The 121896-nt window shown below is 43.4% G+C and overlaps 1 protein-coding gene and 1 long non-coding RNA gene across 4 annotated transcripts; both read right to left on the bottom strand.

Moving 5' to 3' along the window:
- Positions 1 to 487: 487 nt before the first annotated feature.
- LOC119565850 lies at positions 488 to 12776 on the bottom strand. The gene is made up of 3 exons (XR_006289888.1): positions 11958 to 12776; positions 6861 to 7172; positions 488 to 1356 (listed from the first exon to the last, which is right to left on the bottom strand). It is a non-coding gene; the product is annotated as an uncharacterized LOC119565850 (long non-coding RNA).
- Positions 12777 to 31241: 18465 nt separating this feature from the next.
- Positions 31242 to 79300, bottom strand: SOCS5 (suppressor of cytokine signaling 5). Of its 3 annotated transcripts, XM_043543796.1 has the most exons (4): positions 79133 to 79300; positions 42156 to 42180; positions 39162 to 39207; positions 31242 to 35307 (listed from the first exon to the last, which is right to left on the bottom strand). In XM_043543796.1, the coding sequence occupies exon 4, from the start codon at positions 35293 to 35295 to the stop codon at positions 33685 to 33687; it is 1611 nt and encodes a 536-aa protein (XP_043399731.1). In that variant the 5' UTR covers positions 35296 to 35307; positions 39162 to 39207; positions 42156 to 42180; positions 79133 to 79300; the 3' UTR covers positions 31242 to 33684. The 3 variants fall into 3 exon arrangements, with proteins under 3 accessions (XP_043399731.1, XP_037751791.1, XP_037751790.1); XM_037895863.2 differs by lacking the exon at positions 42156 to 42180; XM_037895862.2 differs by lacking the exons at positions 39162 to 39207; positions 42156 to 42180.
- Positions 79301 to 121896: the final 42596 nt, after the last annotated feature.

Below are 121896 nucleotides of genomic sequence, written 5' to 3'. Positions count from 1 at the left end.
GGACAGGGACCTCTGCTGAGTCCACCCCCACAGTCACAAGAGTCTGCTGCTCCAGGACTGAACTATCCCAGCTGCCAAGAAGCAGGAGCACATAGTTGCTGGAACTCGGGGTGCTACCACACCCCCGGGCTTCACGTAGTTTCCATTACATAGAGGGTTTACAGTTTGGTTCAATGGCTCTCAACACCTCTACTATACAAATTGTTCCAGCACTCCTGGCTGTGCACTGCACTTAAGATGCTCCTTGTCTGTTTGTGTCCCATCCTTTATGACCCTTGTGAATAAGGGAGCTGGCTTGCACAGGGCTTGAGAATGACTGCCACCTAGTAGAGAGGACTAATTCTCCAGTGTAGTTATGCCTACAGACAGGGCTACTGGCATCGGGGCACAGCAACCTTGCAGAGCCTGCTGTGCAGTAGACATTTGTTATCTTCTCAGCGTTAGTGTGAGGCTATGAAAGAATGAGGCCATGCTTTTAGGATGGACATTTATTCATGTAGACGATAGTGCTATTCATATTCTAGAAGCCTGATTACAACCATGGTATTACACTGAGGGCTTTGCTGAAAGGGAAAAACATCACCAGTTGGGGGAGCTATGTGTTGTTAGCAGCTGGTGGCAGGCCAGCAGAGCCTGTAGCGGGCCCATGAGTATAAGAGTGGCAAGGAGGGGGGTGGTGACAGAGCAAAAGAGGGGGAGAAAAGGAGTGAGACATGAGGTTAGCGAGGGTGTGGGGTAGATGACTGGGCCCTGCAGCACGACTTCTGGCTCTCCAGCATAATAAAGGGAAGAAATCCCGAAGAGCCCAATCCAAAGGAGGCTGAGGGCAAACCAAGGTTAGGAAGAGCTCTGTACAGGAAGGAGAGCTCTATCTAGGGAAGGGGAGAGGGCACCAGGGCAAGTTACTGAGTCAGTCTGATTGCAGTAAAGGTCTGTTCAACTTCCCAAAGGAGAATACAGCTTGCTGCGGTAGGGTCTTCCGTGTATTCGCTCAATGCCGGCGGGAGAGAGCTCTCCTCCCAGCATGATTAAACCACCCTCAACAAGCGGCGGTAGCTATGTCGTCAGGAGAGTGTCTCCCACCACGGTACATAGCGCTGTCCATACCAGCACTTTTGTCAAAAGTTTTACCGCCAAAAGTGCTAATGTAGACAAAGCCTTAGGATGGATCTCCTCTTCAGTGCTTTTTAAAGTCCTGCTTCTTTGTCACTTTGCAAAGGATACTCTGAAATCAGGTGTTAATGTTCAGGGGTGATATCTTGGCCCTTGCCTTCAAAGGAACCAGGATTCCACCTGTGGAGTTCAGCTCATCAGTGAGGTTAATGTCAGCCCTACTGACAACATCAGGCCCTGAAACTGGATAAAGAAGTAAAGAGTGAAAGTGTCATAGTACCAGAAAAGCAATCAATGAGACATCACCATAAAAAGTAAGTACGGCATGGACTGATCTAAAGCCAAAGATTCCCCAGGCTGACGTGATCCCCAGCTATCCTTTTAAAGCAGCTTTAAGTTTACTTTGTCACTCTGACATGGTGGGGGAGGATCTGGCCCTAAATCTACAAAATCTGTGTAATTCTAGCGACAATATTTCTTGATGTGCAAACCTTTTAGTGTGGCAAGTATTCTTGCTTTATTCTCCTTCTTGTAATGTAATAGAAGCAAATACTCATCGGACATTTGATTTTTACACAAAAAATGGTGCTTGACCTCCTGAGAGCATAGATTGGAGTGGTTTGGGTTCCAAGACAGGCTTTGTGCCCACCTCTCTCAGGCTCTCTAGATGTTACCTTGTTTCCAGTTCGGGTTGTTCAAGCTGTGGGATACCTGGAAATTTCAATGTTTATTAGTTTTCATTTTCCTGGTGAGTGTATTTTCAATGTTGATTTCACAGAAGAGATTCTTTAAAGGAATAATTGCTTCCAGATGCGCGTTCATATTCTACTCTCTGCACTGTTCATTAAGGTTACTGTACTGGAGGCTATATCTTTCCCCTTTGAGCTGCATCTTTAATAAGAATTGGGAGTACTGCATCCACCATGTGCATGCTCCCAAGGCGTATATGGCTTGGTCCTAAGAGCTATGAAAAATATCCTCTAGCACATGAAATCACTTTATCAAGCAGAACAATTAAACTCAGAGCAAAGCCATACACTTGGCTCTTTCAATGTCAAGATAAGGCTGGATATAAATGGACAGGATCCACAGACACAGCCCACTCAAAGATGAGCATTTCAATAAAGTCTATGATCTTTGTTCTCGCAGAGCGCTCTTTGAATAGTCTCAAAAATGTTTCTTGAGAATCTAAATATCCTCTCCAACTCCCAACACAAAAAGAGGGGGGAGGAAGGGAGGAGAGACTGGTGTAGCCAAGGTGACAATGAACAAATAAGTCTGCCACCATAGAGCTAAGAACCATTTCATAGGCCCTGATCCAGCAAAACACCTGAGCACACACGTAAGTTTAAGTATGAGAATAGTCCCATTGAATCCAATAAGACTACTTTTGCACCTAGAGTTAGGCACATGCTTCAGTACTTTGCTGAATCGGGGCCTTAAAGAGGAGAGAGAATTCAATGAAATTAAAAGTGCCACTGTCCTAGCAACCAGGACAGTCACTTGATAAAGTTCTTTATGCCAGTATAGTCAACCTGATAAACAAAGGGAACCTTAAGCAAAGATAGAAGACCTGATTGAAATAGGTCTTTGGGGTAATATCTTACCCATCTCCCCATCTAGGTGCCTAGGGTTGCCAATTTTGGTGGGATGCATTCCCGGAGGTTTCATCACATGACAATCTTTAATTAAAGATTATCTTTAATTCCTGGAAACTCCAGGACAATCCTGATGGGTTGGCAACCTTAGTGCCTACTCAGACAATCAGGACATGAGACAGCAATAAGAACTCAAACATACATGGACCTTTGGGACTCCCAGAGGAGAAGACAGACATATGTATGCTCCCTTAACTGGGTTTAAGAGTTTACTTGGATGCTCTGCTCTTTCCTCACATTCCTTCTCTAATAGGCATGTACGATGCCACATATTCTAAAGGTAAGTTTTTTATATGAAACAGGTTATAGACATAGGCACTGACTTTTGTTTTTGCTGGTGGGTGCTTTTGAAGAGGTGTGCGTGTTTGAGGGAGGGGGCACTCTGCTAGTTTTTGGGGGAGGCTATTTTCAGCATATTTATACACTTCTTTCATATTCTAGTTATTGAATGTGTCTATCATTGGTATCTTTACTAATTTTAATAATGATTAAATTGTTATGAACTACATAATTATATTATCATGAATTACAGTATATTAAAATCATTGTAATCACCTACAAGCTGTCTTCACTAACATCCCAGTTTAAAGACACTATGTCTCACTGTAGCTTTCTGGATGAAATGGTTAGCAATCTTATTTACATCTAGTTCCCTGGTATTGTCTTGATGCACATTAAGATCAGTTACATTATTCAGTTGCGTCTGTCCCACTGATGAGTGGAGATAATTTTTAAGTCTTCTGAAGCTGGATAATGAGTTCAGGATGATACAAGCACTATGAGAAGGATTTAGAATTTTGCAGTACTCTGGAAACATAGCTACCACTTTATCAGAGAAATATGGTACATTCATGGTCGGTGCTGGCAACAAATTCTTGATTTCCCCTGTCTGGTTTCTCTTGAATGGGTAATAAATTATACCCCATTCTGGTTTTATTATGTCCCATAAGAATTGGGCTGTGCAATACTACATATAGCATGGATTACTAATTGAGGGGTCCCAAATCTGTTACTCCGTGCTTTCCTTCCATACAAAAATGCATCCAAATGCAAAGAACAAACTTTCATTTTAAAATGAGATACTCTTTTCCGCAATATTCATTTTATCCATTGTGCATAATTACTTGACTGAAAAGTAAATTTATCACAGATCTTTACAAGATTTCATAGAGGGCCCACAAAATGGAGAGAGGGATGAGAAGAGGTCAACTGATCATGGATAGTTCAGTGTGTCCCTGAAAGCACATGCAATAAATAGACATAAATGACCTGAAAGGCTTGTTTGAGGCTGGCCTATTCTAACGCTTGTGAGCATCACATTGTGCAACAATGAAGACTAATTAACTATGACTAATACTTTACGCTCTGCAGATTCAGAATTCCTACAATTTGCTATGTAGGACAAATAAATAAGAGCTGGCTAGAAAATGCTGATTTGTCAAAAGTGAAACATTTCATGGAACCATGTCACCTTTGAAAATTCATTGAGAAATGGAAAGTGAAAAAAGAGTTTGACAATGTTGAAAAATTCCTCTTAAATCTTTTTGGAGTGGAAGTTTTTTCAGTTTTCTGCTTCAAGACAACCTTTTGTTTCAACTTTTTTGTTTTATACTATAAAAGGGACTAGACAATGAAAAAAGGCAAAATTATAACAAAATGATTAGATTTTGTCAAAACAAAACAATTCAATTGACCCAACACACGATTTTTTTTTAATATTGGTTCATGGTGAAATTAAGAAATTGAAATATGTGCTTAAATTCTTTCTTGAATAGAGATGCTTTCCTGAATCAGGGTTCCTGTGGCGGGGTGCACCAACCCCACACTGAGCCAACGGGGCAGACCAATCACTGTGGGCCCAGGAGGCCACACCCAATTTCCCCTGCTGTGCATGCTCCAGGTGGAAGAGCCGGATAAAAGGAGGCAGCCTAGCTCAGTTGGGACTGGCTGTGGAGGAGGAAGGATGTGTACTGCAGGCCCCTCCAGAAGGGCTGGTGATGCTCCAAGCAGCAGAGCACGTGGACCTGGACTACACTGTGGGCAGCTCACCAACTGTAGAGACTGACAGGGATGCCAAGCTGCTGACAGCTGAGGAGATGCCTGGGATGCAATTTGTGATAGGAAATGACCCAGGCGATGTAGTAGAAGCCAATGTCTAAACTCTTAGCAGGGAAGTCCCCAGCTTCATAGGGCCCTGGATTGGAACCTGATGGAGTGGGAGGAGTCAGGTTCCCCTACCACAGACCACTAAGCGTGGTTGCTGTTTGTTCCTGTTCCCAGCCCAGAGACTCAGGGACCAAAGACTGGTTGTTTGTTCTGCCCCACCCAGGGGCTATTGGCTGATTGCTGTTCTGTCCAAGGGGCCGATTCCCCAACTGCTACTGCCTGCCCCAGTCAGGAGGCTTAGGGGCTATCGACTGTTTGTTTGTTCTGGCCCACCCAGATGGCCAGAACCCCAATTGCTATTGCCTGCCCTGGCCAAGAGGCTTGGGGGCCATAGACTATTTGTTTGCCCAGCCCCGACCAGGGGCTACAGACTGACCATTGTTCCATCCTATTCAGAGGGCTAGAACTCCAACTGTTCTTGTCGGCCCCAGCCCAGAGACTTGGGTGTTACTGACTATTTGTTTGGCCCTGCCTGGGGTCTGGAGCCCACCGTTCTGCAGTTTACCTGATCTAACAGGGATTCCCAACAACTGTGTGATGGCATGTACCAATCCTACACTGGGGCAACAGAGGCGGCCTGGCTTGACAAACAGGGCCCCCCTGTCACAGTCTCAATAAACAAGAGGTTTCAGAGTAGCAGCCATGTTAGTCTGTATCTGCAAAAAAACCAGGAGTACTTGTGGCACCTTAGTTTCTTAAATGTAGTCAAAGGCAAAAACAAATATGAAGCTTAAGCTGCATAAAACTGAAGAAAATTTATGCAATACTGAAAATAACTGACTAGACCCAAGACTTAATGCCTCTGGGTGCATTTGGTTGTTATACATTTAATAATTAAAATATTTATTACTAGATGGCAAGATGACACCCAGAGCTCTGCCAGTGAGCTGTACAGGACTGCTATCAGCAGAGTTGGCAATGCAACCTATTATTAAGGTTGCCATACAGTTCCCATTAGAATCTCCTGCCTTCTGCTGTTTCTAATTTTATCAAACTTTAGCCATTTGGGCTAAAAATTTTCACACTGGGTGTCTGCCTCAGGCTAATAATAACTAAATCAATCGATTAAAATTAAGTTTCAACTGAAATAACTCAGCCATTTCTGAGAATGAGATTATAGAAAAATACACTGATTTGCCCACATTAAAAAAAAAATACAACCATTTTATTGAGACGCTCTAGTGCCCATGCTTTGGAGCAAGGACTTGAAATTTTGGCAGGTGTTGCCCTAATGTTGGGGCTGTGCCTTTTGCCATCCTCATGAAAATTTACCCAAATTTGGCTAAGTTACAAGCTTTTAAATAACAATAAAAATCACAGTTCACACATGCTCAGTAGAGTCTTGTTGGATTCTAGTGGCTACATTCCTGAATATTCAATCTAAACTGAGCCTGCTTTGAACCCTAACCGCTCCTATGTGTGTCATGTAACTAAAGACTATCTCATAATGAGGGCCCTACCAAATTCATGGCCATGAAAAATGTGGCATGGGCCAGGAAATCTGGTCTCCCCTGTGAAATCTCTATAGTATAAAGTATGCAAAATACCAGATTTCCTATGGGGGAGACCAGCATTTCTCAAATTGGGGGTCCCGACCCAAAAGCCAATACCATGCCACGCCACCCTTACTTCTGCACTGCTGCCTACAATTACAACACTGAAATTTCAGATTTAAATATCTGAAATCATGAAATTGGATTTTTTTAAAAATCCCATGACCATGAAATTGACTAAAATGGACCATGAATTTGGTAGGCCCCTACTCATAATGTATAAGCACAAGGAGGCTGAATTAAGGTTGCACAGTCATCAATATATGTAATAAAGGGACAGTGAAAGGCAAACATTAAATATAAGTAGATGTCTTTCAGTCGTTTACCAAGCAGTTCAACTGAGAATTAAATGCAAAGTAACTTTACTTACTAATTATCTATCTTTGCTCTTCCATGTTTCAGTTTGGAAAAAGAGGCATTCCAATTCATACTCTCCATTTTGATCAACAGCAGCAAGCAATCCGTAAGCAGGACTTTTTGGTGCCCTGTACTGGTTTCTCCCTGGGACTTCATTTTCTCCAATTGAGGCTCCCAGAGCTTTGCTCTCTTGAAAATAAAGTTTCCAAAAAATGCTTTTTCACTTGGAGCTTGCTAAATAAGATGTAGAGGTCTGAGTGCTTCAAGAGCCTTGATAAAGCCATGTAAAACAGCTACATTTAGATACTCCTCAGGGTTGACTGTACTGAATGGAAGATACAGAAAGACAATTAACAGGCAAAAATTCTCTATCTGCATGCTCCAGATGTCAGTTCAGAGCAGACAGGAGCTGCAATGCCATCCCTTAGCTACAAACCATTGACAAAGTGAGAGGCTATAATGCTAGTTTGCTTAAACTACAAGTTCTTTGGGGGCAGGGACCAGATTTTCATTGTATATATGTACAGTACCTAGCACAATGGGGCCTTGATTGACTCCCCCAAGCACTCCTGCAATACTACAATAATAAATAAACTACAACTAAGGTAGAAGGAAGTCCTATCTGAGCACAACAGACCCTAGATCAAACCTGGGAAGTGTATGTGATCAGTGTGTTGTTCTGATAAGGCTGTATCATGTGTACACACTGCTCTGCAACTACTAGTTTCATTCACTGAAGGAAGCTACCATGGCCCTGACAAAATGAGTTTCATTTTCCTGAGGCCATGGCAGGTTTTATCTTAGATCGTGAACTCTTCAAGGCAGGGACTATGTCTTCATATTTATCTGTACACCACTTAGTACAATGAGGTTCTGATCCTGGCTGGGGCCCCTGGGCTATTCTGTAGTATAAACGATAGGTGAGAGTGGTAGCATCACCTACTAGTCAGGTTGCTCAACACTTCCCATTATAAGTCTCTGGTTTTAGTTACTTATAACTTTGCCAAACTTTAATAGTTTGGGCTTAAATTTTCCATGCCAGGTGCCTGCCTCAAGCTTTTTTTGTTGGGGACTGGGAGGAAGGAGAAAGGGAATTTCAGACAAAATGGTTCAGCTGTTACTAAGAGCAAGGCTGGGAAAATTACATATTTTTGTGCATGTTAAAAAATTCCAGCCACCATTTATTTGAGAAGCTCCAGTGGCCCCATGTTTTGGGGCATGGACTTGAAAGTTGGCAAGGGGATTGCCATTGTGTCAGGGATGTGCTTTTTGCCATCCCAGTGAAAATCCTCCCAAATTTCACCAAGTGACGAGCCTTCGAAAAAATTCACAGTTCACTTATTCTCAACAGAGACTTCTTAAATATTAGCAGCTACATTCCCTGAAGATTCTGTCCACACTGAGCATGCTCCAGCCTGGGGATGAGCAATTGTAGTTGGGGCTTCTGCGGGCTAGGTCCGGTTGGAGCATGTGAACTGAGTGCAGGGAGCCTGTCTCTCCTGCATTCAGGGACCTCCTGCTCAGCCCACACAGCATGAAGGAAGCAGCTGCATGCACAGGGGACAAGAGATGACCTGTGAGGGGGTCGGGGGAGTAGATTGGGACAAGGAGCCTGGGGAGGAGGAGGAAACTAGGACTGCAGACTGGCGGGAGGGAGGGAGAGAGAAACTGACTGGTGGTTGGTGGGGGAGACTGGGCCTGGTGGGGCAAAGAGACAGACCAGGAGCTTGCTGAGGAGACTGGGAGATGGGTGGCAAGGACAATGGGAATAGAATGAGGAGTCGGGAGGGGAGACAGATCTTACATGCAGCTGTTGTGAGGGGAGCGGGAACTGGGGCTGGCTGGGCAAAGAGACTGGGACTAGAAGCTGAAACTGGGGTTGGGGGGGAGGACACAGATTGGAAGAGGAGCCTGGGGAAGGAGATTGGGACTGGGAGCCAGTGGGAACTGGGAATGTGGACAGGGAGGGGAAGGTGACTAGAAGCCAGGGTGTGTGTATGCGGGGGTTGGGGGGGGGGAAGAGAGATTGGATGAAGAGCTGGGAAACTGGGACCAGCTGGGCATGGAGACTGGGACAAGGAACAAGGGTATGGGGTGAGACTTGCCTTACATCACATAGGATCTCTGTGGCAGAGGCAGGAACAGAATCCAGTTCTCCAGGGCAGCATTCAAGTGCCTAAACCATGAGACCCTCCTTTCTCATTGTCGCATTCACTACACACCTTCCAACTTCTGCAACAAATGAAGCCGGGTCCTACAGCAACAGCCTCCTTCACCACAAAACCCTGATTCATCCCCACAGCAGGTCCATCCTGTGCAACTAATGAGGCAGGGGTCCTGAGAAAAAACTGTGCTCATGTAACTAAAGTTTGTAGCATACACATACACACAACGGGGCCAAATTAAGGTTGCCTGTGCAACCTTAATTTGGGCATTTCCTAACTTCTGAGTGCTTGACTCTACTAGCTAATAATGTTCTTTTAGCGTAGTTTTGTGTGTGGAATTTCCTGTGTTTTGATTTTTTTTAAAAACAGTAAAACAAATTCCATCATATGGCATAATATTGACACCCACTGGGGCAAACAGCCTAATGGGCCATAGAGGGAGGATCTTGGTAGGCTGCAGTCCCACACAGTTGGAGCTGGGGAGGGTGAAAATCCTCAGAGGGAACTGGTGCCCCTACTGTCAGGGGCACTGGGGTCCAGTAGGCCTGCTCCTATCTATGCTGCTATCTCCTGTCCTGTATGCCTCTAACATGGTCAACACCGTTAGCTGCACCTCTCCCGATTCTACTTTGTCATTTCTTTCCAGACTCATTCAATCACCATGGTCTGCCCTAAACTGAAGCTGCTGAGTAAAATAGAAGCGAAAGTGAACCATACTAGAAATAGTTATTGCTATAGAGCAAACCAGCACTGACAGACTGATGTTTGGCTAAATGACAACCCACAACAAAAGAAAATGTACAGCAATGGGCCACACGTACATAGTTGATGTAGCTGGAAGAGACCACCGACTAAGAAACGGGGGCCTTCCATCTGGCTGAAAACGCACTAAGCCACCATGCCACCAGTTATAGTGCAGCTGTCAAACAGAACGGCTGATTCTCCCAGACAGCAGCAGTGCACGGTCAGGTCACATATTTAAAAAAAAAAAAAAAAAAAGAGTAAAGAAAAAAACAACCCCACTCCAGCAGGATAGATTAAGTTAAGCCAGTGGCAATGAAAACTAATTCATAGAAGTTGATGTATTAGGCCATGTCTACACTAGCACGCCCTGCACGGCTCTCTATAGTGCTCCTGAGTGCCCTGCACGAATCATCAGTGTGGCCTCTGCTGATGTGCACTATCAGTTCTGCAGTGCGCTTTGACCTACTGTGGTTTAAACCAGCAGTACTTCAAAGTGCATTGGGGAAACTGTTAGCGCACATCTGCATGGCCTGTGCAAAGAGTTAGTGTGCAGTACGCTGGGGTTCTGTAGATTTGCACCCCACAGTAAGTGCTTGTGTAGACATGACCTTACTTCCAACACTAGTACTCACTTGAGACAACCCAATATTGAGCGGGATGGGTTATACAGATGTCTGCACCAAATAAATAGTTTGGTGCAGAAATATAAACAAATAATCAAAAGAAGTGTGGTTGCCCACATAGGTGATGGAGTCAGGGAGACTATGGACCAGACTCTCAGCTGGTATAAATCAGCATGGCCCCACTGAAGTCAGTGCTACTACCACAATTAACACCAGCTGAGGATCTGATCCTATACATCCCTCTAATAGTTGTCTAACTTAATATATTCTCTTCCCCCCGGCCTTCCCTTGCAATGGTTTGCTTAGGAGTCAAAATCCCCCTTGGTGAAAAGTCTTTTGCTCACCACCTAGGTTTAAAACTAGCCATTTAAACTCTATCTGGTTTGTTCTGCATTGGACCACATTGTGCTAAGTGCTGTACATAGATGCTCCAGTCATGGACTAGGTCCCGCTGCCATACAAATAAATAAAACAACAACAACAAAAGTTTGCAGTTTCTTCATCAGCACGCAAACACACTGCAGCAATGTGCGCAGGCCAAAATGTTGGGTAAGAGTTTAATAAACAATACCCCAGAGGAAAGTGCTCACAGAATTTTTTTTTTTTTTTTTTTAGTCCTTTCAGCATCATCTAGTTTTAACTATGCTTGATTGATTTCAGTTTTACAAAACTAAAACAAACGATAGCCATTGTTTTGACTAATGGCATGGTCACTAGTCATGGATAGCTTGATGTACGACATTTTAGTTCTGCCACAAAGTAATCTTGATGGAAGTTCTACCGTTGCCACATCAGCACTAGTTATCAAAAATGTAAATGAAAGAGCGTTGAACTAGACCCCAGAACTATGTGACTATAACTGTCCTTAGAAAGCAAACACATGTGAGCATATTGTAATCTGTGGTGTCATTTCTGGTTTCACTCTACTTTTTAATTGCTTGTGAAAAATGCTGGCCTATTTGGTTCCGATATGCTGCAGAGCTCTCAAGGGGGGTTCTGCCCGCAAAAACAATATATCTGCCCCCACAAAGGAGAAGGGGCAAAAGAAAATACAAAGCCCAGCTAATTACGGGGACAATGAAATGGCGGGGGCGGGGGCAACAAAGGCATAGGAGGGAAAGTTACAGGGCAGAAATAAGAGATCCAGACGAGGTAAAGGATGCCTTACTGACAGAAGTCCACTCTTTACCCACATAGCAGCTAGAGCACAGAAAGCTGCAATTAAAAGCTTTCTTGCTCAAATGACTCTACCTGGACCTGAAGGAACCACCCCTTGAGGTTTCTGTGACGTTAATTTCTGCCAGTTTGTCAGCTACAACAAGGGCCAGTTTGAGATATCTGGGGCGTCCCCTTGAAATTAACAAATGTCACTGGTTCAAACCCCAAAACCTGGGAAAACTGAATACCTTCCCAGGTTACTGTTAGCCAGCAATAATTCCTCCGGCACAAGCACTGAGTCTGCATTTAGAACAAGGAAATACTTTATCAGGCGGCAAGGGTACACAGCAACAATAAATCAACAATGTCTCACATCAATAATAAGTAAAACCTTCTTCTCCATGGTATCTTTGGCAGTACCTTTAACTCAGTTCACTACCATCACAGGCTGGTTAGCTCTTCAATGCAAGCTGGGCTGAGTCTTTCCTATGACCTAGCAGCTAGCCCTCAGTTTTGCCCGTGATCTAGCAACTTAGTAGTCATAATTAGTGATCCCAGCTGGGTGCGATGGGAGCTTAATTGGAATGACTGACTCCTGCTGCAGAGGATCAGCGAGAGGACTACTTAAACAGAGCTGACCACAGTGAGTGGAAAGAAACTTTGGAAGTCAGGCTGGAAGAGATTACACCATGGTGTACCTGAGCGAGGCGGTGGGGGAAAACCTACTGAAATGAAGTAGCATATGAGAAAGCTCTGCAGGGCCTGGGAATAGGGGCCAAGAAGCAGAGAACTTCAGTGTAGCCTAAGAGGAGCTGAAGAATGATCAGTTTAGAAATTTATTTGGACTTAGGGTTGGACCCTTTTGTTACTCTGAAAGGTGATTGAATTTTTAAGTGACCTAGCTGGAGGGCCAGGCTACAGAAGACTCAGACAGGACATTATGGCTAAAGAGGTGATGCCTCCTGTAATGCTGTGACTTGATGCTACATTGGTACTCCTCAGCCAATTCGTGCTGGGAGGATGGCCCTTGCTGGCATTCGCTCAGCTCTGCAGCTCCACTGAAGAGCTGGTGGGTTGATCTCTTACTATAAAGTTGCCTCTATGTCTCTCTCATCACAAAGTAACCTCTGCCTTGTGTCTTGGCAAAATCTTCAGTGGAGGGGGATCAATGGCATATAGGACCTTGGAGCAGAGCCCTTGCCACTAGGGATGCACTCTGTGCCACAGCGCAGAGCCCCTTTTCCCTTTCTTCTCACTTCACTCCCATGGCCCCACCCCTGTGGAGTCTGGGTACAGTCTCCCCACAGTATCACTGGAGGGTTTCTGAGAAGAAACTTATGCAAATAAACTTCTCTAACTGCACTTCCCCCTGTTCCGCCCCCCGCTTCTATCCCCTCTTTCCCTGTTTACCAAATAGTAGTGAGATCCCTACCCTTTACCGCTTCAGGCCACAGGGCTTACACTTAAATTACAAGCTCCTGGAGACTGATACTATCTTTATGTTTCAGAGTAGCAGCCGTGTTAGTCTGTATTTGCCAAAAGAAAAGGAGTACTTGTGGCACCTTAGAGACTAACAAATTTATTTGAGCATAAGCTTTCGTGAGCTACATCTGAATGCATCCGATGAAGTGAGCTGTAACTCACGAAAGCTTATGCTCAAATAAATTTGTTAGTCTCTAAGTTGCCTCAAGTCCTCCTGTTCTTTGTTATGTATATTTTTACAGTGCCCAGCACAATGGGGCTAGGGCCTCCCAGCTGCTACAGTAATACTACAAAAAATGTCATTCAGTCTTGGGCCTCTCTAAGTCCCCTAACAAAGACACTACATAGTGCTAACTTTGGTGGTGGTTTTTATGGCTTGCCCACTAGGATCCAGATTAAGGCCACAGATTAATTTTACGTAGGCTACAGAACATCCATTAGCTGTAGGAACTGAACGTTTTATTAGTCTGAGGTGGAACTGAACTAGCTATTTAGTGTTGACGTTAATATATGATCACCAATTCACTGTTTGTAGGGGTGGGGCACCCCATTACAGAGAACATAAGAGTACAATAGCTTTCTTTTGGGGGCGGGGACGGTCTTTTTGTTCTGTTTGTACAGTGCTTAGCACAGTGGGATCCTGGTCCATGACCAGGCTCCTAGGTGCTCTACATGGCAAATAATAACCAGGCAAGTGACAAGGCACATTTAGCTTTAGTTTATTAAATAAAACCCTAAATTTTAATAATTAACCCACAAGAGCAATTGTAGTTGTGTGTTGAGAGCAGAGAACAACATAGGAGCAAGGCTCAAGGTAGAGATTCTAGCCTAGTTAGGAAATGAGAATTGCCAAGGGATTTAACTGGAGGAATCTAGGTCATCACGCTGACAACGGTTAACTACTAGTACTTGTGTTATTGGACAGCACTTGCGCCACCATCCAATGCAATGACTCATTCTATTAGGAGTGCTGGAGATGCAGAGAAAAGGATTTTTCCTTTTCCTTCAACTGATTCTTCATTCACCCTCTCATCTACTTTTGAATTAGCAAACAGTAAACCTCACAGCATCTGAGGAATGTTGATCTTAGTGTGAACTGGAAAACACACACCTTGGGCCGGATCCTCAACGAGTTTGGGTTGGCATAGCGCCAAGACAGTGAAGCTGCAGTAATTCATTCCAGCCGAAGATTGGGCCCTTTAATTTTAAATTATGCAACTGATATGTGATTGTAATTTGTAGTGCTCAAACAAATAATGTGGGATCCTTCCAGGAGTTGTTTTAACACTGCAAATCTCAGGAGCTACTGTTGACCAGAGAGTGGGCGAACAGCTAGATAAAGTACTGTACTGTGTGTCTCTAGTTTAAAATAGGATTTGCACTCCCAGTCTTCTAATCATTTGTTTAGCATGCAAGTCATGCTGGCTGCTTTACCAATTAAAAAAAAGGTCCCTGCCTTGAAAAGCTAAGTCTTATGCTGACCAAAAAAAAAAAGAGAGGGGAGAAAGGGATGTCACAAGCAATCAGTGATCCAGGTGATGGTAGGCATTCATCTCTTTGTTTCTAAAACGTTTATAGCTTAGTTAGTGTGGAGCACCTCTTCAGTTGATTGCAGCTAGATCAAATTGACTTCATCTGAAGTTGTGGGTGCTCATCACTGAAAGTCAGGCTTTAGGCATCTCAAATTGAGCACCCAAACTTAAACGCTCAATCAGTGAATGCTTGGAAATTTTGACCTTTATATTAGAGGGCTCCCATTCTGCTAGGCTACTTGGAGAGTTAACAGCTAGGGTGGTGCTTATTTATTAAAGGTCCTCTACACAGTATTTGACCTTCTCGGGTGTGTGAGGGCTCTGGCTGGGAGTGCAGACTCTGGTGTGGGGCTGGGAATGAGGGGTTTGGGGTGCAAGATGGTGCGCCAAGTTGGGACTGAGGAGTTCAGAGGGCAGGAAGGGGATCAGGGCTCGGGCAGGGGATTGGGGCATGCGGGTCTGTGAGGGCTTCGGCTGGGAGGGAGGCTCTGGGGTGCGGCTGGGGATGAGGGGTTTGGGGTGCAAGAGGGGGCTCTGGAGGTTGGGGATGAGGGTTTCGGAGGGCACGAGGAGGATCAGGGCTGGGGCAGGGGGTTGGGGGCATGGGAGGGGGTCGGGGTGCAGGCTCTGGGCGGTGCTTATCTCAAGCAGCTCCCAGAAGTAGTGGCATGTCCACCCTCCGGTTCCTATGTGAAGGTGCAGCCAGGCGGCTCTGCATGCTGCCCCGTCGGCAGGTGTCATTGACCATGGTTCCTGGACAATGGGAGCTGTAGAGGCTTGGGGTGGGGGCAGTGGGCAGAGCCCCCTGGCTGCCCCTATGCCTAGGAGCTGGAGATTGGACATGCCACAGCTTCCAGGAGCCATGCAGAGCCAGGGCAGGCAGGGAGCCTGCATTAGCCCCTCTACGCTGCCGACCGGACTTTTAATGGCCTGACCGGAGCCACCAGGGTCCCTTTTCGACCAGGCATTCCAGTCGACAGCTGGACACCTGGCAACCCTATAACACGGCTTTGGAACCCAGCTACTTGTGGGGTTAAGCTGCCATTGAAAGTGCATTAGTATTACTTTTACTGTAAACTTGATATGAAAGGATTTTCAATTTGTTTTAAAATAAAACTCATTGGTAACTGACCATTAATATTTAACATGTTCAAAAAGAGCCATGGTAGGAAAAGAAAGCCATCATTTTTAAGGCAAAAAAAATGATAAAGAGAGCTATGTTCCAAAAGAAGATTCCCTGCTATTTAAATGGTTGCTTCTGATTTGAGGGATGGATACAGTGGGGCAGTGGAGTGTGACCTGAACAGGCAAGGTAGCCCTATTTGTCTTGTTTTGTTTTGCCATGTAAGTGGCTGTATCATCTGTAACTTGCTAGCACTATCTTTATGGAACCAAGCTCCCCTTTTTAGAAACTGATTTTGTACATTACATGTTTCTGATGCAATCTCCTCTATCATAAATGCTGTAATATAATAGCATAATGTGGTGAGTTACGTTTGGAATGTCTCCAACCCACAAAAGCAAGAGAACTCTGTTATCGTCGCCCTTAAAGTAATTTCCCTCTCCACTATCTGACATATTCAGTTAGTGGCTATTTATGTTAAGTGTTTGGGGAGAGGGGGGAGAGTGGCAAAAACTTTGTAGTATATTGGGCTAGCAGAGTATTCATATATACTACAATGATAATAAAGCCCTTGATTGATATGTAATGGGACTCACTGTCAAGCTGTTGTGTAATCTTATTTTACACTGACAAACTATTTCACTGGACAGGGATTTGCACATGAGGAATAATACATGTTGACATGATGCCCCTATTTACAGTAAAGAGATGAGTGGTATCGTTACAATATGAATATTAACACAAAGTTCCACTGAAAAATGAATTTCGCATGACATGTATGCTGCACAGATAACACTTCTTTTCCTATACCAGGATTTATCTAGTAGCTAGACCACAGAACTGAGAGCTAGGACTGTTGGGTTCTCTCATTTGCTCTGCCACTGACTCTGTGACCTTTGACAAGTAACTTTTAGTTATTCTGCAGTTCAGTTTATATACCTATAGAATTGGTTTAATAAATAAGCAATTAATCTGGTTTGTAATTCTTGCACTAATTAGTTATTTGTATTGCAGTAGTGCTTAGTTCCCTTCAGGGATCGGGGGTCCATTGTGATAGGCATTGTATACACACATAGACAGTCCCTGCCACAACAAGCTTAGTCTTGTAAAGTGCTTTAATATCCTCCAGTGAAATTACTACAACATATATTTATAAGCTGTCCAGCACCCCAGTGGCTGCATGCCTTTCACCTTATTTAAGTTAAGCTCAGATATTATTCCACATTAAAGAAGCATGTACACTACAATTGCCTGCAGCATGACACTCGCTAACCTTAAAGAACATAGAGAAGCTGGATAGCAAGCAGGCTAAGCAGAGCAGCACGGTAGTAGAATGCCTGAACAAAGATGCATCTCATGTTATTTACAAAACTTAGTTGGGTTCTGGGTTAGATGCATGTCCAAGAGCACCAGATTCCAAGGAAATGAACTGCTTGCCAGAGGAAGTTAAGTGGATTCTCAAATTACCATCATTTATTATTGGTATTGCAGAAAAGCCTAGAGGCCTCAGCAAGATCCCAGAGGGGTACCACTGTACAATTAAACAGGAACATTTACACCTTTGTAGATAGTAAAAGTGCTTATGTAAGTGCCATGGTGTTCCTATTGTTCTAGAAAACTGATAGGGAGTGATCTGTAAAGCAGCTATATGGCACAAGCTTTAAAACTTAAATAGCATAGCCACTTAAAATAAAACCGATACACACAGCAGTCCAAACTATAAGCATTTCAGCCTTTATATACATACTAAAGTGCTGAAATGCACCCACAGCAGGGATAGAGGCCAGCAGTCATCTGTGACATGTCCAAGGTTCTGAAACGAGTGCATGGGGTTGGGGGCGGGGGGAAGACTTGGGTCTTGTCTATTCTAGAAAGCTGTCCTGATTGAACTAGACCTGTTAACTAAAACAGTACAACCCCCAGTGTGGACATGGTTATATTGGTATAAGGGTGCTTTATAGTGGTATAGCTATTCCTGTACAGAAAGTGGAATAAGCAACTCCATCCTTAGCAGAGCTGGTACAAGTATAACTATTTTTGGAGGGGAGAGATCACACGTGTAACTGACATACCAGTACAACTTTAATGTGTACAGTAGGCCTTAATCCCAAAAGACTAAGGGGGAGATTTTAAAGGCACAAAGGGCAATTAGGCATCCCAAGATACTGTACTTCACAATTCTCTACTTCCTGCAGGACTGACTCTGCCATGGTTCTCACTATTGGCTCGGAGAGGGGTTAAGGCTATCATCTGAACAGTGTGTGAGAACTATAACTGCAAAGAACCTATAAAAACCTATATAGAATGGAGAGTTTTCTAATCATCCTCAAGTTGATAGATTCCAAATGTTGACTCATGTAAAAAGATGTCCTGAAAGAAATATGAATATAGGTTCTGACCCTGCAAACAGCTCCATGCAGTCAGACCCTCTGACTTCACTGCAGAATCAGGGCCATCATTTTGAAATCACCGACAAACACGTCCATTTGAACTAATGTAGTTGGTTTTACTTTCTTATTCAGTAATTCAAACAGCCATTCTTATATCAGTTACATCACCAAGGACATACTGTTTATACAAAAACGAGGAGTCCTTGTGGCACCTTAGAGACTAACAAATTAATTTGGGCATAAGCTTTTGTGGGCTATAACCCACTTCATCAGATGCATGGAGTGAAAAATATAGTAGGTAGGTATAAATATACAGCACATGAAAAGATGGGAGTTGCCTTACCAAGTGGGGGGGTCAGTGCTAAGGAGGCCAATTCAATCAGGGTGGATGTGGCCCATTCCCAACATGCTGGCATATATCACATTGGTAGATGTGTTATCCAGTAGAAGTACTCATACTTTAGATAGTGGTGCAGAGTATCAGTAATTCTTCATCCTCAAGTACAAAGACAGGTCATGAAAATCAGTCAGTCTCCAGTTGGATAAGCATGTATATCAGAGGCTTATACAAATAATGGTGTACATCCTCTGGAATGAATTACAGCCCATCATACCAAGGCAATGGCATCAATACAGGCCAAATGAGTTTGATCATCTGTGCACGAAATATGTAAAGCAGTCAATTTCTTCTTCTTCAATTCCAATCCAATAGCTGGAAGCTGATACGAGACAAATTCAGACTGGAAATAAGGCATAAATGTATAACAGTGAGGATAACTGACCTTTGGAACAATTGACCAAGATGGTATATTCTCCATCACTGGCAATTTTAAAATCAAGATAGGCTGTTTACCTAAAATATGCTGTAGGTATTATTTTGGGGAAGTTCTATGACCTATGATGTACAGGAGGTCAGACTAGATCACAATAGGCCATTCTGGCCTCGGAATCTATGAATAGACTGAGGGGTGATACCTCTGGCAAAATGTCTATTTTCTGCGGTTTCCTGGAGATACAGCGTTTGGGCACAGAGTCCATCCCAGCTGGATCTCCTACTAGAAATAAATCATCAGTGTACATAGCTGAAATATTTTATCACTTTGGAAGGATAGTTATCTAATCTCACTCCATCCCTTTATTAGAGGGTCACTGCTGGCACTTACATATATGGTGACCAGCTAGCAAGTGTGAAAAATCGGAACGGGGTGCGTGGTAATAGGAGCCCATATAAAAAAGAGCCCAAAATATCAGGACTGTCACTATAAAATTGGGACATCTTGCAAGGACCCTACTTGCATACAGTGATATAAGGCAGGAAAGGAAAATAAATTTCTTACCTGTTTATTTTTCTCAAAAGTATGTCCACCAAACCATTTGCACCCCAGAGTGTGAGGACAGCAACAGATCTTAAATCTGTTAGCATGTAAAATATTACATTGGCTCTACTCCCTTGTGAGAAGGGCAGTTCCTACCAGAGAAGGTGAGGGTTGTTGGGTAAGTCTCTGAGGAAACAAAGCAAGTGATCAGATAACACCTTCATTTGGTGAACTCTCTGGGCTAGGTCATGCTTCAGCCCTCCTCACACATGCAGGGGAATAAGGCCACCCTGTTCACCCATGTTAGTGGAGTTGCACTGCAGCTCAGATAAGCAGGGGAAGGAGGAGCAGGGGTTGTATACCTGTGACCAGGTGGGCAGGGAATCAGTGGCACCAATGAGAATAGAGTGAAAAGAAAGTGAACGGCTTCAGTAAGTTATTTTCTCCCAGGAACAAATGCCTCTGTCACAATTTCTTCCTCCAGTCTCCCCTGGGGCTGGTGAAGCCCTTAAACAGCTGAGCCTAAAGGCTGCCCAGTAACGACTAGCTCTTGTACAGCACGTTTCATCGGCAGATCTCAAAGTGCTTTAGCAAGGAAGCCAGTATTGTTTCACAGATGAGGAAACTGAAGAACAGAGAAGTGAAGTGTTTTGTCCAAGGTCACCCAGCAGGCCCACGTCAGAAGTGGGAGTAGAATCCAGGTCTCCTGAACCTCCTTTTATATGTCTATAAAACTGACTAGTTGAACAAGCCTTGACCACTGATTTTTATAGGAGATCTCTAGTCAATGTTATTCTTTTTGGTTTACATGTGCTCTACTACTCAACGTGACAACGCTGAGGTCTCTCTCAGAACCGTGTACTTGGGCTGAAATGTGAAGAAGAAAAGCACATAGCTGAGAGTTTGATTAAAACCTCCCTTCTTTGGGAGCAGTTATCTTTATAACAAGATGTTTTTAATAGTACAATCATTGATAGATATTTTAAAATCTTAATCATTGGCAGCCCATTTTTGTCCTGGGTGGATCTTGTCACACCATTTGCCATACAATTTCTAATCAGACAGAAAAATAACACCCGAGACAGAGTAGGCTGCAATAGCATGCACCATTAAAGTACTAGGATGTACACGCAATTTGAAAGTCAGGGGCACAAGCTCAGGCCCAGATTCTGACTTTCTATAAATTCTACCCTGCACTTAATTCTTGCTGCTCACATGAAGCTCATTAGTTAACCAGGTAACTGAAGGATAGCTCAAGTGGTCTGACTGGTCTCCCCTAAAAGGATTGTGGAAAACCTGCAAGCTCTCATATGCTTTTGAATGGAGTCTTACACAAGCACATAAATAACCCACGGTCAATAACTAAAAAGACAGTCTCTCTGCCCACGTTTCCTAGAAGAATGTCTCTGTTCTGTCTGAGAAACCACATCCTGTTCTGGATCACTTTCAGATGAAAAGTTTTATTTAAAAAAAAAAAAAAAAAAAAAAAGAGAAAGGCAAGCCCTCCAGTATTGCCTGCCTGCTGATCTTTTGGAAATTGCAGAAGATTTCTAGAACTGCATATAGACCTGCATAATCTTGCATGTGCAACCACAGTTATTGCCTGTCAAAATACATGCACATCTTTTGCATCTGCACAAACCTGAGAATTGGGTCCAATATGGTTATGATTTATGAAATTTCATTGTCCAGAAAGACTTACTGACCCACATTTTCAGCCATGGATGGAGTGTGTGATGCAGAGGTGTGCATGAAGAAACCTATATTTTCATATGCAAATAAGTAATTGCAAAAGACATACATTTTGAAGAGTAACTAGTGATTTTTGGGTTCCTCAATTATTAGGTGTCAAATTTGTGGTACCTTAAAGGGACCTGATATTCAGAAATTGCTGATCACTCCCCTGCCTTTTGAAAAAGCAGGCCCCTTTACAAAGTTGCACCCAAAATTTAAGGCATCTGAAATAAGCTAGTCATTTTGGAAAATTTAGGCTAAAGCACAGAACTGAGTGCTTAGCCTGCTGTTTGCAGACAGTTATCACATTTTCATAGTCAAATAAGGTGTTGGGACTGCAGTAGTCTTCCTATTAAAGATGGAGCAGAGGGCATTTGAAGATACTTTGCAACAGTCTTTTATGACAGAAGAAGGGCTGTCTTTGTACAGATTTCACTATTTTATGACTCCTAGTGTCTACTGTACAAAGATAGAACTATGCATAAAATTTGTCATTGGTAGTCAGTGTTTAGTAACGGTCTCCAATCTGGATCTGGGGTATAATTATTTAATATTCTAGTTATAGAATGGGGAAATGTGTTATTTCTGATACCACTGCATAGCAAAGGTTGGCAAATACTGACTTTTTAGTTACAACAGCTGTACAAGTTTGTATAAAATGTAAGTGATGTATTATGGCCAACACTTGCTTTGTTAAAACTCCAGTAAGTACTAAAAGACCCACAGACAAATCATGTGTAGTTATGGCTATCTGGGTCTTAAAATCAAGCAGGAAACTTGAACAGGACACTCAAGCCGGAGGCCATCATGGATGTAATTTGATAACTTTCAGTCTTTAGCAGCTTGGATTAGATTTAGACCAGCAACACATTTACCAATACCTTAAAGCAGCCAGTTCCCCTCTCTTTCTAATGTACAATAACAACAAAACTCCATGCTGGAATTGTAACCTTGTATTGGAAGGTTTACTAGTTTGTTTGTTTTTTAAATCTGGTCTGTACAACTGCTTCTGATGATGCTTCTATTGTGAAAAATGGCCTTGAAACTGAGAGAAACTTGGACCCGAACTGTGATTTCAAATTCAAATATGTATTTTAAAAAATAGAGTTTCTTAGTTGACTCAACAACCTCTCATGTGTCAGGAAAACCAATGGAGGGGCATGGCTTCAGGAATGGCACCAGGGCCAATACAGGAAAATGTAGTAAGGGAGTACTCTTGCCAGGCACGCAGGATGCCTTCCAACAGGCATGCCATTGTTCACTACTTAATGTTCCTGTCTGCCTCCTGCTCTCCAGCCCATGAAGACTTCCCCTTTACTGTGCTCAATACCCCAGGCCCTGGGAGCCTTAGTAGGTTCTTTAATCCACATCAGCTACTCTGCAAACCTTACTAGGCTGGACAGGAGGCTGAAGCAGCCAGTAAGCCCCTTCAGAGTGCAGGGAGGAGCAGTACCGACAGAGGAGAACAGGGAGTGCTTAGAGGGGGTTTTCAATCCCTGGGAGCCCTCTGGAGGCTCGGGCAGCAGAAAAGAGAGTTTAATTCCCAGCATTCCCACAAAGGAGGCCAGAAGGCACTGCTGTGCAGGGTTTGTTTCTTCACACCCATAATCCCTTCAACTGGGAGCAAATGGGGAGCAAAAAGGAGGTGCTGGGTGGATAGAGAAGATTCTTCCACTCCATTCTGATGCTGGCCTCCGGGTTGAGAGTCTGTTCAAGTTTCCTACTTGATTTTAAGACCCAGATAGCCATAACTGCACATGATTGGCACGTGCCATTAATACAATAGCATATGCAGTTATGGATACTACATATGCAAATAACCAGTCAGATAAGATGTCTATTGGGCCATGCCCAAATGCAGTATTTGCACAAATTATGCATGCACATTGTGCTCATGGGGCTATGAAGATTGGGCCAACATGTTCCCTAACCCCCTATCTATATTTAATTCCAGTGACACCTTGTTTCCCATGTTAATGAGGAGAGTGTGTACGTCAAGGAAGCTGGAAGGGAGTTAATGTTTTCACCAATGAGCTAGCTCTATACCACCAACTCTCCAATGCCAGACCATTCAAGTAAGGAGGTATGGGAGCAGCCGGTAAGCATTGTCTCCATATCCCAGCAGCAGAGGAATCTAGCCCTGTGAAGGAGGAAGTCTTCATGGACTCCTTTCCCTGGGAACAATAGGACAGGCACTAAGCTAAAGGACAGCACATTGAGGAGTCCCTGGAGGTAGCAGAGGACCAACCAAATGGCTCCTATATTACTACCATTTCTGGCTCCAAGAGAGTTAAGGCCCAGACAGTATTTCTTCACACAATGCACAGTCAACCTGTAGAACTCCTTCCCAGAAGATGTTGTGAAGGCCAAGAGTATAACAGGGTTCAAAAAACTAGATAAATTCATGGAGGATAGGTCCATCAATGGTTATTAGCCAGGACGGGCAGGGATAGTGTCCCTAGTCTCTGTTTGCCAGAAGCTGGGAATAAGCAGCAGGGAATGGATCACTTGATGATTACCTGTTCTATTCATTCCCTGGGGGCGGGGGGTGTGGGGAGGAGAATGTGGCATTGGCCACTGTCGGAAGACAGGATACTGGGCTAGAGGGACCTTTGGCCTGATCCCAGAGGGCGGGTCTTATGTTAACATAGGGGATAGGGAGAATGGGGCTATTCTCAAGCCCACGCCAATAAGGCACATGCAAAAGAACGTAAAGGCGACTAGGTCGTTCTAGATTTCTGCTGATACAGTCAGCTGCCTCATAGGAGGGAAGGTAATCCATCCTGGCTAACTGCCTTCTTGAGAGATACCAGTTGCTTTAGTTTATTTGTCCTGAGAAAGCAAATTATATGCTTCACTAGCAGAGTAATGAGTACATTGTCAGCAATGCTCTAGGCCAGTGGGTCTCAAACTTTTTTTTACTAGTGACCCCTTTCACACAGCAAGCCTATGAGTGTGACCCCCCCCCCCCAAATATACTTTTTAATATATTTTACATTATAAATGCTGGAGGCAAGCAGGGTTTGGGGTGGAGGTTGACAGCTCCTGACCCCCCTGCATTGTAATAACCTCATGACCCCCTGAGGGGTCCTAACCACCAGTTTAAGAACCCGTGCTCTAGCCTGTTAGTACTAGAATGTTTTCCTTTCTGCTCCTCCTGCAGCTGGGTCAGATCATCCTGGACTCCCTCTCCTCACCTGGACTGACTGTTTTTTGAGGAGGGAAGTTTTATTAGATGCATACATGGGCAAAAGTAGTGAATATATTTTACCAAAATACATCAGTTTAACTTAACTATGCCTTAAGAAAAAGCCCGTAGGTGACCATCTTACTTAACACACCTCTGTTTGTATGTTAAAGCACTTCCCAAAAGTTGCTGTAGAATGACTGATATCTGAAGTAGGTATTCCAGAATGCCTGTCCTGGTTGTAAGCGAGTTGCTCCATGGACTTTTGGCAAATCTGTGTCAGCTCCCTTCCCTGTAAGCTTTTACTGAGCAGTGTTTGATGGTAGATCTCAAAGTGCTTCACCAAGTGGTCAGTATCACTACCCCCATTTAACAGGCAGAGAAACTGAGGCACAAAAAGGGAAGTGACTTGCCTAAGATCACCCTAAAGGCACAGAGCAGAGCTAGCAACAGAACCTGAACACCCGTCCAGTGCTCTATGCAATAGATCATGCATCCATCCTCTTACTCCTCACAGCACCCTTAGGCTTACATTGTTAAAGCACACTGTAGAGCAGAAGCACCCTATAATCACTACTATACGGCTAGGGTATCAGCATTGCAAGCATCAGCAGTTGGCCAGTAGAGATTTTTACTAAGACACAGCTCCCCAACTCACATTGGCTAGTGACAGTTAAGATAGACAGAACCCGTACTTCACTCCCACTAGCACAGCTTCTGTAGGTCAAATTATGCCCTCACAGACCCCTGTGTACTTACCTTAGCTTTTAGTGAGTTTGCCTGAATCATTAACTATGAAGAGAAATATGTACAGAGGTAGCTAAAGGTATAATTTGGTCCACAGAGTCTTCTACTGGTGATGGTGCATTTGACAGAAACTGAGTATCAGAACCTAAACTGAATAGTATTAAAGCGAATTTCCATTTGCCAAGTAAAAACTTGATATGGAAAATTGGTGAAAAATGAAAAACAATCACACACTGCCTTTTTGGAACACTTCATTGCAATGAAAAAGGCAGTCATGTCAGTTTGGGCTTGTATCAACTTTTTCTAGGCAACAGGAAACTGAGGACAGGTGGAAAGCAACTGATTCAGATCTTCAGCAAGACACATGCCTCCCGGATCCAGTAACTCATCTCTAGGCTTTTTAAAAGACACGAATCATACTAAAAATAGGTACTATCAGCAGAATTTTTTTTTAAAAATGATGCAGAGGAAGATAAAAACATTAAAATAAGGTAGGCAAAGCTATTTAATGCTGTATTCTAAAGCATCAGGGGGCAAAGTCTATACGAAAGATGGTATAGCACATAAAGTTGTGTATTCAGTCCATAATCCTGATTTGGACACAATACCAGCCTTCTATTTCAGTTTAAATCCCAAGGGCAAAAGATGCCCAATAATTTCAGAATATGATAAGCATCTAAATAGGATACATCAGATTACTGGAAATTGGCTCTCAACATATTTTTAAATATAGTTGTAAAAAAATCTGCAGTAAATTAGATAATCTCTGCTTAAAAAGCCAAGTAGTTATCTACTTCAAATAAAAGTTTGTCAGCTGAATGTCAATTACATTTTCAAACTGATTTGTGGCAAACTCTTTAAAATACACGATTTGTTCAAATATTAGGATATATAAAAATGTAAAAAAAATAGGGCATAATCCACTACTATTTCTTAAAATGGGATAGCTGTGTCTGACATGCATATCACATTGATTATGACTATACAACAGTCATTATTTTCCTTACTCTATTAAGATGCAAAATATAGTTTGGCAGCCAGTTACAAATAGAAAAGGTAGTCAGGGTAGAGAAACATTTAAGCTGTAGTTGGCTAAAACAATGGATGCCAGTGATATCTTAGACTAACAAGGCATGAAGTTACGGGATTCTGGCATTAAGCAAGTTCCATTATTGGCTTACAGCAGTGCATTCGAGGACTCTGGCTCACTCCAGCCAACTATGTACTACATGCTTTTTAGACAAATCCTAGAGCACCACATGAGGTTTCCAGTGGTAGGAGCCTTCAGATGGAATGTTGGGACTATGTCCAAAAAGACCATATGGGTACCACTTTTTTGGACATGTGCCAAATAGTGCATCATCACAGCAGTAGTGGTTTTTATACATTATTCCTACAACACTATTAAATCAAAGACTTTTGGCAAGGATATTGATGGTGGATTTTAATTAATCTTAACATCTATCTGCATGCATCTGGACAGCACCAATATTTGCTTCCTGAAACCGTTAAGAATTTACTATCTCTGTAAAATTTTTACAAAGCAATGCTTAAATAGTTTGACACCATATGATGAGTACTAATAAATATGCCCCACTTCTGTAACAGAAACCATAAAAGCAAGAGTTGAGAGAGGTAACTATTTATATACCATTCTTGTCTTTCAAAGGAATGATTCTTGAACAGTGACAGAACTGGGGGCATTAGAAAAACTATATAACTTATCACATGGGAAAGAATGTAATATTTGTACCTGGGAACTTCTCACAAAAGAACAGATGCAATGAAATATTTTTCCTCCCTTCCCTGCCCCCTATGTGATAACTCTTGCAATGCAAAGTTATAGGTTCCTCTATTTTTAGACATGCTAGTCAGGTAAATTTGTTTGTAGCACTAAACATATGCATAAGAAATATACATTTGTAAGATGAACACAGGTGTACAATTATATATTTATTGTATTTAAGACAAAGTATGAAGCACCAAAAGTTTCAGCTTATAGCAGAAGTTGTGTTGACCCTAAGAAGCTAGTTCTATGACTACCGTGATTTGTTATATAAACTTACAAAGAGAACATTTATTTAGCCTGAAAATTAGAGAAAAGTATACATACAAATAATTTGTTAGATACCAATAACCTTAAAGATACATTGTCAGGTTAATTCAGAACTAAAATTTAAGTTTTGTAAAATAAATGATTTCCATAACCAAGAACAACGGAAAAGATTTCAGTGTAATTATTTAAATCCAAATACTCTTCCTACCTGCAATCAAAGCAGTACAGCAACGTGCAAGCAGATGAATTAAGCGTGAAAGTGACTGGTCTATTTTCAGTGCCCAATCTATGTTAATTATAGAAGTAATAGCATAAATGCTGAGGGTGTTTTTTGTTTTTGTTTTTTTAAAAAAGGTTCTGTTATATCCTCAGATCTTAAAATAGGTGAGGAAATTTGTTTTTAACATGATTTTTTTTAAACAAGAAAATAACCCTTTAATAGTTCAAACATTTAATAAATTTTAGATATTTACATAATATAACATTGGCTTAGTTTCTTTTTTAAAGTTCTCACAGAAATATTTTAATATATTAGAAGTGAGAAACTGCATCAAACTGAGCAAGGCATTTGAAGTTAATCTTTGATGGACACCAACTGATGGCAATAAATTTAACAATTTAAAAGTGTTATAATTGTTAATCTCTGCTTCATAAGGTTTGAAATGTCAAGTGATGTTTGCTGAGCTGATGTCAACTGTAGTGAAATTATTCGTTTTATAATACATTCAGATTTCTCTGATAATCATTGACAGAAAACAGACTAGTTAAGATACAAATTTGGCCAAAGCAAAAGAACGAACAACTACCTATAGAACATAACTGTAGTTTACAATAAAATAAAATGGTCTCCTCTCTCCATTTTGTCAATGTGGGAAATCAAGGTTAAGAGATGAGACTGTTACATACTGTAATCTTTTGCTAGCTCTACAAGGGCCTGGCTTAGAGTTGGCTTTTTTTGAAACTTACTCTATGTACTAGCTTGTTTGTAGATACCATCTGATTGGTTTATATATGGTCCATTTTGAGATTCACAGTCAGCTGTGCCAAACATTGTGGTTTACTTAAAAAGAATGAGAGAAACGAGAAACCCAAGCCAAAATGAAAGCACATACTTTCAAAACTTACATTTGAGTAGTCTAAAATTTTGCGTTATAAAAAAGGGACACAAAGTATTGTGGTGGACTTAAAGCACATGCAGTCATGTCCTTTATTCATGAAATTATAAATAATTTGCTGTTATCTACTAATAATGGAACCTATTATTTCTTTCCTAGGCTAAGCGTGCTCACTAGGGGTTCAACCTTGTAAAGTGCTCAGTACATCTAGGAGTTACTCAGCACCTTGCAGGATTGAACCCTATGTGCAGGTTTAATATCAGATAAAGGCTCCCAAACTTTCTGCAAATCCTCAGTAAGAATCAAGTTCACATGAAGGAGGATAAAGCACCCAAGAACTTGATTCAAGAAGCTACATTCAGAATCTTTGCTTGTTCCCAAATGGTGCAGAATCAGTTAAAATATTGATTTAATAATACATGAATATGCAGATGAGGATGATGTTTAGTGCTATCTTGAACAACTCCTACCAGATGGTAAGATTAAACAAGTAGGCCTTTTAAAAGATGGAACTGCTTCTGAAATCAAAGATTACTACTTGGCAAGCTCTTTGACACTATTCATCCATTATATAGTCTAAATCACTATTAGAGCTCTCCGTCTGGATCTTTCATTTGCCTCTACTACAGCAACTAGCAATATAGCCCCTATCTATGTGGAACCAAATAATGGACTTAACTTAAAATTTTCTTGAAGTACTGTAATTAAATACTGGCAATTACTATTTAAAACAGTGGTCACCAACCAGTTTATCACAATCCCAGCAGCACAATGGGGCTGCTGCTAAGACAGGCTCTCTGTCTGCTCTGGCCCCACGCCACTCCCAGAAGTGGCCAGCATGGCCCTGGGGGTGGAGGGGCAGGGGTCTCCCTCCATTGGCCGGGTATGGGGAGCTGTGGCCAATGGGAGCTATGGGGCAGTGCTTGCAGAGAGGGGCAGTGTGTGGAGCCACATGCTGCCCCCCACCCCAGGGACTGCATTGGCCCCTTCTGGGAGCAGCGTGGGGCAGGCAGGCAGCCTGCCTTAGCAGCAGAGCCAGCATCCCAACTCTCTGCTCCAGCCCAGAGCCCGCACCCCCTCCTGAACCCCAATCCCCTACCCCAACCTGGTGAAAGTGAGTGAGGGATGGAGTGACGGGGGGGTGGGAGGGAGAATGGAGTGAGTGGGGCGGGGCCTCGGGGAAGGGTAGATCCTGGGATGCCCTTAAATTCAAAAAGTGACCTTGGGCATAAACAGGTTGGAGACCATTGATTTAAATTAAAAAGGTGACATGATGGCAAGTAAACACATTAGTTATTTGCTAAAAATGGGAGGAAACATTGAAATGTTTAATTCAAAACTTAATGCAGCAAACAATAAAAATATGCAACATTACCTGTTATCGTGAAACATGTAATAGGAACACTTCAAATATACATGACAGGAGTTTAAAGCACATTAATGCAAAACAAGACAATCTTTTTTTTTTAAAAAAAAAATCAAATTCTAAAAGGAGTTTCTATTTGCTAGAAGCAGTTTGTCCCATATTTTCTACAATAAGAGTATTTTCAGGAGTTCTTCATGGAAAGAAATTGTTTAAATACTATTTTTGCCATGGAAGTTCTGATTGCAGTAATATTTGGCAAGCAATTATCCGTTCTGGGTAGGTCTACACAGCAACTAAAACACCCACATCTGGCCGATCCCAGCTGACTCAGGCATGGGCTGCAGGGCTATTTCACTGCTGTGCAGACTTCCCAGCTCGGGCTGGAGCCTGTGCTCTAGGACCCTGCAAGGTGGGAGCGTGCTAGAGACCTGGCTCCAACCTGAGCCCGGAAGTCTACACAGAAGTGAAATAGCCCTGCAGCCTGAGCTGGCTGGTACAGGGCCAGCTGTGGGTGTCTAGTTGTGGTGTAGACATACCCGTTGACATTGTGTAACATTAAGGCCAGCTAATATATTTCTGTTTAACAGACACTGTTGCTAAACATACAGGGAACAATCTTTCATAAGAAATGTTATATATTCTATATATGTAACCATTGTGGTGTTCACTATAAAATTTCCATCTCTCAAATGTTAGATGCTAATCTCATTAAAAGTATTCCAATGTACATAATTGAAAAAGTGTGACAAATATATTGTACAAACACTATGAATTCTTCTTAAATGTTCAAAGATTTTCACTAATGCTTCATCATCATGTTTTTTTTTCAACTATGGCCAAGATCTTAAGAAGCAAACCCCATGGATGAATCCTTCCACAAATCTCAGAGGTGAGGATTTTTTTTTAATAGGATTGAAGCCCAAATACATATCTGCCCAATAGGACTGAAATTATGCCAGGGTATGTTACCAACCTAAAGAAAGAGATGTTACAGAAGTCGGTTGTGCACATCTTTAAAGAGGGAAATTCTGAAAAGTTATAAAAACAAAATCCAGAAAGTTAAAGATCAAGCAGGCACTTTTATCCTTACATTTTAATTTAACTTGTCAGCTACAAAGTCAGTCTAATTTTGTAGCATTCAAAGCATCAAATGTTTTGCCCCTTTATAATGAAAATAAAGGAACTCAATGTTATTGAAAAATCTGAAACATTAGTACCTTTCAGCGCATAGTCAATAGTTAAATCTACTGTAACACTTAAAATCAAGTTTAATTTTGAAGATTGTTTTAGAAACTTCAAGTTTGGAAACAACTCTGCCAATAAAATAAACCGTTCTGTACTTTAAAAAACCCTCACTCTAATATGATTTACTGGGGGGAGAGGAGAGGAGAGGCGCAATAAATTGTCTCTACACAGGTAGCACTAATGACTGTTTACACAAATGTAAGAACAAGTTTTCCAATGTTAGTTTTTAAAATTCATAGCATGTAGAGATGGCAGAAGATATAAAGCAAAGACCAGATTCCTATTTTGGAACAAAACTTGGATGGGACTTAACATTAGAACTCTATTATTACAAGAACTATAAAGTAAGCTCATCTGGAATCTAAATCCAAATGAGGGAATACAGAGACACACAGTGAAGGTACACTTGGGTGCAATTTCATGCTGGTGATTTTTTGTTTAATGTAAGTAGCTAGTCTCAGAGCAGATTTTAAACCAAAAGTTGCATATTCATCAATACACACGATCAGAACGTAAGTGACTTAGCACATTTGTACACATGCTTACATAACCTTAGTGAGAAGTATTTACATGTTCAAAAAGTTTCATTTTAACAGTTGAAGTTTAACACATGAAAGCATATTAGCTACTACAAAAAATGCATAATGGGATCAGTTTTCCACAAGCATAAACACATTTTAAAGTACTTTCTGGGTATTTCTAATTAACTCCTTTCAATATGATCTTATGTAGCATTCTTTCAGTCATTACAAAATTGTTTTAAATCATTTACTTATCTCTTTGCAGGTGCATTATCAATTCACAAAAACTATGATGAACTTTTACTCGTACACAATTTTTATGCTCCAACGTAATTGCATACAATACTTAAACAAGTTCAGATGAAGTTTTCAAATACTTTGGTTTAAATCTTAGTTGGGGATAAATATTTGATGCAACAGAAATCACATCCTCCACCTTAACTTTGCTGAAGAAATGAAGACATTGACAGCATTCTTTGGTAAAAATACATTTGGGGCATTTTGTATGTATGTGCGTTTATCAAAAAGTGGTCTCAGTGATGACTGCTGAAATTGACAGTACAACAGTGAGCTATTCCTGATTTAGTGAGGAATATCAAAATTAACTTAATTTAGTAATCAACTATAATTGGCTGAGACAGCATCTGCAACTACAACAGGGGATCAATAGTACTGTTGAAAATAATTGTTTTTTATCACTTATCTTTTGTTATAAATACTTGCAGCCAGTCTATTATTTTGCAGTGACTATAGAAACATTGTTAGGATTCTGAAAAGTCACCTAACAGAGTCAAAGATGAACCAATATTTAACTGCACAGTATTTGTGCATCAACTACAATATGTACTAGGTAAAGGATATTAAAAAAATTCAGTTAACTGCTACAAGAGAAGCTAGGCAAATATAAAACAGATCAGATATACAAGTATAACACTGAACATACTGTACTTTATTAGCACAAAAAAGCCATAACAAGGCACAGCAAGCAGAAAAATACACTGATAGAAGGGTTAGTGTTGCATACAAGAATAAACTTTCTTGTATTTGCAGCCAAAAGGTTCCCTAACTCACACAGTCACTGCCATGGAGAAGTAACAACATACCGTAGCAGCTGGTAAAGAAACTAGGGAGCACTTAAGTGGTACAAAACACTTTTAAAAAGGTGGTTGGAGATTCCAACACAATTTTAGTGCAAAAATGTCAAGGACAGAACAGTTGGAAACTGTTAAGTGAATCAAACTTATTTAATCAATTTAATATTGGAAACTTCTGTCCAATATTAAAAATAAATGGAATCAAACTTAGAATTTCAATTCCAAGTAGTTTGTTCAAATGGTATCAGCACATACCATTCTAAATATCACAAAAAGGTGCTAAATGGAAAAATGTTATTTACAAATAAAAATAATAGTACCTTTGAAACCTATTTAGTGCAGGTTAGTCTTTTTTTGTTTAGAAACTGTATTTAAGTTATAATTCAGCTATGAACACTTTCAGCATAAACAATGTTAAATAGTGTTTTAAATTAAACATTTCTCCTCAATGTCATTTGCACCGTGACAGATAGTTGTCAGGTCACTAAATCTTATATTTAGTTTTTAGCAAAGTTTACAGACTGGTTAACTAATGGCAATAATCAAATTTAAGCAAATTTTCATTTTTTTAACATTTCAAGTAGCAGGTATTTAACTGCCTGTCCAAGATTGTATTAATCTTACTAATAATGTCACTTAAACCCATGAATGTTTTAAAGAGAAGTCCACTTCTGATAAGACATATTCAAGCCCTCATCTTTAGGAAATCTGGTGCACTAACTGTGATTGATTTTTAGTATTAAAAAAATTCTTAATGGAACACAGGCTTCTCATGCTGCTAAACTGCATTTTGAAATGTTTTATTTATTAACATTTGGAAACTTGTTTGAAGGGAACAATTAAACTTTTCAAAGGAGGAAAGATTCTGTTGAAAAAATTTAAACACTACTCAAATCATTAAAATGTTCAACCAATAAAAAATGAACGTTTGTTCTTTAGCATTAGATGGAATGCCCCATAGTTGCTTCACCCAATTACTACAGCTACAAAAAAGGAAAACATTTAGAAGTTAGCAAATTATTTTTATGTCGGTCTTAATGAAAAACACGTCGCTTTGTCTCTGCTTATTGTTTCAAGAGGCATTACAACTTGATTTGTGTAACAGCAGACAGCATCTGACATACTAAACATCAAGCTTAAATACGGTATTGCAAAAAAGCTGATGTGCTTGCTGAGTTAAACTAATGCACACAAAAAAATGCATATTCTAGTAAGCCTGCTGGGGACTTTAGATTCTGTTTACTTTGTCTTAATAGGTTCCCGTTCCAACCATCGCACCCTAACTTTTTGTTTATAGTGATATTCCTTTAGAAAGTCTTGCAACATTGATGGTAAAGGAAGGCCATCAATTCCATCATACGTAGTGCACCTGCAGATTACTGCCCGGCAGATATACTGCAGACTAAAAGGAAAAGTCCTGTTCAGAGATACAGTAAGTAATGGTTCAAAAAACATGCAAGAGCTAGGGTCTTTATAATGTTCTAGAAGTCCTGTAACAGTGGAGGAGTGAAATACACAGGGATCATGAGCGTCAAAACTAAAATTGTGATTCCATTGCTCAATACGTGCATGGAGGGATCTGTTGTAACGACGGAAGCTCACAGAGAAGAGGTAGTCCTCTTGTGCAGAATCCCTGAGCAAAAAAGTGCCTTCAGGTTTGCCTTCCAGAAGTGCCTCCGCCTCATAACGGTCCATCACACCCCAATAACATGGGTTACCTGTTATTTGAAGTAAGTCTGGCACAAGGCAGTGTATGTAATCAATCTGAGTATGTACTTTCCAAGCCCCTTGTCTGCTGCTATGGCCATGGCTCTCTCCAGACACTTGACGTTGCTTTTGCCTGCGTGACTGCAAGCAGAGGGTTGTTGTGTCCTCTTCAGAATCACAGTTTCCCTGTAGTGCTGCACTATTGTCCCCTGTAAGCTCAGTCATACCCGGGGCTAACTTTGGTCCCAGTTTATATAATGGATTAACCTGTGCTGTAGCTTCAAATGTATGTATTTGGGCATTAGGAGGGGGGTCAACCCCTTCTTCAATACTAAGCCTACGTCTCTCTCTAAGTCTATCTTCTTCATCTTCTGCAGAAATCAAGGAAGAATCAAATGTATCAAAAAAAGTTGAATGAGGGCTCACAGGAGCTGTATGTTGCTTAATCAGATGCCACTTTTGGGCAAGATCAGATCCAGCAGGGAAAGGACATTTCTCAAGCATTAATTCAGAGAGATGAATCTTTCTTTTATTAGAAAAGAGAGGTTTGGACTGTTTGCTATAAGTTCTCATGGGAAAACATAATCCAACGGTATCCTGAAGCCGCTGTCGCAGAGTACGGCTACCTACAGTCCTGTTTGATACGCTGTCCGTATCATGAACAGAGCTCACACCGTATCTTCGCTCCCGCCTTTGCAAGCCGCTTCGTGTTCGACCAAATCTTTTATCATTATCCAAGGAGCTCTGGGTTTTTGTAGAACAGGAATGTTTCTTTTTCCCACCCCAAGGAGCATGCCGAGAGTAGGAATCCCTTCGTGCAAGTCTCGTTCCTGTGGTAACACACGAGTCATTATCTTTCTCAATGCTTATTTCGACAATCTGAGGGATGTCAGTGACACAATTCTGATTTCTCCTCACTGAATTCTTTGAAGGACTTAAACCTAGTTGTAAGGCAATGTTCTCTCTTAAAGGGCTGCTTGGTTGCTGCGGAGCCAAATCGGGTACATGGATACTTCTCTCTTTAACAGATGAGCATCGAGTGGAGTCTACATCTATGTTTTCATTTCGGTTTCCACCTTCATGATTGAAGAGATTCTGGCATCTGTATTTGAAGTTGTTCCACATCTTTCCCACTTGATCCATGGATTATGTTACCTAAATTCAAAGAGGGGATGAAGAGATTTTAATCAAAAAGTTAAAAAAATTTAAAAAAGACACCTATTCAATTAATAAAACAAAAACATTCAAATGAGTCAGTTAGAGGTATGGAGAAGATATAGTTAGCTGAAAGCTAGAAAAGTTATAGTGCCTGCGTAGTTCTGTAGTGCTATCTGTGTTGCAGTATTTGCACATTCAGAAACAAGCATAGAAAAGAAAAGAATGCAGTCAAGCACAAGTGACTAGTTTCCAAAAAAAAGTATAATAAAAAAGGCCCCCCACCTCGCCAATATAGCCAAAAGCCCACAAAAGCATTAATGGAGGAAACAAGCATAATGGTAAGTTTTCCATTTTGGTATTTATATTTGATGGGCACTTAAACATCCATATAGGAAAACCATGAAAGAACTATATAAAGCCACTATTGCAGAGGTTAATTGTGTATTCAAACCTAAAGTTTGTTATTTACATTTTTTAATTACAATATATTTAGAAGTTTCCAAGTCTTTATTTTGAGTGTCATATATTAGGTAACTGACTCCCTAGAGAGAGTTTCCAAGAAACTGTAGTAAAACAAATAATGAAAAATTAAGGATAAAGCCATTGAGTAGACTCCAGCAGAGCAGTTACGAAATCAGGCACAAACACACTTTCCATCCCTGAAAGAGCAGTGGCCCTCTCTGCAAAAACAGTTAGATTCACAAACTAAACTGAAAAGTAAGGCCATGGTACAGAAAGTTTCAAGCTGTATTTGACAGACATGAGAACTCCAACTTCAAAATTCAAAGTTTTGATAGTAAGAATACAAAGCTGACAAGAGTCAATTCCCATGAGAAGCAGCAAGATACGCACAATATAGTTAGAAGTTGACTCCTTAGCATTTCATAGTTGAGGCTTTGCTTAACAAAAACCAGCATTTCTCAGTGATTATTTTAAAAAAAAAAACAAAAAGAAGTGGGAAAACCATGGAACTTCTGTTTTTACCTGTAGCATTATATAGAACTAGCTCTGCAGAGAGAGCAAGAGGTCATAGCCAGCCATTCTCCAAAGCATTGTCAAAAACTAATACAAATATTAGCAGCATCCACACTGCAGTTGCTGCTTTAAAAGCCAAATTTGATAACCTAGAATCAAGGCATGAAGAACATGGGAGCTGTCTGGAATATTTTTATGAATCATATGTTCATTTCGTTTGATTGCTATTGTATTGTTTGCTACCAAAGAGTTAATTTCTGCTACACTGGGCAGAAAGACAATGACTTTATTCAAAAGATAATACAAGTATCAGGTCTCTCTGGTGACTCCAAGGAAAGGAGGAATCAAGGTGGAAGAAAATGGGAACAAAGGACTTGAGAATTGTTAGGGCATGGCTACACTAAAAACTTAAGTTGACCTATATTAGGTCAACTTACAGGTGGTGCATGTCCACATTACCCTCCTGGGCTTGGACCACCCACTGCTCCCGGCCAGAAGCGGACTCAGGAGATCCAGCTCTCCAAGGGAGCAGGGGGCAGCTGAGCTCTAGCTGCCCCGCTTGCTTTCTTGTCAATTTCATGGCTCCACTGGAACTGTGAAATTGACAAGAGATCTAACAGCCAAAGTAAGTAACACTGTGTCCGCACAGACCCTGCGTGGTCCTAACTACACGAACGTAAGCCTCTTGTGGAGGAGGAGTTATTATGTCAATGTAGTATGGCACTTAGGCCTGGTCTACACTGGGGGGTGGGGGAAAGAGAATCGATCTAAGTTACGCAACTTCAGCTACGTGAATAATGTAGCTGAAGTCGATGTATTTAAAGCTACTCACCACAATGTCTTCACTGTGGTGAGTCAACGGCTGACGCTCCTCTGTCAACTCCGCCTGCGCCTCTCACTCTGGTGGAGTATCAGAGTCGACAGGAGAGTGCTCGGGGGGGGGGTGTCAATTTATCGTGTCTAGACTAGACATGACAAATCGACCCCCGCTGGATTGATCACTGTCTGCCGATCCGGCGGGTAGTATAGACAAGCCCTTACATTGGTGGGACAAGACTGTAGTGTACACACTAATGTAATTAGGTCGATGTAAGCTGCCTTACGGTGACCTAACTGTGCAGTGTAGACCGAGTCCTACAAATAGCAGCCTTGAGAAACAGACACAGGGTCTGCAGAGAAAGACTAACTTGGTCCACAAAAGAATTGGAAGTTTGGGGAGCAAGGAGGGGAGGTTGTTATACAAAGGCTAAGCTGGGCCTACCTAAATTTGGAGGAAAATGCTAAATTTAGTTAAGACAATGGGTAGTTAGGCTTGTTGTTTTAACCTCTCTCTCTGATTTAAAAAAAATTCTCTATAGGAACTTAGCAAATAAGCTACTCTCTGCCACTGCATTTTGATACTGTTCACAGCTCCCTCAGGGAAGTCTTTAGCAGGAGCCAAATCCAATTGGACCCGCTAGGTAACAAGATTGGTAAACAGGGGTGTTTGTAGCCTGGAGACCCAGCCTAAGAATGGGATGAGCCAAGGGATTCTCCTCAGGGAAGTACAGGCATGGGCCTGTATCTTGAAAGAGGTGCTCACAGAGACATTGAGTCAGGGGTCAAATGTATAGTTTAACCTTGTGTCACAGTTCCAGAGTAACAAGCTTGGAGCACCCTACTGGCTGCTGTGGGAGCCCCAAGCAACAGGAACAGAAGCTTCTGCTAAAACATCTTGAGAAGGAATAAAAAGAGCAAGTCAGTAGTCTTCATACAACTTCATAAAAAGAAAAATATAAGCATTGAGTGGAGATTCTGGAAAAATAAAATTAGAGCTAAAATGTTAATACTTATTAGGCTCCCTGAAATTTCTGGAACAAACTATCTAAAACACTGAGTCCCCAATGCTCGGCAACTACATAGTGCTAAAGATCCAACCTAGTAAAAGAGCATAAAAGATTAAAAAAAGAGAAAACAAAGATCACTGAGAAAGGAGAGACATCACTGTTTATCATTATGGACATAGATGATAATGTTAGCAGCTGCTACGAAAGCGAAGAGATAGTTTAAGAATCATAGAAGATTAGGGTTGGAAGAGACCTCAGGAGGTCATCTAGTCCAACCGCAACTAAATCATCCCAGCCAGGGCTTTGTCAAGCCAGGCCTTAAAAACCTTTAAGGATGGAGATTCTATCACCTCCCTAGGTGACCCATTCCAGTGCTTCACCACCCTCCTACTGAAATAGTTTTTCCTAACATCCAACCTAGACCACCCCCACTGCAACTTGAGACCATTGCTCCTTGTTCTGTCATCTGCCACCACTGAGAACAGCCTAGCTTCATCCTCTTTGGAACCTAACCTAAAGAAGATCCTATAAACTTCTCCCCTTATTTAAGCCTGACAGAATAAGGCACAAAGAGGAGGGAACAGGTCCCTTTTCAGAAAGTCTTTAAAACAGGAAGACTTTTTACCTTAACTTCAGCCAAGCATACAGAAGAAATGTTTATGAGGGTGCAATGAATTCAGAATTGCATTTTCTAAGCAAGCTGATTTACGAAGATACCACATGGGAAGTTGTCCAGGATTCAAAACGATACAGAGCTAGAGAGTGGCATCTTTTACTTCCTGTAAGGCTATTAGCTAAGTCATTAAACTAAAATGGATAAGTCTGATGAGTTTGAAATTTCTTGTAACTACTATGTGGGCTGCAAGTTCCTCCCTATAGCTATCCCTGAAGTGATTGCAGGTATGCAGAAAGTGTACTCTTTTGAATTGGTGCTCTGAGAATTAGGTCCAGAGATTATTTGCTTCTAAGTGGTGTTAAATATAATGGATACCCTTCTTACTCAGAAAAGGCATATAAACCACTATGTCCTGTCTTGAGAATGTATCTCACCATGTATGTTCTGGACTCCTTCCCCAAGCTGCGGATAAAATGATTACTATAAAAAGAAAGACAGTTAAATGATATTTTGAGTAAGTTAAAATATATATTTTTACCTAGAAATTTAAGATTTGTCACCAGACTATCAAGAGACTTTACAATAAAGTATATTTAAACTTATGTATGCAACGGCTTATGTTCAGACAGTTTATCATACCAAACAAAAACCTTGAAGGCTTTTCCTTTTTTAAGTCTGTTAATACTTGTAGTGAGACAGGACTTTGCAGAAGATCCCAAAATGAATCTTTTTAAACAGATCAAGGCTAGAAGCATCTGGATCCTTGAGGCTTCTAAAGCTGTGGACATACTTGTATAGACCTTGGGAAATGTTGCTATACATTTGGTCTCACATCTAAAAGCAGCGATTCCCAAGCTCTGGTCTACAGAAGCACTTGGTGGCTTGAAGAGCTAGCTGATCACTTGATGCTGGCTCTCCTTATTTCCAGCTGCTACATCACATCAAAAGGCAGCTAAAAATATATACTTTCCTACTATTACTCTTCCAGGTAAGCAACTGCTGTAGTTGCCACACGGATGTTATTCACTGTAAAGCAGAGGGGATGGTGACCCATGCATGTAAATATGGCAAGGAAGGTTAGCCACAAGAAAAATCTATTTAAGATGAGGTCACAGTATACTATGAAAGTTTAGGGGTGGGTTCTCCAAAATGGTGGTATATGTTTCATTTCTGGTCTCCAAGAATCGGTAAGAGGATTTCAGGGGGAGAACAGTACTCAATACTCTCAGCTGCTAGTTAGAATTTTAATGGCAACAGGCAGGACTAACAACTGAATGATTTAATCTACTGATTCCTCACCCCAAACCCCCAGCCTGTAGTAGTAAGAGTGAACTTAAAATATTACTGAATTACAAGGGAATTATTTGAATAATAGGCAGATTTACCAGAATTAGGAATGTGGCATAGCAGTTAAAGAATCAAAAAGATATGACTATTCACAGATGGGGCTATGGACCAGAGTGATTAAAAAGACCAGATTTTCAAAAGCTCTAAGCATCTTCACTTCCCATTCACTTGAGTGGGAGCTGAGGTTGCTCAGCACATCTGAAAGTCAGGCCACCAGTGAAAATCTTAAAGTTTTCCCAACACATCCTTCCCCCAAAACAACCCCTCCAAAGAACCACAAATATAAAATAGTGATAAAACCTGGATTAAACTGCGGGGCAGAAAACCTGTTTAAATATAAAACTATCAAAGAAGTGCGAGACACAGGTTTTTATGAATTTTAGAGAGAATGCATATCTGCCTTACACAAATGAGAGTCCTATGTTACTTAAAACATTTGCTCTACTGAATACATTTGGCAGAGAGGCTGATTACACACTGTTTTAATTCATTAAAATCTAAAAAATGCATGGCATCTTATCTTGAAGCTTTGGATTTAACAATATTTTTATTTAAACCTTACCTGTGTCTCCTTCATTCTTCAAACCTGCTCCAAAAGGTGAAGGAGCAACTCACTTCCTATAAGTTATCAACACTATTAGCTGCTTTGACATAGGCCTGCTCTACAAGCCTTTCTGAGACCACCATGCAGAATGGCTACTTTGGTAACCCATCTTAGCTAATGGAAGAGAGTTTTTGGAACTTGAGCACTTGTCAGAGTTAAAGTTTTGTGTCCCATATTGGAACAAGGCTCAAGTCTTTCTTCAAATAGTATTTAAAGCCGGATTCAAATAATTTCAGATGCTTAATTTTAAAGTTCAACAGATTTTCTGTTTCCAGGGTTTCTTGGGCTGCCACTACATTGACAAAACATGGATTACTTCTTCAGCAGCTCAAAAGCCATCTCCATAAAAAGTTAACATTGCCAGTAGTTTTTGTTTTGTTTTTTTTTTGCTGGGGTGTAAAACACCACTCTACAATTTGCCAGAACTTGCTAATCTTTTGGAATGTACTTGCTATCAGTGATCTTCACTGCAGTGCAGTACAGTTTTTAAACAACTCTCAAATACCTTTTATAAAATAGATAAGCAAGAGGATTATTTCTACTACACTTCCTTGAGTTTTCACTACCTGTTATGTGTAGTCATTTACACCTGTGTAAAATGAGCACACAGTGAGTATAAAATGCTAGCATCATAATGTTTCACTGTAATGTCATGTTTTACTACCACTTTGCACAAGTGCATACAGATGTAAGTGTGACATTCTATACCTTGGGGGACCGCCCTGTAACTTCCATATTCCTCATTTATATATAATTGTGATCTTGCAGATAAAGCAGGTTGTGTCAGGTATCAGGGGAAAGATTATGATCTGCTGAAAGTTATTTTTCTGTCCATACAGGTATAGCATTAATGGACATGAAATTATGAGAATTGTGTTGTATGGTTGTCACTAAAACATGCTGTAAGTTGGAGAATCAGCCAGATATTAGCTCCCCAGAGGCAATAGCAAAGTAACCAATGCCCAGGCAGGGTGTCAAAACAACCTATCATCAGCCATTGTCCAGCAAGGGAGCTACAACTCAGTGACTCACCTGCATGAGACCACACAAGGGAAATTGCTCAACCTTGCCTGGGGACTCAGCACTGCCCGCCAGACATGCCTCAACTTGTATTCTCCAAGCACATGGAGGAAGGGTATAAAACAGAACACAGCAGACCCATGCTTTGCCTTTCTCCTGCCCCCAACTATGCTGCAAGCAACGAAGACTGTTAGGAGTCCTGCCAGATCATGTCTTAATTCTTATGGATTGTTCTCTCACAATCCTTTTCTGTAATTAGTTGCTACTCCAGCTGTAACTTTTTGCTATAGGATTTCCTACTACTATGAAAATTCTGTGCTAAGTTTGTTTATCCCGTTGTCTGTCAAAAAGGTGCAAGTTTACCTGACTCCAATTAGTTGAGATGGGAAATAAAATCTGAACTGAAAGTACAAAGATTGTATACTGTATCATGTCCACAAAAGCCAAAATAACTTACCTCAATGTAATCCCAATATAGAGAACTGTGCATATTGAAAAAAGGCAGTGTTTTAGTTCTTGTATCTCTCAGTCACATGATAACTATTTCAAACTCTGGGAAAGCAACTTCTCATAAGTCAATTCTAAAAACATATCTATATTTACACTAAACATGGATCAGGTTACAAGTGACAGATTGTTATGGCTTTGTTGCATCAGAAAAATTAATCTTCTAAAAAAAAATTGTACAAGGGTTCAATACAAAAATGCCAAGTGGAATAAAATGCTTAACTGCACCGTAGCAAATCATTTTAGGATTGGCAAGGCAGGGATGAAATAGTATGGCTCAACTGCTTCACCTATGCTCCCCAATGAGTGTGTTGACAAGTAATAGCTGAAAAGCATAATGATACCAAAACAAAGCAAAGTGTTTGATATGGAGGCTTTCAAAAACCTAGTACCAAGAACCACATACAGTAAGATCTGAGATATGAAAAGTGGGCTAACCTCTTCTTAGATTGGTGGTGCACAATTACTTCAAGGGGATGCCTGAACTGGTGACACTACAAAGAATGACAATGCTCGGTATTCAAGACAAAATAAAAATTCCCTACTTACCTACTTTCATCTTTAGTTTTTCCACAGCAGACAACACAGGTGACCACAGATTTCCCCCCCCCCCCCCACAATACAAATTAAAAAATGTGTCCTTGCAGAATTACACTAAATTTTTAATTTAGTTTGCTAATTCCCACTAAGAAATGAGGAAAGGAATCAGCATGCTCCCTACTTTATCTAGCATGATTTTTAAAAAAAATAAAGCACTATATGGGAGTTATTTGACTGTCCTCTGCAGTATCCAGATTGTATAAAAATTAAACTGCAGCTAAAATCTTTATTACAGTCACATGGCAGAAACCTGATAGGAACAGTCCAGGGACTCAGGTCTTTTTTCCTTTTGGGGGGTGGGGGGGAGAGGGAGGAAATCAGCCCACTTTTATTAAGGTCCTTTACTTAGAAAACTTTGGCCTGTATGGCTAAGCTGCTTGAAAAAGCCTTCACATGATTTGCCTCAAACATCCCTCCAATCTTGGGTAACAAGGAGAGTGGAAAGGTAAATGAAGGAAGAAACAGACGGGTACCTAAAGTGTGACTGAAGAAAGGAGGAAGAGGCTGAAATTGAAACTTATGAAACAGCAAGTTCCCTCCCCACTCTCAAATTCCAAAAATAATGAATCACTGTTGCAATATTGGTGATACAATGACAAACATATATGCAAGTTCATATCCTTCCAAAACAAATAATTGGTTGTTTTAAGAGCAGTGGTCGCCAACCTTTTTAAGCACAAGATCACTTTTTGAATTTAAGTGCAATCCAGGATCTACCTCAAAGAAAATGTACAAATAACAGTAATCACACAAACCTAAATACCCTTGCCCCGCCCCTTCTCCAAGGCCCCATCCCACTCACTCCATCCCCTCCCCACCCCCGTTGCTCACTCTCCCCCACCCTCACTCACTTTGACCGGGCTGGGACAGGGGGTTGGGGTGCAGGCTCTGGGCTGGGGCTGAGGGGTTCGGAGTGTGGGAGGGGCTCTGGGCTGAGCCTGGGGAAGAGGGTTGGGGTGCAGGAGGTGGTTCAGGGTGCAGGCTCTGGGAGGGGGCTGAGACAGGAGGTTGGGGTGCAAAAGGGGATGCGGGCCCTAAGAGGGAGTCTGCATGCAGGGGGGAGTTCGGGCTGGGGTATGGGAGGGGTTTGGAGTGCAGGCTCCAGCCAGGTGCCGCTTACCTCAGGTGGCGCCCAGGCAGCAGCGCAGTGGGGCTAAGGCAGGCTCCCTGCCTGCCCTGGCCCTGCTCCCGGAAGCAGCTGGCATATCCAGCAGCAGCTCCTGGGTGGGGGAAGGGGGCACACGCTGCCCGTCTACAGGCACTGCCCCCGTAGATCCCATTGGCCGCAAATCCCCATTCCTGGTCAATAGGAGCTGCGAGGGTGGTGCCTGCAGGCGAGGGCAGCACGCAGAGACCTCCTGCCTCCCCTGCCAGGGGCCCACAGGAATGTGCCAGCCGCTTCCGGAACTGGCATGGGGCCAGAGCAGGCAGGGAGCTTGCCTTAGCCCTGCTGCGCTGCAGGACTGTTAGCAGCCAATCTCCCAGTTCAGCTACAGGAAGGTTGGCAACCCTAGACTGAGATCGACTACCAGAAGCTCCAAGATCGACTGGTTGGTGACCTCTGTTTTAAGAGGAACTCTCTGCTTTACTTGAAAGTGATACTTTGTATAAAAATAGTCTCTGAAGATAGGGTTATTTAAACTGACAAATTTCCCAAACTTACATAGTCTCCTAGCCAACCATAGCTGCTATAAAGTAAACAGAGGGAAGATGTCTCTTACAGAGGTTTCATGAGGGTCTTGTAGGACCAGTTTGAGACACCACTTTTTTTTTTTTTTTTTTTTTAAAGTGTAAGCAGGGTCTGAGTGAGCTCTCCCCTAACAGCTAGCTGGGAGGTGGAGAGACTTCAGGAGCAAACTGTATTTCTATGAACACACCTACTCTGCCTCGATATCCAGCAGATAGAACTGTGTTGCTCAAAATGATCAACTTTGGCTGGTGTTGGGTTACAAATCACTTTAGTACTAAATGCAGGGGTAGTGAAAGGTTATCAATGTAGTTGTCTTTGTTGTATGACTAAAGCGGAGCAGAACAGTGCTTAACCTGTCCTGATTGAGGAGGTCACCTTCAGCTGAAAGGACCTCGCTAAGCCAGGGGCTCAAATGCCAGACCCCTGTGAAAGTAAGAGGGGTGGGGACAGGTGTCTCAGCCAGAAAGTTTGGACTCTGCCTAAGGGTCCCCGGTCTGGTTTAACCTGTTCCTCCTCTCTGTTCTATGGAGCCTATTTAGTTCTAACTTTTGAGCCTTTTGTTATGTTAAGTGCTTACTAGAGCTGAAATCACTTGTGGTGGGACAGCATTTCTGCCCACCCTGCTTCAGGTTCCCCCAAGAGCTGACAATCACTAAGAGCTGGGTGAAACCTTAAGAGACTGACTTTCAGAGGTCATAGCAGAAGGCAGCCAGCAGGAGCAGCAAGCAAGCGGCCAGCCAGCGGAGCGGCTGGCCAGAGAAAGTGCAGAGAGAGTAGAGCAAGCAAGGTGCCTTCTTCCCTGGGAGGGAGGTGAACTCACATAGATGCACCTCTGAACCCTTGGTCCTCACTGACCAAGGACATCCACAGTGAGTGGGGTGTGGTGAAGGACAGCTCCACCTGCTGCTGCTGGAGCGACTCTGCTGCCAGCCACTCAGGTGGCCCCAGAGCAAGCCACACCGGCTGCTGCTGGAGCGTCCCCAGGGCCATTCGCACTGGCTGCTGTTCGGGCAGCCCCCAGCAGGAGCATCCGCTGCTCAACGGTGGCCCCTTGCGCTCCCCCCTCCCCCAAAGATTTAGTCAGGGGTATTTATAGTATAAGTCCTGGACAGGACTCTTATTAAAAATATCCATGACTAAATCGTAGCCTTAATCATGGTTCAGGGGATGATCTCTGTCCACTACAGACTTTCCTAAAAAATTCTTATGTTTTACCTAGGTCCTTCTGTACCACTGCATCTCAGTCTACTCAAAACAGTTACTTAAGTCTGTACTAATGTAACCCTTCTGCCAGGTGGAGTAGGCCAGTCAAACAAACACCATAGCAAAAAAGTTTCACATCCTGTGATTGTGTTAACACGCCAGTTTTTGCAGCTAGTTATGAATTTTTATTGGATCATGCAGTAGAGCATAGTAAGGTACTTAATATGGAAGAGAGCGGTACAGGACTCAAATAATGTTTTGTGTACTGCAATGTTTAAGTTTCCTAGCATTTAAACTGCTAAAATTAAAAAAAAAAAAAAAAAAAAAAAAAAAATGAGGGGGAAGGAGGGAAACACAGTGCAAGTCAAGTATAGACGCCCTTTTGATGACCTTTACAAAAGTCACAACTATACTGAGGATAACTATCTACTGGAGTCTTCTCATAGCATGGTAGAATTTATTTCTACTTCCATTAAGGTCACCAAGAAAGTTTATTCTTTTACCAAGAAGATAAAAATACAAATATGCTTCATAACCTGAAGCAAAAAAAAGTTATCTGCAACAATGGTTTGCTCATACTTATTAATTTCAAGAACTTGCTTACCACCACCACTCCCGCCAACAACAAAAGAGGATGGATACCTTAATGCCTGTGCCTTAACAGCCCAGAGTTGGGGGTGGAAGGGAAAATGGAAGAAGTAGGTCAGCTTCCTATTGCATTTCATGGACTAGATTGGTAGAATTGTCTGGAATCTTCTATTCAATGTCAGAATGGTCCAATAGCTAACATATGTCAGTAACCTGATGGAGGTATAACAAACATGTTTTGACAAGGCAACAGAAAGCTAATTTCAAATCAGATATTTGATCTGGTCCCTCTTCTGTAATACTGGTTTCAGAATTATGGGGAAATACTTCTGCTGGCACAATTTAAAAGATTGTGAGCAAGCATTGTACAGGGCACAGCTTTGGGAAAACTCTTAAATGAGAAGTTTGGTAAGCAAATCTTTAAAAATATGAAAAAAATTAAATTAAATTTTCCAGTCAAAAAACAGTAAGATTTCAGCTGTTCTGATGGATGCAGAGAAGTGGAGCAGAGTTTCATTTTTAATAATGCTGTTATTTTTTCACTTTTCAATATGATCACAACACACAAACAAGACAATGAAAATTTAAAACAGTCACCATCTGTGACACACAGCATAACATTAACATACATCTGCAAAAACCATTACACAGTTCCAATGTACGTCTCTGAACAGCAATGGTGTTAAAGTTCTTCAGCTCAGAAACTTCTGCTTATGTATTGTGAGCAGTCTAGAGACCCAATGGTGTCTTACAGATAGTGAACAGAATAGATACTGTTAGCAGTGAAGACTGTAAATTTCTTCACATTGGAAGATGGCAAGCCTTCCTACACCACAGGTATGAAAGTTTGTAAAAAACCTTAGTGATGGGGGGTAGGGGGGAGAGGGATGTATTATGCAACACAGCAGAAGTTACTTCATTTCTTTCACTTTACTGAACACTTCAACGTCTGTGCACTTTACAATATTACAACAGCTCACTGGATATATTTACCCTTAATAATCTCAGGTATGCCTTCCTCAGTGCTCAAAATTAAATGCTTCAGTGTGCCTGGAAAGGTAATAAATCCAGGCTCAGATGGACCAGACCTCCTGGGTGTGTGTGTGCGCCCATATGCAAACTCCAAAATTGGGAATGTTTCTCAGAATTTCCCCTCCAATAACCCCTGCACTTTTAAGGCGGGGAGCATTAGCCTGACCACCAATTCTTATACAACTGCAATGGTCCTGAACAAGGGGGGGGGGGGGGAAGAGAGATCTCAACTGGACAGATCCCAAACCATCATCAGTTCTCTCCTACTGAATGCCATTTTTAACATCATACGTTAGTTCGATTTCTGTATCATACACTCCACATGTCTAATGATGCTATCAAACAGCAGGATGTTTGAATGGTTTTAGAATGAGACTGGGAATTTAACATGCATATTACCCAGCAAACTGGGGGTTAAAACCCTGTCTGAGACAGAAGCCCTACAGCTACAAGCAGTCATGCTGGTCAGAAGCAGCTCTGGCTGCCTTACTAATTGGCAAACAAACCCCTCATTCCCCAGAGTGGCTGGGTAGGTAGAAGACTATAAATCCTGCAGGGAAGAAAATGCTGGGAGGCGCAACCAGGTCTAACTTGTTTCATGCCTTCACTCGGACCTGCAGGCAGCTCTGTCCTAGCCTGCAGAGAGCTGAAGATACAAGAGACGCTCTTTGCTACGTTTGAACACCGTGGCCGAAAGGAAGCTGCACTCTACTGTTTTGTACACAGACTGACCTGCCTCAGTGCCCAATTGAAACCCTGTTGTGGCAGGTTCGTTTTACACTGTGGCACCAACCACCCCACCCCACTATTACAAGAGTGAGCTAACATCAATGCCACAGCTGAATGCTTGATTTTAAAGCCTTAAAGATGGGAAATTCCAGAAGCTGAAATTGCTCTGGAAATGGTAATTCACAATATAAAAGATACAGAATGTGCAGCGTGCTAGAATGAACAGCCCAGAGTAAGTTATATTTCACATTTAACAAGACAACGACAAAAAGAAAACACATGGAAAACATGGTTAAATTAACATTACGGAACGACCACTCAGAAGACTCAAGAGGGTTAAAAGTTCCATTGACTTTGTACTCCTAAATCATTTAGGTATTTTTGAAAATACCACCCTTCTGTATTTGGTGGCAAACCAAGCATTCAAGTGAGGAAGTTTCTATGTATTAAAGCAAGGTGCATTTCTTTAAGCTTTTGTTTGGGGAGGGAAGGTGTTAGGTTTTAAGAGAAGACGACTCTGGGTATGTCTACACAGGGCTAAAAGACCCATGGCACAGCAGTGGCTGGCCCAAGTCAGCTGGCTCGGGCTTGCATGGCTTTAAAAATCGCTGTGTAGACATTTGGGCTTGGGCTGGAGCCAGAGATCTGGGACTCCTAAGCCTGAAGGTCTACACACTAATTTTTGTTAAACCCAGGCAAGCTGAGGGTTTTTTTTTTATCCCTGTGTAGACATAAGAGTCCAGAGATAATCAGCTTGTTAGTTTCGCTCGCAGAACTTGTACATCATTTGAAGCAACAAACATGCACCTAACATACAACTAACTGCATATCAGTTCATTTCAGGATTTATTTATTTTTAATTGTGTTTCCTTCCAGTTTTCAAATGCTCAAGGCTAGTAAGTCAAAACAAGCGTTCTTAAAACCAAACCAAGGACTAGTGCTCAAAGACTATGTTCATGCCAACTTTCAAAGTTAAGCAGTTTTGTTTAAGCCTATATTCATATAATTTTAACTGTACGAAGCATAAGTATTCTCATAACTGAGGAGTGACTAGGTATATTTATCAGTTTTCTATTAGTCTGTACCTGAAAGGAAATGTTTTAAGTACAAGACATTTCAGCCAAAAAGGTGACTGCTTCAGAATTAAGTGTGCGAGAAAACAGAGGTTTTATAGGGGAAACTGTTTTGCAGGATGGATAAGATTCAATAACAAAAAAACAACACTTTATTTAAATCAGATTTTTTTTGTTTTTTAAAAAAATAGTTTTTAAAAATAAACCTACTTAAATTTGAAATGGACAGCCTACATTAAGGCCTAAATTATTCGAATATGTTAACTGTTTAATTTAAATATAAATACAATAAGCAATACAAGTTTACTGCTAAGTTTTAAAGGAAGTTTAACCACTGAATTGGTGGAAGGCACTGGCTGAGCACCTGGAATTGGTCTGTGGACGTTCTAAATCATCTTCTCATGGCAGTAGCCTCTTCTGCAGGTGCAGACAGAATATTTTCTTTATTACAGTTTATTCAGCTGTTACAATTCAATGACTGCTCAAAGTTAAGAAACCAACTGGAAGTTGAAAAAGCAGGAAAATTTGTTTTCCTCTTCCAAGCAATGAAAAAAACTAGGTGCAAGAGGATGACATGTCTACTTCTAAAATCTTGAAGAACATGGCAATCAGAAACAATTAATTAAATTAACTTAGTTTTAAATGCAAAAGTCCTCTCATATATCCAGCCCTAAAGTGGCTTTATTTACTAATTAAAGAGAGACTTCAAATTCCATTTGTGCAATTTAAACTGAATTCCAATTTCCATCCAAACAGTTCTTATTGCAAATCAGGAGTAAAGAAGTTAATCTACTAATCTACTAAATAAGAAAAGCATCATTCACCATTTTTTAATATATTAAATGTAAAAACCAGGAAATTGAATTAACTGTAATTTAAACTATATAGTTGTTTAAATAAATCTGTATATAGCATAGTTAGGCTTGGCAGGATTTAATTTAAATCCATAGGTGTCAGTAAATGTCTATTTCAGCAGACACTAAAATAGACAAAAAATATTCACCACTAAGGGCTTGTCTTCAACTACTGGAGTAAATTGACCCAAGTTACGCTACTCCAGCTACATGAATAACGTCACTGGAGTGGACATAGCTTAGGTCGACTTACCCCAGTGTCTTCACTGCAACGGAAGACGCTCTCTGGTCGACTTACCTTTCTCTTCTCGGGGAGCTGGAATACCGAGCCAACCGGACAGCGCTCTGCCATCCATTTAGCGGGTCTTCACTAGACCCGCTAAATTGACAACTGCTGCATCAATTGTAGCAGTGTCAATCTCCTAATAGTGAAGACAAGCTCTAACAGTCAGCAGGAGTGCAGCCTTCCTTTGCACTTTGTGCCTGGAGAGATCAGGTGTTAGTTGCCCCATGGCCATACAGGGAACCTTTTGCAACTCCACTGTCAAGGCTCTGCTCACTCCCTCACCAACAAGGAGCATGGGAGTGGTGTCCAAGCAAAAACTGTTTGGCAGTGCAGTGGCCTCCCCTGCAACCACTTGCTTGTCCTCCACCTTAAGTCTTGGCCTGCTGTCTCTGCCCACCAGGCCAAGACCCTAGCCTTCCCCACACCTTTCGCCTAGATATCTTGGGCCTCATGGTTATGGAGGGAGTCCCCAGAAGCCACTGACAGCACTAGGGACTCCCTGCAGCCCACCTGTAAATGCTACCCTGACCCCAACACCCTCTTAATTTCCCCCAACTGTAAAAGTTAAAATAGTTAAATTAAAAAATAAAAATGAATAGCCAAAATTACACACACAAAAATTGAAATCTGCCAAGCCAAGCCATAGTAAGGATTAGGTTTTTAAATGGTAAATGTCAATAAACGTCAGTTTCACCACACACACACACACACACGCACACACACACAACAAAAAATTCCATTTATGATGAATCAAACTGAGTTCCTAAACTTCGATTTAAGAAATTTACTTTGTGTATTTTGACATATGATGTTGACAATGTTTTAATGATGATAAAACTTTTACATTTTGAATCTCAGGGTCCTTTGTCTAATAATTATTGTCTGCCCCCCACCAAAATTGTGTGTAAATTTTGTGAAAATTTAAGTTGATAAAAATAGGGAAAATGCTTAAAAATAAATATTGATATTATTGGTCAAAGTTATATATATATATAAAAAATAGGAATTAAATTCTGCCAAGCCCAACTATATAGCATATCCTCCTGGTTAGCAAGAAGTAATACAGTAACTCCTCACTTAAAGTAGTCTCGGTTAACTTGTTTTGTTGCTGATCAATTAGGGAACATGCTCGTTTAAAGTTGTGCAATGCTCCCTTATAATGTCGTTTGGCAGCCGCCTGCTTTGTCCACTGCTTGCAGGAAGAGCAGCCCATTGGAGCTAGCTGATGGGGGCTTGGAACCAGGGTGGACCAGCAGCCCCCCCCCCCCCCATCAGCTCCCCACTCCCCGTGCAGCAGCTGTCCCTCCCCCCCCACCTTGGAGCTGCTCCTGCCCCCTGCCTTTGTGCTGCTCCTGGGAGCCTCCTGCTGCTTGCTGTGCGGGGGGGGGGGGGGGGGGGGGGGGGGGGGGGGAAGGGAGAGAAGAAGGAGGCTAATGTCAGGGTATCCCCCTCCCCCCTACTCCTGCCCCCCACTTACCGCTTCTCCATATAGGGCAGGGTGGGGACAGAACAGGGCTCAGGACAGAGAGATTGCTGGCTGCAGCTGCTGTCTCGAACAAATATGCATTAGCAGAGATGAAGTAAGAAAAGGAGTACTTGTGGCACCTTAGAGACTAACCAATTTATTTGAGCATAAGCTTTTGTGAGCTACAGCTCACTTCATCGGATGAAGTAGGTGATTTAATTAAACTTTTGCTATCGCTTCTCACTATGGATTCTAAATTCAGAGGCGACACTAAATTAAGTTTGAAACATGTAGTGTTGTGCCTTTAAAGATAACTCATTGGTGACCTGAGATATTGAGGCAGTGTACATTTTCTAGCTGTAATTCAACATTACTTGTACCCTCATATATATATATATATATATATATATATATATATATATATATGTAAGTTTCTAAGTAAGTAAGTTTCAAATTGCTGCTGCCAAATTGTGCCAGTGCTTAGCTGGCAAAAGAACTAAATGATATAATTTAAAAACTAAAACCAAACAAACAGTAGTTCCCACGAGTTTACTTATTGTTCTAGGTAATATTTAGGGAAAACATTACCATCACATATGTCTACATTTGATTTTGGCAGAAAATAATTTTCTCTGAAGGATGCAATTTAATATCACAGATCCATAGAACAAGATCTGTGATGAGAAGAGACTGCTGGAAATCTCAACTTTGCTGGAAACAAGAACTGGAATTGAATTATCGACCCTGATCAAATCAGCCAAAATAAAATTGCAGCAGCCAGCTATAATTGTGCAAATTGAGGGGATTCAGAGAGCAACAGAACAAAAGAGACAGACATTCATCAGAACAACAAAAAAAAAATCTAGCTTTAAGCTCACAACAACTAAAACAAAGTGAAAAACAAAGTGAAAAGTTTACCACTAACACGAGTAACCCACCCAAAGACATTAAGTGACACCTTTCTAGAATTGTACTGCATATAACAAAAAAGCAAAAACGTGTTTGTGCCCATCTTGGCTGTGCCAAATAAAATAAGACTTAACAGCGAGAGCAATATTCACAAGAAGGTTCAATACAGTTTGAACTGATTTTGTAATATTGCTGCTGAACAGATTGTATTGTATTTTACAACAGGTTTATTTCTTTGTGTACTGACAATTTTGTCAACCATTTATCTGTATATTACAGATGCTCATTGGTTGTCCAGGGCTGATGTAAAATAAAAAGATAGAGGAGCCAAAAGTATCTTGTGAAAATACAGAAAGCATCAGAGATTCTCCAGCAGGAAATTTCAGGATGTAATTCAAAGTTTGCCAATTATATAACTAGGTGAGGCCAGAACTTTTTCCCCCTGTTATAGGCAAGAGAGAAACAGAATCTGAATGACAGCAAGCTAGCTACTAGATGCCTGGATTATGTATATGGAGTATGATTTATTAGTACAACATATTAGAAACTAACCATAACATTCAAAGTAAGTACAAAGTCTTAAAACCACAATGAGAAAAGTCAATCGTTCTCTTAAACTCAATTTATACTTTAAAAGTGTGAAAAAAATGAAGTTACAGACACTAAAAAATGCATCAACTTAAGTCAAAGAAAATTAATTTCACATAGCTCTTTTCTTATTTTTGCCCCTGCAAACAGGGTAACAGCCTATATAACCAAAACATTGTGGCTATATAACAATTCTAATTTTTAAGTCAATGAGGCAAAAGACTTCTAAGATTGGAGACATCCACTGCTTCTTAAAAAAAGTTACAAGACAGTACATAGTGTGGCAAGTATTCAACATGGCCAAAACTTCATGTGCATAAACAGTTACTCCTTTCAGTGCCAATATACCTCCCTTCCAAACACACTAACTGTATTGTCAGAAGACGGAGAGCCATAAAGAACCTCCTTAGTTAAATAATTCAGGATAAAACTTCTGGTAGGATAAAGTGTTCACCAGAAGCTTTGAAGTTTTTGATTTATTAAAGTTTTAACCTCCAGAATGGCAACAGCACAACAGCTAAAGTCTATTGGAATACTCCATACCAGTGCCCTCGTGGTTATATTATAAAAAGAGCAGAAAAATCTCTTGCCCAGGAGTATTTGGGATAAGAGCTTCAATATCTACATTAACCTTACCGTCGCCCATTACCACCAACTTCCAAAATAAGAGGTTCTCCCCACCCCACAAGCAGCACTAAGTTCAAATTCCTTCCCAAGGGAGTTCTGATGATCAAACTTTCTTATTTAACAATTTGTTTGATCTTCTTTACAAAAATAACTAGTTTCCTAGCGAAATATGGTGAACCCCTATATATAATAGTCTTTGCCATAATCCAAAACTGTTAGTTATAACCAAAACAATCAACATCATACCAGATTCTTTTATTTTGGGGGGGAGGGGGGGAATGAAAATATTCCCCTGTCAGTAGCCAAGTCATCCTGTAATTAAAAAAATCTCTCTATCAGTAAATACTATATGGACCTGTAATGCATCCTTAAGGTCCAGTAGTGGTTCTTCACGATTAACTGGTCGTTAGTTGCAAGTTTCTCTTTAATTTTAAGCTTGACTAAGGATTCCACTAATTTGCCTTGAAATTACAGCTTCAAGTTCAGGGACGGAACGCTGTCTGCCTGAGCCTATTTTCCATACCAGAGACAGCAGGCAGCCAACACGAAGTTCAGCTGAAGGGGCTGATCATTGCTAGCTGATTTGAGAGAGAATCAGATTTAAATTAGTATATATATTTCAATTTAAAAAAAACTAAAGTTAGGTGGTCATAATTTCAAATGTATATTGGATTATATATTCAAAGTGGTGAATAAATTATATGGCCATACGATCTGGATTCCTTAATCTTGAAACCGTAATACTTTCAATTAAACAAAGTTGGAAATACTTGTGGGGAAACAGGAGGCTGCTCTCTTACCTCACAAGCAGAAGAGGTTTGAGTATTGATTACCCTTCTGGAACATACCAGTGGTGGGCAACTTGTGGCCCATGGGGTACATGCGGCCCGTCAGGGTTATCCGCGGGCCGCGAGACAGTTTGTTTACATTGACCGTCCGCAGCTCCCAGTGGCAGCAGTTCGCCGTTCCCAGCCAATGGGAGCTGCGTGAACAAACTGTCTCACAGCCCACCACTCTACCAGACTCTGCATTAGGTGTGGAGCCATAACAGAAAATAGTCCAGCTCTTCTGAATCAAAAAGAATACCAAATACTCTATTTGAGTTAGTAGATACAAAGTGGGTAATACCTCTTAAGATTTTGAGAAAAGCTACACCTCTACCCAGATATAACGCTGTCCTCGGGAGCCAAAAACTCTTACCACGTTATAGGTGAAACCGCGTTATATCGAACTTGCTTTGATCCACCAAGTATGCAGGCCCCCCCCCCCGGAGCACTGCTTTACCATGTTATATCCAAATTTGTGTTATATGGGGTCGTGTTATATCGGGGTAGAGGTGTATTGACTAACCAGCCACCTCTACATAACCTCAAAGTGATAAAAAGTTTCCATGATTTCTGAAGCGTCTTTGAACACCATTTCCATTAACTTCCCTAGAGTCAAATACTGACGGCAACAAAGTACACGCTCTGATGATAAACTTAGAGGACGGGTGTGACATACTGGGATGCAATCCAGATGCAAGCCTTACAATACCTTGCTGGTACTAGCTCCCTCCTGGGATGCTTACAGACAGCCTTCCAGCATGTAAGTCTGAGTAACTGCAGCCTGCCAGCCAGACTTGGGTTACTCTCTGGCTCTTACCAGCCCTGGTTATACTGCAGGGTGACCCCAAAACACTCCCAGCCCCAGGTTTCCCCTCAAAAATGTATGAGGGGAGAGTTCAAATATATCAAGTCAGTTATTCCTTTAAGGGAATGACATACTTTAGCTCAGATGTGGCCAAACTTACTGACCCTCTGAGCTGCATACAACAAATCTTCAGAACTTCAAGAGCTGGGGCATGACTGCCGGACTTCAGCCCTCCGGGAGGCACCTGCCTGGGCTCAGGGTTCAGCCCTGCAGGGAGGTGCCTGTCCCACTCCTGCTGAAGCCCTGAGCCCTGGCGCACACACCCTACGGGGCTGAAGCCCTGTCAGGCACTTCCCACAGGGCTGAAGCTCTGAGACGTACCTCCCCACAGAGGGAATGAATGAAGGAGACACATGGGGTCTCATTCTCCCCCAGATTTTTTCCAGGGTTTGCTGGTGACACATGGTGCCACCGGGCCTCCTCTCTGCACGAAAGCTGTTGAAGCCAGAGAGCTGGAGCTGCCTCTTGGATGGAGGTAGCAGCAAACAGCTGGGAGCTGCAGGGAGAGCCACTGCTTTTGCCGCTGCCTCTCCCCAAGGAACTAAAGCAGAAGCCCCTCCCTGCAGCTCCCAGCTGTTTGCCACTGCCTCTCCACGCAGAGCTAATACCTGGGAGCTGAACGGAGGGGCCGTTGAGGAAAAGGCGGGGGGTGTGTGTCTGAATGTGTGTGACTCAAACTGTTGGGGGGGGGGGGGGGAGGCGGACCATTAAATTGTGCACCCCCCACTCTCAGCAGGCACCTGCCAAAGACGACTGAAGCCCCTAGCCCCACCACCCCGCTGCAGGGCAGGAGCGCCGAGCTCCCCAATTCTTAGCCTACCAGACTGTCAGGGGGAAGGGGCTTTTGGAGCCGCACTTTAACTGTAAAAGAGCTGCATGTGACTCACGAGCCACAGTTTGGCCACCCCTGCTCCAGCTTGTTACCCCAAATAGAGTTAAGCAGACATTAACTTAAACACACCGGATTAGATCAAACAAGTTTATTAACTACAAAGATTGAGATTTTAAGTGACTATAAGCAATTAGGCATAAAAATCAGAAATGGTTATAAGAAAATACAGATAAAAATGCTTTCTGGTGCCTGTCTTAACAAACTATATTGGATTCAAAGCTAAGTTTCTCACCACATGCTTCCAACAGCATTACTAACTAAACTTTCAGGTCAGGACCCACCCACCAGAGTCCAACGGCTGTTTCCTTTGTCTTCTCAGGTGTGGAGAATGAGATGGGCAGGGAGATAGCGGGTCTCTTGGGGTGTTTGTCCCCCTGGTTTATAGTTGCAGTTCCTCTTTGAAAAACATTTCCAACCGAAAACCAAGAGATACAGGGTATCGTGGAGGAAGGAGACCTCATGCTGTTTATTTGCTAAGATGCAGATTTTTGTCCTTGCTCCCTTTCTTGCTAAAGAATGGCTACTTGAGAGGTAATAGCCCATCAGCTTTGTTGACACCTGGCTGGGGCATCAACTTGTCCTTTGTCTTTGAGAAATTGGTTTAAGCCACTCCCCAGGTTTATTGGGAAACACACACTTCAGTCATGATTTCAGCTTCTGTTAATAACTTTACACAATGTTGCTACATGCATTTTACCATGATAGTACTGATCAGCAAGTTATGAGTTTTCAAATTATACCACACAAGGTGTGCTTTGTACAAAATTTATTACAATAGTGTACAGGGTGTGAATTCAGGGGTGCACTCCATCACAAGGGACAATACAGAATACATTTTAGGCGCACATACAAATGTGAGGTCAGGCTACCTATTAGTCACATCATCATGAAGAGACTGTACCTATTGTTCTTTGTTACTGGAGCCACACATTCATCCAAGGAGCTCAAATGGGGGGAGATCAAGTGCCTTACAGTAGTCCTGGTGACTCAAAGTCCATCAGATAAGTCATCCTCCATAAGCCCCTCTCCCAAAAGTGAAGGAGTAGAAACTGGTGTACAAGGTCCTATAAAATATTCCACAGGAGATACTGTCTGTACCTCTATAGGACCCCCTCACCAATTTTATGAGAGATTATGAAACCTGTAGTCTTAGTCTGGCCAGCAACAGAATAACATGCAGCTGACTCCTGAGGAATATCCAAGGGGGCTGCCTGGTCAGATCTTTTGGCTTGACACTGATTAACCACTATCTCTGTCAATCTTGCTGAATACAAGTCCCTATCTACCAGGGACAGAACCCCCTCAGACTCAGTTTCACTGGAAATAGATCCCTACTGGGGGTCTGTCCATCCTTGTCCACCCATTAAGGCCACACAGTCTCATGCTTGCCATTCGCTTCTTCACTTGCTCAGCTTTGAACTGAAAAAAAAAATACAATTTTTTTTTTAAAATATAACCTGCCCTGTGTACTTAACCTCAAAATATTTGAGAATTTATAAATATGCACATATTGCAGTCTCTGGGTGCATTTCCAAAGATAAAACAAATAATTAAAGCCATCAGTTATAAGACGACACTGCCTGCAATAGGAGGTAGTATTGCTGTTATATCTGACAGCTCTTCTCCATTCAACTTCAAAAGGAGTAAGAAGCTCTCTTAAAAAAAAAACCAAAACAGTGATGAGCTTCAAGGCATGGTGAAAGACTGAAGTTCTTACTCTAGCAGCACAACAAGAAAAGCAAATTCCAGAATTGGTGATCCTTCACCAGCTATCATGCAATCCCAAAAATTCAAATCAAGGGAATATCAACTGGCAAAGTAGTACAGACTGAGGTAACAGACTGAAGAAAAGCCAGGACCAGACCATACATGGCTGTATTGATTAAGAATAACTTGAACAACATACATATTGGTACATAAGAACGACCATACTGGGTCAGACTAAAGCTCCATTTAGCCCAATATCCTGTCTTCTGACAGTCGTCAATGCCAGGTGTCCCAGAGGGAATGAACAGGTAATCAAATGATCCCATTCCCTGTCACTTATTCTCAGCTTCCGACACCATCTCTAGCTAAAGTATCATACATATTGTGTGTGTGTTTATATATATAGATGTTTCATGTGGCCTCTAAAGCTAAGTTTACAGCTCCCCTATTCTTAGCTAGCAGAAGCCTCAGAGTGGACTTTTAAAAGTCGACCCAAAAATAAAATACTTTGCAGTTATTCAAGCTATGGGCTGGACCAGTTTATTGACAACAGCTAGGTAAAAGTACTGGCAGGAAAGCAGAGACTACCATTACTTAGGAATTCTGGAGCAGCTGGGATCCAGAGGAGTCCCTTGACTGCAGATAAACCAAATGATTCAGTCTTTTTGAAAAAAAGATAATATTTTGAGAACTCTTTAGTAGAGTTTCAGCTGTATACACTAAACAGGGTGGATTGATTTAAAAGTCAAGATGATTTAAATCAGTGAACAGCCTAGATCTAAATCCATTTTAATCCACTTGTCCATTTGCATTTTAGTTATTTTCTAAAGAAAGCTGCATTCTCAATGGCTAATATAAAGCATAAAACAGGTTGAGTTACAACTAAACAGAGCCCTTCCACTAGATTGGTACATCTTTTTGCTACTTAAAGGGGGTACGCTATAACTATATACATTTATTGAAGCAATTATACAGGTTAATATTTTCAGATTCTTAGTTGTACATTTTCAGTATGTTAGAAAATGGTCAAGAATATATTGCTTATTTACTAAATAATTAACTTTTTAGCCATGACTTGTGTCAAGCTGCATTATGATAACTGGAATTTAAACAAAACAAAACAGCATATAAAATATATTTTTATTAAAAACAAAAAACAAACAAACAAATGTTTTGGACACTTATCAAAACATGTTTCACATTTAAAATTAAAAGACTTATTAAACATAGGGATTAACAGTAGTCAGTGAATTAAACTGATTATTTATGATCAGCCAGGGAAAGTTTTCAAATATGCCTAAGCAAAAGCTGGAACTTGAGTTCCTATTTGCCTAAGGCCATGTGTAAACTACAAACTTTGGCAGGCACATTTAGAATATTGCTTGTGCACACTTTGCTCCTTGCATCGGCAGGGTGCACACTCACCAGAAGTGCTTGTGTTGATGCACAGTGTGATAGAATTATCCGTGCAGGTAGGGTTATCCCTGCAAGCAACTCACCACTGTCCAGTGCACTGTCTTTTGGGAACTTGTGGCAATACATGGTGGCGCAGAAACAAATCATGGAGGAGTGACAGATCAAGGTGTCAAATTCCCAGCATGCAACTTTCTCCATCCCGTGTCATCTGTATCCGATAATTTCTGCATCTTTTTAAAAAAAAATCCCACAAACCCATGCAGCCCCTCCACCCCACTGTCCATTATCTCTAGCAGAAGCGTGGAACCAGCACATTTCTGCACTACTGTCATAAGCATTGCAAGCACGCGGCATTCGAGACTCTGGTATCTGTAGAACTGCATTAGCAGAGAACACAATGATTTTGTGCAGGACCTACTGCTGTGGGACATAGCACAAGCCAATTCAAGGTAGTTGGTGGAGCTCACAGAGCACGTGCAGATGGTCGAGCACCATGTCTGGGCCTGAGATACGAGCACTGACTGGTGGGATCACATCGTAAAGCAAGTTTGGGATGTGAAGTGGCTAGAGAACTTTCAGATGTGTACGGTCACATTCCTGTGTGCCGAGTTCATCCCAGACCTCCTGTACAGGGACACCAGAATGAAAGATGCCTGCAGATGAGTATGGCCCACCAGAGGCAAGGGAAATGAGAAGGGAATTGCTTGGTTGTGTAAAGCTATGAATGTAGGGCAATGGCACTGAATACTGTCACCATTTTCCACAGGCAGTGATGATTTTAGCCAATATCTCACTTCTGACGGTAAAAAAAGCCCAGAGCATAGCTGCTTCTGGTGTTCTGAATCTGCCTGGGCCCATATGCCACTCGCCTGTTTTCTGCAATGGTGTCTGCCAAAGTTATCACAGACGGACGTGAGAAATTGTCCTACTGTGAAGGAAAAAAAATAAGGCTGCCAGCCCCAATGACCTTTAAGAAAGAATTGCAGAGTACCTCCATGAATGTTTCATCAAGCTCTCAGAAGCGGATTCAAGGGACATCCCTAGGTACATAAACTGCACCACGTGTCCATCCCTGCCTAACTCTACAGGTGAATGGAAAGCAGATATACACAAAGAGGTAGTTTCTCTACCTCTTCTACTCTAGAGAGTAAATTAATGAAAAGACAATAACTGCATCCTGCTATGTTGGGGGTAAAATCAGTACATCATTGTAATGGGAAATATATTTACACTTACCCGGGGTTCCTTCCCCTGCACTGGGCTTGCTTGTGCTTGACTGACTGGACTGCAGTGGAGTCTCAAACAGATTCTGGCTCGCAGCATAGCTGGACCCATGGGCACATGTCCCCCATCCTCCTCGACCTTACTGTTCACACTAGTGGTCTGTCTCTTGGGCTCCTCAGAGGTATTCTTAGTGGTCTGAGGGTGGTGGTGCAGTCCCTAAGTATGGCATGCTGCTATTCATAAAAGCAGCAGGTCTGTGGCTTGACACAGGATTGACTGTCGGCCTCCCTAGTCTGCTACTATGCCTGCCACAGTTCCTTCGCTTTCATGTGACGCTGCCACTCATCACTGTCATACCTCTTCTCCGGCAGCCCCCGTGCAATCTGCTCACAGATGTCTGTACTTCTACAGCTGGTCCATAGCTGTGTTTGCACAGCCTCTTCTACCCTCAGGCCCAGGAGATCCAACATCTCATCTTTACTCTGAGCCAGAGCACATCTGGAACATATAGCCAGCATGGTCAGCTGGGCAGTTGCACATAACAATGGAAAGCTGCTAGGTGTGCTTGTCAAGCTGAACAATCAGGAAATGGCATTTCAAAAATTTGCAGGGCTCTAAAAGACACACTTCTGGTCTTCGTGACCCCTGGGCAGTCAAGTTCACAATTTAATGACCAGAGCAGTCAGGGTCAGGCATTGTGGGACATCTGCTGAAGTACTGTTAGGGTCAACATAGGTAACGTCTCATGCATCCGATGAAGTGGGTATTCACCCACGAAAGTTTATGCTCCAATAAATCCGTTAGTCTATAAGGTGCCACAGGACTCTTTGCCGCTTTTATAGGTAACAGTGTCTACCCTTGCACTACATCAAGCATGGTTCAATGCCATTCGGGAAGATGGTGTTACTGCATCACCGTATCAGGGCACTTACATTGGTGGGGGACAAATTTTAAGCCTAGACACACGCACAACTAGCTCAATGCCAGGCAGCTTATATGAACCTTACTTTGTAGTGAAGACCTGGCCTAAGTCTCTTAAAAATGAGACAGTCTCTTAAGGGCTGATCTACACTATACAAAGTTAGGTTGGCTGAACTACACAGCCCAGGACTGTGAAAAATTTTACACTTCGTGCAACCTAATTAAGTACTCCTGAGGGCATTCTGCACCGAAAAATAAAAATTCTGCACACATTTTAAAATTCTGCAAATTTAATTTGTCAAATAAACGTGGAGGCTCCAGCATGGCATTGGGGAGCACAGGCCATTGGCTGCACAGCGGTGGGAGATCACTGTGCAGCTCCCACCCACGACACAGACTCAGCTACGAGGCTGCACCCAACCCTGATACAGCGCAAGGACCAGGCCTGCCCCAGAAACACCCCAGGGCCCTGCCCCTCCATGCCAGGTACACCAGCAAGGCAGGATCCAAGTGTGGAGGGGCTTAGTGTGTGTGTGTGGGGGGGGATCCAGGTGGGGCAATCTGGGTGCAGGCAGCTCAGTGGGGAATCTGGACACACAGGGACTTGTTGGGTTTTTTTGGGTGCAACAGTAATGGGACTCTGCGGGAGGGTCCAGGTGAAGGTGGCTGGGCTCAGTGGGGGGGGTCTGGGAGCTTAGTGGGGGGTCCAGATGCCAGGAGCATGGGGCTCAGTGGGGTGAGGATCCAGGTGCAGCTGGCTCATTGGGGTGGTGCAGGGGAAGTGGGACTCGGGGTGGGATGTGGGTGCAGGGGTGGTGAGGCTCAGCAGGAGGGTCTGGGTATGAGAGGGTCTGGATGCAAGGGGATTGGGCAGATGGGGGAACAGCTGCCTTTACAGTGATCCCTCCACCTGCATCTGAGAACGATGGGTGCAGGAAGCATGAGGCGCGGGGGGGGAGGCGGAAGGGGAGTTTGCAGAGCTTCCTACAGCTGGGGGAGAAATCTGGGGGTGCGTCTGACCCGGCCCCGGATGCCATGCAGAGGAAGAAGTCATCCTATCTTCCCGAGCCCAGCCCAGGGTAGGAGCCACCAACTGGGTCTTCCCCAGTCCCCTGCCCCACAGTGATTTACCTCTCTGCCAGCTGCCCTGTGCACCCAAAACATACTGCTGGGGAGGGAGGGTCACATGACCGCTCTTGTGGCTTCCCTTTACTTCCCCCTCAGAAAGTCATTTTTCTGCAGGGAAGCAAAGAAATCTGCATGTGCAGTGGCACATAATTCCCCCAGACGTAAATTAAGCCAACCTAAGCCCAGGTGTAGACACTACTAGGTCAATGGAAGAATTTGTCCATCAGTCTAGCCACTACCTCGAGGAGAGGTGGATTTATTACAGCGGTGGAAGAAAGCTGCAGCATTTCTAGATTATACATACCCAAAGATACTTAGGCTGAACTATTGTGCCACATTTATAAAACTTGATCTCAAAAATTAGACTCGGAGTGGGCTGGGGGGGGGGGGGGGGGGGAGGGGGGGAATCTTTCTTTATTCAGAAAAGCAACGTTTAATGTTAACTTAAAGAGTTTGCTAGAGGCTTATGGATTCAGCACATTGTTTATTTAAAGGTTTTAAGAGATTACAATAAGTTTAGGCCTTAATGTATTTTATATTAAATTCAGATTTCATTTTATAAAGGTTTATTTTTTTTAAAGGAAGTTATAATTTAAAACAAAAAAATCTGATTTTTAAAAACTTATCCATTTTTATCCACCCTGAAACTAACGGGAATATGTAAAGCTACACAGAGTTTTAGCCAGTTATTAAAGACACTACATACATTTTCTCACCAAGGTTTTCAAAAGTCTACATCATCTTATAACCATGAAGTTAGTGTGCCATTTCATATTTCCTGAAACTAAACTGCATGTTAAATGAGTTACCCGTTAGCATAGTAACTAAGCGTTAAAACACAAATGTTAAAATTTCAATATTGTAAAAAATTTACTAGTGTCCAGCTTTATACAGTGTACATAATGTTTTTCTCCATTTCACTCAGGTACCACCTACATTAGCTGATGAAAGATATGTGCAGTTGTCGCTATTAATTTATACAGCTGTCAAGTATTAAGAGTAAATTCCAGAAGGGACAGTGTGCATTTACCAAACTTCAAAAAAGATATATCTCAAAACCTAAAGCGACCTGCCCAATAACCCAAGCCACAGAATTAGATAGCTGTAGGATAGTATTCAATTATTTATACTTTAAATCTCACCAGAAGGTTGGATGCTTTAAAATGCAATTCTACATAAAGTAGCCATTTTAACTATTCATATTTTTAATTTTTCAGATTAACAGGAGAATGACATGTTAGTCTGAAAGTTAATACCGCAGCATGGTACTGTTAGAGAAGTTACCATTATGCCTTTTCAGATAAGGTATACAAATCAAAATGCTGCTTCTATTAAAATAGATATCCTTAAAACTTTATCCATTTGTTTTTATTTGAAAAGTTTATAGTCAATATACTACAGTGATCTGCCAGCAGAAAGTTATAAAAACTCCCATCAACCTCTAACACCGTAACTTAACCCCACCCAAATTACACACACGTTCACCCACTGTGTCACACTTCAGTTTCCTGTACTAAGCAAGCTTTTTCCCCTCACATCTACCACCACCACAGGAACATACCTCCAAACCAAATGGGAGTTATGCATCCCAGTTAATAGAATCCTAGAAACGTAGGGCAGGGAGGAACCTCAGGAGGTCATCCTCTAGTCTATATGCTAAGATAGGATTAAGTATATCAGCACCATTTCTGATAGATATTTATATAACCTGTTCTTAAAAGCCTCCCAGGAGGAGGCTTCCACAGCCTCCCTAAGTAATCTGTTCTAGTGCTTAACTATTACTATAGTTAGAAATTTTTTTTTTTTTTTTTAATATACAACCGAGATCTCCCTTGCTGCAAACTGAGACGATTAACTCTTATCTTACCTTCAGTGGACATGAAGAACAATTGATCACTGTCCTCTTTATAACAACTTTCACATATTTGAAGAAATATGTCCAACCTGAGCCCTCTCTTGATTAAATAAGCCAAATTCTTTCAGCCTCTCCTCAAAGGCCATGTTTTCCAAACCTCTTGCTTTTGCTCCTCTTCTATGGAGTTCTCCAATTCTTCACATCCTTCTCAAAGTGTGGTGCCCAAATCTGGATACAGTACTCCAATTGAGGCCTCCTCAGTGCCAAATAGAGAGGGATAATTACCTCCCATGTCTTACATAAAATGTGCATACAATCGCAGGAGGACTCTTTTGTGTGTAACAGCATCAAACTGTTGACTCCTTCAATTTGTGAGCCACTACAACCTCTAACCTTTTCCGCCTAGCCAGTTATTTCCCTCTTTTGTATTTGTGGATTTGATTTTTCCCTCCTAAGTAAAGAGCTTTGCACACATTTTTATTGAATTTCATTTTACTGATTTCAGACAAATTCTCCAATTTATCCAGAGCACCTGGAATTCTAATCCTGTCCCCCAGAATGCTTGCAACCTCTCCCAGCTTGGTGTCACCTGCAAGTTGTTTTTGTTTATTTGATTGTTTTGTTTTAAGTATGCAGTCCACTCCACCATCCTAATCATTAATGAAAACATGGAATAGTACCAGACATAGGACAGACCTGTGCAGGATCCTACTTGATTACAGCCTCACTTTGACAGGGAACCACTGATAATTAGTCTTTGAGAACAATCAGTGCATGCCAATATCACTTAAAATATTTAGAAAGGATGTACTTCACACTATACAACAAACAGGACACATGGTCTAGTTGAGGCCTCTAGGCACTAGTACAATAGTAATTCGAAGTAATAAAAAGAATAAGAAAAAGTCATCTTTCCTTTAGAGACTGAGCTTTGTGGAGAGAGACACCAAGCATAGCACTGGGGAGCAGGGAGGGTGAAGCAAAAGCATGTATTATTCATAACACTCTATGACAATTTGGATATGAAGACGTTAATCCTAGTACAATTAATGAAGGTTTTTATGAGTTTATGACCAAACTGTGTGTCAAGAATTGTTTTGATCATTCTCCAAAATTACTTATCAGACATACGAACTTAAATGATTCCAAGCTTTCCAGTGGAAAAAAAATAGAACTTCTAGATTTGATACTTCTCTCTGCTACCTGGAAAATCATATATATATAAAAAACAAACAAACAGTAAACTTCACCAGTTTAATAATTAAATGGAAGAACAAAACTTAAATACATTTGCGTATGGCCTGGTCTACACTAGAAGATTAGGTTGAGCCAGCTACATTGCTCAGGGGTGTAAAACAATCTACACCCAAGTGACATAGTTAAGCTGACCTAAATCCTCATGTAGGCAGCACAAGGTTGACAGAAGAATTCTTCAGTCAACTAGCTACTGCCTTTCAGGGAGGTAAATTTCCAATGGCAAAGACAGCATCTACTCTGAAGCGCTATAGTGGTGCGGCTGCACCACTGTAGCATTTTAAGGGCAGAAAATGCCTCTGTCTTATGTGAAAGCTACATGACATCAACTAAGCCCTGGTCTATACTAGGACTTTAGGTCAAATTTAGCAGCGTTAAATCGGTGTAAACCTGCACCCGTCCACACGATGAAGCCCTTTATTTCGACTTAAAGGGCTCTTAAAATCGATTTCCTTACTCCACCCCTGACAAGTGGATTAGCGCTTAAATCGGCCTTGCCTTAAATCGGCCTTGAATTTGGGGTACTGTGGACACAATTCGACGGTATTGGCCTCCGGGAGCTATCCCAGAGTGCTCCATTTTGACAGCTCTGGACAGCACTCTCAACTCAGATGCACTGGCCAGGTAGACAGGAAAAGAACTGCGAACTTTTGAATCTCATTTCCTGTTTGGCCAGCGTGGCAAGCTGCAGGTGACCATGCAGAGCTCATCAGCAGAGGTGACCATGATGGAGTCCCAGAATCGCAAAAGAGCTCCAGCATGGACTGAACGGGAGGTACGGGATCTGATCGCTGTATGGGGAGAGGAATCCGTGCTATCAGAACTCCGTTCCAGTTTTCGAAATGCCAAAACCTTTGTCAAAATCTCCCAGGGCATGAAGAACAGAGGCCATAACAGGGACCCGAAGCACTGCCGTGTGAAACTTAAGGAGCTGAGGCAAGCCTACCAGAAAACCAGAGAGGCGAACGGCCGCTCCAGGTCAGAGCCCCAAACATGCCGCTTCTATGATGAGCTGCATGCCATTTTAGGGGGTTCAGCCACCACTACCCCAGCCATGTTGTTTGACTCCTGCAATGGAGATGGAGGCAACACGGAAGCAGGTTTTGGGGACGAAGAAGAGGATGATGATGAGGAGGAGGTTGTAGATAGCTCACAGCAAGCAAGCGGAGAAACCGGTTTTCCCGATAGCCAAGAACTGTTTCTCAGCCTGGACCTGGAGCCAGTACCCCCCGAACCCACCCAAGGCTGCCTCCTGGACCCGGCAGGCGGAGAAGGGACCTCCGGTGAGCGTACCTTTTAAAATACTATACATGGTTTAAAAACAAGCATGTGAAAGGATTAATTTGCCCTGGCATTTGCGGCTCTCCTGCATGTACTCCTAAAGCCTTTGCAAAATGTTTCTGGGGAGGGCAGCCTTATTGCGTCCTCCATGTTAGGACACTTTACCACTCCAGGCCAGTAACACATACTCAGGAATCATTGTACAACAAAGCATTGCAGTGTATGTTTGCTGGCGTTCAAACAACATCCGTTCTTTATCTCTCTGTGTTATCCTCAGGAGAGTGAGATATCATTCATGGTCACCTGGTTGAAATAGGGTGCTTTTCTTCAGGGGACACTCAGAGGTGCCCGTTCCTGCTGGGCTGTTTGCCTGTGGCTGAACAGAAATGTTCCCTGCTGTTAGCCACGGGGAGGGGGGAGGGTTGAGGGGATAGCCACGCGGTGTGGGGAGGCAAAATGCGACCTTGTAACGAAAGCACATGTGCTATATATGTAATGTTAACAGCAAGGTTTACCCTGAAAGAGTGTAGCCACTGTTTTATAAAATGTGTCTTTTTAAATACAGCTGTCCCCTTTTTTTCCTCCACCAGCTGCATGTGTTTCAATGATCACAGGATCTTCTCCTTCCCAGAGGCTAGTGAAGATTAGGAAAAAAAACAAACAAAAAAAAAAAACAACGCACTCGTGATGAAATGTTCGCTGAGCTCATGCTGTCCTCCCACACTGACAGAGCACAGACGAATGCGTGGAGGCAAATAATGTCAGAGTGCAAGAAAGCACAAAATGACCGGGAGGAGAGGTGGCGGGCTGAAGAGAGGGCTGAAGCTCAAATGTGACGGTAGCGTGATGAGAGGAGGCAGGATTCAATGCTGAGGCTGCTGGAGGATCAAACCAGTATGCTCCAGTGTATGGTTGAGCTGCAGGAAAGGCAGCTAGAGCACAGACTGCCGCTATAGCCCCTGTGTAACCAACCGCCCTCCTCCCCAAGTTCCATAGCCTCCACACCCAGATGCCCAAGAACGTGGTGGGGGTGCCTCCGGCCAACCAGCCACTCCACCACAGAGGATTGCCCAAAAAACAGAAGGCTGGCATTCAATAAATTTTAAAGTTGTAAACTTTTAAAGTGCTATGTGGCATTTTCCTTCCCTCCTCCACCACCCCTCCTGGGCTACCTTGGTAGTCATCCCCCTATTTGTGTGATGAATGAATAAAGAATGCATGAATGTGAAGCAACAATGACTTTATTGCCTCTGCAAGCGGTGATCGAAGGGAGGAGGGGAAGGTGGTTAGCTTACAGGGAAGTAGAGTGAACCAAGGGGCGGGGGGTTTCATCAAGGAGAAACAAAGAACTTTCAGACTGTAGCCTGGCCAGTCATGAAACTGGTTTTCAAAGCTTCTCCAAGGCAAGCATGGAGGCCACTCAGCTCACTTTAGCAATTAGGAGCACATTAAACACCACACGCATTATCCAGCAGTATATGCAGCACCAGAACCTGGCAGAGCAATACCGGGCAAGGAGACGTCAGCGCGGTCACGTGAGTGATCAGGACATGGACACAGATTTCTCTGAAAGCATAGGCCCTGCCAATGCATGCATCATGGTGCTAATGGGGCAGGTTCATGCTGTGGAACGCCGATTCTGGGCTTGGGAAACCAGCACAGACTGGTGGGACCGCATAGTGTTGCGGATCTGGGACGATTCCCAGTGGCTGCGAAACTTTCGCATGCGTAAGGGCACTTTCATGGAACTTTGTGACTTGCTTTCCCCTGCCCTGAAGCGCGTGAATACCAAGATGAGAGCAGCCCTCACAGTTGAGAAGCGAGTGGCGATAGCCCTGTGGAAGCTTGCAACGCCAGACAGCTACCTGTCAGTTGGGAATCAATTTGGAGTGGGCAAATCTACTGTGGGGGCTGCTGTGATGCAAGTAGCCCACGCAATCAAAGATCTGCTGATATCAAGGGTAGTGACCCTGGGAAATGTGCAGGTCACAGTGGATGGCTTTGCTGCAATGGGATTCCCTAACTGTGGTGGGGCCATAGACGGAACCCATATCCCTATCTTGGCACCGGAGCACCAAGCCGCCGAGTACATAAACCGCAAGGGGTACTTTTCAATAGTGCTGCAAGCTCTGGTGGATCACAAGGAACGTTTCACCATCATCAACGTGGGATGGCCGGGAAAGGTACATGATGCTCGCATCTTCAGGAACTCTGGTCTGTTTCAAAAGCTGCAGGAAGGGACTTTATTCCCAGACCAGAAAATAACTGTTGGGGATGTTGAAATGCCTACAGTTATCCTTGGGGACCCAGCCTACCCCTTAATGCCATGGCTCATGATGCCGTACACAGGCAGCCTGGACAGTAGTCAGGAGCTGTTCAACTACAGGCTGAGCAAGTTCAGAATGGTGGTAAATGTGCATTTGGACGTTTAAAGGCGCGCTGGCGCAGTTTACTGACTCGCTTAGACCTCAGCGAAACCAATATTCCCACTGTTATTACTGCTTGCTGTGTGCTCCACAATATCTGTGAGAGTAAGGGGGAGACGTTTATGGCGGGGTGGGAGGTTGAGGCAAATCGCCTGGCTGCTGGTTACGCGCAGCCAGACACCAGGGCGGTTAGAAGAGCACAGGAGGGTGCGGTACGCATCAGAGAAAGAAGGTGCGGACTGATGAAAAAAGGTGCGGAACGATTGTCTGCCGTTGGTCTGATGGAGGGAGGGGCGACTGATGACATGGCTTACAGGGTTGGCTTACAGGGAATTAAAATCAACAAAGGGGGTGGCTTTACATCAATGAGTATTTCAGGCAGGACTTCACGGAGGGTTCCAATAAGAAATGGTGCACCTAAGTAATTGTTCTTATTGGAACAAGCAGGTTGGTCTGGCCTCTAATTGATACATGGCTAGATTTACCTCGCTGCACCTTCTCTGTGAGTGACTGCAGTGTGACCTAGAGGAATGAGTCCCCTAGACGGGGGAGGGGGGGGAGCAAATGAGTACAAAACAAATCTGGTCTATTTCTTGTTTTGATCCACTCCATCTATCTTTTACATCTTTGGCTGGCAGCAGACGGTGCAGAAGGACTGTAAGCCATCCACATCTCATGGCTGCTCGGCAGAAGACTGTGCAGTAGGACTGCTAGCCATCCTCATCTCTTGCCTGCCTGGCAGCAGATGGTACAGTAGGACTGCTAGCAATCCGTATCGCCTGCCTGCTCACCATAAGATGGTTCAATAGGACTGACTGCAAGACTAAAGAGAATGACCTGGTCAAGTCACTCCAAATTTAGTCCCTGCGCACGTTTGCCCAGGCGCTCCTGGCCGATGTGGCCAGGAGCACCTCGGACACGACGATGACGGCTACCAGTCATACTGTACCGTCTGTTGCCACAAGGCAATGGGTTGATGCTGCTGTGTAGCAATGCAGTACCACGTCTGCCAGCACCCAGGAGACATACGGTGACGGTTACCTGAGCGGGCTCCATGCTTGCCGTGGTATGGCGTCTGCACAGGTAACTCAGGAAAAAAGGCGCGAAACGATTGTCTGCCCTTGCTTTCACAGAGGGAGGGAGGGAACGGGGGCCTGACGATATGTACCCAGAACCACCCGCGACAATGTTTTAGCCCCATCAGGCATTGGGATCTCAACCCAGAATTCCAATGGGCAGCGGAGACTGCTGGAACTGTGGGATAGCTACTCGCAATACAACACTCCGGAAGTCGACTCTAGCCTCAGTACTGTGGAAGCACTCCGCCGAGTTAATGCACTTAGAGCATTTTCTGTGGGGACACACACACTCGAATATATAAAACCGATTTCTAAAAAACCGACTTCTATAAATTCGACCTAATTTCATAGTGTAGACATACCCTAAGACACAGACAAAAGCTTCAGAGACTTCAAATAGTTAAGTAGCTAAGTACCAGGGCATGATGGACAGAGGTAGCAAGATTTATGGCTTTTCCTTTTAATAGGATTGCATCATTCACATTAAACTACCCTCATACTCATTTTCCTAGTCTTTTGACTAGGGATATATAAAATATGAATCTTACATAAAATCTAAATAGAATGTATGAGTTCAGAAAAATGAACTATGTAACACTGTGGACTATTCACAGGTTAAAGCAGGGGTAGTCATTTTTTGTCAAGGTCCAAATTTCTTGGTCAAGATACAGTCAAGGTCCAGACTCTGGAGAAGCATTTTTCACACCGCAATAATGATAAGTAAATAAAAGACTTTGCAGTCTGTTCAAAAGCATCTGGCAGTCTGGATTTGGCCCACAGTCCACTTATTGACTACTCCTGAGTTAAAGGAACATAGCAACAACTATACCTCGCCAGATTAATGATCATCTACATCCTGTTTCCAAAAGTGAGACGCAGCAGTGTTTCAGAGGAAGGTGAAAATACCCATAATGGATAGTTATGCAGGAACTTATAAATAGGGAATGGTTTCTTCCTAATCCCCTGTCCCCCAACCCAATCAGCTCTTCTTAGCTGTGCTTGTAGCCATTTGATGGCTGTAACAGTGAAACCCTAGGTAACCCTCCAGGGACTGGAACAGTCACGTATCCAATGTCATCAGGTGTACGAAGCTATGGCAAGCAGTTGTACACTACAAGATATGCCAAGAGGCTAAACTACTACTGCAATTCTGAAAACAAAAACAAAAATAGATTTAAGACATTTAGACCAGTTAGAAAATACTGAGAACTTGTTTATGTACACTTAATGAATATTCTAGCACACAATTTTAAGTGCAAACAAGCAACAGATCATTTCTAACCTGTTTACATCAATATTTTATACAACAGTGCTCACAAAAGAATTCCAAAATAGTGTGTGCGTGTATATTTATATACATCTCTTAGCCCTACTGTCATTTAGTGTTGGCAATACTTTAAGTTGGGGGCTATGTAAATGAAGCATCAACTATCCATCCAAGTTTATGATTTCAGAATCCACAAAGTTTTTTCCCAATTTTAAATTCATTTTGTTTTCAAGGCAGGTTAATAGTGTTTGTCTGTCTCAGACAGAGATAGACACACCCTCTACTGAGAAGAGAGGCGGGAGAACTCAAACCTAGTTCCTACATCTAAGGAAAAACAAAAACAAATGCCTAGTATTTATGTTTAAACATGCTTGATTAGGGCCTGTTTGTGCCAGCCTTATGTTGAGTAGTGCCTTGCCACCACAAGAAGTCTCACTGGATTTCAATACACTGCATTTCAATGGTACTATTTGTGGTGTTAAAATCTTCCTCAGTGTAAGAGTGGCAAAATCTGACCCTTAAAGTGTTAGTCACTTCTGACAGTTAATCAAAATTCCATATTTCAGTTAATCAAAGCTTCATTAGCCAGAGGCTACTAAAAGTAAGTTCTTCACAGAACTAAGCTTATTTCTGGTCATTTTTGCAAACTGTACTCTCTTTAAATTTCTTACTCCTGGGGGGCATTCTGCACCAAAAAATTAAAAATTCAGCGCACAATATTTTAAAGAGTCTGCAAATTGTATTTATCAAAACAACATTACATAATCACACCAGTTTCAATTACTTCGGTAATTTATTTCAAAACACCTGTCGGCAAGTATGTCTGTAACAATACAGACAAACACAAAAATTCCCCCAGGAGTAGAGAGTTAAAGAAACCCCTATGACAACCCAGTTCCTGTTCCTCTGCCTCCATGCCCCCCGCAGAGCCCAACCTGGGGGCTAGACACCCAGAACCTAGCCATGCCCCCGCCCCCAGCTAACACACCCAAATCCCCTCCCGCCCAGAGCCCAGCTGCAGGGTCCCCCCAAGCCCAGATAACCACACCTCTTCACCCCCCCGGACCCCCCCCACTTGCCCAGATAACAGCACCCACTCCCCCTCCCCCCTGAGCCCAGCCCACTTGTCCAGACACCTGTATCCCTGCCCCCAGAGCCCAGCTGTGGGGTGAGCCCAGCCCAGACACCCGTCCCTCCCCGACAGAGCCCAGCTTTGCCCCTCCCAGCTCAGACACCTGCCCCTCCCTCCCAGAGCCCAGCCATAGGCTCCCCCTTGCCCAGATACCCACTCCACTACCCCTCAGAGCCCAGGGATCCTGAGGGAGAAACAGTCTGATGCTGGGTCTCAGGCTTGTATAGTTTCCTGTGCATCGCTGTCTCCTTCCCTTAGGGCATGCGGGGAACTGCAGCTGCCAGGAATCCTCTAGTTCTCTCCCATTCCCAGGGCAATGTCTTCTATGTGTGAGCTGGGCTCTGCGGGGTCCAGAGGCCCCTAGCGGCAGCCAGCAGCCAATTGTGTGTGTGTGGGGGGGGGGGGGGGGGGGGGGATTCTACGTGCACATTAATTTCTGCAAAATTCTGCATTGCACAGTGGTGCAGAATTCCCCCAGGAGTAACTTCTACTCAGCATTACTGCCTATATGAAATGCTATTACAGCAACTTCTAGAAAGTTAAGTCATTTCATCCAGAGAGGCTATTGCTACTGTATATGTGTTGCAATACCAAAGCATAATGGAGCAAGCTGAGGATAATTTTATAGATTTGTTTAGAAACTTTGGCCAAAGATATATGGCTGAAACTTTGAGCCACATTCTGATAAATGAACAATGGTATGCAACTCCCATTACCCTTCATTTCAAAGAACCTAAATGTTGTTGCTCATGTCACTTTGTTTCCTAAACTGTAAGCTCTATGGGGCAGGAGCCGGGCCTTCTAGGTGTCTGAACAGTGCCTAGTATGAGTGGGGCCTCTGGGCATTACTGTAACATTTAGTGATATAAATACTTCTATTCATGGTAAAATTGCATCCATTAAGTTTCCGTCCCCAAATCAACATTTCTTTGGCACCTACGATGAGCAAGAATTTAGAATACCTAGTAACTAAAGTCTCCAAAGGTTGTGATCACAGATGTCGTATCTCACGTTTTCAATATATTTGTCCAACAAAACTCAGAGGTACTAGGTAGTTTTCAGGGAAATCCTCTTTTTTTAAATTCAGTTTTCCAGCTGGAATAGAACATTGTGGGTATAATTTTCCAAAAGTCACAGAATTTCAGCAGCTCAGTCTGTTAGACCCCAGAATCTGTTCTTTGCACTCTGCTTTGGACTGACACAGAAGGCATCCAGAAACTACAGAGAGATTGACATGCAACACTCTACCTTCCAGCCTTTGATGATATCAGAAAGCACATAACACCATTGCGTCAAGACCCACATAGGTTACCACTGAAATTCTGGGTTCATTTCAATGTCCTGATGTTTATCTATAAACTCCTGAATGGACCCTGGGGCCTGGTTAACCTGGAGGCTGTTACTCTGTACTCAGGCTATCTCTTACTTCTGGGGGAATTCTGCGTCACTGCATGTACACAGAATTCATGGCCCATGCAGATTTCTGTGCTTCCCTGCAGAAAAAATGACTTCTAAAGGGAAAGCAAAGTGAAGTCGCAAGAGCGGTCATGTACCCCCTTCCTGGCAGTGCAGCAGGTCAGTTTGGGCACCCAGATCAGCTGGTAGAAATGTAAATCACCATGGGGGAGGGGGAGGAGCTGGGCAGCCATGCGTATGAGAAGAGAGAGACACTCCGTCCCTCTTGCTCACTATTGCAGCATGCTTGGCATGGAGGGGGCAGGGCTTTGGGGTGTTTCTGAAGAGGTAGGCACAGGGCAGGCTCTGTTCCCTCAGGTGGAGGAGACTGTAGCCACCTGCCTGCTCAGTGAATTGTTCCCATTGTTCTTAGTGAATTCCCCCAGGAGTATAAAAGAGGTGTAAAAATGTTAAGGCTCCTTTACATTGCCAGAGCGGTGTAAAGGACAGTATGGTCTTAGTAATGCTTATGGTGCTTTAATGATTAGAACAGGTCTAAATTTTTGGATTGAAAAAATTTCCTATCAAAATGTGCTCCATGAACTATTTGCTATTGACCTTTCTGGAGATGGTCAGTAGCCAGTATAAATTTGTAAGTTTGAGTCCCCAGCCCTCAGTTGCTCCTCACTTGCCTATGATGTAACACTGAGCATACGGCTGCATATATTTGTTGACTAATAACTAGAAATAAAGGGTCAAACCTAGCTCCCATTACTATTAGGCAGAAGGGGTTTGGTGATTTCCTCCAATGCTCCCCACTCCAATTCACTATCCATTGTACTGTAGTTTAAGTAAATTACCAAAAATAATTGAAATCAGCTTGATTATACTACATTATTTTCACATAAAAAAATAGGCAGAATTTTGCAGAATTTTAATTTTGAGGGGCAGAATTCCACTAGGAGTAACATCTACCCTTAAAACACTACAGCGGTACAGCTGCAGCACCACAGTGTAACAGCTCTCTACAGCGAAAGCCACCTCCCCAAGAAGCATTAATTAGGCTGACAGAAGAATTCTTCCACTGACACTAGCACAGTCTACACCAGGGGTTAGGTCTGCTTAAGTATGTCACTCAGCAGTGTGCATTTTTCACACAGCTAAGTAATGTAACTGGATCAACTTAACTTTTTAGTGTAAACCTGGCTTGAACATGGATGCTACAGCTGGAAGAGCTCAGGCTCAAAATGAGGGGAATAGGACATTTCTCAGTGGAAAGTCCTCATCTGCACAATTCACTGTCACAGGAGATCAGATGAGCCACACTTTAAGAACTCATTCTTTCTATGGGCCTTTAAACAATTTTAATCTTTAAGACAGTTTTAAGAAACTTTAAGACAGTTATCTTGGTGGACTGTAGAATATGCCAGAAGTCAAATTCAGGAGAGAACTTTGGAGTCTCTCCTACTGGAGAAGACCGATTGCATTTTGTAGATATGATCTGCTATATGGCTATTGTATGGCAACACATCCCCAACATCCCTCCCCACTGCTGACTTATGAAAGGACATTCCCTTCTCCTTCCACTCCTGGGGGATTTCTGCAGCACTGTGCAATGCAGAATTTCTGCCCCTCCTCCCCCCACCCCAAAATGGGCTACAGTGCCGCTGGCCGCCACTAGGGGCCGCTGGACCAGGCAGAGGCCACCTCACAAATAGCAGACTAGGGTCGGGGGAGGTGGAGGAAACTGGAGGGTTCCCAGCAGCTGCATTTCCCAGCATGCCCTGAAGGAAGGAGGCAGCTGCACAAAGGAAACTCCATGCAAGCTTGGGACTTATCATGAGGCTGTTTCTCCCTCTAGATCCCTGGGCGGTAGAGAATGTGAACGTCTGGGCTGGGGAGGGGGGCCCACAGCTGGCCTATAGGGAGTGAGAGAGTCTGGGCTGGGAAGACCCCACAGATGGGCTCTGGGGGGGAGGGGGGAGGCGTGTCTGTCCCCCTACCCCCGCTGGGCTTGGTGTGAGAGGAGGCAGAGAAACAGGGCCTGGGTGGGTGTGTGTGTGTGTGGTTACAAACATACTTGCTGACTGGTATTTTGAAATAAATTACTAAGATAATTGACAGATTTCAGAGTAGCAGCCGTGTTAGTCTGTATTCGCAAAAAGAAAAGGAGTACTTGTGGCACCTTAGAGACTAACAAATTTATTTGAGCATAAGCTTTCGTGAGCTACAGCTCACTTCATCGGATGCATCCTTTCCTTTTCTTTTTGCAAGAGAATTGAAACTGGTATGATTATATAGTGTTATTTTGACAATAAAATTTGCAGAATTTTTAGGTGCAGAATGTCCCCAGGAGCATCCTTCTAACAAGAAGTTGTTCAACTCAGAAATTTTGATGGCTGTAAGTTACTAGAGCAAGGTTGTGTGAAAACATATTGTAGGGACAGGGAAAAAAAAAAAAAAAAAGAGGCCAGAAGGCTCTTTTTGCTTGATCAAGTACTATATCTTGATGCGAGGTCCTTATACTTCACTGTAACTAATTTTATATGAAAGGAAAGTGTTAACCATAGTATTGATTATGAAACCTCTTGATATATTTAAAAAAAAACAAACCCACACCACACACACAAGTTCTGAGGTTATTTTAGGAGATGGTTTAAAAACCTCATCCTGCAAGGAGTTTCATGCTAGTGTATTCCTGTGCCCAGGCAGATTTCATTCCAGGTTTGGGTCCCAAGTATATTTTTGAGGATTTAAATAAACAATGAAATACTGACATCTGAATCACTCCTTTCCTAAAAGTGGAAGACAAATTGGAAAATGTTTCTCAATACATAAAAAGAAGAGAATTCCAACCTTAAGATGTATCTGATTAGTGAAGTTAAAAAAAACAAAAACAAAACACCACACAAACTGTTAGCATTTGAAATGTACGATTTACAATAATCTAGTGAAAAACTGTATTATATGTAACTGTGGGTTTTATAGGAAGAATGTCAGAAATACACAGAAGTGCCTTGAAATCTAGTTAACTTGTCTTGTAGAGTTTAAATTAAAAATGCCAACTTTACAGAAGAAATTAACAAAGGCTGTCTTTAACTATGATTAAATATCAATTCAAGAACAGTAGAGATATTAACATCAATTTTATGGGCTTTGCAGTACTCTGATAAACTTTAAAAGTAGAAAATGGCACTTTGTTCATAGCCTTATGTATTGCATTCAAAAGTCATGAAAAAACTCACAGGTTTTTCACTTCTCTTTTCACTATTCAGAGCACATCCCTAGCTCACCATTCTTCTGGCTTCCATGGATCAACTTAAAACAAGACCAAGCCATCTGTGCAATTTTTCAGGGTCTTATTTATTAATATTTAAAATGAACTTACATAAATACAAGATTACTATTAAATAAGTTACTTTCCATTCAAATCATCTACCATTAAAACAGTTATTTAATCTATAGGTTTACAATTTCCTTCAAAGGCTACATATCATATTAAAAAATTCAATGAGCAGATGAAAAGAGCAGCCTTCTGCACTTAAGTGAATGATGGGATGAAACTGCCCACACCTTGACTGTTACATGGTATGAATATATATAAATGATCAGATGAAACACAAAACCCTGAAATAAACATGGACATCGCAGATACAAATGTACACCATAGGAGCAAGCTATTGTGGGTCAGTGCAGGTATTAAATTACAAAAGCTTGTGACAGCAGAAAGAGAGCTATGCATTACCTCTTTAATTCCAAGGAAGTATTCATAATAATGCACACATAAATCAGCTTTTCAAAATTTCTCTCATCCACATGCCTGGGGCAAGTAAACCATCTTTTTTCCCCATTATAACCATTCGCGCAAGTAGATTGTAAACATCTGAGACACAATTTTGCAAAGCTAATATATGTGTATATGTTATATACAGACGTATATAAAATATCTAAAATACCATCAATAACCTGTATTAGCCTCTGAATTATGCTAAATCTAACTATATGGTATTAGCAAGTCAATTTTCCCTTTCCACCTAGACATTTAAAATTTGACATACTGTATATGATTCTTGTCTGACTTAGTTTGTGGGTTAATTTGAAAGTTAAAGACAGGAGAAGATCTGCTCTGACTTTTCGGTGGAAGTGTCAATTCCGAGTTTCCCCACCTCTGCAAAAGTGGCCACTCTCTAAACTATAAAATTTTCCAGCAGGCCCCTCTTCCTCCAGCAGACGCTGCAAGCCAGGTACCCTTCCCATCAGCGCCGGGCTCTAAGGGCACCCCCGGATCTGCTCGCCCTGCAGCAACCCCTCCGCGCACGGACGGGGCTGGGCACTGTACCTGGAAGTGGAGCTTGACCCCACGCTCCCCTCCAGCCCCTTTGCCCCCATCCTTCCCCCAGCCTGCTCCCTTGGGCTTTCGCTGATGGCGGGCGGAAGGGAGACGGCCGCCGCGGTTGCACCCCGCCTCCCCTTGCGGGGAGCGGGCCTCCGACAGGCCGAGGCGAGCGAGCCCGCGGGGGGCGGGTCGCCTCTCTGCGGCCGGGAGCGGAGCAGGCCCCCCAGTGCCCCGCTCCTCAGGCGGGGGAGCCCGAGCCCCAGCCGGGAGACTCCTACCGTTCAGCTGCGGCGGGGCCGGCGCATCTCAGCCCCGTCCCGACTCCTCCCAGGGCCCCAGCATCATCTGCTCCCGGGCCCACCCGGCTCCCGCTGCCTCGCAAGGACGGCGCAGCCCCAGCTAGAACCCCCACCGAATGGAAAATAGCTCCCCGGGCCCAGGGGCGGAGAAGGATGGGGGAGTGACAAGGAGACAACCAATCACAGAGGACCTGTACCTTCATAGGACCAATAGGAACAGTACAGGCATCGAGGTGGGGCCACATCCAGCCTATAGGAGCGCTGCGTTCGTACTGGCCCCGCTAGAACCGCTCTAGCGACCCTCCGTTGACTGCCATCTTGGATTCAGGCAGATTGCCCAGTCCTGGAGTGGTCTCGTCAGCGGCCATTTTGGATTCGGGCAATAAACCCGGCCAAAGGGATTGATCACGTGGGGGTAAAATTAAATGAGGAAACCGTTAGCTGGAATGTTCTATGGCCTGGTTCTGGGCCTGGTAGAAAGTAATCTTTAGTAAAGGGCATCAAGGGCCTTCCCTGGCCTCCAGCTGACAGGAGAGGCCTGGCCAACCTTATGCCTTGGGAAACCGCCCGCAGTGCCCAGCACAGCCTGGAGACTAAAATAACCATTGCATCTGGTACAGGTGCCCTGATCGGGTCGCCAACTTTCTGATGGCAGAAAACTAAACACCCTTGCCCCACCCCCTGCCCTGGGGCTCCGCCTCTTCTCTGAGCTGCTCCTCCCACTCATTCCATCCCCCCTTCCTTTGCTCGCTCTCCCCCACCCTCACTCACTTGTTCATTTTCACAGGGCTGGGACAGGCGGCTGGGGTACGGGAGGGGATGCAGGCTCTGGAGTGTGGCCGGGGATGAGGGATTTGAGTGCAGGAGGGGGATGGGGCAAGGGGTTCAAAGTGTGGGAAGGGGCTCCGGGCTGAGGCAGCGGGTTGGGGTGCGGGAGGGGATGAGGGCTCCGGCTGGCGATGCAGGCTTTGGAGTGGGGCTGGGAATGAGGGGTTTGGGTGCAGGAGGGGGCTCCGGGCTGGGGGGTGGGGCCAAGGGGGTGGGAGTGTGAGAGGGAACTCCGGGATGGGGTAGGGGGTTGGGGTACAGGAGGAGCTGCGGTCTCTGGCTGGGGGTGTGGGCTTCAAGGTGGGGCCAGAAATTAGGGGTTCAGGGTGTGGAAGGGGGGTCCAGGATGGGGGAGGGGGTTGAGGTGCAGGAGGGGGTGCGGGCTCTGGGAGGGAGTTTGGGTGCAGGAGGGGGGAGGGCTCCTGCTGGGGGTGCCGGCTCTGGGGTGGGGCCAGGGATGAGGGGTTCAGGGAGCAGGAGGGCACTCTGGTAGGGTGACCAGGTGTCCGGTTTTTGACCGGAACTCTCAGTAGAAAAGGGACCCTGGTGGCTCCAGCCAACACCGGGTCGTGGGGGTGGCTCAGCACGGGAATCATACAGACTCTGGCCGCTAGGCCACACTACCCCACCAGTGAGGGGTGATTATGTGAACTCCGGCTGCTAGGCCACAGTACCTTGCTTGTGAGGGGGATTATATGGACTTTGACCATTGGACCACACTGCCCTGACACTTGAGATGAGCCACATGGACTCCAGGTGCTAGGCTGCACAACCCGGCTTGCAAGGGGGATTATATGGACTCTGGCCATTGAGACGCACTGCTGCAACGCTGGGAGTGATTTACGTGGACCCTGACCAGTGGGCCACACTGCCCTGATGTTTGGGGCGAGTTACACGGACTCCGGCTGCTATGCCGCACTACCCCGCCTGCAAGGGATGATTAAATTGGGGATTTAATTGGGAATCGGTGCTGCTTTGAGCAGGGGGTTGGACTAGATGACCTCCTGAGATCCCTTCCAACCCTGATATGCTATGATTCTCTGATTATATGGACTGTGGCCATGGGGCCGCACCCCTCCGATGCTGGGAGCGAGTTATATGGACTCCGGCTGCTAGGGCCCACTACCCTGACCAAGGGGTGATTGCAGGGATGGAGGCCATTGGGCAGCCCACAGAGAGGCGAGCCCGCGAACTTGGGAGTGGCGAGGTCCCGACATCCCATTCCCCCTCTCCCTGCCCCAAGGGAGCGGTAAGGTGCCAAGCCTGCCACAACTGGTGGAGAATGTGGGCAACGATCAGGGCCTGAAGGAAGGACCCAGACACCCAAGACGGAGCCAGAGAAGCTGCTGAAATGGCTGCTGGACAACCGACAGCAGCAGGCGGCACAAGAGCAGCAGCAGCAGCAAGGACAGTTGCTCCAACAGCTCACAGAACAACAGCAACTGCAGGTGGCACAGCAGCAAGAACAGCAGCAGCTGCTGATTTGGGAGCTGACTGCCCAACAACAGCAAACCAGGAGCAACTATTTCAACAGATGGCAACTTTGCTAATACATGCACCAAGTCCTCGGCCAGGGGCGGGGCTGGGGATGGCCTCGGAGGACTACTAGTGTGCCTAACAATGACGGAGTCTGGGGACGACCCCGAGGCCTTTCTCGTGACTTTCGAGCAGGTTGCAACCACAGTCCAATGGCCCACCACATACTGGGCCACTATCTTAGCCCCTTACTTAACTGGCCCCGCTCAATCCTCATATCGCAATCTCAATCCACAGGAGGCACTGGAGTTCTCCAAGGTCAAGGCAACCATCTTGGACCAAACGGGCGTCAATTCCGAGACTTACCGCCAGCGACTCCGTCGAGAGCAGTACCCGCTGGGGGCCAGGCCACAAGCCATGGCTCAGCAAATCCGTGACCTCTCTTGAAGGTGGCTAGAACCAGAATGCCGGACGAGCATTCAAGTAGTCGAGACCGCGGCCCTAGAGCAGTTCCTCCAGACCCTACCTACCAGGGGGAAGGAGTGGGTGCAGCGGTACCACCGAGGACCCTCACCGACACGACCTCCCTAATGGAGGATTACATGGCAGTGGAGGGAGGGGAGAAGATCAGCTCCAAATTGGGGAACTCGGGTGAACGGAACCCAACCCCGGCATGGGGGGCGTGCAAAATAGAAGGGGGGAGCCCCCGTTTGTATACCCTGTCATCGGGGACCCCACCGACTCTCAGTGCAAGGGACCCAACAGGACGAACCTCATGTTGGGCCAAGATGACTCATCGGGAAGGCAGAAGGCAGATTACCTTCCAAAACACCTCACCCGGAGAAGGAAAGCAAGACCGGTGTTACGAGTGCAAACAGATAAGGCATATCCGGAGGGACTGCCCATACCTGGTTTGTAATTATGAACAGATTTGGGCCGCCGATCAATGTGACCAGAAGTGGGAGCTGGATAAGATTGTTGTACCAGTGAAAGTGAATGGGACGTCTACCATGGTTTTGGTGGACTCAGGATGTAGCCAGACAGTCATCCGGCCCACCATGGCCCCCACAGGCCTGTAGTGTATTAATGGGGACATGAAACCCTACTGCATTGTCTGGCTGCAGCTTGAGGCTACTCAGCAAGGTGGGCAGTGCCTAGTAGGGGTGGCCCCAAAGTTAGCGTACCCAGTGATTCTGGGATGCGATTGGCTGGGCTTCGCTGAGCTCCTGCAGGAGTGGGGTACCCGGCCTGCGAGGAAAAGACGGGTGCGGGCCAAGAGGCATGGATTACTGGGCCAACCAGCATTGGACGGCCCCCTGGAGGAGCCCTCAGAGAATCCCAAGATAGCCGAAGGAGGCTGAAATCCTGCCGAGACACCAACAAGGGAGGGCCAGGGATGACTGGATGCAGATGCTGATTTCCTAGAAGAGCAAAGGGGGGACACCACCCTCAGCTGGGCCTGGGAGCAGGTGATGGACTCCCCAGAGGAGGAAGACCCACCCTGACACCGTCAGCAAGTCCCCCATTTTGAGATCCATAACAACTTTATCAGGTGGTCCAGGAACCACAAATGACCTGCGCCAACTGTTGGTCCCATGGTGGTTCCAGAGGAGCTTACTCCACTTGGCTCACTCAGTGCCTTGGACCAGGCATCTGAGGAGGGAGAAAATGCTGCAACGGGTGGCCCAGAGGTTCTTCTGGCCGGCCATCCATCAAGAGGTGCAGAATTACTGCGCCTCTTGCCCCAAATGCCAGACGGCCAGGCCAAATGAGGTACCAAAAGCCATCCTTGTGCTCTTGCTGATGATTGGGACGCCCTTCGAGTGGATTGGCCTGGACTGTGTGGGGCCCTTGTAAAAGAGCAGTTTGGGCCACAAGTACATCCTCATCGTGGTCAACTATGCCACGCAGTACCCAGAGGCAGTACCTTTACCAACCGCCATAGTCCCGGTCATCGCCAATAAGCTCCTGCAAATCTTTGCTCATGTCGGTCTGCCATGGGAGATACTGATGGACCAAGGTACTAACGTAACTTCTAGGTTGATGGTGGAGCTATGCCAGCTGTTAAATATCCATGCCCTTAAGATCTCAGTCTATCACCCTCAGACAGATGGGTTGGTAGAGAGATTTAACGGCACCCTGAAAGCCATGCTGAGAAAGTTCGTGGAAGACTACCCTTGGCACTGGGATAAGTTGCTCCCAGCGCTCCTCTTTGCCATGCAAGAGATGCCACAGGCTTCCACAGGGATTTCCCCCTTCAAACTCATCTATGGGAGGAAACCCCAGAGAATCTTAGATCTCCTAAAAGAAACATGGGAAGAACAGAAGACCGGGTCAGAGGATCCATTCAATATATCCTCCACCTACGAGAGCAGCTCTGGGAGTTGGGAGCCTTGGCATGAGAGAACCTGGTGCAGGCCCTACGTCATCAAGAGGCTCAGTATAATAAGGGGGCGAAGATAAGGAGTTTTGAGCTTGGGGACCGTGTCCTCTTGTTGTTACCGTCCTCCGAATCTAAGCTGTTAGCAAAGTGGCAAGGTCCCTTCAAGGTGACCAGATGAATAGGGCCTGTCGACTACGAAGTTCAGGTGTCAGGGCGAAGGAAAGACACTCAGGTATACCATGTGAACCTCCTCAAGGCCTGGAGAGACCAGGAAGGCCTGATGATCACCCCGTACCCTCCAGAACCCGAATTGGGGCCACTGGCTGATGAACCAGCAGAGCCAGAGGTGGCAGCCAGAGGCCAATAGCTCAACCCGGTACAGCAGGAACAGTTACGACAGTTGATATCAGCTTTCCCCACTGTCTTGTCAGCCCAGCCAGGGAAAACCATCATATCGCCACCATCCCCGGCCTCAAAGTGAGGAAGAACCACCGCCTGCTCCCCAAGAAGATGTGGGAGACTGTGCAGAAAGAGCTCGAGGTGATGTTGGCCCTGGGAGTGGTTGAAGAATCAAGGAGCGAATGGCTGAGCCCGATAGTGCTAGTTCCCAAGCTGGACAGAACAGTCAGGTTCTGCATTGATTTCTGTAAGGTGCATGCGGTCTCTCTCTTTGACACCTATCCCATGCCGTGGGTGGACGAGCTGCTGGAGTGACTAGGCAAGGCAGCATTCATCTCCACCCTAGACCTGACCAAGGGATATTGGCAAATACCTTTGACACCCACCTCCAGAGAAAAGACAGCTTTTCCAACACCATTTGGCCTCTACCAATTCATGATGATGCCTTTTGGGTTGCATGGAGCCGCGGCTACCTTCCAGCGGCTCATGAATCAAGTGCTGAGCCCCGACAATTCATATGCCATAGCGTACATCAATGACATCGTCATTTACAGTGCCCACTGGGAGGAACATCTCTGGCACCTCGCCAATGTGCTACGAGCTCTGGGTGAGGCAGGGCTCACCGCAAACCCAGCCAAATGTCACTTGGGCCAACAAGGAGTGACTTACCTGGGCTATACTGTGAGCCAGGGGAAACTACGCCTTTTGGTAAATAAGGTGGAAGCCTTGAAGAACTACCCTACCCTCACGACAAGAAGGCAAGTATGGCAGTTCTTAGGGCTGGCCGGATACTATTGACAATTTGTACCTCCATTTTGCTACACTTGTCGCCCCCTAGACAGACTTGATGAGAAGCTCCCAGCCATGGAAGGTCCAGTGGTTGAAAGACTGTGAGAATGCCTTATGCGCCCTGTGGGAACGGTTGACCCGGGAGCCAATACTTCACACAGCCCGTCTTCACAAAGCCCTTTATCCTGCAGACCAATGCCTCAGAGGTAGGGCTGGGAGCTGTGCTGTTGCAAGAAATGGGGGGAGAAGAGCACCCCATTTTGTACCTAAGGCCCTTGCGGTTAAATGGGTGGTTGACGCCCTGTTGTACTACCTATTAGGGATCCCCTTCTCCTTGGTGACTGACCATGCACCCCTCAGATGGATTAATAGCATGAAGAAAATGAATGCACGGATCATGCAGTGGTACTTGTCCCTTCAACCCTATTCCTTCCACGTGGTACATCAGCCAGGGAAAGCCCATGGGAATGCGGACTTCTTTTCCCGAGTAGGGGAAAAAGAGGGGGAGGGAACGGTCAACAATCAGCTGGCCCCAGTGGTCCTTTTAAGGGGGATGGTGTGTGACGGGACGGAGCGGCACCGCAGGTGTTAACCCTTCCTTCTAGCAGAGGAAGCCCCACTCCTGAGGCTCTGCTGGGCATGCTTCAACTGGAGAACAGGTATAAAATCCTGAGGAGCTGCTCAGTCAGGGCTGACCACTGGAGGGGAAGGAGGCACGCCGCCAGCTCCCAAGGAGGGACACCCTGAGCTCCAGGATCCGGAAGCCAGCCAAGCTGGGATGTGCCCTGATGCCTGGATGGAGCACGTCACCACGGGGGAACAGACCGGAGGACCTCTTGACATGGAGGGTCCGGAGGTTCTGGTAGGAAGTGACCCAGGGGAACTTTAGAGGAAAATGGTGTTAGAGCTGCGCAGGGGCTCAGCGTGTTTCAGGAAGATGCCCGCTGAGCCAGTGTCAAGGGGAACTTGCCACGACAGTAACTCCTCACTTAATGTCCTCCCGCTTAATGTTGTTTCGAAGTTACATCGCTGCTCCATGAGGGAACATACTCGTTTAAAGTTGTGCAATGCTTCCTTATAATGTCATTTGGCTGCCTGCTCTGTCCACTGCTTGTAAGATTCTGTGGAAGAGCAGCAACTTTACAAGGGAGCATTGCACAAGTTCCTCTTCTCCGCCTCCTCCCCCGCCCTCCCAGTGCTTCCCCCGCCGCCAAACAGCTGTTTGGCGGTGCTTAGGACTTTCTGGGAGGGATGGGGAGGAGCAGGGAAGCGCTGGGACGGAGTGGGAGGAGCGGGGATGCAGACTGCTCCGGAGAGGAGGTGGAGTGGGAGGGGGAAGAGGTGGGACTGGAGTGGAGCGGGGACAGGAAGAGGCAGGCCTGGAGCATCCCCCAGCAAAGTTGGCACCTGTTCTTCTGAGGGAAGCTGCCGCTGCTGCTGTGCAAGGTGCTTCCTAGCGTTCTTGCCTGCAGTGGGTTGTGCCTGTGAGGGGTAAGCCAGGGGCACCTCTCAACCACAGAACTGTACTGTACTGTACTGTACAGTATATAATGCCTTTTGTCTGCCCCCCCCCCCCAAATTTCCTTGGAACCTAACTCCCCGCATTTAAATTAAATCTTATGGGAAAATTGGATTTGTTTAACATCATTTCACTTAAAGTTGCATTTTTCAGGAACATAACTACAACATTAAGTGAGGAGTTACTGTACTAGGCCCCTGGGTTGGGACCCTGTGGAGAGGGCGGGCCTGGATCCCCCTGTTCCCCCCCATACCTGCCACTCCCCCGCCCCCCAGGTCGGGGGTAGGGGGTGGCTTAGCTCGGGAATCACGTGCTATCCCTCCAGTGAGGGGTGATTATATGAACTCCAGCCGCTAGGCTGCACTACCCCACTTGTGAGCGGGATTATATGGACTCTGGCCATTGGGACGCAGTGCTCCAAAGCTGGGGGCGATTTACATAGAGCTTGGCCAGCGTGCCACCCTGCCCTGACATTTGGGGTGAGTTACATGGACTCGGCCACTATGCCGCACTACCTCGCCTGCGAGGGGGGTTTATATGGACTCCGGTCGCTAGGGCCCACTACCCTGTGTAAGGGGTGATTGCAGGGAGGGATGCCATCAGACCTCAGTTGGAGTTCTGAGAGTTCAGAGATTCTGAAAAAATCAGATCCTTTGTATTTAAATTGGGCACTCTCTAAACAGTGACCACTTATGAAAATTTTAGCTAACTATATTTTATTCACCTGTTTACAAAAAAAAGTACTTGCCCTGAGAGAGTAGGATTTTGCAAGACTGGTTTACAGAGGAAGGTTAAGGAAACCTTCTCCCCGCTGAAAAAGCCAAACAAAACAAACACAAAGGGAAATCTGTGCACTCCCTGCCTGTGGAGAGCATCTTCATGTGAGGAACCTCCATGGCCTTTAAGGGGGGATTCCAGCTGACTGTGCTGGATTCTCAGGCAACAGAGCTTCATTTCATCCATACTGCCTGGAAACTGGAAGGGGAGGGAATCCCTGGAGCTGGTGGAAAGGCCCCCAGTGTGACAGCTCTGTGCTTCTGTAGCTCAGTGAGGGGATGAGGAGCAGAGTCCCCTCTTCTTCCATGGGAGAGCAAACTCTCACACCTATGATGGAATAATTCAGAACAACCTCTGCAAGGGGAACCTCACAGAGTTCTCTTCTCCACTGGGACTCCCCGTCCTGTGGGTTTTCTGTGAAGGGGAACAATCTTCCTGAGGCTGAAACAGCAGCTTGTGGAGCAGCTCCATGAGCTGGGTGGAAGATTCCACTTTACCTACTCAATAAAGATACCCTCCACAATGCCCAGTTGCTCAGACTAGGTGCAAGGAACTGGATTTAAGCCTAACAATCACCAGCTTTATTTGTATAGCAGTATATTTTACTTGCGGGTGGAGGGGTGGGGCAGAGAGAGAGGAGGAGGTATTGGTAACAGGATAGGAAGCTTTCCTCATCTAAGGAAAAGTAAAAACAAAATTCTCCTGTGTTGCTCTAGTCAAAGGTTGTTTTTCTTTCAGATTCTAGAAGTAGCAATTATTCGTAGTGTCAGGGTTCCCTCCCCACTCTGAACTCTAGGGTACAGATGTGGGGACCCACATGAAAGACCCCCTAAGCTTATTTCTACCAGCTTAGGTTAAAAACTTCCCCAAGGCACAAATCTCTATTTGTCCTTGGACTGAGGTATGCTGCCACCACCAAGTGATTTAACAAAGAACCAGGGAAAAGGACCACTTGAAGTTCCTCTTTCCCCAGCAATCCCCCCAAGCCCTTACACCCCCTTTCCTGGGGAGGCTTGAGAATAATATCCTAACCATTTGGTTACAAAATGATCAAATCATAGAATCATAGAATATCAGGATTGGAAGGGACCTCAGGAGGTCATCTAGTCCAACCCCCTGCTCAAAGCAGGACCAATCCCCAAATAAATCATCCCAGCCAGGGCTTTGTCAAGCCTGACCTTAAAAACTTCTAAAGAAGGAGATTCCACCACCTCCCTAGGTAACGCATTCCAGTGTTTCACCACCCTCCTAGTGAAAAAGTTTTTCCTAATATCCAACCTAAACCTCCCCCACTGTAACTTGAGACCATTACTCCTCATTCTGTCATCTGCTACCACTGAGAATAGTCTAGATCCACCCCCTTTGGAACCCCCTTTCAAGTAGTTGAAAGCAGCTATCAGATCCCCCCTCATTCTTCTCTTCAGCAGACTAAACAATCCCAGTTCCCTCAGCCTCTCCTCATAAGTCATCTGTTCCAGTCCCCTAATTATTTTTGTTGCCCTCCACTGGACGTTTTCCAATTTTTCCACATCCTTCTTGTAGTGTGGGGCCCAAAACTGGACACAGTACTCCAGATGAGGCCTCACCAATGTCGAATAGAGGGGAACGATCACGTCCCTCGATCTGCTGGCAATGCCCCTACTTATACCTCCCAAAATGCCATTGGTCTTCTTGGCAACAAGGGCACACTGTTGACTCATATCCAGCTTCTTGTCCACTGTAACCCCTAGGTCCATTCTTCCAAGACCCATTGTGGGTCTTGGAACAATGGAAAAATCAGTCAGGTTCTTAAAAGAAGGATTTTATTTAAAGAAAAGGTAAAAGAATCACCTCTGTAAAATCAGGATGGTAAATACTTTACAGGGTAGTCGGATTCAAAACACAGAGGATTCCCCTCTATGCAAAACTTTAAAGTTACAAAAAATCAGGATAAACCTCCCTCTAGCAAAGGGAAAATTCAAGTTACAGAAGACAGGAATAAACCTCCTTATTAGCACAGGGAAAATTCACAAGCAAAACAAAAGATAAACTAATCTGCCTTGCCTGGCTTACCTATACTGGTTGCAATATTGGAGACCTGGATTAGGATGGGCTGAAGAAAATGGATTTCTGTCTGGCCCCTCTCAGTCCCAAGAGAGAACACACACACAAACAAAGAGCACAACCTCCCCCCCCCACCTCCCCCCTCAAGATTTGAAAGTATCTTCTTTCCCCATTGGTCCTGTTGGTCAGGTGCTAACCCAGTTATCTGAGCTTCTTAACCCCTTACAGGAAGGAGGAATTCTAGGCTATCCTTAGCTGTATGTTTATGACAGGTAGTGTCAATAGGGAATCTGAAAATTACTTAATTTCTTACTTTTCCAAAAAGTGTCATTTGAGGCAGCATGGTGTCAAAATTCAGAGACCTCCAAAATGCTGGATAAAAGCTATTGGCAAAACAGCAATGTAGATCAAAAGATTAGATGTCTGAAAGAGTACGTAGAATATGAAATCTAGGAATCTATGATTTGGCAACTAATTGTGCACAGGCACAGTGTCAGGGCCTATGTCTTTTATTAACAATGCAGAGTGATTTTAAAATACAAGTAAAACCTGCACAAATTGTATTATTTGGGGCTTAATTCTGCAGTATGTGTTTCCAAAGCTCCACTGATTTCAGAGAGAGTTTTGGGTGTAGGCAGAAAGGAGGATCAGGCCTTTTAAGAAGAAATAAATTTTATACAGTTGAGTGAATTTCAAGACTATGTATGTAGTCTTGAACAAACATCATCAAGGGAATTTGGTTGTGACTAATTTCATTTTTCTTCTAATTTCTTATTTAGCCACCCAAGAATTTTTTCAGTAGAAATTCTTTCTTGTTGATCAGTTATGCACTATAAATTGTTATTTTGTTTGACATTTTATCCATAAAATTATACTGTTGGTTTCCTCAGAGCATTCAAGTACAAAGATTTCTTGTGAAAAGACTTTGCAGTTATATTTCATTCAGGAATATACTGTAAAATGTTCCTTTTAGTACTAAAGCTAGGCTTCTACACCACTGTTGGTGCAGTAATTTTTTTCTGAATGTAAAGAATCCATTAAGATAATTAATCAATAGCTTACAGTGTATGTTAACTTTAAGGAGAAAAAATAACCAAAAAATATCTGCAGTCTCCAAGTCACAAAGGTATAATGAATATTGTATTCGAGTTTTACAAAGTAATTCTTCTCGCCCTGTAAATTTAATAGAAATGAAAGCCATTAAGTCACCAGAGAGTTTTGGTAAAGGATATGGAATTTGGTACCATTACTGAAAAAAGTTTTTAGTAATTTAGGCAAGGAAGGAAATCACCCGAGACAGGGCATACACAAAATGTATATAGATCAATTTCTTTCTAAAAAGTTAATCATATATGGACCATAGAGTGGGTAATAACATGTTAACTTAGGTTTTATAACTCAATATTTGGCAGCTAACCATTTTAAAATGGAATAAGAATTTTATTCCAAGCCCACACATACACCTTTGCAAGCATCATCATGACTATATAGAAAGGCAGTGGAACAATTGCTTTTGTCTATTCCATTGTTGATTAATGAAAGTTTCTGAAGAATCAGGGCAAACCACCTCCCTTCTCTCTCTTTCAATACAACAAAGTTGGCTAAGAACATGTGCAATTAATCATTTCCGTACTATTGTGGCCAATACTGTATACAGTACATTCAGACTAAAGTACAAAGTGTTCTCTTTTTAAATGATTGAAACAAAAGTAGTGTCTGATAGCCTAACAGACTAGTGCTAGATAGCTTTATGTTATCCTTTAAATAGTTAGGGGAAAGTAGCATTGCAGTGGTTTAGGGTATTTCTACTATAGTCAGAAGTTAGTGTGGCATTGTTGTATCCCTTGTCCATCATACTTATTTCAAATACTGTAAAATCTTGATAAATGAGAGGGCAACAGACCCCACTTCCATTTTGATCACCGCATCCAGGTTGATCCTAAAACAATGAACTTCCAAAGTCAGACATGTGAAACAAACCACTGGTAATGCTAATGCCAAGATAGGCAGTCAGATTGTAGCTGGCTTTAGGTGGTACACCTCTACCCTGATATAACTCTGTCCTCGGGAGCCAAAAAATCATACCGCGTTATAGGTGAAACTGCATTATATTGAACTTGCTTTGATCCACCGGAGCGCGCAGCCCCGCCCTCCCCACCCGGAGCTCTACTTTACCACGTTATATCCGAATTCATGTTATATCGGGTCACGTTATATCAGGGTAGAGGTGTATTCCCAGAAGATTTAACATTCTTTACCTGCAGCCAAATGACACTTGGAAAGGTAGGAAATTCTTTCCTGACTTTGCTGCTATCAAAGAAAATCAAACACATTATTTTCTGTCTGATCTGCTCTGGTCAATACAAGTGAAGGCAAACAAATCTCAACAGCACCAATAGGAAGAGTATGGAAAGTAAGTTTTGATCCATAGAACATGATTGTGCGCTGCACAGCTTTAAACCACCTTTGTGTTCCTAGTATTCTGGGCTGGTTAGGGGCCAGTACAACCCCCCATGTAACTTAATGTAACTTCCTGCCTGAGCAGCTCCGCCATCTAGAGCTGATCAGAATAGCTGAGCAATATTGATACAAGAGGTTTTTTTTAACTGCTGTAGTCCTAAGTGACAACTGGCAGCAACCAGGACAGAAGCAAATGAATGCGTCTGCCTACAAGGAAAAGCCTCGGAGGGGTTTAAATTGCTGGAAAATTCACTTTCCTCGATTAGCTTAACAAAGATGGTTACAGTGTCATGATGCTTTGGCTTGCATAACACTGTAGTTAGGTTTAGATTTAGGGCTTTAGATAAGTTGTGATTAATGATAGTTTGTACTTAAAAATCCAGCATGGCCGCCATTTTTATTTTCTATTAAGAATTCCCAAGAGGAAGGACACAGACTAAATTGACCAATAGCAAGTCAGAAACAGAGGTTGAACAAAGTTCAGGAGAATGACTCAAAACACCTGCAGGGAGGGGAAGAAGGAGGAGTAGCTATGATGTAAGGGCAGAGCTGACTGGCTGAATGGGTTGCCACTCATGCAGGGAGCGCTGAGCTTGAAAGGTCAACCAATCAGAGGAGGCCAGAAACTGAATATAAGCCTGGCCCAAGGCAGGCTTGGTGTGTGAGTGTAAGGACATGGGCACAGAAATGAGAAGACTAAGCAGCAGCAGCAGCAGCAGCAGCTGTGACAGTAGAAGGACCCTAGATGATTCAGAGGGATTGTTGAAAGAGTGTAAGTTAGACTTTTATGATGATTCTTGAGAAATGGCTGGGTATTCCCCTGTAAATAAACCTGAATGCCTGCTTCTGAGTGTGATCTATCCCACCCCATTTTGTGACTGTCTGATGACCACTCATGAAATGGTCATTTTAATGTTATATTGTAATGCTATTTTATACACAAGCATGAGTATATTGTACTAGAGGCCCTGTACAGGTGTCTGAAGAAGGTCAGTGTGTACCAGATCACAACATGGTATTTGTCTTGTAGTCTGTGTAGTTTTCTGGGTAAATTGAATGTATAATCTTTAAATGTAATGTAACTGTGCCTTACTGCCTATTATATACTGTACTGTATTCTGTCTTGCTTTACTGAATATACCGTAATCACCTAATTTTATCTCAGTAAATAAGACTTTGTTTTCAAAGAACTACTGCTTGTATGACAATCCTTTGAGCAGAGGTCTGTATCCATGTCCTTCCAAGGGTTAGCAGGAGGTTAGCCTGCGCTGGGGAGTCCTCTGTCGGTCAGAGACAAACTTCCTGGCAATTCCCTTAGGGCAGGTCACTACCTTTCTCCCCATTTAGACAGAATAAATTAACAAATCAATTTATAATTCTAGGCAGACCAATATTGAAGTGCCTTGGGTCCAAATTTTGAGGTAACAGTATGGCTGTGATGGGGCATTAATGATCTGGAGGGTGACGTGAATTGCACTCTCTGCAGGTTTGCAGATGACACTAAACTGGGAGGAGTGGTAGATATGCAGGAGGGTAGGGATGGGCCACAGAGGGACCTAGACAAATTAGAGGATGGGGCAAAAGTAATCTGAGGTTCAACAAGAACAAGTGCAGAGTCCTGCACTTAAGATGGAAGAATCCCATGCACTGCTACAGGCTGGGAACCGAGTGGCTAGGAAGCAGTTCTGCAGAAAAGGACCTAGGGGTTACAATGGACGAGAAGCTGGATATGAGTCAACTGTGTGCCCTTGTGGTCAAGAAGGCTAACAGCATTTGGGGCTGTGTAAGTAGGAGCACTGCCAGCAGATCGAGGGACATGATCGTTCCCCTCTATTAGGCATTGGTGAGGCCTCATCTGGAGTATTGTGTTCAGTTTTGGGCCCTACACTACAAGAAGAATGTGAAAAAATTGGAAAGAGTCCAGTGGAGGGCAACAAAAATGATTAGGGGGCTGGAGCACCTGACTTATGAGGAGAGGCTGAGGGAACTGGGATTACTTCTGCCGAAGAGAAGAATGAGGGGAATTTGATAGCTGCTTTAGGTAGTTGAAAGGGAGTTCTGAAGAGGATGGATCTAGACTCATCTCAGTGGTACCAGATGATACAACAAGGAGTAATGGTCTCAAGTTACAGTGGGGGAGGTTTAGGTTGGATATTAGGAACCTTTTCATTAGGAGGGTGGTGAAGCACTGGAATGCATTACCTAGGGAGGTGGTGGAATCTCCTTCCTTAGGGGTATTTAAGGTCAGGCTTGACAAAGCTCTGGCTGGGATGATTTAGTTGGGGATTAGGCCCTGCTTTGAGCAGGGGGTTGGACTAGATGACCTCCTGAGGTCCCTTCCAACCCTGATACCCTATGAAAAGGGGTTAAAAGCAGCCCTAGGGAGGATGCACAGGAGGCAGTAAATCACAGAAGGGCTTATAGGCGCAGGCAGGCCATATAAGAAGAGCTGCAGAACAGAGCAGGGTGAGTCAGTCCCTGGAGCTTGAGAAGGGAAGAGCACTGGCTGCCTTGCAGGCGGAGGGCAGCAAGCACCCTGGACCAAGCAGTGCTGCAGGCAGAGATCTAGAGGGCTAAAGGCAGCTCCTGGTGGGCTGCAGGGATCTGAGGCCCTGATGCAAGGGCAAAGAGGGTGCTGGAACCACTGAAGGGAGTAGCTGGACTGGACCACAGGTCCCCCTGGAAGGGGGGAACATAGTGTGGCACAGCTGGAGGGCAGTGTCACTGAAGAGGATGCTGCAATCCTGGGAGTGATGTGGGTTCAGGAACAAGTGACAATGGGCAAGATACTACTGTGTTGCCTCCTGCTGGTGGTGTCACACCCCATCACAATAGCCCTACCTCCAAAACACTGATAGAACTCTCCTGCCCCAGGCCATACCTCTTCACGTGGGACTTGCAAGATGCTCTGTAAATCCCTTCAGTGGAGTGGTTACTACGATAATAAATCACTGTAATTATGGACTAACCACCCTAAATTAAGGCCAAAGCTGATTCTAATTTGTATTGCCCATTAATATCAACTCCTCTGTTCTGTTATTACTGTAAGTTTCTTTCCCAGTGTACTGAATGTTACCATTGATTCTGCTATTCCTGCAATAGCAAAAATATTTATAACCTTGTCACATCTCAGTAAGTGTCCTTGTTTTACCACTGTTCCTACCTTAAGTACGTTTACACATTCCTTGGGAAATATAGGGCCAGATTTTGTTCTCAGCCACAAAGGTGCATCTCCCACTGAAGTCAAGGGGAGATGCATTGTGGGTAACAAAGCAACAGAACTGGCTTTTTTTTTTTTGCTTGCTTGTTGGTATCTCTGTATTGAATCTACTGGCATTACTCGATACCTCCCCTTGTGAACTGGAGCAAAAGGATGTAACCAGTGGAAAACACTATTACCCAGTTCAATATCCAGCCAGTAGAGGGCTCCATAATTCCAAGTAAATAAGGAATGGTAGCAGTATCCTGAGGACAGTGGGGACCATGCTAGGGAGAAAGCTGTAGGCTGTGTGAGTTGGAGCAGCAGGTCAGAGGCAGCAGGCAGCTTTGGGTTGGGACTGGAAGGCTGATAACCGTTGGCAGGAGGCCAGCAGTAGCCACCCCAGGCAGTGGGCTGCTGGCAGGAAGACAGCATGCGGGTTACAATGAGACTTTATATGCCTGTACTTTACTACCGTAGAGGCTATGCCAAGAACTGGTTTGATCTGCAGAAATCTTTATGCCAAGAGAACTTGATTCCTTCACTTTTTCCAGGCCTAGTAAAATAAATCCAGGTTACTTATTGGAAACTGGTGAATGTTAATGGGAGCCCACGAAGGGTTATAGCCTAGCCTAGGTCCTGGAGCTTCTACATTGCTTGTCTCTGAGCTCATGGTGTACACAACACACTACCAGACATCAGGGGGCTTGATGTACCACAGCACGCATGGCAACACTGCCGTCAATTACAGCATTTATTATTGTAGTTAAAGAATGTATTGAATAAGTATGTAGTTCTGGGAAATAGGTAGAGGAGAAAATAACCCTCCCTTCTGATTGTAAAAAGTCTAAAGACTATTTCCCTTTATACGTTCAGATTCCAAGGCCCAAAGAGACCATTGTAATATGTCCTCCTGTATAATACAGGCCATAGAACTTCTCCTAAATAATTCCTAGAGCAGAGCTTTTAGAAAAACCTCAATCTTGATTTTTAAAATTGCCAGTGATGGAGAATCCACCACAATCTTTGGTAAACTGTTCCAATGGTTAATTTCTCTCCCTGTTGAAAATTGATGCCTTATTTCCAGTCCAAATATGTCTAGTTTCAACTTCCAGCCACTGGATTGTGTTATACCTTTGTTTGCTAGACTGGAGAGCTCACTATCAAATACTTGTTCCCCATGTAGGTATTTATAGGTTGTAATCAAGTTACCATTAACCTTCTCTTTGTTAAGCTAAACAGATTGAGCTCCTTGAGTTTTTCACTATAAGACATGGCATTCATAAACACATCCCATCCTTTAGGTATGTGTCTGCCAGGAGCAGAGCACGTCTGGGTGATGGCCCTGACTAAGTCAAGCATGTTAGGATCAGTGGTTAATGGTTCTTTCTACACAAAATGCCCTTTACCATTCCACAAAGAGAGACTTTTATTCTGGTCCAGCTTATTTAGCAATGCTAATATATTTTTCCTATAACGTTTATTCACATTATCCAGCACCTCCTGAGCAACAAAATCAGAGCTCTTTGGTGTTTCTGGAGGTTTGGCATTTGCTCTATTCCTGTTCTGGGAGAAACAGACTTATTTTCTCTTTATCTGCATTGCTCTGCCTCACGTATGTTAGGTACCTTTTGAAGCACAATGCTGTAAAGTTTAGCCTTTTCGTATTCAGCTAAATCAGTCCTTTGAAGATCAGGCTTCATTTCAGCATCCAGTAAGCAAGTCACGGTCATGCTGATGTTTTCCTCCGCTGGAGGGGGAGCCCTTAATTGCTCCAACTGGCCCCTGGGCACCAAGTACTTTTTTTTTTTTTCCTGCATATTCTATTATTGATTAGTCAAAAGTCCTGTTATCAGAGGGATAACAAAATTTAACAGGTTCAATAAACCCCCCAGACTGCTTCACCAGATGCTTCTTTCTTTGGAGAGAGACCCTTTCATTACAGAATTCTTATAAACATGAGTTTCTTTTTCAGCAAACGCACTGGCTTCTGTGTCAAAGGCACATTTCCTTTTAAGGTATTGAGTGCTGTTTCTGAGATGGCTGCTACTAAATTGTCAGAGGACTAACACAGTCTAGCCTTCCTTTGCTGCAGGGATGATTTGCTAAGTAATTTTAAAAGGACCAGGTTTCTCTTCATGCAGCTAGACATGTTTTTAACAGCTGGGGTTGCTGACCAAAAAGTGCCAGCTGATAATTCATCTCTTTTTATACCCAGCTGTTTTTTTCAAAATATAAACCGAAAGCCAACCTGGAGAGAAAAGACCAGTTCTTAGTCTGTAAGCCTCTGGTGTGGAAATATTTAAATCCACCACCAGCAGCCTCTGGTGTGGAAATATTTAAATCCACCACCAGGCAGCCATAAAGTCTTTTGGTAGCATCCTCAAAAGCTTCCAGAAAGAATTTGTGCTTTGCTGGGAAACATTTGCTGAGCGAGCATAGTGATTTGTAATTTATCCCTGGGGGGTTTTAACAGAACCACATACTTTGCATTTAGGTTAATTGTGCAACTCTTCTCCCCCCCCCCCCCCCCCCCCCCAACAAACTATGTTCTGCTCAGGCTCCTGTGATGCACGTACTTGGTAAAGGCTTTCTCAATTTCATCGCTTTCACAAGCAGAGTTCATCAGATCATCTACAATAATCACATTTATTTGTATTGGTGGGAAACAACCAGTCATCATCAAAAGCTTCAGGCAGCCCCTCCACAAAATTGATAAAGGGGATAATTGCACAGCAGATTTTTTAGAGAGGTTGCCAGCAACTCTAACACCACATAATGTTCTCAGGCATAACTGACAACATTCGATCAGCGTTAGCCAACACATCTTTTATAAAGTAACTTTTCTCACAGTTGGCAGGCCCTTCGAGAATTTCAGAAAAGGGGTATTTCCACTATGTATCCATTTTCAAAAGCCATAGGGCTTCTCTGAGGCCCCTCTTGTTGTAAACAACTTTGTGTTTTCTTAAGGGTCTTTGTCTCTATTTGCCACTGATGTTTGGTCCTTAAGTTTGCACCTCTGTCTTTTTTGGGGTGTTCACTCTCAGGTCCGTTCTATAGTCCAGGACTAGATCTTTCAAAGTGTAAAAGTTGACCTTTTCCTAGTTTGCTATGTTCAGGGTAATCCCTTTGACTTTCATACAGGCCTTTCCTCTCGATAGCTTGTACCAGTACATTTTCAAACCAGCTGACACAAACTCTGTGATATGTTCATCTGGTGGGATCTCGCTTTTGAGGTCCCTTAAATAATCTCCCAGTGAGGAGTTTGTCACCCTCCCACTTCATGAATATCACTGAGTCCATATTGTGCTACTGGCACCACTGTTGGAGCCTGTCTAGCGGGTTTTATAGTTCTAAGAGGGTGTAAGCGGTGGTGAAACAGGCTTTGAAGACGTTGGTGTTGCCAGAGACCGAGTAGGAGTCTTTCGAATACTTCCAAGACACGCATGCTGTTTCATCATTGATAAACTCACAGGATGAAACCTTATAATTGTGTGTTGGGGGCGGGGGGGGAAACAGGGACTGAAAGAGTTTGTCAGGGTCTCTCATGATGATGGTATTAGGTAGGTTTGTTCTTTGACTGAATTTACCCCACAGAGAATTTAAAAACAGTTTAGCCATCTGGCGCTTAGCAGGGTTCAGCGTGATTTCATGTTGACATAAACACATGCCTTCTTTCCAGTAGAAATCATTAACATACTTACTTTGTTTTTCTTCGTCCGTACACCAACAGGGATACTCCGAAGCCTCTTGTTTCTTAGAGGTGTAATTTTATGTACTCTGAAAAGAGTTTGTCAGACTTTTCTTCAAAATGCCAGATTTTGTAGATTTTTGCCATCACATACCCCTTCGCTACAGCCATGTTCAATTCCACAGTGCACCAAGTCCCCAGGATGGTCCTCTGCTTATCAGTATGGGCACATGTCTCCTGCTGCCTGGTTTCTGCAGAAGTTCGGCATAGCAGGAACACAAGTTTGCCACCCACTTTGACAGGTAACAGTGGGAAAGAGGACTCAAGGGGTACAGTTAAACTTCCGCTGTTCCAAAATAATTCATGAGGTGTCCAAATTTGTCATGAACTATATCGGGGTGTCCAACTGGGTATTCTTTGATTTTGTTTATGAAAGGATACAGACAGGTAAAATTGTAATAGTGGATTTCTTCATCGGGGTTAGGTTTGTAATATAGGCGGATAGTGTTAGTCCTCCCCCAAAAAGAGCATCACTAGGGACCAGAGGCTGAGGCAACTGGGCTTTGCTTAAGAAATCTGCAAGCTCCCTATCTGTTTCTAGCATCTCCAACTCATGCTCCCAAAGAGTCCTGACTACATAACCTAGTCTTTTCAGACAGTTGGTCTTGAGCTGCGTCTTGTAATAAAGACACCGGAAAGTTGTCCCCATCCTAGGATTCTGTGCTCTTTCATGTTAACTGGTGAAGCAGCCATGGAGAAAACACCTCTTAAAGGCCGTGTGTAGCCCGTCAACAACAGCGTAACCATCTAGAAAATAGGGGCCTACCTGTAATTCCCCACCCCGTAAAGCATGCCATGTTTGTATATTTTCTTTGTGAGTGGTAAAAAACAGCCACTGAATGGCTGGGTTCGAATATCTCTTTTTCTGCCTGTGATAGTTCTCCAGAGGGAGAAGGGCTATTGTGTTAGACTGTAAAAATATAAACCTGTACTTTGCCATGTAGACAGATGCCAGCTTTATGTAGCCAAAAGGATCTATACACAATTTTACCTCTATGAATTTATCAGGGCCTCTCATTACAATATCTCCTGGCTCTGATTTTCATGATCTCTTCTCTGTACAAGGTACAGGCTCATCTCAAAATTTTGACATCCTGCTGACAATAATACATGTGTTCTTTCTGCAAGTCAAACATCTTATCGGTTGTCCCAATACTAGTTGAGAAATTCTACTTTCTCCCCAGGCATCATGCTGTTGACACCATAGTGCTCCACCCCCAGCATAGGCCTCATGTAATTTTGGTTTTCTAACGTGTTAAAATGTGGGAAATACCCTTTGCAACCTTCAAATCCCATCTCCTACAGGAGCTTGCTAATCTTCATGGGCAAGAAGTTTGAAGAGACTATAAAATGAACACCCACACACTTAACTTCCACACACATTAGCTTGCTACCTTGAGTTATCAGTTCTACACTCATCTTTTCCTTCAGTAACTGTCTAACAACAAAGTACACATTTTAACTTTTGGAATTGTGCACTATGAATGTGTAGTCCTGGAACTTTTTGCCAGTAAAGATCTTAACAAAGGTAGAAGGATCTTAACAAAGGTAGAACACTCACAGCCTTTAAATTCCCAGGATTTTTCTGGATGTAGGGACATAGCAAAAATATAATTGTACACATGCAACCCCGTCTCCTGCATGGATACAAAATTGTAAAAAATATACTTTTCTGATGATCTGGGCTTTCTAATGCTGTCCATAAAGCATAGGTGGCTGTCTACATCACTGGTGATCAAACCCTGACATTGCTTACAGTGTCTCCATTTGCACCTGTGCCCCTTGTCTAAATAAGACTGACCTTTATCACATTAAAATTTTAGACAGGCAATCAAGTTTTTTTTGATGCACAGTCTAGGTGCCTATCTAAACATTCTTTGGATCAACAATACTGTCTACAGCTAGGACACTTCAGTTGAGGGTGACCATACGTCCCATTTTGACCGGAACAGTCCCTTTCTTAGGCCCTGTCCCAGCCATCCCAACCTTTTTGGCAAAACTGGGTATATGTCCCGTTTGCTCTTGCCAACTGATCATCAATGAGGCATAACGTCCCATCAACATGCATTTCTCTGTAACAGCTTAGAGGCTTGATTTAAAAAATCTGCAGCAGACAGGTCATCCCTAGTTTTTCTTACCAAAAACAAAGGATTGGTTAAATTATGACTCTTTAAACATAAGTTAATGTAATAGCCCACTGTTAATGCCTTCGAGAACTAGCTGTATTCCCTTGTGTACGGCTTCAGTGACCTGCCGAGCTGAATTTATTCACTCAAGATTGACAAAATGAAATTCCTCAGAATACACCTAACCCCTGAATCGAGGTATTTCCTGTTGCCAATTTCTCACTTGCTCCATACACACATTTGGGCGGGGGGTATCTGCATTTTCTGCGTCAGATGCTATTTGAGAGTCAGCCTCCCAGGAGCCACCAGAAGGATTATCAGGAGCAGATGAGGATGTATCATGAGACTCTTCTGGTCAATTTTTGAAATCTGAGTCTATGTGAGAGTCACCACTACCTCGCAGGAACCCAGAGTCAGATTCCACCTCCCCAGTCTCAGACATGCCAGTTTGAGAGCCTCCGCTAGGGGGCCATCTGTTGTTTTTTTGTTTTCTCCTCATCACCTCTTTAGCCTTTTAAAAAAATTTTTACAACCTTCGTCCTAACTTTTTGGCAGATGTCCGTTTATCCCCCAAATGCTGTCCCTGCTTTTGTTTATACCTCAGCTGATTGTACCCTTGAGGATCCTGCTTTTAACCAAGCTCCTGTCCACAACTAGTCATGCCTGCTCAGAACCAACCTCTGGAAAACTGAAGTATTTTTCAAAGTTACTCAAAAAAGCTTTTCATTTTTGATGTAATTTCTAGTCATCCTTTCTTTTAGAAATCCTGAGGATATAACACCCATCAGCTTTCTGAACAAAGCATCATATTTTTCCCAAATCTTTTTAGAATACCGAAGAGCTGTGCTCCATCAAAACTTTTATCTTATTTAAGAGCCACACAGACCTTCTGAGACACAGATAATCACAAAGCCCTTTTCAATAAATATTTTTATTTACAGTGACCTGCTTTTATATCGCATAATTGTCCTCTCACCATTCTCTAACTTAATCCTTTTAGATTTCTTACAAATAGTCTTTTTTCCTAAGCAAGGTTCTGTAATTCTTTGTGCAGACCAGATGGTCAATATAATGCACTAAGCAGGTATCCTCCAGTTTGGTCATTTTCTTTATAACACTGTCAGGGGCTTGAGCACTTTGCACAGCATTTACCAAGGTCACCGCTTGTGCTAAATTTTCCTGGGTTAGGCACAGACATTGCAAAGCATAGTCTATGGCAATAACAGTATTTAATAAGCTTTCCAAAGACAGGTCAGCATACAGCTCCCAGAGCTTGAAGGTTATATCCTCTGAAGTCCAAGTCACTCACTCATGGTGTTGGTGCACCTATGACACAGCCATCACAATCTTTGAAAAGGCAGTGAATAAGGGCAGCATAAATAGCAACATGGACAAGAGACTGCACGACTTTTTAAAGCTCACGACATGGCACTGGCTCTGTTAGTTCCATGCCAAGCATCCTCCTTAATTCCATAGAACCGTCATCTTTGTACCAGTGTTGAGCAAAAACAAATTGGGCCTGATTCATCTTCACTGTCTGATGCAATGCCAGCCAGGGCCTCCAGGGCTTCTAGAAAGGTATTTGTTGATCTCTCGAGAGATTTCCAGAAAAGAGAATACCATAAGCTCTTGCCTGGTTTTTTTGGTTTTGTTTGTTCAGATTTATGTAACCATAGTTCAGTTCCAACCCATTACACCCAATTCTCAACCATCACTTCTTAATTGTTCATTTACCTGTACAACGTCTTCTCTGTTCACCTTGTCTGTCGGCAACTCCCATGAGCTGTGGTCATCTTCCTCTTCCAGGGGGACAGAAAACAAGAGGCTGTCAAGCTCATCGGTCTTCCTCATGAGTGGTTGGGTTTCAGGGTCAGGTCAAAGGGCTCCCCTCAGCCACTCCCACCTCCTCAGAACTGTCGCTGATGTAGCACTTTCTTCACAGGTGGCCAAAGGCCCTCAGAGCTAAAACTTCCGAATTTCTCAAGAAGGAGTTGAAGGAGTCCCTGTTTCCTCTCAGTGTTTCCGTGATTTATGAAACACATGTTCTTGAAACAAGATGGTCTCTTCCACACAGTGCTGGGAGTTCCATGGGCAGTGCTGGCCGCCGGCCAACTGTCAAGCTCCAGAGATCAGGGGTATTCTGGCCTGGACCTGCGTGCCACACCTATTCTGATTGGTGCATGTTTCACTTCTGGGACAGCCTAAGGGGGATGAAACTGCATCGATTGGTGGAGGGCGGTGAGGGGAGTTCTCAGAGGTGTCACATGGCCCTCTTCTGGGTGGGTCACTCCACCCCAGCACATGCCCTATTTGGTCAAACCTACTCTCAGGGTGCTCCTATGAGGGTGAAATCCACCAGGATTGGTAGAGGAAGGTGGGACAAGTTCTTAGAGGGGTCACACAACCCACTTACAGAAAGGGAACCCCACCCTGGAACTTTTCCCAGTTGGTCAAATCTGTGCTTGAGGGCAGCCCTACAGAGATGAAAAAAACCCATAGGTAGAAGACAATGGGAGGAGTGATTGGAGAGGTCACAAGCTATCCCTTACTTCCAGTCATGTGTTCCTCTTGACCCCAGAAGTAATACCCCAAGAGGTGGATGGGTCTTATGGTGACAGATGGGTGGGACCAATCTGACAGATGGGCATGAGGTGAGAGGGCCAAGGGGCGGGACCAATGTTTGATTGATGACATGCCCTTTATACTACTACTAATTGTTCTCATTCATGGATTTTTTGGAGAGGTGGGAATCAGAAGTGTGGCAGGATTCTGGGTCTGATTTTCTAGCAATTCCTATTGATGTCTTCACTCTCTCTCCCTCTTTCATCACCTTCCTGAGTTTTCAGTTCCAGAGCCCTTTGATGTGCTAAGTTCTGGGCTTCAGCTTCTCACTCTTTCACTTTTATCTCTAGATCATTTAGCTCCAAGATTATCTGATGTTCTCTCTCCTTTTCTGCCACCGGCAGTCTGTACAGTTCCAACTTTGCAACTGCATCACTCTCACTCATCTTTCTGCTCATCTGTCCCTCTTCTCTTTTCCTGAAATAAGCAAACAGAAAATGACAAACTGGTAACCTTCTCTTTGACTGTTCTCAGCCACCACACATAAAATCTCTAAACCAGTGTATGAAATGCAAATCTCCCTCAGAACAACAAGCTGTGCATTTCATCCTGCTGGCTATGCCACTGGTGCAACCTGGACGGTGGGACTGCTGAGCCCTCTGTCCCACAAATCTGGGCTCCCTCTCACACTGTGATGTTGGCAAACTGAAAACCTCTGGCAGGTACTGCACTTACAGACATCCACAGGCAAGGACACACCCAACTGAGTTACCTGAATGCTTCTCCCAGCCACTCATGAACCATCAATAGAGAGGCTCCAGCCAATTCCCTCTAGCTCCCCAGCCTTGTACCCCAGAACTGTAGTGTCTTGCCCTGGTCAGAAACCTGACCAGTGAAAATTCATTATCCAGTCCACACCTCCCTCAGTAACACACACATACAGTGATAGCACCAACAGGATATTAATGTAAGCAGGATCTGAATGAATTCTTCCCTGAGAGCTAGCTGGGAGTGGGAGAGACTTTAGGTCTGCTCATGTAAAGAGAGTTTGCTCCTGCTCTGCTTAGATATCCAGCAGATAGAGTGGTGTTTTGCTCAAAGTTATCAACTTTGGCTGGTGTTGGGTTACAAATCACACTAGTACCAAATGCAGGGGTAGTGAAATGCTGTTACCAATGTTGTCATTATTGTAAGAATAAAGGGGAACAGAACTGTGCTTAACCTGCCCCAAATGAGGGGGTCACCTCAGCTGAAAAGACCTCGTTAAGCCAGGGACTCAAATGCCAGAGCCCTGTGAAAGTAAGAGGTGGGGACACATGTCCCAGTCAGGAGGTGTAGACCCTCCCCAAGGATCTTCCCCGCACTGATTTAATTTCTTCTCTCTTCCTCTCCCACCCACCCCACAGTTCAAAGAAAGAGCTAAATAGGCTTAATTAGGAGCCTCTTTGTTATTTTAAATGCTCAATCAGAACTGAAAATCAGTTGTGGTGGGACTGTGTTGCTGCCAAGCCTGTTAAGAGCTAAACATCACTGATAGCTGAAATCACTTTGAGAGGTGAGGTGGTGAGGAGCAGCAGCCGGCGGGGCAGCCAGCAGGGTCACTGACAGTGAGGAACAGTGGCTGGCGGAGAGGCGCAGAGAGGGCCAGAGCAGAGCCCTGCAGAGAGGCGCGGTGATCATCTGGCAGGGTGGCTGGCAGAGAGGCGTGGTGAGCAAGTGCCCAAGCAGCGGAGTGAGTAAGGTGCCTCTTTACCCCCCTCCAGCTATGGTGGGAGGTAAACTCTGAAGATGTACCTCTGAACTGAGTCTGCACTTACCAAGGACAGCAAGTGTGAGTGGGGTGTAGAGAAGGGATTAGCACGTTAAAGGGTGGTTGGGTCTTTTGTTCATGGTTTATGTTTATGAACCCTGTTTATGCCCAGATAAATTTGTTAGTCTGTAAAGTCCCGCAAAGACTCCTCGTTATTTTTGCTGATACAGACTAACACGGCTACCACTCTGAAACCTGTTTGTGGTGGTTTCCCAAATTAATGCTGAGTTACTTCCCTCCTTTTATTAAAAGTTTCTTTTCTACACTCAGACTCTGTGCTTGCGAGTGGGGACGAATCACCTCTCAGAGGCACCCAGGGGTGGTGTGTAATTTTCCCAGGTTACTGGGTGAGGCTCAAGCTGGTTCTGTGTTGTATCAATGGAAAGGAACCCCTAGATATTGAACCCAGCCCGGTTGCAGCTAGCTCCACCTGGCAGAAGTGTTATATAATGTTCAACGGATCAAGACTCTTAAAATGATAACTCACAAGTCACACTTTATACAAAACATATCACCATGGTGAACATGGGGATGCCAGGGTCCTACTCTGAGGTATAGAGTGCCACAAACATCCACTGGAATTGGCTTTCTTCCAGTCTTCTGGAACTTCCCAGGGTTCTAAGGCTCATTCAAAATCAGCATTAATGGTTCAGCAAGCTCACCAGTCAGCTCTTGGAGAGCTCTCAGATGCAAGTTATCTAAACCTGCTGATTTATACTTTAGAAACTGCTGTTTAACATCTTCCTGAGATACTAATGGCACAGGAAGAGTGTCGTCATCATCATGGTGACTACATCATCGTTTATTCCCAAATACAGAACAGAAATAGTAACTGAACACTTCTGCATTTTTAATAATCCCATCATTTCTATCTAGTAATGGACCAATCACCTGTTAGAATTCCTTTGGTTCCTACTATACTTAAAAAACTCCTTCTTATTGTCCTTAACTCTACAGGCAACAGATTTTTGTTTGTTTCTCTCCACCAAAAGTATAGAAGAGGAATTTTTACTTCACTTCAACCGATGCCTGGTAAATAGCATAGCAATTCAGCTGTAAATGAGCTAACTTATGGTTTTGCATGTTCCTTTCTACAAGGAGAAAGAAAATGTAGAAGGCAAATTTCTGAATGTTCCTTAAGATATACTTCGCTATCACTTCTAAACCAATGATCCAAGCTCTGGGCATTTTGATTGGGTCATAAAGGTGTTCTTAAGTTCCCCTATTCACCCCATTGTGTTTTTACTATATATGTATCACTTAGCATTCTTTCTGCTTTTCAGTTATGGAGACACAGGTTCACGTATTTGTACAATAAATTTCATGACTGACAATCACTTTGTTGGTCTCTCTGAGGGTTGCTCCTTCAGGCAACGATCCTGCAAACATTTCTGCATATGAGTAACTTTACCTATGTGAGTAGTATTGTGGAGTTGAATGGCATTGTTCCTCATGAATAAAGTTATTCACTTGGCTAATTGTCTGCAGAATTAGGGCCTTATTTTGTACTACAACTTCAAAATGTAAGTGCCTAATTTTAAGGCAAGATATAGAGGCTCTGATTTTCCATTGCCATGCCCCTTGGGTTATTATTAACACCTGTGCAAAGGGTATACAAAAGCTCAGAACAGTAAGAAACAAAACCCCTTAAGTACTATGTTATTCACTGTAGTATCTCTCAGAGTGGTAGCCGTGTTAGTCTGTATCAGCAAAAAGAACAGGGAGTACTTGTGGCACCTTAAGAGACTAACAAATGTATTTGGGCATAAGCTTTCATGGGCTAAAACCCACTTCATCAGATGCATGGAGTGGAAAATACAGTAGGAAGATTATACACACACACACACACACACACACACACACACACACACACACACACAGAACATGAAAAGATGGGGGTTGCCTTACCAATTCTAAAGATACAAATCAATTAAAGTGGGCTATTATCAGCAGGAGGAAAAATCACTTTTGCAGTGGTAATGAGGGTGGCCCATTTCAAACAGTCGACAAGAAGGTGTGAGTAACAGTAGGAGGAAAAATTAGCATGGGGAAATAGATTTTAATTTGTGCAATGATCCATCCACTCCCAGTTTTTACTCAGGCCTAATTTGATGGTGTCCAGTTTGCAAATTAATTCCAGTTCTGCAGTTTCTCATTGGAGTCTGTTTTTTGAAGTTTTGTTGTTGAACAATTGCCACTTTTAGGTCTGTAATTGAGTGTCCAGGGAGGTTGAAGTGTTCCCTGACTGGTTTTTGAGTGTTATAATTCTTGACATCTGATTTGTGTTAATTTAGTCTTTTGCGTAGAGACTGTCTGGTCTGGCCAATGTACAGGATTCCACCAGGATTTCAACAATTTCAATCCCACCATCAACCTCAGCCTGGACCAGTCCACACAAGAGATCCACTTCCTGGACACTACATTGTAAATAAACGATAGTCACATAAACATCATCCTACACCGGAAACCTACTGACTGCTATACTTACCTTCATGCCTCCAGCTTTCATCCAGACTGCATCACACGATCCATTGTCTACAGCCAAGCTCTAAGATACAACTGCATTTGCTCCAATCCCTCAGACAGAAACAAACACCTACAAGATCTCTTATCAAGCATTCTTAAAACTACAATACCCACCTGCTGAAGGGAAAAAACAGATTGACAGAGCCAGAAGAGTACCCAGAAGTCACCTACTACAGGACAGGCCCAACAAAGAAAGTAACAGAACGTCACTAGCCATCACCTTCAGCCCCCAACTAGAACCTCTCCAGCACATCATCAATGATCTACAACCTATCCTGAAGGATGATCCCTCACTCTCACAGACCTTGGGAGACAGGCCAGTCCTCGCTTACAGGCAGCCCTCAAACCTGAAGCAAATACTCACCAGCAACTACAAACAACACAATGAAACACTAACCCAGGAACCAATTCCTGTAACAAACCCCGTTGCCAACTCTGTCCATATATCTATTCAAGGGACTCCATCATAGGACCTAAGCACATCAGGGGCTCATTCACCTGCACATCTACCAATGTGATATATGCCATCATGTGCCAGCAATGCCTCTCTGCCATGTACATTGGCCAAACTGGACAGTCTCTATGCAAAAGAATACACAAGTACTCCTCGTTCTTTTTGTAGTATCTCTGTAAAGAGTCTGGAGGCCAATATTCCCTTCTTCTATGCTGTTGTCATCTTGCCTTGCTGCCAGATATTGCAGGAACTCACTCTCTTCTTTAGTCATTCACCATTCTATTTACCGTGCAACGGCCAAATTCATCCATAGTGGGAGTACACTACAGGAGAGTGGGGTGGGAGGAAGTTTTGTTTCATGGTCTCTGTGTGTATATAATGTCTTCTGCAGTTTCCACGATATGCTATGCATCCGATGAAGTGAGCTGTAGCTCACGAAAGCTCATGCTCAAATAAACTGGTTAGTCTCTAAGGTGCCACAAGTACTCCTTTTCTTACTACAATCAATGTTTATGGCCTTTAACCCAGTTTTCAATCCCCAGAACAATTTTTTTTTATCCCAACTAGTTCACATTCATTTTTCCAAGATCTTGATGAGATCATATTATTGTTTGTATATTCGCATTAACATTTTTCAAGACTTTTCATTTCAATTTTTTTATTAAGAAGAGATGTGTTTATTTCTTTGCTTTATTTATAAATCAAACACTTACACGCATGTAGTAGTAAAGCCTGAGATGCATTGTTACTATTTCTGGGGAAATAGCAATGTAGTTTTAATCAATGCACAAAATAATGAACAAATAACATAATTAAAATGCATAAAACCCTCAACCAGCCAATATACACTAACCCACCATTGGTTGGACTGGGCTATAGAAGAGAAAGCTACTTGAGTTTGGAATAGAGAAGGACTGATTAAATGTTGAATTAATGTGGGGGAACATATGAAGATTTGGGGCCAGTTGATCCTTCTCTTTCAGTGTGCTTGAGTCCAGACCATGATGTGTGTAGTATATTTTTCATTCCAAAAAGCACACTGTTTCTCCATTACCATAATGCTGCAACAGTGCTTGCTGTGTAATGAAAGAGGTGCTGGGACTTGAGCAATTTTTTTTTTTTTTAACTTTCATAATGGACACACCAAGCCCAGAGGTGCTGGGGCTATGAACTGCCAAGCCCAGAGGTGCTGGGGCTGAGCCCTGGCGCGATTTAAGTACTGTGTTCCAAGCACAGAGAGATCCAGTGTGCAGGGTAAAGTTATTAGTTGATATTTACAGATAACCTGATTTGTAGCTGCCATACTCAGAAGCCCACTGAGGCCCTGATTAACCATTGCCCTACACCTTGCATATTCATGAACACCAGTGCAGAGTGAGGATAAAATGTTACAATTCAGATCTGGCACCATTTCACACTCACTTTTCACTCACTGAATCAGGCCCAGGGAATCAGATAGGGACTAGTCAAAGGAATAGATAGCAGCTTTCAAAACAGAAAAACTTTAGGGGCAGAGAGCAGTTGTATGCTAGTGAGCACAGAGGGAAAACTTTTGAAATACTGACCAAATTGAATGAATCTTGTGCACAGTTATCACATGTCAGCTAATGATCTGACCCCAGCCCTTCCAGCCAAGAGAAGACAAGACTGGGTTAACTGGCTGAAGCCAAGCAGAGGAGATGTAAATCCAACACGGGTTTTTCATCTTGGTTCCTCTAATAGAATTAGAAACTGTGCATGACTTCATCCATCTTTTAATAGCAATTTTATCTGCCTCTAAATTTAGTTGTGTGCCCTCCACATCTTGCCAATTCTCCAGCGGAGAAGGATGTGTGGCAGAAAGGTAAATGCTGAGAGAGAGCAGCGGACCGGCACTCCATGGAATGGCCTGAAGCTCAGGTGGCAGGGAGATTGCCTGACACCTGTTCCCAACCATCAGGCCAGAGCTCTTGACCCAGGCAGAGAAGGCCGCTGAGTAAATTGCCTGGTAAGCTTCCACCTGCACCAGATTGCCTGGATCGTGGACCACAAGGAGCACATCATCAGCGTACGCTGGCAGGACCACCCGGAACTCCGACTCACAGAGTGCCAACCCATCAACCTCCTATGGAGGAAGGGCTCGATGGTTAGAGTGTGCAGCTGGCTGGAGAGCGTACATTCCTGACGTACCCCTCACCCAAAGCTGACAGGTCTGGTCAGGGTCCAGTTGAGCCTGACCAAACACTCTACGGAGGTGTACAGCACCTGGAGAAAGCCCACAAACTGGGGCCCGAAGCCAAACTCTCTGAGTGCCCAGGAGATATCTGGTCCACCCTATCAAATGTCTTCTCCTGGTCTAGGGACAGGAGGGTGAACAAAAGACCATCCCTACACCAACGCTAGAGGAGGTCCAGGACCAAATAAAGGTCATCAAAGATGGTAAGGCCCACTCTGGTCAGAGTGGACCAAGTCTGCCAGCACGGATCCCAGTCACAGTGAGGTAGCCTTCACTACGACCTTGTAGTCCTTGCTGAGCAGCAGGCGGGACACGAATTCCTAAGTTCGCAGAGGTCCCTGTTCTTCGGTAGCAAGGTGAGCACGGCTTGCCTACATGATGGGGAGCACTCCGCGTGTTAAGAACTTGGCCAGACAACAACAAGGTCCAGGCTGAGGACGTCCCAGAACACGTGGTAGAACTCCACGGTCAGCCCATCCATGCCCAGAGATTTATTAGTGGGTATGTGATGAAGGGCTTCTGAGAGCTCGGTCAGTGAGAGGTAGCACCAGGTGATCCCTGTCGCCTGCACTGACCACTGGGAGTCCATCCCAGGGCCCTCCACAGGTATCAGTCAGATCCGGGGAGAAGAGGCTGGAGTAGAAGCCCTGGTATTCAACATTTTCTGAAAATCAGGTCCCTGTTCAAGGTGTGTCAAGCTGAGCCCCAAACACAAAGGCATCCAAAATCACTAGTCACTTTTGAAAATCTCATTCAGGATCTCTTTCTTGGTGCTGGTTGTGGAGCTCATTAATTATCATCACGGACACTGTAATACAAACTTTACCTCCCCCTTGGGTAAAAACACTTTTTTTTTCTAGGTTTTTAACTTTTTTTTATTGTGGTTTTTAAAAACTTATTATGCACCTGCAACTATGAATGTTCTCCAAAGCACTTGAAATAAAAACCCAAATCATCTGATTCATTGAGTTTTTACAGGTAGATTGTTAAAGCCAGGCAAGCTGGAAATGTTATCAGAGCAGCCTGAATCACTGTACTATTTCAGGGACACCGAAACACTGTTTAAAAATCATCCTCTCAGAGGGGATTTGTGCCACCACGGAGAGATGATAGCCATTTCTAATAAAACTGTATTTTTCATGAGCTCTTAAATTTGTGCCTATTGTGTTTGAATTTCCTGTTGTGTTGTGTCATGGTAGCTGACTTGTGTGGGCTTGCTTTGCTGTGCCATGAATTCTTCATTCTTTATTACTTTCACTTCAGCTGCAACATATTTGTCTAGCTTTTAAGGCCATGCTAGGGATAGAAATGAGTGAGGTGCCACCATATTGAAACATGGTTGATGCTAGCTGGATATGTGGCTAGCTTTCTATCTTTGGAGTATTGTCCCTGTAAACTGAAGATGTCTGCCTCACCGTCTGCTAGGATTCAAGATGGAGGAACAATACTTAACATTTATATATCACTTTTCATTTGTAGATCTCAAAATGCTTTAAAAGAAGCTAAGCATCATTATTCCCTGTTCTAATGAATAGAGCCCTGCAAATCTGCGGATATCCATTTTATATCTGCGGGCCATTTTTGCAGCTCGGATGAGGATACAAATTTTGTATTCATGCAGGGCACTGCAGCACATGCTCGCCCGAACAGAGCGGCTGTCAGCCAGCCCTCAGGCTCCAGCTCGGCTCTCTGAATCACGCAGCAGTGGGCTACAATATGTGGTAAGAGCCCCTGGGCATGCTAGGAGTTGTAGTCCCCAGCTTGCTCGGCCGGAGGAGGTAAACGACAACTCCCTGAAGGGAGTGAGCCAAGACACATTTAGAAAGAGGTGTGGTTGTACTTTAAACTAGTGGGGGGCAAGGGTGGGTGCTATGAAGAAAGTAGCTGTTGCTGCTGTCTATCCTGCCGAGTCTGCATGCGTTAGGGCCACCACAGCTGTATAGGGGTGTCTGAGCCCTCCCACTGGGCGGGCAGAACTGCATACAAGGGCCCAGGATTGTAGCCTCCTACCTATGGTGGGGGTGGAGCAGCGGAGGGGCAGAAGGTCTTGGGGGAGAAGTGGGAGGTGGGTGATTTTGGGGGAGCCACTTGGCATCACTGCCATGTGGTGACCTATGGAGCTGTTAGTAGAGCCCTGCAACTCCACCGATACCTGTGGCTATCTGCATCCATGGATACGGATATATCTGCGGACAACTTTTGTGGCTCATGGATCAGATGCGGATACAAGTGCTCTATTGATGGGGGAACCAAGCTGTACAGTAGACACCTGGAGATACTTGTACTTACAGCACAGTTCTCAGAAAAAGATCCCTGCTCATATTTGTCAGGCCAGCAATAATGCTGCCTCATATAGAGAAACAGCACAGTGTTCCACTGCGGACGTGAATTCTCCCTGAAACGCTGCAGTTTCATTATTGGTGTTTTAGGCTAGTGTACAATGCTGAACATTTGTAGCCTGATTCTGCAAGTCCTAGGCATGGAATGCCCATTGAAGTCAATGGGAGCTCTGCACACAGAGTGACAGTGGGAACAAAACTATGTGGCACAATGATCCAAACATTTACTATTGGACGTACTGCTTATTACTCTGGGTAATCCCATTGACTTTAATAGGGCTACTGACAGTAGTAAGTACCATGCCTGGTAGAAAAGTGCCTGCATTATTGGACCATTTGTTTATAACTGGCAGTTATGTAGCCTTTTATAGCTGAAGGTGTCCCCAGATGCATGTAGTTGCATGAAGAGCATTACATTTATTTTATGAGACATAAGCATTAATACAGCTCTCTCCTTTTAACGCATATAAATGCCTGAGACACCTGGAACACAGTGGAAGACAAAATGTAACTCATGAAAATGCAGAACAGAATAGTAATTGTAATAGTCCCCGTTAATGCCATTATAGTGAATGCCATTACAGTCTCTCTCTGAACATTTCCTTTAAAAAACCACTAATGTAAAAGGTTTATAAGTTTGTCCCTCAAAAATTTCTGGACTCAGTTGTGGCACAAGCCATGTCATAGTAGAAGCAATTATATTATGAATTTGGTTTACATCAATTTAATTATTTTTAGGATACAAGAGTACAAAAACTCAAATTTTAAAATTGTATTATTTGCAATAAGTATCTGATTCAATAAACCGAATTAGTGCAATGTATCCTTATAAGTCTACACTTTTACAAAGTTCCTAAAAGCAGACACAGAAATAATTTTATTTAGATAACTTCTTTGGAACTACTGATCACTGTATATTACTAGTAAGATAACTAACATCAGACCTTTATCTAAATTAACAGTTGGGGTGAAATATTAAAAAGCACTGCCAACAGCTATTACTTAACTCAGTATGATTTGGAGATCCAGTCCATAAAACCAGTCAACATTTTCCTTAAAGCCTATTTGACCTTAGCATTATGGGTCAAATTTTCAACCCCAGGGATATGCAGAGTTGCATACACACTCCCTGCATTTTTAAGAGTCCAGTTTACACATGCAGACAGATGTCTAACTACCCACTTGTATTCACTTGCCTGATTGCACATGTGAATGCCAGTGTACACCTGAATGAGGGGGTTTGTGGTTGTACCCTATGTTCCACTGACTGAAAGTATGGTCCTATCCACAATTTTCTCATCCTCTGAGACGTGGCACTGATTCTTTGATTCAATCCAAGGTCATGTAAAGTACAGCAATGGATAAAGCTACTTTAACAAATTTCTCCTGCAAGCAATTTAATCTCATTTCAGAAAAGTCATTAAGCAAACATATGTAGGAGTCACACAAATCAGAAACCACAGTATTTCATAGAAACATTTAATTACTAGAATCCAGATCTTTGTATTTCCAGATAGCCTAACACCATATGCTAAAAGTTGTTTCTGTCTATACTTGTAACTTTCAACTGATTTACAATTGTTGAACCAAATTCTTGTCTCATTACACTGGCAAAACTCCATTTAAGGCAATGGGAACAGTGGTTGCTTAGTGTCTGAAAATCAGGCCATTTATTTAGGAACCTCTGTATGGATTTAGATGCCTGACTTGAGGCATCCACATTTGAAAATGCTGGCCATTTTTCTTAATATAGTCTACTCACTTTCATGGTTTGAGGAATTCTAATAATTTTTCTTATTTAGGAAAGTTGTTTGTGTGCATGTTCAATAACTGCTTTTCATGAAAATTGTTAGCCTGGGTGGCATGGAACATAACTTCACAGGTGCTATTTTAGTCTGTTTTAATTTGTGAAATGAAGCCACCACAAATAACCTTTGACACTATGCACCATAATACTTACTATATCACTGAGCAGCCTATTAAACAATCCCCAGATAGACCTTGACAAGAGAGAGTGTATTGAAGAAACTCCTATTGCTCTTATATCGTTCTACACACTGAAACATCTCCATGTGTCCGTTCAAGCAACAGATGGTGAAGGCCCAGCCATTCATAATTAGACCCAAATCCATCTTCTCCTTGGTTTGGCCACCATTAGGGTTACCAGATAGCAACTGTGAAAAACCGGGACGGGGGTGGAGGGTACTAGGTGACTATATAAGAAAAAGTCCCCCAAAATGGGACTGTTCCTTTTTTTAAAAAAAAAAAAAAAAAAAAAAAGACATCTGGTCATCCTAGCCACCATACTTTTTGAAAATTACTATGGTGCCAGCTAGTTTAACTTAATGTAAACCTGCGCCCTTGGACATAGCGTACAACATGTCAAAGGGGTGTGTGTGTAAGTGTGCAGTGGTGATGGGACTGGATAGACTACTATCAAAATGCATGTGTATCAGTTTAATTACCTTGCGTCTAATCATGTGCTTTTAAAAAAAAAAAAAAAAAAAAAAAAACAACGAGCAGCTAATATATATTTGATTTGCAGACAAAACTGTGTGGAATAAATAATTATAAGAACTTTAATTTGGCAGGAATATTTTGTAGGCCTAAATTGACCGAGTCATGCCTTGAGCCCTCGGTAGGATATAGGCGTGGTGCCCTAGATTGTGTGGGTTACAATTAAATTGGGTCTATTTTATTTCTGTCTACCTGCATTTATCACTGTAGTACCTAAGAACAACACTAGAAAGAACAGACAGACTATATTGGCCTGTTTTTCTGAGATGCTGAGCAATGAAAGCTGCAAGTGCTCTCAGTAACTCTAAATCGGTTGTATGCCTTTAACTTTCTACAAGATGGTCATGTTTCAGGACATTATAGCTAGGTGTCAATATTATAATGTATTCAAAGGGATTAAAGGTTAGCAATGATGCAATACTTCAAAAAGGCATTATTTTGGGACAGTAAATTCACTGAAGTGTCATTATACAGATTCAACATTGATTAAGTAAAGATGTGTGGAATCAAATGGCTGCCTTGTCTGCTATTTTATGGCCTCATCTACTAGTTAAATATGATATCATATTTTACTTTTTCCACATAATAGTTTTTCCAGTGGCTTGTTGGACATGTTAAAATGTTCCTGCCTATGAAGAGACACTGGGCCCACTTACTTAATTTTAGCTCCTTAAAATACTCAAAAATAATCCTTTCTTCAAATTTTGTACATGGGGCCTGTGGATTGAGAAGCCCGTTTTAGTCATTTAAGAAAGCCGGGAGAAGCAGTTTTTGAGATACAGGTGTTGAAAAGTTAGCTGTAAATCACATTTGGAAAAAATCTTTTAATATCTTTTTGTCACCCCCCTCTAAGATAATTTGGGTTTGGCTGGATGAAAACTAGTGTCTTAACCATTTTAAAGAAATGGAACAGCATATTTATAAGTTATTCATGACTGTATTTGAAATATCAGAATGATAGAGGACTTTTAAAATAAAAATAATAAAATCTAGCAATAATATCAAACTTTTTATCTGTAGATCTCAAAGCACCTTACAAAGGTGGGTCAGTATCATTGTCACTATTTTTACAGATAGGGAAACTGAGACACAAAGAGGTTCAATGAGTTGCCCAAATTCATACAGTGGCTTGGAATTCAAACTCTGAATCCACACAGTTCTCTTTGCAGGGTCAGGGCTCAAGTCCTTAATCCTACAGTCAAATCCTTACATCCACTTGAGCCCTGTGACGTCAATGGGGCTCTGCACATCTGCAAAATCTAACTGTAGTATTGTGTATTGGGTGTCTTGACTCCAGGAGAGTGCTCTTAGTGACTGGTTACCATACTGCTTCACCAAAGACCAGACTAGAATGGAGTCATCCACACCTTGTAAATTGCTTGAGATACTTGAACTTTGCATTTCCATATTTCCCAGTGTTTGTTTTATTTTATGTTTAAAGATTTGTCTTTTCTGAATGAACATTTCCTGACATTTCTATTATTGGATTGTTTTTTTTAAAAGCTTCCATGCTTTTTTCAGTTTTCCGCCATAAAAAGTATTGATACATATTTTCAAACTGAAATCCAGTTGAATTTTGTTTTTGTTCAGGACTTCGTTCATATTTGCACAGTGCTTTGAAGAATTAAATCACTTTAGAGGTGCTAAATATTACTTTATTATTATTATTCATTTTAAAACTAGGCTGCCAAAGTTAGTGGTTCAATTTTGAATTTCTGTCAAATTTTATGCACCTAGTTTCAGATCTGGAAAACTTGAGAACCTTAACTTATTATAGATACCTATTAGGATGGGGTGTTTGCACATGTATGTCAGATAGGAAGAGTCAGACAGCAAAGTGAAGTGAGTTCAAATCACGTGACTGCTGCAGACATCTAGCAAACATTGTATGTCATCTTGTTATGGACAAATCACTGTGGACACTGTATTGATGACATTCAATTGTCATGATATTGGAACAGTGTTGCAAGAGTGACTTGTATAAAATTAATATCTATAGATAGGTATATTTAGATACTTTGTTAATATTCCAGGAGTCACCAGATGGAGCTGTTACACAGTCTTATAGGTTCTTTTAGTGTGTGAGCAGTGAAGAAATTTCTTTGAAGAAATGATGAAGTTAGCTTTGAGGGGCACTTTCATTTTGCAGGAGCTGTGGCAAGCAGTGGAGGAATTTGCCCTCTGCCTTAGTCTCTCTAACTAGAGTCAGTTCATGAGGCAGATGTGCTCCCTGGAAACCTCACATTAGTGTTTGGGCTGAGATTCCTGAAGGAGGGGAGCTGATTATTTACCACTGCTGTTCAGGAACTGGTATATATAATGTAAAATAAAACAAATTGAACTAAGAATATACCCAGACTGTATCGCTGATTTCTCCTTCAATGGGAAGCTGGTCTGCAAGGCCCCAACACTTACGACAAATCAAGCAGAGGGGTGACAATACACTGGCTGGCTGAATGAAGGTACGTCTACACTTACGCAGCGCATAGAGTACGGACACTGCATGCCTAGCTAGCACAGGTATAAATAGCAGGGTAGCTGGTGAGACGCAGCTTAGGTAAGTAGAATAGATTAGAGTGCCCTACTTGCCTGAACCCTAGGGGAGATACCGTACACATCTCTCTACGTGCCAAAGCCATGCCTCCCACAGTGAAAGACTCTGGCGGGGAGAAGAAAAATTCTGGCAGGGAGGAGGCAATGGGGAAAGGCTTCAGCAGCTCCCCACTTCCAGAGCCTTTTCACTGTGGCGGGGAAAGGGTCTGCCAGCTCTCTGTTGCCGGAGCCTTTCCTGCCATGTGTAGCTACACATCACAGCGACAAGTGTGGATGCAGCCAGCCTTTCACTGTGGCATGGAGCTACACATACACTACACGCCACCACAAGTGTAGACAAGGTCTCTCAAGTATCTCCAAGGGGTGTGCCTTCTCCATTCTAGGAAGCATGCCTTAGTTTGAGCAGTAATTCTGAGAGGAAGCTAAGGGATGTGTCTGATTTTCCTATATCTCTGATAATGTGTGAACGTAACAGCCACAGCAGCAGCAGGCACGGGACTGCTTTTGTACCTTCTTTGCAATGAACTTGTGCTAAGGGTCATGTTTCCAGGGTTATGCCTGTTTGTGCTAACTGGGACACTGCACCCCATATTCTTTATAGGGCTATTATTATGATATGATTATAGCATAATTATGATGCATTTTATGCAAGATAAATCATGTGAGGTGTCATTGGCAAAGTTATGATTTGCTGAATATGATTATCCTATTTGTATGCATGTATCATTTTCATATCCGAAGATATAAATATTGACTATGTATCTGGATTTCAAAAGTAGTTATACCTAATGACAGGTTTCAGAGTAACAGCCGTGTTAGTCTGTATTCGCAAAAAGAAAAGGAGTACTTGTGGCACCTTAGAGACTAACCAATTTATTTGAGCATAAGCTTTCGTGAGCTACAGCTCACTTCATTGGATGCATCCGATGAAGTGAGCTGTAGCTCACGAAAGCTTATGCTCAAATAAATTGGTTAGTCGCTAAGGTGCCACAAGTACTCCTTTTCTTTTTAAGTTATACCTAAGTAACCCCCACTAGACAAGATACTTTCAGTCTAAATAGCTGGTTGTAAAGGGCCTATTCAGGGTAATTGGCCATTAGAAAGAACAATAGGCCTTAGGAGAAGCTTATCTCCCACCTGGTGAGCCTTCCTGAGAACGCTACAGACAGCCTGTGAGCGATGGCTGCTCTGACTCTACGTGGACATGTGACCAGGCCACATGATGCTGGACTCCATCTTGGGATGTCAGTATTTTTCCACAGACTGGTCTGGGAACCAAGCTTTGGAACAAAGGGTTCCCACCCTATGCAAAAGCTGTATAAAGTGGGGAGTGACATCATCTGTAGTTCTTCACTCCCCACACAATCCTGGAAACACCTGAGGAACAAAGACTGAACTGGGGGAAGTGCTGGAACCAGGTTAAAGGGATTTCTAGCCTGTATATGAAACACCTGGGGATTCCAAGCTGTAACGCAGTGCAACTTGTCCCTTAAGAATGTACAAGTCCGCCTTCACCATCAGTTAGGGTGAGAATCTGCTATTCATATCTAATCTATCTAGTACATTAAGCTTAGCTTCAATTTTTGTTTATGTGCTAGGTAATCTGCTTTGATCTGTTTGCTATCACTTAAAATCTATTTTGAAGTTAATAAACTTGTTTTGTTTTAATCTAAACCAGTGGGCTTTGACTGAAGTGCTTGGGGAAAATCTCTGCTTGGTTACCACAAGTGTTCATTTGTCTCTTCACACTGAGGGAGAGGCAGACCAGGTATTAAAGCCATATACTGGCCAGACTTGACCAGGGCAGGGCAGGACGGTACTGCTCTGGGATCCCAGGCTGGGAAGATGGTGGTTAGAGAGCCTGCATGTAACTGCAGCTGGGTGTGTCCCTACATGTAGGAATGCTGGTGAAAGTGCAGACTGGAAGGCTTTGCAGCTAGTCACAGCAGTACAGTGTGAGAGAGACCCCAGATTGGTGGGTCAGGGGTCTCAATGATACCCCAGTTCCAGGTGGCATCCCAAGGGGAACCCATCACAATAACCCATTGATAAAGACCAAGAGGCCACATATTATTATTCCATTCCTATTGGGATGTACCAATTTTTCTGAAACAAGGAGGAGAAAACAAAACAGGTACTTATTAGCTGAGAGACAGAAGCAATAGACGGTTGCAAAAGGGCTACTATAGTACTGCAGCTGCTAGGCTCTGCTAAATTTCAACAACCATTCCCAGAAAGGCATGATGGGAAAAGGTTCATTTAAGAGGATACCCTGCACTTAGGGGAATTCAAATGAGTAGTTTCTATGTACGATACTGAGGATTTTTCATACCTGGCCCCAATCTTCTTACAGCATAACTGCAGCCCTGTCTGCCTCTCCCCGGAGATCAACCACAGACAGACAAAAGGGGAGTCTTTGTTCAATTTTTAAAAGTTCTAGCCTTCCCATTGGCTCTTTTGGCCAGGTGTCCACTCACTTCCTTTTACCTATGCATAGCAGTGAGACTTTTTAACCCTTTACAGGTAGAGCAATTAGAGAACAGCTACTAAGAGGGATTTTATAGCTAGTGGCTGGCTGGGTGTTCATAAAAGGGAGCTACCTCCCCCCCCCCCCCACTTCATTTATCACAGTCCCTAAATATGGCATGGCTCAGCAACATACTGTAATTAATGTGGCTTGACTTTGTGCACAATGATACACTGTGATCCTTGGAAAAACAGTATTCCCTAGCTTCTATCGTCTGATTTTATACTGATCTCTACAGACTGCCCACTTAAAACATCAGCATGGTCTGTTGCAAAGGACTCCAGCATCAGATGGGTTAAAGACTATTTTCTTTTCTAAGAAAATTTTAATCTTTAAAGTGTTCAACTGAAATAGGAAGTTTGACACCAGACTTACGATAACCAACGGAGGAATCATTTCACCACTACAGTGGGTACGGTTTACAGCAATAAAGTCTTTTCCATGGTTCCTTTTATCTCTTGGGCATTGTAGTTCAAGAACTATACTTGGATTGCTCTTGAAAAGCCCTACTGTACATTGCAGCATTCTTGTTTTCATAGCACCTTCAATCCTGATCTAAAATTAGAGCCTGCTCCTGAAATGAATATGTTGCTCTTCAATAAGCAAGCTGCAAATTGAACACTAAATTCTTGTCTCATATACTTCATGCTGAATTAGCCTGAGGTAAGATAGGAAGATTTACTTCTTGCCATGTCTAAGGTCATAACCTGAAGTAATAATAGAAACTGTTTCCATCCTGTCTATTTGTAAGTGATTGCAGCTTATTGGCTCATACAGAGCAAATTCTGCCTGGCAGCAGGGATTTAATAGGTAGGAGAGGGAGTAATAGAACACTCTCAGTTAAATGAATGTGTGTCTTTAGCTTAAATTCTTGATAGCTACACTGTGCATATCTAAAAGCATTTTTTGCTACTGATGTTTCTTAAGGCTATGTTCTAAAATCTTCCCCAAGCTGAGATGTACAAGAATGGATCCCGTTTTATCTGAGGAGATTAATGATTGTTTGATAAGCAGCCTGCGGCTGGCAATGTTATAAAGGGTTCCACACCAAGGCCCCAGTGCTGTTTGTCAGGAGTATTCCCAAGTGCTTCACACTCTTCAGAAAAAAAATTTGGCCCTGATCCTTCAAAGACTTGTGTGTGTGCTTAATATTCCATAGTGTGAGTTGCCTCTGACTTCAAAGGAGTTACCCATGATGCAAAATATTAACTACGTGCTTAAGTTAGTGTCAGATTGGGGCCTTTGTTTGAAATACCTATTGTTTTGTTTTTTAAACCTTGCTTTCTGGTGACTGCAGCCCACTGTTCAGTTTCTGTGTGTGCAATACTCTTTTATCTACTTCACTATTGCTCCAGTCTGATTTTGAGGAACATGCTAAGAGAGTCTGGAAACTGTGTAAGAGGCTGTTGACAGCTGATGGCCTACTCACGCTTTTCACAGAGCAAGAGTTCCTGCTATCACCCACAGAACAATATTAATGCCTCTCGGGG

Source organism: Chelonia mydas, chromosome 3 (assembly GCF_015237465.2).
Source record: "Chelonia mydas isolate rCheMyd1 chromosome 3, rCheMyd1.pri.v2, whole genome shotgun sequence".
Lineage (NCBI taxonomy): Eukaryota > Metazoa > Chordata > Testudines > Cheloniidae > Chelonia > Chelonia mydas.
The sequence above is the reverse complement of the archived record's forward strand: the minus strand, read 5'-3'. Positions and strand labels throughout refer to the sequence as shown.

Bases quoted from the DNA above. Each gene is read 5' to 3' on its own strand.
- SOCS5 (XM_043543796.1), bottom strand. From the start codon at position 35,295: ATGGATCAAGTGGGAAAGATGTGGAACAACTTCAAATACAGATGCCAG.